The sequence below is a fragment of the Polyodon spathula genome, chromosome 26 (assembly GCF_017654505.1).
Source record: "Polyodon spathula isolate WHYD16114869_AA chromosome 26, ASM1765450v1, whole genome shotgun sequence".
Classification (NCBI taxonomy): domain Eukaryota; kingdom Metazoa; phylum Chordata; class Actinopteri; order Acipenseriformes; family Polyodontidae; genus Polyodon; species Polyodon spathula.
The window spans coordinates 14798216-14908875 of NC_054559.1; the positions used below are offsets into that span (position 1 = coordinate 14798216).

Here is a 110660-nt window from a genome sequence, read left to right on the forward strand (position 1 = left end):
TACCTGAATTTCTGAATTTTAAGAGAGCAAAATACATCTAAACGTTGTGTTAAATTGAATGATCTAGTTGCAGCTTCAGTGTTCTGTAAGCCATAGGTCTGAGTCAGTGCTGTAAGAACAGCTGCTTTCTTGTACAGTTTCTGATCAACCAAGAATAAATAGTGTGGGTTCGCCCCTTGTAAGGCAGTTTTGATTTCTGATGTGTCATTTGGATGACAGTATTTAGTGTATGATGATAATAACTACTGTCGTCTCTTATTTGCAGTTTAGGACTTTAGTAATATAGAACCCCTTTAATCCAAAGTTCTCAGAGTACAGGGTGAGTTAATCAGGTTCTGCTGAGAACCCCAAAACTCATTTCACTTGTGAGCGCTATTCACAGACAGAGGCTGGTCCATTAGCCTGCCCCCTCCACTACACCCTACATTATAAACAGCTGGCTGTACCAGAGAACTGAAGCAGTATGGTGGTACAATAGCGCCTTCGTTCTAATGTGGGAAAATGGGTTCAGCCCCTGATTGTTTTGTGAAATACTTGGTAGTGTCTTTATATTCTGTGTTGGGATCGAAGCTTTTCGCCTGGACAGTGTTAGTAGGTGGCTCATGTCAGGCATGGCAGGTGTTGTGTGTGTACATGTTATGGTAACACTATGTAATATACTTTTAGAAGGTTTGAACCGTGGTTTGCCGACCTGATGTGTATTTTTTTTGTAAAGATGCAGGGTCTGAAACATGATAATGAAAATATGAAACCAAAGGTTGCATAGGGTTCGTCACGTGTAAACGTTGGTGTTCAGTGTGCAGTGCAGTTTGATATATTGCTGTTATTAAATAATTACATAGTACTCGTGCAGGTGCATCAAATTTAATCTAATACACAGTAATTCAGTACTTGCTAAGCAGATGCATGGCTGTGCTAAAGTCTTGTTCCAGCTAAGTATAGGGAAATTGATGAAAGGAATGTTGCAATTCCCTAGGTGTTGCTGTTTTGCAGTCAATTTTGTATGCAAAATACAGGGAACATGAATATGAGCAGGACCTATGGTTCACTGGGAGCGTGCCTGTCATAGTGGGTGCTGCACAGAGCTGGCATTGTTCACTGTGGAATATTATCTTTATCAGCGGACCATAAGCATAACAGCCAGAGAAAGATGTGTTCGAGCAATAGGGGGAGCATACTGTATATCAAAAACATTTTGATAAATGATTGGCCAGTGCATACACAGTGCATAATTTTGCTAACATTTTGCATGACTTTTGGTAACAGTGACCTACATTTTCAAAGTACTGATGCTGTATTACAGGTCCAGTTTAGGTGAAATCTGTAGACATTTGCACAGTTTTTGTCTAGTACAGGTTTACTTCAGAGTTTATGATTAGCTTTGTATGGTTTAGCTTTGTATGGCCATTAGTAACATAATGTTTAATGATGCATGCATCCAGCAATGTGATAACACCCACTGTCGGTGTTTAATGCCGTCACAAGTTGTTTGCCTGCATATTTTAGTGTCATTAAACAGCACTGATGTTTCAGCTGCTGCTAGCCAGCATGACATGCTATTTATCATTTTTTGTCTTTTTTTTTTTTTTCTTAAAATGAAGATTGAATTGAGGTCTAGTTCGTTCCATCTCTTAGCAACCATAAATCGCCTCTAATTTAACTGTTGCGATTGCTTCAGAAATGTAGCAGTAAGTCACAGGCTGTGAAAGACCTGCTGTACAGTTCATTTGTGCTCTTCCCTTGTGAGACGGGGCTTCTTGAAATCAGTGCATCTTCCTTTTTTAATAAACCGATTGCTTGTTATGCGCATGGTTACAAGCTAGGGCTTGCATGTTGGGGAGTGTGAGTACTATTTTGCAATGTAAATATTTGAGATGTGCTTTTAAAGAGGGACACAGAAAAACAAACCTATTTCATACTCTGCCTGCACTTATTATTGCTCACTGAATAATTAGGCTGCAGGGCCACTTCAAGTATGCTGTTGCTTCCCATTGCTTCTCAGTGAAGTGCTGAAGAGAAACTGTAACACTGTTTACCTGTTGTCTTCAGGCTGGTTAGATTGGAAAGGATTGTTCTATTTATTTAATGGAGCCATCCCATCTTTGTGAATTAAGTGGTCAGGAAAGGTGATAAGCAGTGAGACTGGCTGGGCATGCAATCTCACTTTAATCCTTAGTCCAAGACTCCCATTGCACAGCAGTGAAGTCCATTCCTGGTCTTAGTTAATAACACCTGACCTGAATTTTGGAGACCGTTGACGTCTTACGCTCAGGTGTGACAGGTCAAACTTATTCTAAAGCCTGTGGTGGTTGAAATAGCTGTGCAATAGGAACCTTATTACCATCTCTAATACCTACCATTGAACAGCTGGTTTGCTCTGTCATAACATTCAGTGATTTTATTTATTCATTTTATTAATTTATTTCCTGCTCTCCCGTCTCTTCTAATCATTCATCAGAGTACACTGTTTTAGCTGAATTAAATCTGCTGAACACAAGAAGTTAATCGTTTCACATTGTCTTTCTCTCATTTTCTTTCTGTTTCAGCTGCCCCTATCTGCATCGAACAACAGGTGACACGGAACGAAAGTATCATTTGCGCTATTACAAGACTGGCACTTGTATCCACGAAACAGATGCCCGGGGGCACTGTGTAAAGAACGGGCTCCACTGTGCCTTTGCTCATGGCCCACATGATCTTAGACCTCCAGTATACGATATAAGGTATATGTATAGAGATAGAGAGATTTGCATTGCTTGATTCGTGGATATCAAAAATGTGGTTGCAGTTTACTGTAGCAATCTGTAAGATATTACAAGTGTTGCGGGGATAAAGTTCGCGTTTTAATGTAGTGCAGAGTAAGAAAAATAAAGGGGGGAGGGGGGTGGTTTGGTATATCTTTTGGCCAAGATGCAACATCTGGCGACTAGTTTAACTGTTCAAGATGAAGCAATTCTCCTTCCCATGCATTTCTCTGAATGCTTCCCCATGGGTTTCAATGAAGAAAGCCTATTTTGATATTCCAACTTGAGCAATTTGTTTTGTAGATAATAGGGGTGAGTCCGAATGTTGGAGTGTTCTCTTTAGTTTTCCAGGTTGTACAGCATGTTTTGAACAGTCTGTTCTCTCGGCTGCTGATGTTCCAGGTTTTCAAACCTGCTCTTGAATTCAGTTTTATTAATGGCGCTGCTGTCCTTATCTTTGCAGTGGCTTTAAAAAAGATACCAAATCCCCTTTAATAACTGTGTGCTGTTATTGAATGCTAACATACAATGCAAAAGACATCTGTGAACACGGTGGCTGAGAGTGGTGCTTTTTAAATGCCACTAAGTGCATGGCAGCAGCAGTCGAAAGAGGAAATGGTCAGTTCCCTGTCTCTCTCTCTCGTGTACAATTCTGAACTTTCTGCTACTGCACAGCCAGGGGGATTTCCAGGGCTGCAGCGCTAAAAACAATAAGCATCCTGTTGTCTTTAGTTCTGCCCGCTATGTGTGGTCTTGTCATGTAGGTGAAGTGCTTTTAAAAGTCTAGTTTTTGTTTGTTGTTTTCACATCACTAATAAGAGTTCTGGAGCGCACTGCACAGTAACACAAAAGGCCTCTGATCAGCACAGCAAGATACTGTGTCTGCCAGGATCTTACACCTATGTGGGAACTGGCAGTCCTAATGAACTGGACACAAAGCTTGATTTTATTGCCTTCTGCAGGGATATAGAATAAAAACCAAAAGCATGTCTAAATGCTGTATTTTGTGTTTTATGATAAAAAAAAAATGTAACGTTCTTGTTGTTGAACATCAGAATCTAGGGGTGTATACAGTAGAAGTGTTCCATATCCCGTTTCTGGATATACTTCGTGGTGTGCTGGTGCTTCATCATAGCGATGGTTCTAGTTGGGGGGGGGGGGGGGGGGGGGGGGGGGGGGGGGTATTTTGAATGTTTCTAAAATACTTTCAGTATTACTGTATCAATTACACATGCCCTAGAAAACACTTGTGAGTATTGGCAGTGGCTTTGGTGGTTTAGCAGGTTGGGGATGTTATTGCACAGCCACAGTATTTAGAGAAGTGGAGCACTTCCTGTAAGATGTGTGCGTGTGTATGCATGTGTGTGCGTGCGCTGGCCTTTTAAACAGTGCCCTGAAATGAATACAATGCTGTGTATAACCTGTGTACTCCGTTTTGAATAATGCAGAATGTTTACTTTTATATCATTAAGCATGCTTTCTATTTCGGTTAACATTTGAGACAGGAGGACTGCTATTCTGTTACTTTTGATCCCTTTTTTCCCCAGCGAGCCCTGCATCCCAATACCATAGTTTTCCTGCACAGAATTGCATTTTATATACAGTGTAGCAACTTATGGTTCTTAATCATGTGTGCATTTCCAGATTATATAAAAAAATACATATGATTTCCACATTACCATATAAACACCTGTCTATTGAAGTGTCCTTGTGCATCATAGCCATAACATCTGTACTGCTATGCACTGTCAAGATAGGCTGCTAGTTATATATTTTGCTGTCAAATAAAAAAATTGTGATGAAAAAAATCTGCAGCTTGATATAACACACTGTAGAACCAGATCTGCTGCTCTGGATGTGTAGAGGTTCTGTCTAGTGTTCTAGTTGCTTAGCAACACCTGTTCATTCTATGCATGAAGGCAATTTGAATTTGCCCACACACATTCATTTTGTTGTGTGCACAATGCTGTTAAAGTTATGGCTGTAAAGAGCTAAACATTTAAACAGTAAAAGCAAATAAAAAACCCTGAACGTCATAATATCTTAACGTTAACTTTAACCTAGAATTTTAATATCTTTTAGCTGAAAAACACATTTTACAAGGATTGAACACTATATGTGGAAATGTATTTAAAATTTGAAATAAACACAAAAATATAACATAACGGTAAGCGTTCTGGAGCATTTGTGCAAAAGGTTTAAAAGGTGCATCTCTTGGGCACGGCTGTTCCTGTTCTAACAGTGGCAGCTCTTGTTTAAATGATTTGCAGAGAGCTGCAGGCGCAGGAGGCTCTGCAGAACGGGCAGCTTGGAGCTGGGGAGGGGATTCCAGACCTGCAGCCGGGGGTGCTGGCCAGCCAAGCAATGATTGAGAAAACCCTCAGCGAGGACCCCAGGTGGCAGGGTAAGACAGCACAGCCCTCACCCTGCACCCATCACCCTGCCTCGTGGGATCAGCGTCCGAAATGAAAAAGACACTCAAATATCATAAGAAATGCTGTTATGCATGTCTTTGGGATTTTTATCAATTGGTAGTCTACTGTGTACAAGACAGCACTTACGGCAAAATAAGATGTACTGGATTGTTTTGAAATCTGCCATTCTGATTTCATTCAATAATAATAAGAAACAAAAATGTATTGGTACATTTCATAATGTTTTTTTTCTTTCTTGACACTGACCCCTACTGGAATTATACGTTACTGACATGCAGTTGTAATTAAAAATATATATATAATGAAGAACTAGGATGTTTTTTTTTTTCTTTTTTCACAACTTTGGGTAAAAATGTCTACGTTTTCATGCAGATACCAACTTTGTGTTGGCAAACTACAAGACGGAGCAATGCACGAAGCCCCCGCGCCTCTGTCGCCAGGGGTATGCCTGCCCACACTATCACAATAGCCGGGACAGGAGGAGAAATCCGAGAAAATTCAAATACAGGTATGAACAAATATTTTGACGTATGGGCATTTGTCGGGACAGGCTGTTCTGTTTCTTGTGATTGTAGGTCATTTTGTACTTCGTGTAGGACATGCATGTTAATAGCAGTCTTGTTTTTTGTACTTCTTTTTTAGATCGACGCCGTGTCCTAATGTAAAGCATGGGGATGAGTGGGGAGAGCCCTCCAAGTGCGACAGTGGAGATCAGTGTCAGTATTGCCACTCGCGCACCGAACAGCAGTTCCACCCCGAGGTAAGGACGTTGCTTCCACAACTTCAAACAAACGCCCAGTAGTAAGATAAGAGAAACGAAGCCAGCGTTTCCACAACTCGTCTTCCTCAGTGTCTTCGTTCCGTCAAGTTTTGGAACTGCTTAATGTTTTTGCTGTTGTTGTGTCTAGTTCGTTTCTTATGCAGATGATATGATTTCATCACATTTTTTAAAAGCATGTATTTATTTGTATTTAGATTTACAAGTCCACAAAATGCAATGACATGCGCCAAACAGGATATTGCCCACGTGGTCCCTTCTGTGCCTTTGCACATGTGGAAAGTAAGTCATTTTACCAAAAAGCTTATTGTGTGGTCTATTAGTAGATACTTAATGAAACCATAAAAAGCATAACAACCTTGATTTGAATGTCCATAAATGTAAAAGTTCTACCTAAATGCTTGTAGTTTTCAAACCATTTTGCAGCCTCGGACGAAGTGCTGAGTCTGTGTGCTTTTTTTTAGGAATCCCGTCCACGGAAGAGACCATGAGTTCGTTGCTCACTGTGATACATAGTGGATCCCAGCCCAAGACAGGCTCTCAGCACTATACAGACAGCACAGTTAACAACTGGGGGAGCAGTGCCGACTGTGTCAGCAGCACTACTAACAATGGACAAACCGGAAATGTATGTGCATCATCAGAAGCCTGCTTTATTTTCATTGTTTTCTTGTTTTAGTTAGATTTAAGGTTGGAGTTCATGTGACAGGGATAAAAATGACGAGGTTGCTATTTTTTAATAGCGACTTTAAAGAACTATCTTATTTTTAATTTATGTGACAGTTGCTTTGGAATTTTGTTTGTGTCAATTAATTGTACCTGTTTTTATAAATGTTCTGTCTTGTAAAGTTATTGATATAAAGACAGCGATGCCATTCAGTCTAACCCTATGATTTACGTTTGTAGCAGTATGCAGGTCATTAGGAGCTACAGTGCACCCCTAAACAGAATTTGGTAACTTGAGCATCTGTATATTATATAGAGAATGATGTTAACTATGTTTGTACGAACCATCAATAATAGTGGTTTATATAAAGTAAAGGGCAGTTAGCCACTAAAGAAATGAGTCGCCAATGATCTCCTTTTGTGTTGCACAGCAGTGGCAGCCACATTGCTGCTGTGCAGTGCAGCCATTCGTGGTACGATGCTACTTTTGACCCGCCTCTGTCTGACACACAGTACAGACTGGTTCATCCAGGTGTTTGTCACTTTTACAAGTCCACCATACAGGAGTTGAAATGTCTGTTCTGTACCTTGAGTTTCATGTGTGCAGCATTTAAACCGGGACTCAAGTGCCAAGTCATGTATACGCAGAAAAAAAAAAAAGGGTTTATGATGTCTGGTACACGTTGTAAAATATCTTTTAATAAAAAAAATACATTGTTAACCATAACATTTTACCCAACACCTGTATTGTGGGCATCATGTTCTGTGTAACAGTAAGATAAAGGGTAAGATCAAATAGCTCACAATAAGATAAAGGCTAGTGTTTTTATTTATTTATCGTTTCTGTCTCTTACAGCTGCACATAAATTAGTACTATGTGTGGTGTTTGTACTGATAAGGTGTACACAGGTTTATTTTTTTAATGTTAAGTTTTAAATACTCTTAACAATTGTCAGTTTTACTTTTGTGGCCATTTATCTTTTATTCTTCACCATCAGAGACCTTCAGCGTTTTGATTAGAGGTTAGATCAGACAACAGTTTAGCGCTCGTAGAGTCTGTGTGTGTGTATTATAATTTGTGTGTTATCTGACTCTACATGCTACAGTATACCTCTATGCATAATTATGTAATTCGTTTTTTAATCCTCCGTTTTCCTTTTTATTCACATACTTCTCGACACTATAGAAGTCATTTTCGAGAACAGCTTGCTCGCTGCTTTATTCTTCTTATTATTTAGATCTGAAGCCGTCTGTGTAATTGCTCAAGGCTCAGCCGAGCTGTGATGACAGCACAGAGCTTGCACTTGGTCTGGCCATTTCTGCTGTTCTGGCCCAGTTGATTGACACATTGAAACTTCCCTTCAATCTCCCATCATCTTTTTTTTTTTATATATTTTATGAAGCCACTTGCAAATCAACAGGGCTTGCACTTCCACTGATGGCTTTCCACTGCCAGGTGCTTTAGCGCAGCAAGCTCAGCGCTGCTGCAGCTCTGAAACTCTTTTAAGACGCTGCTCTGTGCTTCTCTCCTTCAGGTTTCATGCTCTAGTAGTCCGACTGTAACATCAAGCTCAGGAAGCAACAGTTCATTATCCCCTATTGGACCCGTCAGCAGGCCCAAATGCTTTACTAGTGGTAGCTTATGTTCAGAGTCCACCACGCCCAATGTCTCTTCTCCAACGTCTAGCTACCCAAAAGCACCTGGCTTTGAACGCGAGGATCAGGTATATAAAGATTCATTTCTCCTTTAACACTCCTGACTGGGGATTTGTTGGCGACTAGTGGCCAGTTTGAAATTAAGCTCAGAGACACAGGGACACTCACGCATGTTTACAGGAGTTTGTTCATTTTTTTTTAGTTGTATTGTTCTTATTATCAGTGAGATTCCGCCAAGGTTAGTGGCAGAAAGCTCCCGAAACCTACAGTACAAAGAAACGTCTTTGAAGGGGGGCAGCCGATTAATAACACCCCCTACCCCTACCTCCCGTTTTTCTACTGAAGGCCATATCGGTGTTGCTGAGGTCTCGACCTTTGTGCATGGTGAACGAGAGGCAGGGAACAATGCGATCTAGTATGCATCAGATGAATTGTGCATGGTTGTATTGACAGGGAAATAGATTTGTCAAATTGACGGGGGCTGCGGGATGTACTGTGTTTGTTTTCATTAAATATATTTAAATTGCACCCCCCCCTTTATTCCTCTTTTTTTTTAAAGTCTATACCATCATATGCTACACGTGTATTATAATATGCGTCAATTTTAACATAATGCCCCCCCCTTTTTTTTTATAGGCGAAGAGTCTGAAGAGTCATCCACTGGATGGTAATCCGAAAATAAATGACCAAGAAAAACAGGTGAGCTGTGGCCGGTCACTCATTCGTACGGGTAGCAGTGTTCTATAAAAGCACGAACACACAGCAGGATGTTCGTATACGCTCCATTATCCACACACCTGGTCAAGTGAATCGGGCAGAGTGGTTCTAATCTGTGCTGGTACTGTGACATGTCTTCACAGGGTGGAACACTTGTTAGCCAATGAGCTTCAACTTTATAATACTGTCTTCTGTGAGCTGAAGTTACTGTGACTTTCCACATGAGGGCAGTACTATAGTACAGCACTGGTTGTATAGAAACACCATTGTTCCTGCACCTGCGAGTTTTAGGCTGTTATAATAGAGAGCTCCTGTTTGTTTGCTGGGATTAAGACTCCCCTAAGCACTGTCCTCATGTACTGCATCTGTAACAAGCATTAGACAGGACTTGTCCAACTCACCAAATAAACCAGGTGCTTGGTGGTTCCTGTAGTCAATGTTTTCTTGTCTTGCTTTGTTTCCAGAACCTTATTAGTGTTTTTTCAGCGGCTAACCCCCTGGCTTCGAGTATCACTTCCAGTATTACTTCAAGCCTGGCCTCTAGTATTGGCTCTGATAGTTCCTCCCCCACAGCTTTGTCAACGATGAACGCCAAAGCTACTCCGTTCTACCCAGGTAGCAATACAGTTGAATCGGTAATCGGTAAGTTTACTTGATTTATTTTACAATAATAAACTAAAACGAACCCTGTAACGCTGAATGCTGTATTTGGGTTATCACACTGTAATTTAGCATTTTATTTATTAGATATGTTTTTACCAAATTTTTCCCCCAAAAATATTTTTCTGACATCTACAGCTAAAACTTTTGTAGTAAGAGACCAACTTACAGGTCACTTGTGTGTTACAGTAAAATAAATTTAGCTGGAAAGCAACGTTTGGCATTATGGAGTTAAAGTCCAGTTCACACGCATGTATACATTTTGAAAGATGTGTGCAGGTATGATAGTTTGAGGGTCCACAGATGTTGCAATCATATTTTCTCACCATTGCATAAGTGATTTCTGGATCGTGAGTGTGTGTATAATGAAAGTGTTACGCCTTTCGTTGGAACATTCTGGCATCTGGACAGGCTTCCACATCCATGTCCAGATTATTATACTTTCAATAACTTGTGCTACAAGGAATGTCTTGTGAAGAATGACGTGCGTATGGCTGGACAGACACACACCCTTCACAATATCTGTCTAGATGAGATATACAGCTGCAGATATTAAAGCAATCAAGCTTTGAAACTCTCAGAAGTGTCTTTGTGTTGCCAGTACCTGACTGAGTCAGTGGCACCAGACAGCTGTTGTCATGTGATGGGGCGTGTTGTGATTAGCTGGTGCATGGGGAGAGGGAGAGGGAGAGACTGACCAGGCTGCTGCACACAGTGAGTCAGCACTTGGAAGGCTGGATAGTTAAACACTTTAACCACTAAACCACACACTGCAGACCAGGTGAGGGCTTTTCATTGTGTTCGATGCTTCATTCCTGGGGTTTGTGTTTTAATAAAACTTTATAAAACTCTCCTTTTCCCTGAAAAAAAAAAGTTATTGTTTTTAAATAACTAAAAGTGATATCAATAAATAAGTTTACAGATTACCGAGGTTTCCTTTTGTATATAGTTCAATTATTATTATTTTTTAAAATTTGGTCATTTTAATTAAATTGCCTTTATTTAAATGTACTGGAAAGGTGTAAATGGGGAAAGTGTTTTAAGTACTGGTAATTTGGAGCTCTGTTTAAACATCCACCCTTTTTTGTTTAAGTATACAGTACAGTTAACTGGTAATAGTAAATCCCAGTTCAGTAGTGTGCAATAGTATTGAGTATGTATAGAATATGAACTAAAGCTTAATATAAAGCCTATCTTGTCTTATGCAAGTAGTTAGATATTTTGTGGTGGTTACCACTGTTTTGCAAGCGTTATGTTTTGGTTGTAGAAAAGAAAAATTATTCTGATTTAATAAAATAAGCAAACCAGACCCACAGGGCCTCCCCTAATCTCCCTGTTCTGACCGTCCTCTCGCTGGGTCTGAATTCCCGTCTGCTAGCTAACACGTGGATCCAGGAGCTGCAGTTACTATAGCGGTGCTCCCTGCCCTTTAGAATTGCCTTTCCGCTAGGAGCTGCTTTAGGGTTGCATGAGTCTAATAGGCGTGTGACCTAGCTAAGGTGGTCTTAAACATTTTAATAGTGAGCGCCAGTGTTTCTGCTGTCATCTGCAGCAGTCTCATAATTCTGCACTCTGAATGGCTAGTCAGTTAGACCGTCATTATTGTATGCCACCTTTTTAAATGAGTGCAGTTTGGGTTTTGTACTTTTTAAAATGGATTACTTGTGTCCTGATTTGACGTGTTTTTTTTTTTTTGTTTTTTTTTGTGTGTCACATATTAATGTCCAAGCGAGAACCTAAGACTGAGTGACATAAATGTAGCGTTTCTTGATAAAGAATTGGAAGAACAAGAAAACGGTGACCTAGGATTAAGAAGTAAGCAAACTTTTTATAGCAGGATGGTTATTTATAAGCGGAAAAGGTCATAACTGAGTGTAGATAACACTGTGTTCCCCTGAAGAGCGTGCCAAGTTAATTAAAGGCTTTCAGAGGTGCATGTTGTGTTTTGGTAGCAACAGCCAGGGAATACCCTACAGCGGTTCTTCCCAAACCTGCTCTTCGCGAACCCCTGTGTCTTTATTCCAACTGAGCTCTCAATTACTTAACTGAACCCTTAATTGAACTGATCATTTGCTTCATTTCACTTTTTTCAATTTTTTTCTCAGCTCCTACAAAGTGGCAGATCTCAAGTTATTTATAAAATGTTATAGTTAACTTGACATCTGCAACTTCAAGAGCTGAGAACAATTAGAAAGGTCAAATGATTAGTTCAATTGGAATGAAAATCAGAAGACCCTGGGGTCCTGAGGAGCGGGTTTGGGAAGCCCTGCCCTACCTCTTCTCGGAGCCCTGACCATTTGATTTGTATCCCCCGCCCCTTTCTGTCTGACAGACCAGAGGTTATTGGGAGGCTCCGCCCCAGTGAATATCCCCGGCTCTCTTGCTCGTTCCTGTTCTCTGCACTGCTCGTCCTCCCTCTCTGCCTCTCCGCTGAGCTCTCTGTCTCAGTCCCTCTCCCAGTCTCTGCTCTCCTCTGCAATGGCTCCCCACCAGCAGCAGCCCCAGCCAGCCAAGTCCGAGCTCGGGCTGCTGGGCCCATCAGCCGGCTCCTCTCAGAACTCCTTAGGTAAGAAGAAAAGGATTTCTGACCCGTGTCACAAACCTGGCTTTATAAACACAGCATTTAACAAAACATTCCTGAAAGCAAGCCCTAATGTGAATAGAGCCCTAATGTAGCAGGGATAAACATTAGATTCCTATTGCGTAGCTGTTTCAACCGTTCCAGTTTTTACTATTAGATTGATTAGCCACAGTGTGTATAGGTAACAAACTCAGGTCTTAGCAAAACTTGGAATGGGACAAACTGCTATGCAATGGGAGTCTGATTTCCATCCCTGTGTTGCATTTGCTTTTTTGGGGTTAATTCAGTTGATCCAAAGAACAATGCAGCTGTATATGAAATTTATGAGAGAGACTCCCAGACACTGTTGGAGATGTTTTTGTCTTTTTGTAACCTTCGTACCCTATTTTAACACAGAGAGTAAGTGTAGATCAGTGCAGTAGACCACACTTTTTGTTTTCCTGTCATTGTACCAACATGTGTTTCTCACACTATCATTTTTCAAATAACAATAATCTTGTTGAAGTTTTTAAGTGCTTTTAAAGGTATGTTTTATTTCAATACAATTGTGTCTTCTCCTCTCTCTCTCTCTCTCTGTCTGTCTGTCTGTCCCTCTCTCTCCTCTCTGTGTCTGTCTGTCTCTCTCTCTCTGTAGGTTTGAACGGTGGAACTGGTAGTATTTGGGATTTTGGCAGTGGAAGTTTCTCTCCCACTCCATCGCCTGCAGCTCCGGGCACCAGCACCGCTGATCTGGCAAGGTTGCAAAAGGAACTAGATGAGGCTAAAATGAAAATGAAGCAGTGGGAGGATTCATGGCAACAGGTTAAACAGGTTGGTCCTAAGTGGAAGCGTCTGACCACATTCGCTGGGGATGCATATCCCTGCAGGCACATATACAGATCACAATGTGTAACTGATACCCTTTGGTGCGGGGGACGTGCATGTCTCCTGAATATGTTGTCTGATTTCATTATCAGTAGCTATTGTAGAAATTGTCCTGGGGTGTGGGAGGCGGGATACCTTTAGAAAGTAACAAAGTCAAACACCAAGTGGCTGCTAGCTGAATATGGTGCCACATTCAACTTCAGAGGCTATAATTATTCTAGGGTTTCTGTTGTAGATTTCATCTTTGTTTTACTCTACACTGGTCCTTGTCATGCGTTTGCATGCTGTCTGTGTTACAGGCTTGCAACGCCTGGCAAACAGAAGCCCAGGAAGCAAAAGATCAAGCGAAATCCGCTGAAGCCGAGAGGCTGCTCGCCTTCCAAAAGAGGGATGATGCCAAGCGCAAGCTGAAAAAGCTTCAGGAGGACTTTGATGCAATGTGCAGGTCGCCCAGTATGCCTCTTCTACAGAGTTACGGAGACATCGACAAAATCCCTTTACCAAAGCTTCACTCAATCCAGCGCCAGCTGAGAGCAGACCTGGACTTGGTAGACGGGGTAAGGTTTCAAAAATCACTGTTCGTTTCCTGTCGAGCTGGTGGATGATTTCAGTTCCCTTAAGCAACTTGTTTGTTTGTTTGTTTGTTTGTTTATTTATTTATTTGACAGGGGCACCATACAATTTTCTAACATTTTGTGCCAGGTCAGAAGATTGCACCCAGATTTAGCTGTAAGCTCATTTTCATTGGCAGTCCCTGGACAAGCACAGAAAATAATACAAGTAAAGTAACAGTCACAGAAGGGAATATAATTGGGCATCAGATAATTGTATAAGAAGGAAAAATAAAATATGAGAGAGAGAGAGGCAGATGAAAAGACACAGCAGACATAAAAGCAAATTAAGGATTATAAACATTTAAAATAGGCAAGTAATAGAATAACACAGAAACATCCCAGAACAGCCCCATCCTTTCCCGATATTCTTATCCAATTGCTGCCGCTCACACCAGCAGGGAAGATGCGTCTGTATCAATCCTGAATCGAAGAAGGTGTCCGTCCTTAATTGGTCTCCATTTTACAAGAAGGCATATTACTTTTTTTTTTTATTGTTGTTGTTGTTGTTATTAGTATTATTTTTATTATTATTATTAGAAGTTAATGGTGTAATTATTATTTAGAAGTTGTTGTTATAAGAAGCTATACTATTTTTAGTGAATTATTAAAACAATAATACATTTGCAGTGTCTTTTTTTTTTTTTACCATCAGGTTTGTAATGGATTCTCAACTTTTTCTCATCACACAGGTGATATACCAGCTTCAGTCAAAGAAATGTGTAGCATGCCAAAAGCATGACCGCCATGTCGTTCTGCAGCCTTGCCAGCATTATGTACTCTGTGAGAACTGCGCACTTAGCAAAACAGAATGTCCTTTCTGTAACACAAAAATAATGAAGTGGTGAGATAGACACATTCAAGGTACTATTTCTGGATCCAGCCCTTTTAAAGAACTACTAATATATTATGCTAACAACAGTTTAAAATATAGCTTCTTTGTGTGTGTGTGTTTCAGTATTTCCTATAGTAATTCAGTTGATAGGTATATTAGACAGATTGTAATGGTGTTTGACTGGTACAGCTGTGGGAAGTTAATTCCCATATTAACATTTATATTTAAAAATTTTTTTTAAAAAGTAACTTTCGCTTTTTCTCGACAATCCAAGGCAACTGAACGCTGTTTCCCTGTGATTTTGCCTTCTCCCTTTATAACCCTGATTGAAAGGAGAGCTAGCCAAGGCATTCCTCGTATTGGCATTAGAACAGATCCCACTTCTATTATCTATAGAATATATATATTTTTTGACAGATTTTTATAGATAGGTTATAAAGTTGTTTTTGCTTCCTGTTACCTAATCACTTCCTGTTCCATAGGTCAGTGTCATGCCAATTATCGACTTAATCATAACATGTGACTTGCTGCATGTTAAGTGAGTGGTTTCCAGGAAGTAATCTCCAAGGCTGGTTTCAAAGACGTTTATTAGAACGAATTGGTGCTAATTAGGGCTTGTGAAACCAGCCGATTTTATTTGATAGGAAATTGATTTTCAAAGCCTTGATTTCGTCACTGTCGGTACCTGAATGTATCAGTCAAACACTCTTTTACTAGTTATGTGAAGAAGTTTAATTTCTTGTAAAAGCACTTTTGTAAACTTGGGGATTTGTTATAGATGATTTATAGAATTAGTTTTAAGCTGCTTTGTAGTATTTTTGTTTTAGTTTTTTTTTTTTTCTAAATATGCTACAATATGAAGCTTTGGTTGTGTACTGTGAAACTTGATAGAATATTTAATATTCAATTTCTTACTGGTAAATCATGGTATAGTTAAATATATTGTTAAAGATTTCATATTCTTAAAAAAAAAAAACCAAAAAAAAAAAAAAAAAAAAAACCCGTAGTACTTATGAAATATATAAATAGTATTGTTGAACTTGCTTAGGATTTTTACATTTTTTTAATTTAAACTTAAGTGCAAACTTAATGCTTCTAAGCATAAACCAGCAGTTGGAACGATATCATAAAGGCACATACGCTAACAATGCATTTAGGAAATCTATTGCCATTTTTAGTTCCTGTTTTTCTTTTATTGTTCGTTTTGTTGGTGGAATTTGTTTGATTCGTGCACCAAACCCGTGGTATTGCGTGGCTGTATTTTCTTTGCAGAGACTTTGTTTTGTAGAACTCCTAGCCTCTCGAAACTGTTAAGAGTGTATCCGATACATGGCCACTCAAACCAAGTGCCTGCCTTAAAAAAAAAAAAAAATAATAATAATAATTATATTCAGCTTCTGTAGGTAATGCAAGATTGCAGTTCAATTGCTACAGTTTTGAACAAAGAAAGACGTGATTAATAAATATAAAATTATAGATTGTTTTTTCTCTATTATAAGGGAAAGAAAAATTCTCATGATTTACTGAAAATCATGATTTTAACAAACGGCACAAAATCAGAATCAGGTTTGGTAATAAGACTCCCATTGCATAGCAGTTGCACGCCTGAGCTTGTTGCATCTACACTGTGGCTTGTAGGAAAACCTGGATTGGGTGATAGTGCTATGCAATAGGAGTCTTATTGCCGTCCCTGAAAGTGTTGGTCAAGTGATTGCTGATCTGATATCAAGCCTAGTATCCTGCTTCATTTCCAGTTGTCAGGCAGTGGTGCTTTTGTTTTGTTTTTTTGTTATTTTAGATGGATTCTTTTTTTTTTTTTTTTTTTTACATAGCTACGGTATGAATATCAATTCAAAAAGACGACCATCTTTACTTTATCTGGTTAGGAGTATGCAATTCAGGAAAAATGAAAAACTTTTACTGTATGTGTGAGAACTGGCTCTGTTTGCTAAACTTTTGATAAAAGTGATGGTTCTCGGACTGTCCGTACAAAAGAGATGGTGTTAATATGTAAACTGTATTGTCAAATAACACCGTGTAATGTGCTTAGGGTTAAACAAATTTAAATGACCTACTACTGTGTTCACAAGATGTGTTTGTGTTCATATTGTTCTATTGTGTCTAGCTGCAGTCCATTAACATTTACAGCAATGAGTATGGTTAGCAGAAAACATTTTGTGCTTAAGTTAAAGTTTACAATCAGTCTTGCTTAACGCTGTGCTCTGGAAAGGACTAAATTAACAAGCTGATTATTCTGTTTTCACTAGCCTCCTTCGAAGGGGTTTGTTCAGAAGTTAAAATATGTGTGTGTGTGTGTCTAATATATATATATATATATATATATATTATATATAATATATATATATATATTATTAATATATATATATATATTATAATATAGTATTATTTATTTTTTAAACCAAAGCAGTCAACTTTTGTTGCCCAATTTCTGTATTAATCAGAAAAGAATTCTATATAAATAAAAAGAATCGCTTACAGTAATTTCAGATGTTTTGTTTGGAATAAACAGGAAAGAACAATTTCTGCTGATTTGCTTTTGTTGCCAATATTAATGGACTCCATCTCATTTGTAGTTTTTACCAAAGACCTTTTCTGTTCTAGAATAACCTTTTGTTTTTAACATTCCGAGCAAGAAACAGCTAGAAATGAATTTTTGTGAAAATTGACCAAATGTAATATTGTGTTAAAATTAACTTGAGTATTTATAATAACAAAACATGCTTTTTTTCATTTAAAAATAAATACAAGATATGCTTAAAGGTATAAATGTTGAATGCAAGCGTTTCAACAGCTGTATTCAAGTTATAGTGAAGGATTGTTCAAGAAATTAATGACCGTTTGTATTCTTAAGTGGCCATAAGGATCAATGTTTTTTTTTTTTTTTTTTTTTTTTTTTTTTTAAAAGTACTTAAGTAAAGTAGTGCAGTTTTCTTTTCTTGTGTGCTAAACTGTCAGTTATTGTAACCCTTCTTATCTATTTTGCATATTAGTAGTTGTGCACAACTATTTGCTGTCAGGAGTACCTGTATTTGAACTGTCTTGAGTCTCCACTTGGCTTGCTTTAAAGCATGGCTTGTTAAACTGTTCACCTCCTTGAAATAAAACAATAAACTGGTGAAATATTGTAGTTGATTGGGCAGTAAAAAAATAAAAAAAACATACAAAAGTAAATAAATAAAGCACACCTCTGTAGTCTGTTTCATTGCCGAAGTATATCTTGTCCCTGCGCTTTGTAGCCACGTTACAGAAACGCAAAGAGATTAGAATTTTTAGATCGCTTCTAAGGTAGCACAGACACAAAAATAAGAACCCTCAAACCTACCATCTTTAATACACCAGCTGAGAATCACAGACCCCACTGTATGACTGTTAACTGTGATATCAGCACTTTCTCATATTGGCTGTAGATGTTTTAAAAGGGCCATTGTTCTCAACGCTGCAGCCAGTGTTCAAGTGAAGGTACATGATTGCAGTAGGTTTGCATGCACTGTGATTCGTTCACACAACACTCTAGAAGTTCTAGATCAGTGTGTCGCAGAGTTTGGAAATGATGATAGTCCATTCCCCAGTCCTGAAAGGATGCAACAAATCTGTTTTTAAGAGAAACCAAATGGAGACCAAAGAAATGCACCAGTCATGAAACATCAATGCAAGCAGCTTGTAACTTCAGTGGAAAAGTTCTAGAAGGTCTTAGGCTTGGTTAATCTCTTATATTGACTTGGGCTTTCATTTTGATGTACACGTCAAACAACTTGTGTAATTGGTTACTTTTATGTTTTATGCAATTCCTTGTTAAAAAACAAATGACTATATTTATGCATTGGATGGAATTGACCAAGAATTTTAAATAGAAATAAAATATGAAGTATTAAAGTAAAATAAAAACCATACATTTATTGAAACAGATTTTGTAAAACTTTTTGACGAATTGCTTTGGAAAAACATTTTTGTAGGTTTTGGGGGGGGGGGGCCCGAATTTTACATGGTACCATGTGTAACCACATGGGGTTATGCACCCCAAGCACGTGAGCACTCATTGAGAGACCGTTGCATTATTCAGATTGTAGAATTGGTTTGGTGAATGCAGTTTTTATGTTTTGCATAGTTCTCAGCCTGGGGACAAAACACACACAAGAAAAAAGATATATATGGAAAAAATGTCAATTTTTTTTTCTCAGGGTTTTACAGTATAAAATAAGCGTAGAAAAGAAAGGTGTTAAGTTCTTACAGACTTCAATCTGCATTTCATAGATTTATTTGCTTAGAGAATTTATAATAAATGTTAAAACATATTATTTACAATTTACAATTCACTATATTATGTTTATATATATATATATATAAAGATATATATATATACGATATATATATATGGGGAGATACATTATATATATTATATTAGATATATAATATATAATATATATATATATCGCGTTCTCTCTGATCCTATCTAGTATTTAAATATTCCTAGAAATATTACTATCAGTATATTAATTTTGTGTCTGTGTTGTATCAATAAGACCTTAATTGCATATTATGGGAATTGTCATGTGTTAATTTATGGAAGCCTTTATGTGGTGAAGATGAGATTGAACACCTGAATGGATTTGTTTCCCTTTAATGTAGAAGGTATTATTTATAATGCATAATCCTTTCTCTGCAGTGTATTGTTTAAAATTGTTAACACTTGTTACACTATAGCATTTATGCAATGGTTTACAGAATTAATGGAATTATTTTTATTGTCATTATGGGAATTAAAATCATTTATTGACCTTAAACTTGTGTTGCCTTTTTGTTTTGCTTAAGAGTTTACCAGTTTTCAGATGGCTCCTGAGGCTGTGATGTCAAAAGCATTCTGTAAATCTAGCTTACATTTAAATAGGTGGAAGTTAACTTCATATTCAAAATGCATAGGGCCGTATTCACAAAACTGATTTAAGAAATGTTGAAATTTTTTTTTTGTGTTTTATTTAATATTTTCTTAGGTTACATGGTTCTTTTGAAAACTGAGATTAAACCTATAACCTTCTCTCAAACAGCTGGGGAACTGCAAACTTCATTTAAGTAATCATACTGGGATAAAAAAAAAAAAAAAGTCCTTACGATAGTCCTTAATACAGTCTTCCAAGTTTATAGCAACCTCATAAAACAGCTCATAATAGTTTGTTTTCTGTTGAATATCCTTCAAATAAAACCTTAACATGTCCAAATATGTGATTCATGTTTAGGATGATATTGTTAACAGTTATATGTTAAAATACTCAAATCAGAAATTGATATTCAGAGCTTTTATTTGTTTTGTTTTGTGTCCTTTACATTTCAAAACATTGCATCATTCAGCATTGTGTGTGCATGAGTGTGTTTCCACTTTGGAAATGAGACTGGAACTCTGATTCATTGTTTGGAACACACTGTTTGAGGTGTGCAACTGCAGTGTAGTTAAAAGTCAAAGTTCTAATTGGCTGTGGCTGAGGACTGCTGCTCTGATTGGTTGGTGGTGATGCCAGTCTTCTCCAGTGTGTGTGTCTGTATTTAAGGCAGGGAACAGAGACATTTGATCCATTCAGTGTCCTTGGGCCAGGCTTTGTTGCTGGAAAGTGCCATGGACTCATAATTAGACACACCACAGCAGTCCAGAGCAGAGAGCAAATATGGAGTAAGTATTCTCAATCATTAATCTAATCTAAGTGAATCATTGTAACCATAACGTAGGAATATATTTCTATACATGTGCACGTAGTTCTGGGTTAGTTCACATGTACAAATATATATAGAGAAAAACACACACCCACATTATATATTTATATATATATATAAACAAACATATATCTCCTCAAGATACTATTTAGTTATGGTAAAGTTTGCAGGATCACATCAAAGTAAGTTTATTTTGTATTCTTTTTTGCCTGACCTTTATGATGCAGTATTAAAAATGCGTGTGAAAATGAGTGTGATTGCAGTGGTCTAGTATTCTGTTTCTTGTGCTGTGATACTAATAGCTGTTCCCTGTCTGAGGCATTGCACAGCACATTGCAACGCAGGCTCGGCACTTTTCCACATGGGGAATCTGCAATGCAAGCAGGCATTTTAAAATCTGACCTGTCTTTTCAACTGTTCAGGATCCTTAACCCAGATATAATGTCATCTTCGTACTTAAACTAGTATTGTTGTCACTGAGTATACAACATGCTGTCTTACATGGCGTACCTTCTTATTTAGTGTGGTGTGGGGTTGCTTTTTTTTTTTTTTTGAGGTGTAAAAAAATTATGTAATTAATAATAATAGTTGAGATGACAGCGGCTCTCTTATCCCCGATTCTCAGACTGCCAACAGCCCCCAGAACAATGTGGAATAATTGAGGTCCTAGCTTTTTATTTCTATGTTGGGTCAGTGGTCTGCAGAGTGGAAGAGCAGGGAACTCTCCGAACTCCTCTGCTATCCAGACAGCCCCTTGGTAAGCTGTGCTGCTGTGTGCAGAGCTCATTAAGCCTGTGGTGTTCAACCGCCTGTCTGGAATTTACAGTAGATTGCTGTACTGCATGCTCTGCCTTCGGAGGTGAAGGGGTGCATGTCGTTTTTAGGAGGTTTCTTGATTGGGAGAATCATATAAACAGTTACTCTTTGTAATTTGATTTATCGTCAGAATTCAATTATAAAAACTGCTCCCAGTTAATTTGGATAATATAGGTTTTAGTATATTTACAGCCATGGTGGCAATTGTATATTATCAACTTAGGGTAAGTAGATAATACAAATCCTCTTTGTTATGAATTAAGTTGTAACACCTGACTACTACCACAAAGGAAAGTGAACGATGACAGAGATGCCCTGGAGTGCTGGGCTGCTGTGTGTCTAGGCAGGGTTAGCAGCAAATGCAGATTCCCCAGTGTGGCAACGATATCCCTTAACAGCTGCTCTTTGTCGCCTCGTGACTTTCAGGGAGAAAAAAAAAAACACCTCACCTCATTTAGTTCTGTTAAAAATATCTACCGCCATCCTGAACTGCAGATGTTAGCCATGGAATTCTAGTTAACAAAAACTTGTGTGTGTGTTTTTTTTTGTTTGTTTTGTTTCTTCCAGACTTCAAGATGAACTCGCTGTGTGTTCTGTAATACACAGCCTGAAGGATCAGAGAAGCAGAGCTCTTGTGTTTTTGCACGACCACGTTTGCAGCAGGGATGGACCTGGCTGATGCATTGAGGATGGAGAGCCTGTATCCAGAACTTGTTTCCCTGACCGCTGAGCCGGAGTTCCTGGGATCGGGGGTGGCAGGGGCCGCGCCCCTCTCCCTGCTGTTTGTGCTGAAGGAGGAGGAGGAGGATGGGGGCTTCACACTGCCAGAGCACAGCCTGCTCCACTCCCACAATACCTGTAAGTCACATGAGATTCAGACGTGCTGGGGAGTCCTGGAGACAGGGAGACATTTACAGTAGCAGTAGTTGTGCCCACTGCGTGAATTTAAAATGCAAAATGGAAAAAAAAAAAAAAAAGTTCTTCCAAATGATTCTGATATTTCAATGATGTTTCCCCCCCTCCCCCCACTAAAACACTCGTAAATCCTGACAAAGCAGCAAAGCACGACATTAATTATTAATTTTTAATAATGATGTTGCACAAATAAAAGTATTATGATGAACAAATCCTGAGTACAGATTTTATACAGTGATGGTGATTATATTTTATTGCAGGTATATCTGAAATGGACTGGATGGGAGAAGACATGGACATTCACCTCCTGGACACCCTTGTAGAGGACTCACCAGTGATCTCTCCGGCTCTGTTGGGTGCGGTGGAGAGAACCTCGAAACTCCTCCCTGCTCCCCGCGGCCTCCTCGAAACAGAAGCCGAGCCGGCATGTCTGGGCTTGTCCTCGACGACAGATCAGGTGGCTCCCTACACCCCACCTCTATCCCCTCGTGTGCCCGCAGGAACAGCAGGCAGCACCCCTGTGACTAATTATCCCAATAACACTGCAGAACTAGCAGGCTGCCAACTGCCTGATACAGTGGAAATCAAGGAGATTCGGTGCAATTCTTTATTTCTAATTGACCATTTGCTGGTGCCTGTAAGAGACCAGGGCTCAGGTGTTCTTACATCAGAACCCATAACAGTTACCCCTGTTGGGGCAGAACCCTCCCCCAACTCCCCTAAGAGGAGGGGGAGCTTGCTGAGGCTTCAAAAGGTCGCCCGTTCCTCCGCCCCCTCTTCCCTGGGCAGAAAGTTTAAGAAGAAGGAACAGAATAAAAATGCAGCGACACGGTACAGGCAGAAGAAGAGAGCCGAGAGAGGCTTGATGGAAAGTGAGTGTTATGAGCTGCAGTGCAGGAATCGGGAGCTGACAGAGAGGGCGGAATCGATAGAAAGGGAGATCCAGTGTCTGAAAGAGTTGCTGGAGGAGATTAAGAAAAGGAGGACTAGCTGTGAGAGCGTGGGGGCACCTGCTCCTGCAAACCAGACTGGGCATCAGAAAGCACCTGCTTGAAGGGCTTTTTCTTGGGTAGAAAAAAACCCTAATCAGTGAAACTGTTACTGCATTCTGCTTTTTAATACTGCCTGAAATCCGTGACAGAACTTACAAAGGACTGTCTCTCGTCATGGCCAATAGTGTCATTGCCATCAGTTCGTTAAATTATTACTTTAATTGAAAATGACCGTGTAACTGTAGGCTGTACACAGTCCTATGATATTGCATGCTAACACAGGTTTTAAATGTGTATAATTAACAGACATGTTCCAAAATGTGATCTTCCATCTCTCCTGGTTTCTCTATAACAATGCAGAGCATGTGCAGCCAACAAGTTGAAAAGGTTTTGGTAAATAAAGGTATCCAATGCCTAACCAGCCTGTGCTTTACAGCAGGGGGGTGGGGGTATAATTGAGATGAAATATCTCTGGGAACTAAAAATATTTTTTCAATTTGTGTCATATGGTTCCAGTAGGTATACAAGCCCGGTTGTCGGTCTCTGTGTCAGCAGTTCCACTTTGGTTAGGTATGTGTACAGCAGGTTATGCACAGATCTAAAAATCTAGAATAATGTTTTGATGTTTAAAGAACGTAAGCACATCTGGGAGGAGGGTGGGCAATAAAAACCCTGAAACAAAATCTGTTATATAAATTGTTTTTTTTATTTTTGTTAATTTTATTTATTGGGCTATTGAACACAGCCTACACCTGACAACACAGCAAAGAAACTCACAGCGATCACTTTCTGTAATTTTATTTACCAGCACGATATTATTAAGCAGCAATTTCCCTACACAATTAACACACTGCTGTACAAAATTTACAAGATAAATCTTTCGTGATTTGGCAGAATCTGTAATATAAACCTCTTGAAAGTCTTCTTCACAGCACCTTGAGATGTCTTTCTTCAGAGAGGTGGCCCCTTAAGGCTTGTTAGGATAAATGGTAATTATAACCCAGTCACACACCCCTTCCCCACCCATAGTGACAGGCATAAGCATCACCCCACAGGACGAGTTTTTATGCTTTGGGAAACCCACTTAGGATCCAATGCCACCAAAAGAAATGCTATTTACAATTTTAAACAGAAGGGCAATACCCCCTCTGTGGGCCATCTTCGCTGTTGATGCTTTCTGTCGTCATGATGTGATTCTAGCCCATGATGTGGTCGCTGGCAGGCAGGGAAGCAAGGGTCTGCGAGAAGCCCAGGGTGCGATGGGTAAGGATTACAGTCTGGGATGCTGTCCTAGTGTTCAGTTTGGTCCTTTTGTGAGTTCAGTGCATCGCTGCGCAGTCCTGTGTCCCCCCTGAGATGCTCCTTCTCTTTCACAGTCAGCGCTGAAGGGGGGGCTGTGGTGGTCACTGCTGCCCGGCTGTTGTCTTGATTAATGCTTACTACACATGAAAAATAAACATTATATTTATTGTTTAAGTCGTCATGCATCTCAAAACACTTTTAAAACGAGAGAAATAGATTACTGATCCACTGGTTCTATTGGTGCCATTGGCACAAGACGTGTTCGTAACACACACAGTGATACACTGAATCAACACTGTATCCATCAATCCTATTTCAAGATGAAAAAACGTACCCAAGATGCCATGTTGAGACAACAGCGCTGTCAGTCTCCGGACCTCTTCAGACAGTTTCTGGTATTCCTGCAGGGAAAAGAATGATTAAAGAAACCACTGAAACGCTTGTGCCTCAGAGTTGTTTTAAACAGGTGGTGTAACCCGGCATCAGTATTTCCAGTGGAGTTTTCTTTTGGCAAACCATATGATATAGTGTGTGAGGTTAGGTGCTGTTTGTGTGCACGTGGCTATGCCAGTAAATGAAGCTCCAAAGAGCAGGAAGCAGGGACTTCCTTAGAGTGTAAGCAATCCAGCATGTTTCACTGGGCTCTGAACTTCATTGAAATGCTACTCAATCCTGTAAAGCTCTCTGCATGATCGAGCAGCATTTGCAACATGGTTTAATCCCATACCTCTTTGCAGCTTTCTAACGTATCAAACTCGGACTTTGCAGAGGATTTACTGTCCTCCTTTGTCTGCTTTTCCTTTGTGTCTCTTAAGTAGCCGGCTTCTTGGAAGATTTTTTTCAAAGTTTTGTTGTAGCCCTGGAAATGAAGACAACGACACATACAAAACTAAAATCTCACTTTTTCAGAAGCCATTAATGGCAGTGCAAGCTCATTATATTTAATAGGACCTGTTACGAATAGCAGGTATGCAGGAGTGCTGCACCCAGAAGGGCTGGGGCTGATAAACTGAACTGCTGCCAGGATGGTGTTGCTCAGGTTCGCATTGCCGTGCTCCTCCAGGTGCGCTGCTGCTGAACCCTGCCCTGTCTCACCTGCTCTGTGATGAGCTCATCATGGAGAGCCTGTTCAGCCTCATCCCATTCTCCCTGCAGAGTCTCTGTCAGCGTGGGATACACTGCAAGCAAACACACCGTCATACTAATCACTCAAAGAAAAAACAATGCTGCTTACATCCTTTTGAGCGTTTCCTGACATTTGCTAAACAAATGAGCAAGTTGCTGGCACAGTGCTAAATTAATACCATATGGTCCAGTTCATTCATTTAAAACAAACAAAAAAATCTAAAATCACTGACAAGTTGCAAGCCGTGCTGTTCCCTCTTACCCAGGAGAGAGTGCGGATGGCAGACCAGCGGGGTCTCAAACGTCACAGAGTACATGCAGGTGCTCGGCTCCGACACCTGGGCCAGCTTACTGGCACTGCCGCAGGACAGGAGGACCTGGAGATGAGACAAACACACAGCAATGAGGACCCGGAGATCCAGCTACCACTTCCACCCCTGGGAATCCCAGCAATCCAGGGACCCAGCTAGCACCTCCTCCCCTCTCCCAGCAATCCAGAGACCCAGTTAGCACCTCCTCCCCGCTCCCAGCAATCCAGGGACCCAGCTAGCACCTCCTCCCCTGTCCCAGCAATCCAGGAACCCAGATAGCACCTCCTCCCCTCTCCCAGCAATCCAGGGACCCAGCTAGCACTTCCTCCCCTGTCCCAGCAATCCAGGGACCCAGCTAGCACCTCCTCTCCTCTCCCAGCAATCCAGGGACCCAGCTAGCACCTCCTCCCCTGTCCCAGCAATCCAAGGACCCAGATAGCACCTCCTCCCCTCTCCCAGCAATCCAGGGACCCAGCTAGCACTTCCTCCTCTGTCTCAGCAATCCTGGGACCCAGCTAGCACCTCCTCCCCTCTCCCAGCAATCCAGGGACCCAGCTAGCACCTCCTCCCCTCTCCCAGCAATCCAGGGTCCCAGCTAGCACCCCCACCCCCTTCCTTGTACTGGCCATGTGGGTTCGAAGGATCGTATTGCTGGTTGACTTTGTTTTAAAGCCTGTGTTGGGGGCTCATTACCATTTAGATTTCAAGTAATAAAGCTGTACATTTCAGGTCCCACCTCCTGCACCAGTAGTTGCTGCGAAAAAAACGAAGGAAACATTTTCCTACCTTAGTTTGTCTGCTCTTGGTTCCACAGGAGTCTCCTCCTCTCATCCACATGGCCACAAAGGTGTTATTCACAATTTCCCACTCGTTCCAAATACTGTGGAGATAAAAACAGTCACAATACAATAGCATTATTTATCTGACATATTCCAAAACAGACACCAGGGTATTTATAATGACTGTACACTGCGTCTCAGCACCGACCCCTCACGTGCTGTATACGCCTTACCCGAGTATCCCGCTGTACGCATTCCACCTGAACGACTGCTCGTGCTGCGTGATGTTGTGGAAGGGGCAGAACTCGTACTTGTACCTGTCGCAACACACAAATAAACACGAAGCATGTTGTTTGCAGTAATCCAGGCTATAGCCGACTGGAACAGTCAACTGAGAATGTTTAATTGAAAGTTTTGTGTATTTTTTTTTAATATAGAAAGAGAGAAACGGGGAATAATGCCTCACCGATCTCATTTCAGGCACATTACAATGGTTTCAAACAACACACAACACAGCAAAACAACAAGCACTTCAGCCCTTCATCGGCAGTGATCCGAGGGGCTCCAACGGCTATTACTTGAATGTCAGTTTTTCCCTATCTGATAAGATATTACACGTGACCTTAGTGCAACACAGAGGAATAAAACAATATGTAGTGCTTTTAAACCAGCCAATAACAACTGAGCTGCAGGGGCTTTTCAACTGTTGATCGCAGTAGTTTCTGCAAAGAAATGTCGTTGCCTTGGCACTGGGTTCAAACTAGTGCCCCCAGTGCTGTGTGCTGTGTGTCTTTAATCGGGTCAAACTCTTACGTGGATTCTATGAAACTGAAACACTTCCCAGCCAGCCTGTTGAGGTGAGCAGGACCTGTGGGAAAAAGCAATCTGAAATCACTGCCTGCAAGGTTTCATGCACACTGAATTCCTTCATCAAACTTACTTGATTATAAATTCAAGGTTCTAACTGTTTTTGCATGAAGCAAACAAACATTAACACGTGGGATTTGCGCAGAACCAATTATCAGGTATTATTTCTGAAGGAAGAAGCCCTTTAAAAGGCGTGATACTCAAGGCTTTAAAAGCCTGGGAAAGTACTTTACAGTATGTTCCTCTAGTCCTATATCATACACAGCACTACACTGCTTTACAGTATGTTCCTCTAGTCCTATATCATACACAACACTACACTGCTTTACAGTATGTTCCTCTAGTCCTATATCACACACAGCACTACACTGCTTTACAGTATGTTCCTCTAGTCCTATATCATACACAGCACTACACTGCTTTACAGTATGTTCCTCTAGTCCTATATCATACACAGCACTACACTGCTTTACAGTATGTTCCTCTAGTCCTATATCACACACAGCACTACACTGCTTTACAGTATGTTCCTCTAGTCCTATATCACACACAGCACTACACTGCTTTACAGTATGTTCCTCCAGTCCTATATCATACACAGCACTACACTGCTTTACAGTATGTTCCTCCAGTCCTATATCATACACAACACTACACTGCTTTACAGTATGTTCCTCTAGTCCTATATCATACACAGCACTACACTGCTTTACAGTATGTTCCTCTAGTCCTATATCATACACAGCACTACACTGCTTTACAGTATGTTCCTCTAGTCCTATATCATACACAGCACTACACTGCTTTACAGTATGTTCCTCTAGTCCTATATCATACACAGCACTACACTGCTTTACAGTATGTTCCTCTAGTCCTATATCATACACAACACTACACTGCTTTACAGTATGTTCCTCTAGTCCTATATCACACACAGCACTACACTGCTTTACAGTATGTTCCTCTAGTCCTATATCATACACAGCACTACACTGCTTTACAGTATGTTCCTCTAGTCCTATATCACACACAACACTACACTGCTTTACAGTATGTTCCTCTAGTCCTATATCACACACAGCACTACACTGCTTTACAGTATGTTCCTCTAGTCCTATATCACACACAACACTACACTGCTTTACAGTATGTTCCTCCAGTCCTATATCATACACAGCACTACACTGCTTTACAGTATGTTCCTCTAGTCCTATATCACACACAACACTACACTGCTTTACAGTATGTTCCTCTAGTCCTATATCACACACAGCACTACACTGCTTTACAGTATGTTCCTCTAGTCCTATATCATACACAGCACTACACTGCTTTACAGTATGTTCCTCCAGTCCTATATCATACACAGCACTACACTGCTTTACAGTATGTTCCTCTAGTCCTATATCACACACAGCACTACACTGCTTTACAGTATGTTCCTCTAGTCCTATATCACACACAGCACTACACTGCTTTACAGTATGTTCCTCCAGTCCTATATCACACACAGCACTACACTGCTTTACAGTATGTTCCTCTAGTCCTATATCATACACAGCACTACACTGCTTTACAGTATGTTCCTCTAGTCCTATATCATACACAGCACTACACTGCTTTACAGTATGTTCCTCTAGTCCTATATCATACACAGCACTACACTGCTTTACAGTATGTTCCTCTAGTCCTATATCACACACAACACTACACTGCTTTACAGTATGTTCCTCTAGTCCTATATCATACACAGCACTACACTGCTTTACAGTATGTTCCTCTAGTCCTATATCATACACAGCACTACAATGTTTTTAGTTTTCAGTAGTACTGTACCTGATACAGGAGATGGTGTAACTGCAGGCTGCAGCCTGTTGGCCTGGGCTAACAGAGGGTTGTTTAACCTGAAAAGAATATTAATTATTACACTTTGCATTCTTAACTTTCCCTTTGCATATTCAAACATAAAATCAGCAACAAAATAAACTTACAAAAACCACACACACAATGCATATATTATAACACATTTACAGTATCATGGAGGGGAATAAACACAGTATAGGGCCATTCTATTTTGCACTGTAAAGACGGTAATACATTTGCCCAGGAAAATTATCTATCACTCTACGTCATGGAAAAAGGTCTATCATTCTACGTCATGGAAAAGGTCTATCATTCTACGTCATGGAAAAGGTCTATCATTCTACGTCATGGAACACAGAACACTGTTAATCGTTAGCTTTGTAGCGTTTCTTTAAAAACCGGAGCAGGCAACGGCAACTGCGATGCGACTCTATGGAAGTGAATATGCAAAGCAGTCTTTATACAAACAGTAACACGGCACACTCGCTCACCCAAACGTATTCGGTTCTTCAACAATCTTCATCTTTCCAGCCGAAGCTCCTGGCACTGCAACATAATGAATCATTGAATGATATTAACATTGACACTTGCATGCACAGTGGTGAATATTTATTTAAAATGCACTGGAAAATGTAATTAAAACATTTGCAACAATGCACTGCACTCATAACCTGGAGATAACAACCTTATAATGTATATGCATCAAACTCACTAACCGACCGAAGGACACTGCACATACCATAAGCATAGTCAAATAATACAGGTGATTAACTTACTCTGCAAACTAGCAATGAACAGCATACAACAGTACAACACACGTCTTTGCTTAATAAAAGCGCACATGTGTATAAATGGGTTATAAAACATGTTATTAAAAAGGTAAAATAAGCACACACAACAAATCAGCTGAAAAAAACACAGGAAGTGTTAGTACTGGAAACACATGACTTGGGTACGCAGGAAATAGACCAAGGGAAAAATAAATATTGTGTTTCACAGATATTAGTGTGACAGATACCAGACAGTTAAACGAACGGAATTCTTTTTTATAGATTAATATGTATATATTATACATCGCCTTTGTCAGAACTGGCAACGTCGTTACATTTCTCACGGGACTTTGTTAAAACAGTGTTTCTGGCGTGTTAATGCGAGAGGTTTAAGACGGTGCGGGCGGGAATGGTAAACGGACATTAAAACCTAAAAAATGGCTGCTCCTGTTCTGAAACGTGCATGATGAAATGTAAGTTGCAAAACAAAATGAAATCGCAGCCTGTTAGTTGCGAGTTACCCTTGTATACCTGTTTTTATACACCTGCTGAAAAACTAAAGCCATCCAAACAGGAGTCGCGACTCGGGTACTTGTGTAGCTGTGGGCGTAGTTGACTTTGTCAAACTAATTTAACCCGTCTTGGGTTATTTCAATCTGAACTGCGCTGTACTCATTGCTTGCGTGACTGCAGTGAATAGCACATCACCATAAATCCACATCACTCTTATTAGTAACTAGATTCGCATTGCGATTTAGTAACACATTTATCTATTCAGCCGTGTGTTAACACATTGCCAGAAGCGCATGCTTGGGTATCTTAGTACGGTTTTTACTAGCAGTAAGGCAACTGCTTAATACAACGCTGCCGGTAAGATGCACAAAACATTTAATAATATAACTACCCATTTCTCTCCTCTTAAATTTAAGGCCAGTAAAATATAAATCTGTGTTTTTCTTAAGCCCTGATGTTAAACTACTGGCATTAAGACACACTGGTGGATTCTCTAATGGTCTAGGCTCTGTGTTTTGTTTTTAGTTTATGACTGTAACTTGTCAAGCACATTTATAATTGGTTTGTTACACGCTTATGGTGTTAATGGTAATAAGAATTGGTTTGTTGTATTAACACTTGTTGCGCTCATGGGTGTTTTCCACTAGGAGTTGCTCATTCACGACACTGTGAAGGCTGCAGGTTTTGAAGAAACTGACACTGTAACGAGAAGCCGCTCAAAATGGGACGCAAGAAGCAGCAACAGCACAAGCCTGACCGCGCCGCAGTGAGCGGGAAAGACCGCCGGCACAGACTCAAAGAGAAATCACTGGAAACGTTCACCGAAGAAGTGCATGACGCCCTGCACGGTTGGTGCCAATTTTGGGTATTGGTTAAAATCATTAGACTTGATTCTGTTACATATACTCAGGGATGGAAATGAGACGCGTGTTGCATGGCAGTTAAACGCATTCCAGGTCTTATTACCAGCACAGGAGTGTCTTATTTCCATGCCTGTATACTGCTGGTTATCATTTGGAGTGTCGAACATTAGAGCTGCTATTTTTATTAATAACCACCAGAGGGCACTGCAGCCCATCCCTCGTTATTTATTATTTTTTTAAAAAGGGAAATATTTTACTCTCTACACTAGAAATAAGATATGCAATGGTCTTTTCGCTAACAAACAGCCTGCCTCAATATCATATCAATAACCACAAACAATCTGCTAATCGCTAGCCCCGCTTAGCAGAATAGTGCCGTTTCCGCAGTGCGCGGTCGCTGTCCAGTTTCTCAGCACCCTGCTTTGTTGTTCTTCTCAGCAAGTCTCCAGGGTGACGGAGCCGAGGAGGGGGGCGTGGCGCCGGTGAAGCTGCCCTGTGCCCTGGCCATGTGGGAGCTGGGGCACTGCGATCCCCGGAGGTGCACGGGGAGGAAGCTGGTGCGCAAGGGGCTGGTCCGCACCCTGAGACTCAGCCAGAGGTTTAACGGACTCATCCTCAGCCCTATGGGCACCAAATACGTGTCGCCTGCGGACAGGTGAGTGGCTCAGTCCCAAACTGCAGGCACGGGAGCCCCTTCACATGCCTGATTTAAAAGATTTGTGCACAGCAGTTTTATAATGCATACAAAATCTTTACCTTTGTGATCTATCCAGGACACTCTTGGAAACGAGATGTGTCACCTAAGTATCTTTTTATTTTATTTTTTAATAAAATTTTATTTTGTGAACAAATCCACTCCCATGTGCACCAGTGTTCCACCTATAGATTCTGGATGAATAAATGTGAACTATATTGGGTATGAGTACATGGTCTCACCCCTAATCATTGTATCTTAATTACACATCATGCACAGGGCCCACCAGGATCTTCGCCTGTTTCTGATACATAACCTATAGTGACTTATTGTATTGTCACACCCTCTATAAACAGAAACTACTCCAGCAATATTATTTCCGGTAAGGAGCCCCTCAAGCAGTCCGTCCAGTGTTTTATGGGGCGCCCCCCAGCGCGTCTTCCTTGATTCTCATTCATCTGAATTCCAGAGAGATCGTGGCCCAGAGTGGCGTGGCAGTGATCGACTGTTCCTGGGCCAAGCTGGATGAGACTCCATTCAGCAAGATGAGAGGAAGCAATCCCAGGCTGCTGCCTTACCTCGTGGCAGCCAACCCAGTGAACTACGGGCGCCCCTGCAAGCTGTCCTGCGTGGAGGCCTTCGCAGCCACCTTCTGTATTGTTGGTAAGTGGGAGCAAGCTGATCTGATCCTGCGACTCGTCATGCATTTCCACCAAACCAAACATTTGGTCAAAATGCAGGTTTTATTTGTTACCCATGGATGTCCTGGTGCTGCCTGAAATATGGTCTCACTTCAGGGATGGAAATAATATTTCCATTGCATTGCAGTTGGAGCCGGCCTGGTTTTACTAGGAGTTTAATAAGACACACCTGAGCTTGGTCCCTATACACTGTGGCCAAGCTTGTAGTAAAACATGGAATGGGTGAAACTGCAGTGCAGTGGGAGGCTTATTTCCATCAATGCCAATTCATGAAGAGTTATTAAAATGATTATTATAAAGACAGAGGACATAAAGCATGGCACTGATGAAAATGTTTCTACACTTCTGTTAATGAAAGCAACAGGGGTCTAAACAAGCTTCATGAATATCGAACTCTCCGATCCCCAACCTTAAATCTGTTCGTAGTTATAGTACTTGTATGAACTTGGTATGGACATCCCTTGGTGAAGTTCTGGGCTCTGACAAGCTGGGCTTGTATGAGCTTGTGGGCCTATGTCTTGTAGAACCATGCTACTGCCACCTGTAATATGTGGTTTTAAACCCTTCACGTATGCTGCTGACACATTCTGTTTTGAGTGCAGGGTTTCGTGACCTTGCAGTAATTGTTCTGCGGAAGTTTAAGTGGGGGAAAGTGTTCCTGGACCTTAATAAGAGCCTTCTGGAGCAGTATGCTGCCTGTCTCAACGAAGAGGAGCTGCTTAAAGTAGAGAAGGAGTTCCTGGCTGCCAAACCCGAGGAGGAAGAAATAGGTAAACCAAAAAAAAAAAAAAAAATACACCCTCTCTACATTCATCTGCTTTGGACAGCGTTTTAACAGTGTGATTACAGGGAGGGGGATAAGACTCCCATTGCATAGCAGTTTGATCCATTCCTGGTTTTGCTTTGAGTTGAACAAGACACACCTGAGCTTGTTACCTTTACACCAGGGCTAATCAAGCTTGTGGTAAAACCTGCTATGCAGTAGGGTTATTCCCATCCCTGTGATTCAGTGCTGTACTCGTTATGTAGGGGCCAGCATAAAAATACAGATGCGTGCACGTGAAACACGTCTATTATAGCTTGTGAGCCTTTTCCTGTTGGAGATAAAAACACACAGTAGCTAACATTGGATTGAATTGGGTACTGATGATTTATTACATAATTAAAAATCTAGTCTAAAGGTGATCATTTTGTTTTTGCTTTTGTTTAGACCCATTTGATGTGGACTCTGGGAGAGAATGTTCAAACTTGAATAGACCCCGCTGGCAAGTTTCAATTCATGAAATATCACTGTTGTAGCTTTAAACCGAGATAGAGTGTGACCTATTGTATTATATTGTATTGCTTAGGTCAGCACAGGAAGAGGAAGAGGAGGATGATTCTGAGGAAGAAGGGGAAAGCGATGATGATGATGATGATGAAGAGGAGAATGCTGGTGAGAATAAAGAGGAAGAGGAGACTGAGGAAGAGGAGGATAAGTCCTCGGTCGCTGCCAGCGCCTCAGTGATTTGGAAAGGAGCTAAGGAGAGGATAAGAAACTGAACCATGAAGCTGGAAGTGACTAGCGCTGGAGAGTGTGCTGTCCTGCAGCTGCAGCAATACAAGTGTATCTGCCAGCACTGATTACATAGAGATGTTTTTGTATGCAAAAGATTGCATTTGATAGAACCTTGGCTTCTAGGAGTGCTGTAAACAGTACCAACAAAAATATGCTGAAAAATTACTTATTTTCAGGAATTAGCTTTTTTTAAACTTCAATAAATATATTTATGAATCACAAATAGGTGTAGCGCTCAATGATCGGTGAGGTACGTAGTCAAAAGAAACTGATTCAGAAAGATAAGGGTTGACGGCACACTCTGACATAGTCCAGAAATAAATCTACAGTGTAAAATCCATAAGGTTTAGTCCTGTTTCGTGGCACAGATTTAACAGAGGACAAGAAAATTGCAGTTGAAACTAGAAATGTACAATAAAGTTTTTATTTCACAGCTGATTAAGAAAATGCCAGGGTGTGAGATTGCAGTGGTAGTTGTCATTGCGATGAGGGTAGGCTCTTGACACTATTAAACAGTTGGGTGACCAGACTCCTTCATTACTGTGCACAGTGAGAGAAGCATGACTCCAGCACAAGCAGTCTGTAACAGTGACATTAACCCTTTACTGCCCAGGGTATCTTTCCATACCTATTTGAATGCCTGTTTTCCCCCAAAGTCAAATATATTGGACTCTGGGCCGCAGAGAGTTAAACTAAAGGTAACTCTGCCATGGTCAGTCCAAGACTAAGGTACTCATTGCTTTGATGCAGTTTTTTTTTTTTTTTGCATGGTGAAAATTTTTTTAAAAGACATGCAAAAAATGTCTCTCATTTGCATAATCGGTCTGAGCTGTTCTAAGTTTTACTGTGAGCTTAGTCATTGCACCTAAGCCTAATTAATTCAACAGGCCTAATTGAGTTGTAAAAACTGGAACAACTATGTAATGGGAGTCTTGCTTCAATCCCTGAATGACTGCAGGATATTTTTATTGCAGGCCCTACATTCTTTGCACTAGTGCTAATGTAAAGTTATTAGCGAATCTGTAAACTCAAGATCACGTGTTGGGTATGGGGCAGTAGGGTGTGTGTTAAGGTGAACGATCGCATCTCCAGCACTAATCACCATCAGCTTAATAATTATACAAAACAACAACTCATAAAAGTCTTGGGCAGAGACAAACAACAATGGTATTTTAAACAAAACAACCCTGCAAAGTCAACAATTACAAATCCTGTCTTATCAAGACAAAATATCAAACATCAAATGTGCACAGCGCTTAGTACTACTGTATAAGACCACATTACAGAACGAAAATACAATTTCAAAGTTTCATTCTTGATATATAGTGGTAGGAGAAGATCAGAATGTTGTACCATAACAGACTGAGCAAAATGCCTGTGCACATCAAATAACAACTGAAGTGAATCCTCTTTAAGGTTATGGAATATGTATCTTTTAAAATATACTGTTATTTACACAGAACTGTGCCTTTCATGCACGTACATAGCACAGTTCCTCCCAGTTTCATACACGATTCAGAGTGCTGTTCCTATTTTTCTCTGTGGTGGTTCCTGATGATAATTCAGCTCTGTGTTTTGCAGATGAAAGTTGAGATGGGGTGCAGGGCAGACGTCCCTGATGAGAAACCAGGTAAACCTGGGAATGAGAGTCAATGCCTTGTGCTCTTCACTTTGCTTGTGTTACACATTAGCCAAGCTTCTGTGTGGCGTTAGTCTCCTTCCCCTATAGACTTCTCAATCTCTTTCAGCTTTTTCACAAACTCCTGGGCTTCCCTGTCTGAGGTCCTCGCTTCCAGCATCTTCAGAATGGGTTTCTCTGTGAGAGAAGGAACAAAGGAAACACAATGCTGTTAGCAGAACTCTGCAGGAATTCCAGCCTGGTTTCTTCATTCGATCCACTAACACACACACACACACACCTCTCTCCTCTAGATACCATTCTCATCACTGGACACGATGGTGAGAATGGACCCCTGTTCACAAAGCATTACCTCGGCAGTAGGTTTGTTGACAGGGCTCTACCCAGTCAAAACTATAGGGTCCAGTACTCTTACAGTATCACAAGAAGACCACTAACAGACTGTACTGCAAGGCACAGCAGAGGGAGATGCAATACCGCTGGGTTTGGGTCTCGCCAGGTGCAGAACGAAAGGCTGGATGTTCTTCACTCCCCCAGGCACGCTGGGTTTGTCCGGCCCACAGAAGTCGCTCAGCCGGCAGATGGCCTCCCCTGCAAAGTCGTTGGTGGAGAGCCAGTCGTAGTCCATCACAGTGAAGACGATGCAGGCAAACCTCTTCTTGTACTGCTCTGGAGTTACCTGGCTGTGGGAGAGGAAGCAGCAACAGGATTGCATTGGGAGCACAGAGGAAGCAGCAACAGGATTGCATAAGGGAGCACCTGTGTGCCTGCTGCTGTGTAACAAGCTGGACAGGCAGTCTGCACTTCTCTACCTTTCCCAAACGGAATGAGATACCTAATATCTTGACTGCATACAGGTAGTGCTGTCTAATGTATCAGATTACATGTGAACAGTAGCTGTTGCTTGGGCTAGGGCTTTCTTCAGACAGTAATATTAGACATGTTGGTAAAAGATCATATAATTGAAACTTAACAATGATCATTCTATAACCTATCAAAAATAACAGGACGCTCTTTCAAATTGATAAACGCTGGCCAGAGGTTATCCGTGGATCCCAGAGTGTTTACACACTGCTGCTCGACACATAGAACACAGCAGTTGCTGTCTTTACCGACCCAACAATGAAGCAAACACTTACAAGTGGAAAAGCTCATCGAAGACTGGGTGGAGGGTTTTGTTTTTCACTTGAGTTCGCTGACTCTTCGCCATGGGAAACCAGTGTTGAGGACACAGCTCGATGATAACGAAAGGGTCGCTTAAACCTAGGAGAGAGTCAACGGAGAGCATGGCTGTTAGTGTGGAGGACTGATTCAGGATGAGGATGAGCTGTGTGAAGTATGGGGAGGAGCCCCTGATTCAGGATGAGCTGTGTGAAGTATGGGGAGGAGCCCCTGATTCAGGATGAGCTGTGTGAAGTATGGGGAGGAGCCCCTGATTCAGGATGAGCTGTGTGAAGTATGGGGAGGAGGCCCCTGATTCAGGATGAGCTGTGTGAAGTATGGGGAGGAGCCCCTGATTCAGGATGAGCTGTGTGAAGTATGGGGAGGAGCCCCTGATTCAGGATGAGCTGTGTGAAGTATGGGGAGGAGCCCCTGATTCAGGATGAGCTGTGTGAAGTATGGGGAGGAGCCCCTGATTCAGGATGAGCTGTGTGAAGTATGGGGAGGAGCCCCTGATTCAGGATGAGCTGTGTGAAGTATGGGGAGGAGCTCCTGATTCAGGATGAGCTGTGTGAAGTATGGGGAGGAGCCCCTGATTCAGGATGAGCTGTGTGAAGTATGGGGAGGAGCCCCTGATTCAGGATGAGCTGTGTGAAGTATGGGGAGGAGCCCCTGATTCAGGATGAGCTGTGTGAAGTATGGGGAGGAGCCCCTGATTCAGGATGAGCTGTGTGAAGTATGGGGAGGAGCCCCTGATTCAGGATGAGCTGTGTGAAGTATGGGGAGGAGCTCCTGATTCAGGATGAGCTGTGTGAAGTATGGGGAGGAGCCCCTGATTCAGGATGAGCTGTGTGAAGTATGGGGAGGAGCTCCTGATTCAGGATGAGCTGTGTGAAGTATGGGGAGGAGACCCTGATTCAGGATGAGCTGTGTGAAGTATGGGGAGGACCTCCGTGGAGACCTACCGTTGGTGTCTAAAGCAATAAGATCTACTGCATGCTGGATTTCAACGTAGAGCTTCTGTTCCGAGGCTTCATAGTAACACTTAACGCTTATTCTTCCAAACTTAGTTTGTTTTAAATTTTTCTGGAAGGCAAGAGTACGAAAGATTATGTTTTATTTCTCTCAATGCTGGAATACAAGACAAACAGTTGCAGCAATGAGAAAAGGATGCATTTCAACGAAGGATGCATAAATGGCACCAGTCCCCATTAAATGTCAAATCTGAAGTGGCTGCACCAGTACCTGTTGCCCTATCTTCTCCAGATAATACTGTTCTATCAGCTCACTGGAGGAACACTTGTTTAGCCTCAGTTCTTCCTCTAGTGCCTGAAAAACACAACATTTAACAGAAAGAAAGTGAAAATAAAAATCATCCTAGTGTGTGATCGATCTATTGCATGCTAGGACACCTAGACCGAAAACTGCAAGTGTCGAGTCCGGGGAATAAAAAAAAACAAAAAAAAAACCCAGACCTTATAATCCTCGTTCCTCAGGTCCTCCACTGCAAGGCCGTCCCCTTCTGCATGGAAAAACTCAACCAGGGCCTGGAAACACAAGATTCAGCTGCTGTACCTCTGCATGGATTCAAAGTGTCTTCACAGAGGCACTGCCCAGTATACAGCACAGCTGGTTTAAATCAAATTCTTTGTATACAGAAGGCAATGCGAGCTAAAGACAGCATAAAAACGCAACTGCTGCAGTACAGATCACATCTGAATAGATTACGTTTATGACAGACACAATGGAGAGAGGTGACTTAGCAGTTCTAAGTTTTAATTTGTGTGGTTTTTTACAATAGTGATGAAAGTGTGACTGAACGTAGAACAGGAATCACAGGGGAACACTGCAGGTAAGATGTACTGTGCAGTAGTGGTGCTTGAGCATTGTGTTATCAGGACTGCCAAAACCGATCCTGTGCATTTGCATGCATTTGCACATTGTGTTTCTTTTCCTGCATTACAGACCTTTGCGCTGTAATAGAACCTTCCATAGAACTCGATAGACACGCCTCTGTTCTCAGCCACAGTTTCCAGGATGAGCTTCAGCAGCAGGGTCCACAGCCCCTGCAACACCCTGGAGGAAAAAATAGAGAAAATGTGACTTCACAGGTGCTGTTCCCCCATTTCAGTTATTAAAAATGCTACTGATATAAAATGACATGTTTACTTAAATTCCAGAGCTTTGCAATGCTATTCATAACCTCCTTCTGCTACAGGTACCAACAGGACCGTGTTTTTTTGGTGTCATGGAAACGGGGAGGAGGCGTGCCTCCCTAGCTTTGGGGGATGCAATCAAAGTGTACAGTCAACAGAGGATTTGTATGGACGGTGTTGATGATGACGTGGTCTATTGGCCAACGTGCCATTCTATTTTAGTGTCAAACTGAACATGTTTTCTGAAGAATGCTTCACAGTTCCCTTCTATTGCCCAGGCATACTGCCACTGTGAGGGTGTGTACCATATGAAACAAATAATAAACCGACACCTAACTACAATTCCAACTCTGTTCTTGTAAACTGCAGTTAGAATGAATTCCACAGTGCAGTCTCAGGAGTGCAGCCGGGCTGTTTCTCTCAATTAACAACACTATCCCACTTCTGTATGGGATGTAACACAGGAAAATACACACGCACCTGTCAAGGTTCTCTTTCACCAAGGACTCGCTCAGTATTACTAAGGTATCATCCAGGTACTTCATTAATGGAGACACAGCCTGCAAGCAAAAGACAGCCTGTTACCTATTTAACAGGACCCACCCCCTCCCAAAGCACCAATTCTCACTTGATTCATTTGTGCAATGCATTTTTCATTCACATATAGTTTGATCTCATTACATACAGAATACTATAAATCAGAATCTGTCTAAATTGTAAAGGCAAGAAAAATCACTTACATCATCGTTGTGTATGGAATCTGGCGAGAGGCTGATGTGCTGGATGTATTTCTTTAAATCGTAAACCATCTGCAAGCAACGTAAAACAAGAGAGCAGTCTGTCATTGTCACATCCCGCAGGTAGAAGAACCAACACAGATTAGCAACCCATTCCAGACACCCATCACACTCAGTAACACTAATCGCAGTGGCAAGCATGAGTACTGCATCAGGTACTCATGAGATTTAACATCAAACATGGGTGAGGACTAACAGCACCAGCAGCCAATTGCTTAGCACTGTGCTGGCATGCTTTCTGAAGTGGGTTTGGTTCCCCTTGACACTTGCTGATCGTGCCTGCAGTAGAGTCCTGTGTCGGAGAGGTCTGTGGTTACCTTGTCTGTCAGGCATGCTATCACGCGCTTCACCTCGCGCTGCAGCTCCAGGTCAACGTTGAGCAGCTGAGCGTTCAGGGCTTTCTGAATCTGCTCCTTCCCCTCCTGCCCGCAGGACTCCTGCATGGCAGCTTCCAGGGATTTCCAGTCCAAATCCTGGGGCAGATTCCTGAGGAACTTGCGCACATGCTCGATGTTGTTCAGAGCGATACAGAGCTGAGAGGAGCGGAGCGAGAGCAAGGAATGAGAACCGAGGGAACCGGGAAGGCGTGGCGAGAAGGGGAGATTCCCGTCAGATATGGTAAAAGATACACAAGACATTCGAAAAATCAGAGTTTATAATTCTAGTAGCTAAATCTAGTTTAACAAATGTTCAAACAGAATATGAAGATACTACCAAGAGCAGAAAACAAAGGGTTTTGTGCTAGGCACAGCGCTGTCGTTGTATTGCATTGCAGATGGATCCCTGCCTGGTCCATAGCTGAGTGAACATGACTGGCAGGTTACCTGGTTCGTTAGGTGTTTGTTCTCTAGACCATGCTGGCTTTTCTCAATTTTGCGTTTGATCAGTTCAGAATAACAAACCGCCGCGCTGCACACATCCTGCAATGGAGGGAGGGGAACAAAAGATGAACTTGGGATGTTTACAAGCATTCTCTTAGGCTGCATAAAAAATGGGGAATAAACTGAAATGAATCGTTGGATGCTGATGGAGCACTTTTACTCACATCTGTAAGTCGTGTTACAAAAATAAAGGCGCCTGCAGAGTCAGGCCAGGCTAGCTGCACCCAGAACTCCTTGACCTGACTGAAGCAGGTGGTCACGTCCACGGCAGAGCTACTGTGCTTCGACAGGGTGTCCACATGCTCCAGCTGATCCAAAACACACACAATGAAGAAGAAGGTGGTGAGAACACAACGTTATCCACTGTGGTTCACCCATTTTCTGGGCTCTCTCCAGACTCCATACCAGGGAAGCTGAAAGCTCTGCGGTTTCCAGGCGTGGGTGATGGGAGGAATCAGTGCTTTGAGCCTGATTAGATTAGGTCTGGGATACAGAGCCCCTTCTCTGCCTCCCTGGTCTGGAGCTCAGGGAGGCCCCCCAGTCTGGGTTGAAAGATCCCACCTACCTTGTCCACCTCCACCGCCTTCCTGATTCTGTCGCAAGACTTCTCGTGCACGATCTGCAGCCACTTGTGAATGGAGGTTTTGAACCACTCGTGGAACCCACACAGAGCCAGCGCTTTGGCGTCCCTGGATGATAAAACATGAATGAATCTACTACAGTTCTGGCAAGTTTACCTCATACGCTTCTGCTTGCTATTACAACTTTCCCTACAGCATCTAGGTTATGACCATCATCGTTATTATTATTTACATAAAAAGTTGCAATGTGTTTCTAGTCATATTTGTGCCACTCACTTTAGAGGTAGGAATTCTTGATACTGTTTCAAAGCTTTCAGAGTAATGTAGAGCTCAAACAAAGTCTCCCCCATACTCTGTGTCATCTTGGTTCCTTCCTGCTCCAGAGTTCCACAAACCCTCTCCATGGCAGCGCTGACATCATCAGCAGCCTGAAGCACAAACAGTGGGCAAGATCACTATAACCACACACACACACAGAGGCGGGGTTTCATTAACCTAGCATTAAAACCCACCTGCCTATAACATATCAGAAAATTACTATTTTAAAACCAGTTGCTCTATTACAATACTGCCACCAGGTGGCACTATATGCCAAGTAGCAATCCCTTAACACTCAATACAATGCAGCAGCACTTTAAAGAAGCACTGATTTTATCCACAGTATCCTTTCTCATCTAAATAATAATAATAATAATAATATAATAATAATAATAATAATAATAATAATAATAATAAACACTTAATTAAAAAGAAAGCCGCAGGGCAGGGATTAGGGTGTGTTGTAATGGGAACGGCTCTCCTTCGTTGCTCTTTGTCAAACTCTTACCAGTTTCTCCAGCTGTCGATAAGTGATACTGTAGTATTCTACCTTCACAGTGCTGCAAGGGGGAGATAAACACAGCCTATCAATACCCCCAACCCCCCCCACTGTGTGAGCCACAGTGAAGTGAGGTCAATCAAAGATAAGCAGGCACTAGCCCAGGATTCTTATCCCTGGGAGTCTATCTCTCTTAGATACAGATATTAAAGGATTAAGGAAAAATAGTTGTTTCACTTTACGCATACCACAACACTGTCTGTTTTTAAAGACAATTATTAATGAACCAAACACTAAGTATAACAGACGTTATCACAAGTACAGCAACACTTCTCTCATCTAATCCTCTATATCTCTGCTGTATTTATAGTCACTTTCTTCCTATTCACATTCTCTAAAAAGAAACGATAAAAAAAACAACAGGACACAGGGATGGAAATAAGACTCCCGTTGCATAGCAGTTTCACCCAACCCAGGTGTTAATGTAAGTGTGTATAGGTACCAAGCGGGGGTGAGTCTTATTAAATTATAGTAAAACCAGGAATGGATCAAACTGCTATGCAGTGGGAGTCGTATTGCCATCCCTGCATCAACACAATCCCACTTGGTCCATAAGCAAACTCTGCTGCAATATGAGCTTCTCTAGAGTACCTGATAAACAGCTTGTTGTACACATTTTGACTTCTATGTACATCCACATGGACGGCATCAACCACCTGCACCAGGATTCTCAACTGAGCTTCTAGAGTCTGCAAAACAAATGTCCATAGTTTTTTCCAGTAGTAAGGACCCTTAGAAAAGTTTGCATAGTAAAATGCATAGTAAATGTGTAATAAGGCACAGTGAAAGTATGGTAAAGCATAGGAAAGCATTATAAAGCACAGAGAGGTCTGGTAAAGCATAGGGAAGCATTGCAAAGCACAGAGAGGTCTGGTTAAGCATAGGGAAGTATTGTAAAGCACAGACAGGTGTAGTAAAGCATAGGGAAGCATTGTAAAGCACAGAGAGATCTAAAAGCATAGGGAAGCATTGTAAAGCACAGATAGGTCTGGTAAAGCACAGGGAAGCATTGTAAAGCACAGAGATCTGGTAAAGCATAGGGAAGCATTGTAAAGCACAGAGAGGTCTGGTAAAGCATAGGGAAGCATTGTACAGCACAGAGATCTGGTAAAGCATAGGGAAGCATTGTAAAGCACAGAGAGGTCTGGTAAAGCATAGGGAAGCATTGTACAGCACAGAGAACTTGAACTTTAAAAAAGTAAAGTGCATGGAAACGACATTTAAACAAGGAGTCTTACACAGTCTTCCGGTTTGAAACTGGAAACTGTTGCTTCGTACCATTCCAGCGTGCTCCTCTGCAACACACACAAACAAGAAATGTTTAGCTGTAACCAAGTCATTTCATGCTAGATTAACACCATTAAAAAAAAAAAAGTATTCTTTGCACTCATCGTTAACAGTGATTGAAGTATCTCTTCATACAGGAGCTGAACTCCTCTCTCACTGGTCTGATGATGGCTGAGCAGAACACTGTACCTTCACCACAGCGGTGATCTCCACCTGAAGCTTATTATGGAACGGGCACACCCTCTTGAAAGCCTGCATACTGTGAATCTGGCCAAGACATCTGCAAGACAACAAGTGCAATCTCAGTTTAGCAAACACTAACCTCAGTTAATCTGTGCCCGAGTTCTTACCCTCATTTTATGCCCTTCCTGAAGCCCCGGGTAAAATGGCACATATATTGAATAAATAACCATTTATTATTGTTTCAGAGGCAACCGAATTAGATGTGTCATTTTCATCAAATCAGAATTCTAAGATCGAGCTATAAGAGAAACGAGTAGACCAACGTTTCTGCTCGTGGCTTCTTCAGGAAGAAAGCACAATCTGAAACTACATGGCTTGGATTTCTTAGATCTACCATGTGACACAGGCACAGGTTTACCTCAGGAAGAAGTCGAAGCGTGTGATGGCGCTGGTGCTGGTGACAGGGAACACCTCTCTCATCCTCATCAGCAGCGCCAGGCAGTACTCTGTGAAGACGCTGAAGCTCTCCGCCAAACTCTGCTCCTGAAGAATACACAACAACAGGAGATTAGAAGCACAAAGCAAACGTACCAAAACAAAACTCGCTCAAGACGTTTCAATTACAGGCCTGGAAGGAGGATGTTTATGACTTGTTTCAGAATTGCTATTGGTGTTTTTTCCATTACGAGTAAATTCAAATTGCTCACCAGCTCTCTGTGGAGCACTGCAGGGTCCCACTCGTCTTCAATGGACCGCAGCAGCTCCAGCAGAAAACTATAGTCCATGCTCTGAACCTGGTGATGCTTACTGTAGGACTGCCACCGGCTGCAGGAGAAGAGCAGACAACACGGCAGGTCTTACTAGGGGAAACACGCTCACCACTGGGAGCTCAGAACAGCTCACTCCGCAACAAGAGCGAAGAGGACTTGTTACCATCACACAAGGAAATCGTCTGCCCCGGACTTACATGATGGCCTGCTGTAGAGGGGACAGGTCGGTCTGTATTGCATGGTGGGACAGCACGGTCCAGGCTGGCTTGCTGAGGTCTCCGCTCCAGTTGTAGGGCTCTGTCTATATGAGGAAGAAGAAGAAACATCGCTATCGACGTAGACGCAGCAAACCAAGAGAAACAACCATTGTCCCTACATGCTTACCCCAACCTGCGCATGCTCATATTCCAGGATCTGGCGCAGGAGCATCTCATGAACGATCATGTATGAATCCTTCTTGCTTAGAAAAGTGTCCCTCTGCAGAAACACAGCATGCTTTTCAACTCTATTGTATAATATGGAGTATATTTGCAGCAATTGCAAAGGGAGCGCAAAAATAATCAATAGACAACGTATCTTTTGACTAATGAAGCGTTGCCACAGCACAGCCCTGTCATGTTCTCAGCCTGTGTTCCTACCTGGGTTGTGATCAGTTTGAGGAGGAGACGGCACTCTCCTTGCACACTGGACGTGCTGGATCGAGGCTCCAGTTTAAACCATCTATCCATCCCGGCCACAGGAATCTCCTACAGTGCAGGTGTGAGGTTACCATTTAAAAAAAAAAAGCTAAAAAAAAACTAACGATCAGAAAAGTCTGCAGAGTGGTTTTGACCAAGTGATAAAGTTATAATGCAATGCAAGTGTATTTTTATAACGCCCTTCACACCCAGAGCACTGTACAACATTAAAAACAAAACTAGGAGAGCTCAGATGCACAATACACTTCAGATACAACCAGTTATATAAAAGCACATTTTCAATTTAGACTTAAAAAGACAAGAGATGTTGAGACAGCCCAGGTTATTCTATAAAGAAAGATTTGTACTCTAAATACCTCCAAAACCTGAAATACATACTTATTTAATTTAACAGGGTATACTACTATATATTGATCAAAACAATTGATAGATCTATAACTTTAATGAAGAATAAACATTTGTAAGGAGAGAAACTGAACTGAGACAAGAAAGCAACAGTCGACTTTAACACTGAACAGTCCCGTGCTCTCATACCGCACGTACGTAAGACACTTACGTGAATGGAGATATTCAGACAGCCCAGGAAATCGTCCACGTTCTCCTCCACTGCAGCACCCGCTGTCCCGTTGGCTCTCACTGACTTGGCGATCTGTTTGAAATACCTGCAGGAGACCACTTATACACGGAGCGCTCCAGCAAGGTAAAAACATTGCTGCTCGTCTCTCCGCCCCCTGCCTGTCCTTACTAAGGAAACCATGCACTGTAATTACTCCCAATGGATATTCCTTGAAAATGATATGTTTGTTACATTGATCGACGTCAGACTAATGGCAGAAACATTGTGTCGTGATGGGGTTGACAGTAAATTTGACCATCAATGAACTGCCTACAATGTATGACTTTTCCAACACTGCAAGGCCCCCATGCTTTCCCATAGTCTCCCATTGTTTTTCTCCCCCACACATGGCGGTTCTCTACCTGACGTTTCTTTGCTTTTACCTGCCCATGCCTTTGAAGCCGCTGATTTCATTGAGCTTCTTGCAGGCCTCGGACACAGAAACGTCATCATCGTGATCCCTGGAAAACACAAGAGCTACATGTGGACTCTTTGGATGGGATATGTTTGGCTCTAATGCACCACAAACTATGCTGTTCTATAACAGAAATCAAACTCAAGGAGTAGGATTGTGCCAAACCAGTTCATAATTCCTCCCACTCCTCCTTTGGCTAATATCTAAAGGACAGTACCTTCATTTGCAGTCACATTGCCTGATTAAAACATTTTATAGGGTATAGATTGCTGGTATCTCACCATATGTCCAAGTGGAGCTGATCACTGCACACGTCATCTATTTCGCTGCAAAACAGGAGCACATATTGTACATTAGTGAATAACACAGACATGGAGAAGCACAATGTGAGGGGTACACTCTGTTGGGATTTGCTTGTAGTCCCCCACACTGGTGGGACTAAGTGCTCTATAATGTCCATGTTAACAGTTGAAATTTAAACACACTGTCTTCAGATTCAGATCAGGAATACATAATACACCAGAGCCAGTGCTCTCCGAAAGGACTTACAAGACAAAGTGCTCGTTCCACACTGGGTTCAGGGTCTCTGGCTTCACCTCTGTGACCTGGATGTATCTGGCAGGCAGGACTTCCCGGACGCTGGATCTCTTCTCAAACTTCTCCTTTTTCTTCCGGAAGTTGAATTTCCTCTCCTTCTTCTCCTCCGTTTCTTTGGGGCTTTGTCCCAAAAGAATCCCCAGCATGCAGTATGGATCGCTGTACCCTGCCATGCAATGGAAGAGCAGGGTAAAGCGAACGAAACACAGTGGAAAATAAATATAGATGTGCGTCTAAAAAAAGCGTGAAGTAAATGAAACTGAATGTAATGTAAATGAAATGAGTCGCTAAGCAATGAACCCCACTGTATTACTTCTGTATGCATGACTCATTTCTTTAAAGGTCTCCATTGTCACGCTTGCACTCAGTCCTGTGAGCGGCAGCAGGCATGTATTCATGATCCAATAGAAGACAGCAGCTCAACCAACAGAACAATATGCTAATCTACCAGCACCTGCAGTCCAATAGGAATATCAAACACTGCATCTCTATCAGAGAAGCTTTCCATGCATGATGAGCAGTGAGCTTATAAAAACACTCACTTTCTCAATGTACCTCTGCAGTCAGTAGATTTATTGCAATGAAAGGTGTGATGGAAAAGACAAAATACTTTGCAACACGCAATGTTCTTATACTTAAACATGCACAATTCTTTCAAATATTCTTAACAAATAATAAAAAAAAAAAATACAGTAGCTACTTTAAAGGCCTTACCATTGGAGTCTTTAGCCAGGAGATTTTTCCCTTCCATGACAGAGACTTTTAAAGCATAACTCGGGCGCTGAGGGAAACACAATGGGGCAGTTAGAATCACAACATGAGAAAGCAGATTTACATCAAGCAAGTCAACTTCCAAACAGTCTCTACAGGCAATGGCTAGTCCATCTTTTAACAAACCAATGGAGTCACAATGGTATGAACCAACACACTCCAGCAACACGTTACCACATCATGTCAGTACCACTGTGTAATATTTGTCCCAGATCCATTGTGCTTGTGGATCCATTGCTGGCAATGCAGTGGGCTTCATTATGGTTCTGCTGAGGTTCTTGCATTGTATCTCTTGAATAGCACAGAAACAGGAGTATAAACTTCACACAAAGGCTCAATCAGATGAGAAGTTGCAGTGTGATGCTGCAAAGTAATTATACTCTGCAGTACTGGGAGAATAGGTGCAATGAGAAAAAAAAATCTAGAAGTTTTGAAGTGGGGTGCATATTACTGCAACCTTGGGCACAGACACAGAAATTGCTTTTAATTCTAGGGTTTCAAGAATGTGCTTTGAAGTAAATTTGATCACTCAGCCAGCTGCAGAAACGTACAGTGGAAGCAGAGGCTCTTTAAATCTCTAGCAACAGACATGGCTGCACAAAGGGGTGAGATGCAATGTGCTACAGTCCGCTTAGCTGCTTCAGACAATTAGTGTGTGTGTGTGTGTGTGTCAGGGGCAACAGATATATAAAGAGATATAAAGAAACTTTTTAAAAGAGGCTCTTTTTATTTTTTTTATTTTTAACTATATTTGATCTTTAAACGTAAAATGTCACAGGGCTCCATTTTAATAATTGAAATGGCAGCTATATTAAAACCACTGCGGTTTCTATTGGAACCAGACGAGTTTTCCAAAGTGATAAACTTAATACCATAAATAACAAAGGGGAATTCTTGCCCTCTCCCTCCCGCCCTCCCACCACTCTTGTCAACCTTGATCACAATGACAGAGGTTACCTTTGCTTCCTTGACTCTCTGTAGAATGACGTCATGTTCATCTGGTCCTACTTTGAACACCTAGGGACACAGAATGAACAGTTCAGTGAGTTGAACCCTTTAACGTACAAGGGACATACGTGTCCCACAAATACAAATGCATTTTTATTGTAATGAGGTGCATGAAACGGAGTTTAAAATTTCACAGGGTTTAAAATCTGGTCATCCGAATTGTCAGTTCCCTCCTCGTGATACTTGAGTCACCCTCAAATGTATTTTAAGAAGAAACCTTCTGAATAACTGCTCAGTACCTTGTGTAACTGAAGGGGTTAAGAGATTTTGGAATTACACAACACACATTCTTATGGCAGTTGTTTGGTTCTAGTTTTGTATAATAATGAACAGGTGTTTTCGATCCAGCCCACTGTCTCTCCCTTCACTCTGGCAATGACCCTGTAAGGCAGCAACGAGCGAGTCCTGCAGCAGAGAGCAGAGAGCAAAGCCACGCCTGTGCTCACCTCCTGCAGGTATCTGAAGAGCTCTCCCTCACTGGTGACATACTCCCCTGAGGCCACACCGACCCGGTTCACCGTGGTGTACAGAGCCTCTTCATACAGTAGGTCCAGCTGCAGAGAAAAGCAGCACTTTCACACTGGATACATGTGTCAAAACTGCACTCCGATGATTAAACAGCGGCATATCTAAATACCCTGCTGGTTTGGTCATTAAAATACACAATTTTATAATCGGTGCCCTCCCTGTATGTCTGCCTGTAACAAAATGCAAGAAAGGGTATAATCATTTGAATGATTTATTAATCTCAATAGACCCCACACAGGCTGATCAGTGGGACTGAGATTGCTGAGGACTGATCAGAGGGACTGCTCTGTATGCAGGTTATCTAACCAGTAATAAGCCAGTAGCCTCCCACTCTCATCAGTTTCTCAAATTGGGATAAAGATAACACACAGCTACAGTATCTGCTCACAAAACACCCCTGAACACCCATTCACTGTAATCACTGCTGCAATTAACTAGGACCAAGAGAACAACTCTAATTGCTTGATTTACTCTTGAATTAGTTGAACACAACACAACAGTGGAATCAGGATCATTAGATAATTGCACGTGGGCTGATAGTGCTGCGATTATTAAACAGGCTGGCTCATTATCCTCCCCGTGCTCCATTCTGTCCGGGGCGGCTGTGCCCGTCCTGCTCACCTCTCTCCTTGTTAAGCCGGGTCGATCTGCAGCTCGGCTCTGTCCAGGGGCCTCTGGGAGAGGTGGAGCCCTGCACTCCATGGAGCTCTGTATCCAGGAAGGGAATGACATTTGTGTTAGAAATGTATCACTTTGCATTACACTGGGTGCACGTGCAAGATATCATGGGCACCGTTTTAAATATTGGTAATCTCTATATTTCTTTCAAGGGTGAAATGTCTTTTAAAGTAAAGAGGAACGAATTCAGAACATTTTGATTACAGATAGTCAACAGGGCGTGGTCGCCCAGTTTAACAGAAAACATCCTCAATCACACCTCCAGACACAGAACGCACAGCATCGTAATAAAGAACACAAGTATACCTCCCCTCTAAGATTCAGTCACGGACTTGGGATCATCTCTGACCAGACGAGACAGCTGCCTCTAAGGGGCTTAATTTGATATTTCAAACTTCCTCCCACAGCACCTGGAGTCTCTGAGCTCACCTGGGACCTGACCTTTTCCAGTAACACACAGTCTAACATATCAGTAAAAGAGGATGCCAGCAGCAGTCAATCCCAGTTAACAGCCTCCTGTAAACCAGCCACAGCTTGGAAGTTTCACCTCCGAAACTGGTGGTCATAGTGTTCTGGTTATGAGAATCTTGCAATTCATTTTTGTTTGTAACTGAATACTGTTCAGTGGAATTGTAAATAAATGCAAAAGTAAATAAGCAAAATGAAAATATGCCTATAAATATTAAATCCAGTCTTTTTTTTAAATCTATTAAAACACAAGGATTGGAGCCTTCATAAAATATCACAACAATGTAGTGGATTTAAAAGTAGCCCTTTGATTTGATATAAGTGACAGCAAACATCTTCTACAAGGGCACCGATCCAAACGAGATTCTCTGCAGAACGAGTTGGGAACACAAACGGCTGTCACTCACATACCTCGCTGTGGGCAGAGCGCTGCAAGTTTTCTTGTTTCCGAAGGATGCTTTTCATCCGTTCAAAAAACTCACCGTTCCCTCTGTCACCCCTGGAAAAGAGAAGGGTTATAGCTTGTTATATTTAGAAATACAAAAAGAAACTTCAACGAGAAACCTTTTTGAATGCTGAAATAGCCTCTTCCATTATGTGTGTTTGAAGAACACCCTCCTGCACTGTAATGAATGCTAAAAACTGTGGAACACATTTCTAAAATGCAATCAAAAGCTTCCTAAAAATTTAACATTTTCTTGGTTTCCAGAGTCTTGCTGCAACGCAGGGGCCAAATAAGTTTAGGATAATACAAGTAAAATAAAGTTCTACAGTCTCCCTTAATAGTAGTTTTGTGATTTGGTCTTTTGGAGTTTAAATAAGCAGTAAGTATCTTTATCATGCTTTTATCAGTGTGCTAGGTCTGTTCTGGTTACTTCACCTCTCCTGCTTGTGTGTCTGGTCTCAGCTTATTCTGACAAAGAGCCGTTAATAGCGTTCATTAATAAATGCCGCTAGGTTTCCGGCTTAAAAATACTGTGTATTGACTTTCGATTAGGTTGGACGTGATTGTTCTGCATACACGGTTTTGTGTGGGTTACAGTTACAATTTATCGGGAAACTAATTCAGGGCGGTATGTCTTCCCTTGGGTGACCAAGGACACATTCGTTAAAATAGTTTTAAAACTTTATTTTATATATTTTTTTTTTACCACTATTACTGTTTTTCACATTAAACTAACAAAAAACAACAAGCTTGGATTACTGCACAGCCACTGCACCTTCCCTTTGCAATTCATGGGACCATGCTGCACCTTCACCTTTTATGGCTGTATTTGTAGTGGATCATACTGTTTGTTTCTATCTGATCTGCTCTTAAAGTTCAGGGGTCTACCATAGGACAATGCCAGCTATGCACGTCCACTTTGAAATATCCCGTCTTCTACTTGTTGAAAATGCTCTTGTGCCTGTGACTAGGAAAGTGGTGACCGTCTAACACAGGGGTGTCCAGTCACGGTCCTGGAGGGCCATTCCGCTCCAGGTTTAGCAGGTGCAATTATATCATGAACTACTTCAGGGTCTGGATGGAGGGTTAATTGGTTCAAGTGAACAATGAGCTTGATACTTCTGCTCTGCATATTCATGATGGAATTCATTTCTGAATGTGGGCGAGTGAGTAGGTGAGTGGCTGCGGTTTTACACACACACTCGCACACGCACACACACATTACTGTGCTGCAATACTGCAGTACAAAACACTGACCTCTTCGTTACCCATAACACCGACTTCCTCTTTCATACAGGCTGGCAATAAACACTGCTCCACAGGAGCCCGAGTAAAATGATTAGTGGTTTTTTTTTTTTTTTTGTGGTTAATTTGAATCAGCAGCTGCTGTGGTCCTATTGTTTTGAAATGTTGCGTTTGTAATTATTCGATCAGATGCCTTCGAAGCAATCGCCTTCATTTACAAATCCCGAGGCCTACCCATCCGGAGCGCCAAGGTTTCCTTGTTTACACAGATTTCACACAACAAATCTATTACACGTTGCTAAGAGACGGCCAGCCTCCCACACATTTTAGCTTACACAGGTTTTAAAAGGGAAGACCTCACGACTAAAACTATCGTCCCTGATGTTTTCAAATGCATTTTTTCTTAATCTTCAACTTCAGCAGCTGTTCCCCTCATCAAACATTTCAAAATCGATATATCTTTTTTTTTATATAGAGTAGATAGCCCCCTTCTCTATATGGGACTATACAGCTGCACCACCAAGAATTTTAGGACTGAGACAGAATTTTAAAAAGCCATAATAGCAGCACAGCATTTCATGTCAGATTTCGAAATGCCACAGTTTTTAATTGTAGGCCAGTTTTTCGTTTAGTATACAGAGAACTACAAAAGTGGCGGTATGTAATTCAATAGGTTAACTGAACATTATTCAGTTTCACTCGACTTTATGAAGCAAAATGAGTTAATTCTACTTAATGTTTGACCAGAGCTGTGCATGCTTTTTGTTTCTTTCTGTTCTCTACACGTGTCTCTACTTGGCCTTGAGCTTGCATTAGGAATCCTTGGTGCTCTACAATCTAAAATAGTGGAGAAAAACAACAGAACCACCCAAGACTGTTACAAAACAGGATGAAAAGGGAACACGCCCACTGCGTTTGAATCCATTCAACCCTTAGGCTTTTTTAAATTAACAAATTTATTCTGTTCTACAGTACATTGGTAGTGGATTGAAGTGGATGAGCTCTATTGATTCAACTGAATCCAAGGTCAAGCTTGTTTAAATGGCTCCTGTACTATTTAGAGGGGGTGGGGACTTGTTTATAATGCACTGGTCTCAAACCATTTTCAACGGATATTTTCCATGGCTGAGAAACATACGTGACCCTTCAGCTCCAGTGGAGTTTATTATAGCTTATTTACCTTCCATCCGCCCTGACGATTACAATCCTATCTACAGATTTAATCAATACCGCATTGGCTTATGACATGTACTGACTGCAGTTAATATAAACAGGTTAAAAAAAAAAAAAACACTCCAGAGGGGAATAATAAAAAAATTTTACAAAAGCGCCAGACGCTGGTACGACACGGGTCTGCATTCTGTAATAAATGAGCTTGAAGAGGACCAGTCCCATTCCAATCAGAACAGCATAACCAGACCCAATTGGAAATGGAAACAGTAAACCTGCCTTCGTTGAATCTCTCTGATGGATTAAATATGCTGTTTATTAATTAGAGGGTTTGGAGTTTCAGATCTGCTCCACCCTCCCAACACAGTAAGTGCTCTTAAAACGCTAACGAATACAGATATGCGTTATTTTTAATGACAGTACTCTTATTTATGGTGTCACTTCTATGCAGTGGAGGACCTTTCCATTTCAACCGCTGTTTTTTTTTTAAGCAGAATAATTCCACTGTAATGAAGAACGATTAGATTTATTCTTACCAAAAAAAATACAAAAATAAATACAGACATAGTTACACTTCTAGACAACACTGGCATAATAACAAATGTTTTAGAATGTACCCTCTTTGATAGAAGCAGCTACTCAACAGATACATAGCGAATTACATAAGTGATTGAAGACGAAAGAAGAGAATAATAACCCTGCAGTTCTAAATAGATGTGAACCACTGAAGAGTAAGGTTAAAATCTGCTCAACTACAACCCCTCAGATCTTAAAGTATTTCTAATCTAGAGTGAATATCTTGCTCTGCAGTATAATACAGGTCTTACACAGGCTATTACACGTCTATCATGAAGTTACAGCATGGGGTTGAGGAAATCATAGTGACCTCTTATTCTAAATGGACTACAGCGCTTCATTAAGCGAACCCCTGTCCAGGGCTAACTCTGGATGTTACTGTCTGCTAAAAAGCCTGCAAAACATGCATTGCGGCCAGCCAGTACAGTGTGTAACAGTCATGTCATTTGAATAGGGGATTTGAATAGCAACACTTAGGAGTTATTGTTCAAGAACAGAGATGACATGCAAATCAAAATTTCACGAGTCCACAACTCTTCTCAACTGCAACCCACAAATTCCTGAAAATATAGCAGGTGGGGGAAATGCGATATCCACGTGAGCACATTTTTTGGAAAAAGCACAGATTATACAGGGGAATACGATACCACGAGACCAGTTTATCCTAGCACTGGAGTGTTTGAAGTCACGTCAAATCTCGACAGTTACTGTCTTTAGGTCCACCTACCCTAATCATTAGAAGTAGACATCTCTCCAGCTAGTGTCTTTACAATATTAAACTTTCTAGACTGGTGACAGACTCTGGCCTTTAATCCAATACTGCATTCATTACCTGCTTTCTCATGAGCTTTAATTGGCTAAAATGACCCTCCTCCCCCTCTCTCATACTACAATTATGAATAAGCCTCTCAAACGAAAAACAATACACTTTAACTCCTTCATTTGGAATACTCAGATCCCTAATAAAACAGGCAATTAAAAGAGTTTAGTAGGAGTGCATCACAGTCCCTTCCTGTGGGTGCGTGTGCAGTAGCAAGGTTCTGTTCAGTCCACAGAAAAGTGGTTCTGAAAGGATTTTAAGAACTGTATCCGTACTTCACACGTGAAATTATAATTAGCGATAATAAAGAAAAGGGATGGTTTGAGCGACATTCAAATATTTTGATAACTGATCATTTTGCAGACATTTTTCATTTTAGGTAAGATTTTATTTTATTTTATTTTTGGATGTTGTTGTACTTTGGTTAAAAAGCAGATTTGAAACACCCAGAATGACACACTGCAGTGGGGAAAAAAATACTTCTTTTAAAAAAAAAAAAAAAGTGCATGGAAAAAGATGAGACACCAGCCATCAGTCAGCCTGCAAAACACAAGTGAATAATATCATCAGCGGCCTAAAGACAGTCGCCTCTGTGTTATTCATATTCAGACATGGTGTTAAATCCCCAGATACCTTTTTAATACTAATCACACAATTAAAATCCAAGTTAAAAAAACAAACACATTCAATATGTTTGCACCAAACAAAGCAGCACTGAATCAATTTATATCCTACTTTGCTTTTCTTTTTTAAATGTATGAAATCCTGGAGCCAAAGCCTTAGCTTTGCATCTCCCAGAGACCTTATGAAAGAAGCACAGCTAATTAAGATCACAGTTTCCAGCTACTAATAGCAACATGTTTTAACTGGGCTTTGGGAGATGAAAGGTGATGTTATGCAAAGAGGAGCACGCTTAATGCAAGGGAAAGAATATCCTTTATCTGGTAAGGAATAAACCATCTTTTAGGAGTCCCTGCTCTGTTTCCTTGAGCTTTAATAGCGGGCAGATGCTGAACAGGGGACAAGCAACACCAGCAGGATTATATAAGTAACTGCTTTTTAATTGATTATTCCACGTGTACAATATAATCACAACAAAGTGTGCTGCCAACTGAACAGTGTTCCAGCGCCGACATGGGCTTCTCTGCTGTGTGTCCAGACTTTTCTGAGAAAGGACTGGTTGCAAATTGCATTTAGAAGATCTTAGGCACCAGTTCACCTGTCTCAGAGAAATATTGCAGCCGTTTACTAGAAAAAGCCAAGAGCAGCTCTCTACCTTCCACTGCAAACCTCCGCTGCAGCGTCGCACAGCTGCTTTAGAACTGTCCTGAACTAGCATGTTATCTTTTTAATGATTTTTCAGTACAGCTGTTCTGTAAGACAAGCTAAAACACAACTGGGTTTTGATACAAATGTAATAAAATGCCTATCATTGTTTTTTCCTTTGTTTTATTGGATAACATTCCTAATAAAATGATCTAACGTCTAGTTTACTGTTTCGGTCCTTTAAAACGTCACTGGACAGAGGTCTCAGTATGACTTTCCTTGCAGTAAATAAATACTTTTTCAGAAGCAATCTACTGTTTGCCAAGCCTCCTAATAGCAGAGTGTTGGTTTTTTAGTACAATGACTACATTTCAAACCAACACAGAGTTGTTTGTTCTGATAACACTAAGGGGTTTTCTTCATGCCTTGCCAAACAGGAGTTGTTTAAACAGAAAAATGAGAAATGTCACCTCTGCAGACTCAATCACATTGGCATCTCTTAATTGCTCTTGCAGACAAAAGGACACAGAAAAGTAAATGGTAGTCTATTCACAGACTTCTCTGCATTATAACAAGCCAGACAATGCCTATGATACAGCATTCCTGTTGCATTACAGATAGGAAGCTCTTGTATAGATTTCATTTACACCATATAAAAAGTCAAACAAAATGCTTATAGGATATCTTTTACCTCAAGGCTTTTTACTTTAAGAACTAAATGTGATAACTGAAATTATTTAAAAAGCACATGTATCAAAGGACACTATTATAGTGAGAAGCCTCAGTTTTTTTTTTCCTTTTAAAACACAAGTAAAGTAAAACAACAGCAGCACCTTAATAAAAAACTAAAACCAAAAGCTGGTTTACTAAGTGTTACATTACTGGAGGAGCAGCTCAATAAGCTGGGCACTCACCCATCAGCGATGGCGAGGTCTCCAGTGCTATTCCTGGTCTCTCTGCTTGAGGGTGTCTGTGCTTTCCCGAGGAGGGACTGTTGGCTCTGTACTTGCTTCAGCACACTGCTCTTTATATCCAGCAGTGTTGACATGGTGATTTGCTACCTGAAGAGGAAGGAGGAGGAGGAAGGTGACACAGTGTGACTGGCACACAGACAGTGGGGTTTCACTTTGGAAGCTCCACACAGATTTCTGACTCAAGCAACAGGTGCAGTTAGAGAGAGCTCCCCAGCAAACAGCATCTCCTATTAATACTAGGAGCGAAAGATACAAAAACGACAGGGGGGGGGGAGAGAGAGAGAGAGAGAGAGAGAGAGAGAGAGAGAGAGAGAGAGAGAGAGTTCCGTCTTTAAAGAATGCACTGGGTGAAACTCCCCTTTTTTATTTCAGTTAGAACATTAATTTAAATATGTACAAAAGCAACCCAGCAACCTGGTAACAGGAACGCTGGCCCTGTAACGGTCTGCCCTTCTCCAGGCCACCCCCCCATATGCAAAAGCTTGCAGCAATTGGAATGACAATTCAGCCCTTCAGTAAATCCATCTAGAATTCTCCACACAATTGTTTCAATAATAGCAATAATAATTCAATATTCCAAAGTGTACTTAAATATCCCTCAGAGGGGTATTCTGACAAAATGGCTCTCTCAAAGTGGGAAACAGCTTTTAATTAGACAGTCATTTATTTTTCTTGCACAACTGAATACAATCATCCAACTCATTGCTTCTTTAAGCTTAATTTTTAAAGCTTTGAATAAAATGGATAATGTGTTTCACAAGGACGTGATTACATTAAACGATAGCAGATTCCATAAAGATGTCTAAACGTCAGGGTTCCAGCAATGGAAAGCCCCAGAATTGGCTGCTGCCGTGGAAGTTTCACTGTTTGTAATTTTTCTTCTCTAGTTTCTGATTTTCTGGGTGGTACAAGTTCAAAACATTTTGTACAAGCATTTCAAAGCATGCATGCAGCACTTGAAAAGCTGACGGATCAGATTCTCTAAACTTAACTTTGATTAAGTTCCGAGAACTTGCAGCAAAAGGAAAAATAATTGGATCGAGATTCTCTGTAATAAAAAATATGAAATTGCATGGCTTTCAATTTGCATAAACTGTATTCAGTATTATCAAGGCCAGAGATAAATAAAAAAAAAGAAAAAAAGATATCAGAAAGCTTGTTGAAACACTTTACAGTATTATAATTACAACGTTAACCACGTCTTCTCTGCCGCGGTCCGATTTATTATCAGAATAGATCTGTCACTATGGCTACAAGTCAATCCAAGGAAACAAGACTTTACAAGGTCAGGTAAGAGAATATTTATTTGCTCTAATCAACTAAACCAACCAACTATATCCTCAGCTCCAGATTAGCCACTTACTATTAAAATGAATAACACAATAAAAAAAAAAAAAAAGTTTTATTAAAATATACCCAGTAATATGAGCTAAACAATCAGAAGTGCTTGCCTTGTCTATCTTGTCCTTGTGTAAATTGCCTGTCTCTTTGTGTGACTTTGGAATGCAAACGGCACCTCTAGACCTGCATTCTGTACTAATCAGTAAAAGCGGCGAGACTAGGGTCATTGTCTAGAGAAGCAGCAGCACTACACAGAACTTTAAAAAAGATGTTTGAGGTGGTGTTCACTCTTCAGAAAATGGACACACGCAGACTTCTGTGAAAAACAGTACTAACTTTTGTTCGTGCACACCAGCAGCTGCATAACAGAACATTATGTACCTTGTGTTCTAGAACAGAGCAAGGATACAAATAAACACCAAAAACAGTCAGTTAGAGCTGATTTGAAGCTTGGTTTTGCGTTTTACAAATATGAGAAGCCAGCAGGTCCCCCATGAGAGAACGAGACAAGTCACTGCTTCCCAAAGGGGAGGCACTGCAGGCATACAGTCAGTGCAGGCATACAGTCAGGTTAACTTTATGACTGAATGAAAACCACTTTCCCTCATTTCTGCTGTGAAACTCACATAACCACAGAGTCAGGATCTGCTTTGCTAGTCTCTTCCAATACAGCAGACACTGGTCTCCTGAAGGTCATTTTAACCCCAAGCGATGGATTCTATGGAGATCCCCTCTTAGGAGGATACCTCTGGGGTTCTTGGCTGCCACCACTGCCGGGAAGAGTTATAAATCCAATAACTATAATAAAATGACTACTGGATTTGTGCATCTAGCAGCTTCACTCCACTCACAGGTACATCAGAGCAGGACGAAGTGACTCCATTGCAACTTCTACAAATACAAAGAAATAAATAACCCCACCCCTTACATTTTAATGCTGTTTGCAATCGTTCCTTGTTCTGCTGAGCTAATGTAGAGCTAGAGATAGTAATATAGTCTAATCATTCCTCTCTATTGCTGCCGTCTTGCTTCCCACACTTGAAAAATCATGTGCTATTGTGACCTTTCAACTCTGTTGCTTCACAGTAAAGTAGGAAGCAACTCATATCACCAAAAATAAATTATATATATTTTTAAAATCAAATAACAGTAAATCAAACTGTCTACTTTCCGCTGCCTTATTGAGTGGTAAGCTACGTTGTCTGCTTATACCAACTCTTTACATTCTCCATCATCCTGTTACTTTTGGGTTTTTTAAACCCAGTCCCGGTACTGTAATCTGGGTCAGAAATGCACCTGCACATTTTAAAACCCAGCAGATCCAGAACTGACGAAACAGAGAACACATTTCCACTTCCAAGGAACAGTGTACTAATGCACCAAAAAAATAACCTGATTAGCATTTAAATAACAGCCTTACATTCACATGAACTTTTAATGAACGCAGTAAGAGACCTCTTTAAAAACACTACAAATTAACATGTCACAGCGACTGCCAATTCACTGAACACAGAAAGACAAAAATTGTAGGCTTGACAATGTGCAACGCATAGAACACATCTATCAGATGCTAATAAAATTGTGCAGGATTGTTATTAGCAGACAGACATTAACCAGCAACAACAGATCTATGGATGAAAAGATAGGATTTACGCAAGATAAAAAGTGCCCTCAAAAGAGAAGAAACCCGAATTAATGGCTGTTATTAAAATGTTAGTAAAAGCATACTTCTATTTGATGAGCTTGTGATTGGGATTTTACAAACCAGAGTTAGTAACTGTGCACAATCCTGCCCTATCTGGCTATATATTTATAACTCAATAACCATCAATTTGACACATTTGTCATCTTTCTGCCTTTAAATTTCTGCAGCAGATGCTGTGAAAGCTGTCAAACAAATACCTGTTGATCTCTTCAGTCTTTACAGTTTATATGAGAGAGAGAGAGAGTTCTGTGCAGCTACACTTTTTATTGCATTTTTAAATGAAACACTAAAATGTTTTCTTGTATATACCGTTTACAGTGCATCAGGGTGTGTCGCTGTGATCAGGGTCAGTCAACATTACCTTGCATTACCTGGGAGGGTGAATTTACAATTAGGAGTTATGAACAGATATCTCTTTTAAGGTCTCACTGTTCGCTCCCTGCCATGCAGAATGCACACAGACAAAAGAAATCAGACGTGTTTCTCGAATACAAACCAATGAGCCCGCTCCAGACTGGTTTTTCTTCTTTAATGCTTGCCAGTTGCATGGTCCTGCCCATCATGAATGCATGACTTGATAAGAAGAACTAATATTTATTATTATACAATGTGGTGTTTGTGTTCCATTGTAAACAACCTAGACCAGTACGTGATGCTAGTTAGTCATTCTCAACGTTTCCTAATGGAAATGTTTGTGAAAGAACTTCCATATTCTACAGAAAGAGCTTCTTCTTATTCCACAATATTCTGGCATTCTTGGTTTTATATGACAGTGCTACCCGACCTATGAAACTATTGTAATTGCATTTCCACACAGTACAATTTTGATTCTTGCAAGACTTCTGATTTGATTCTAATCTGGGCACTGCCAGGGGACAGTCTTATTACTGAACAGCAGTAGCAATCATAGAAGAAGTGGAAAAATGCATCGAAAGAAAACAGAAACCCTTAGTGTGAAATCCTCAGGTGCAGCATGCTAAGGAGTTTGCCAATCACAGACATACACTACCCATTGCACAGTTCAACACTAAGGCATAGTCTAATGTGAAGCCACTAGTGCATGTTAAGATGAGTGTGCATGGTTATTGTGCAGCTTACTGGGTCCTTCAGCACACTACTAAGTAAGAATGCAGATTTTGCACAAGAGCTTGGGTTGTAGCTTTGCTGCCCTGAGCTGGAGAGACAGATCACCTGATAGCATTGCGACTTCAATTCCGCACGAGCCTCGACCTTTACTTCAGGAGCACATTCGGTCAGATCAACCCCTACACATCAATACTAAAAACCGCTCTTCCCACAAAAGAGCCACCCCACCAAATAAATGAGCATTATGTTTTATGAACACTTGCCCCTTATGGAGCACCAGAGTGGCCTCGCTCAGAAGGAGAGCAATTAAAAAAAACAAGACTACTCCGTCACAGCGCTGCTACAGGTGCAGGCGGATTTATTGTGAAAAACACTTCATATCAACCCCCCCCCCCCCACGCTTCTCTGAGGAAGTTGAAAATGTTAGGTGAAAGAGGGTTCTGTACACATCAGATCTCAATGCAATATTGAACTAACTTGTGCACCCAAGTCAACATCATATGAGCACATAAAGCTATGCAAAGACCAAAAAAATAAATAAATGCAACAGTACAATAATCAGACGGATATTATTACAATGCATTTCTTTAATAAATTGCTGCCCGGACTCCTGGGTTATTTACGTATAGTTCAGAAACTAAACAATATTCTGTGGAGTGTGCACTAATTCAGGGATTTGCTTTCTATTGACAATAATATAAAGTCTTTAATATTCATTTCAACGAACACTAGATCCTCCTACAGTAAGAGCAACCCTGTTCTCCCTTTTCTAAAGGGCAGATGGATTAGTATAATATGGTTTTAGCTACATCAAAATTAAATTAGAGACATTATCCCCGTTCTTCTTTTTTTTAACAGAGGTAGCCTGGAGCTCTGTCGATCAGCGTATATAAAGAGTGTTTAACGTTCTGGACCAGTTGACAAGAGTCTGTCTAACACTTATCAGTCATCCCCATGGTGTGTTCTAAACACAGGGGCTGAGTTTAACTGCTGTTCAGTCACATGACCACCATCCCCTTTACACAGGGGCTGAATGAGCAGCTGTCCTGGTCTGTGGTGAATCTATCCATCATTTTTGGTCTACTTGAGCTGGAATGGCCCAGTCTAAGCCAACTACATTGCTAAAAAGGATTAATACTGCAACATACATGGCCTATGTTTTTTATTATTAGCTTCTCTGATAATATTTTTCTGCTCCCAAGCAATATTAAAGGATGTTGTTTTTAAAAAATAATCTTCCAGTAACACATCCACTCCCAGTGGGAATACCACCTCCCATGATTAATATCTGCACGCGTTTATTACATTCCACTTAAGTGGGTATTACCATATAATATTGAGAGGCATGGTTTGCCCCAGTCGCCCAGGTAACCATGGCAACACTACAGTAAATCTCACCAGCAGAAGCATACTGTTGCACCTTATACACAGCGGTTTGGCGATTCACACAGTGTTCATATCACAGACAGATAATGTGAACTGCCTCAATATTAAACACGACGAAGGCTGTGTTTGTACATGACTTTTCCTGACTTTTCCAATTCAACCCCTAATTCCTATTCTCCAACATGATAGGCAGTGCAATTATATAAATTATGGAAACAGGCGAAGGAGTACTAAAAAGTTATTGCAAAGTGCCTTGCAGTTCTGTAATTAAGACACACATACACACACAAAAAAAAAACGAAGTCAAAAGGTAATACAATAACTCCCAAGCTGCAAGCTGACAGGCGGAGGTAGATAATTGTATTGCGAGGTTCTCGATCACCAGCCAGATACTGCTTTGCCTACATTGATAACACAGATGGCACTGGAAGAAACAGTGTGGATGTGGGTTTATTACTGCACTGAAAATGCGCTCCGTTAATCAAGGTCTTTGCTTCTGTTGGTATTCCTACGGCTTTGGCGAGTGTCACAAGGCTTTGATGAACAGTCTTGACAGTATTTTCCATATTAAAACCAAAAGGTCCTTTCTGTTGCGCATCTGTTTTGTGACAGTAAGCCAGCCAGAAATGGTTTCAAGTGTGTAGATGCTGGCGGCACAGCTAGTGAAGCGTTGGGATTACTGTCTATCAATACAAATTCCCGTGTCATTTTAATTTGTGGATTTATTTGGCTTATCTGTGTCACTGTATTTTGTGACACAGATAGGTTCCGTGTTTCCAAAGGGAAAGTCATTAAAAGTGGGTCCTTTCTACACCGCCCTTCACCTGTGTTGTTTTAAATTTTAGCTAAACACAGTTTCTGAAAATAACTCCAATCTGAATACACTGGGCGTCAACACAGTTGTGTGTAGACGACTAGAGAACGGTACTAGTTTTGCAATAACAAAGCAAAAACCAACCTCATTTAAAAGTCGTGGAAACGTGTCCCAAGACTATGGTGCAAGCCATTTCATTATCCAAGTTCAACAACCCAAGATTCACGTCACGTATTATAAACACCCTGCTCTATACAGATGCATCAACTTACAACAGTTTTCAAGAGCCATCAAGCAATTACCTACAAAACAGTAACAATTTGAAATTCGTGTTATGTAAAAACAATACACATTTCTAAAACGCATGACTTAATACAATGCAATCACTAAAGAATCCACTGATTTTACACAAAGCACATAAAACTGGTGCATTCAACAGCCGGCAATGCAAAGATCTATTCACAGCTATTTCATTAATTTTCTATATACCCCTGTCACACTGTCATTACCACGCGTCAAAATTATGTTTAGGCAAGTGCATTAGTATTGCAATCAACAGTTTATTAAAACGTTTGAGACAAACAAAAAAAGGAGGTTTTAGCAAGATGTTAACTTAAAAAAAAAACTTCTTGTAACCACACAAGCAACTTGTACAGCAATTAAATACAACGCAAGCCCCACCTGTTAGGCGTATACTTCAGTTATTTCTCATACACCTTCCAAAAATCTTGAGCAAAAAAGATGCGGCGCTGAATGACGTCCTAATGTCTTCTTGTACTTGTTGCCAAAGTGATGCGAGTAGCCTTTCTGGAACATTCGAGACAACGCGAAAGTGTTTTATTTTCTGATTCACGATTTTTCTTTTTTTTTTCACGTGTTTTTTTTTTCTCGGCACGATCCTTATACGGTCACAGGAAGTTGTGGGAGTATCTTTTCCCGAAGCTGCGTCGCCGGAGGAGAGAAAGACTCCTCGACTTACCTGAAGCATCAATGCTTTTGTACTTTTTAGCACAGAGAGAAACAGGCAGAGGAACAAACCTTAGAACAAATGTTTACTGATGCACGTGTACTTACTTATTAAACAATGAGTTATTTTAAAAAACAAACAAACAAAAAAACAGTACAGTAAAACTATTTAATTTGACATTGCAGTAATATATACATATAAAGTGTATGGTCATATGGTCATTTTAAAACAGTCTGTGTCAACTCTAGGGAGTTCAGGAAGTTGCTTTGCAAAACCTTAAATCTTAAAATATCAAGTAGGTTTGTTTGTTATGTCATGCATTCGGACCCCGCAGGAGCAAGTGCAGCCAAACTCTGCACGGCCTCCTCTTTCATCCAGGGGAAGGGCGAGGGCTCTGTGTAGATCCAAAATTTTGACCCCCGGGGTACTTTATTTAGTAACCCCATTGCTGGATCACTACAGTAGCCATGTATCTCAAATGAAATAAACCCACAAAACCAACAAAAAAAAAAAAAAAAAAAAAAAAACAAAAAAAATAATAATAATAATAATAATAATAATAATAATAATAATGTTTGAAAAAAGGTTAAGGGGTCCGAGCGCACTGTGCGACAATGTTTATTTCTTCTTGTTCTTTTTAATCTGAAAAGTTTTGAAAACACAAAAAAAGCTGCTTTAGAATCTGAATTAAGCACAGGTTTATAGTCTCGTTCCCCTGATTAGCTTGCGCAGCGTATGAACTGTGTTTTGCGGGCTACCTGTAATTATGTTCAGTGCAATCGCTCGCTCTCATGCGCACAGACAAACAGATGAAACAGCATTGCTAATTCTCCACCATTTGGTGCTATAAATACACGAGACACATTAATTACAAGGCTGTCAAGAGGAAATGGTTCTTCTGCTCTCAGTCATTATTCTGTAGCGCATATTTAAATAAAAAGAGCCAGATGACATTTTAGCAAAAGTAGGTGCAGTAATGCACTTTGGAAATGGGCAGCACTTTCCAGACAACAGCTTGTGAAATGCAGAGTTATATTACAAGTACTATTATCAGCTAAAGGCGCTTTGTATCGTCTAAGTGGCCTCTTTATTACGAACATTGCTAAATTACTGGAAAGGTTTTAGAGGGTTGATGCAAAAAAAGATGTTCATACTCTATTTGTTCTTTGTGATTTTTAATATGAAATAATTTGGCTGGTGCAAAGTTATGTTGCATCTTGCATTAAGTGGAAATATTTGGTTGCTATTGCATGTAGTTGACACTGTTTGTATAAAGTCCACCTCTTTGGAAATGAAATCTGATTGCAGTGGAAGCCAAGCTCTGGTTTGGTTCACAAGTGGGATTGAGTGTTGTTTGCAATCTACTGCACCTTTATTTGTATGCATGTAAAACTCTGAAAAATGATAATGGCTCAGCACTGAGAGAAAGGCTTGCATTTAAATACGAAGTCCTTGACCAAAGCTTTGCACTTTTTTTGAATTCTAAATCTGAAGTGCTTTGGTAGAACTCATTTCGGTTTTGTTGACAAAAAAGAAAATTGAATAAGGTCTTGCATTTAAAATATTGACATTCAATGTCAAGATACCTGACAAAGATTAAGTCCAGCCTGGCACAGGTTCAAACACTCAAGGGGCCTATATTCAAACTCTGTGCTCAAATCAAAGTGAAAGTTTTGGTAAATAAAAGTCTGAAATACATCACCCCTCCTGTTCTCTAAAGGGGCAGCTGCAATTGTCATCCATAAAGAAGAATAACTAAGCAAGTTGTAGGGTAAAAAAAATAATCTCCACAGTAAAATGCTTGACCCCACAGTAAATTCGGTGTACCCCTGCAGAAATAATTTAAAAAAAGATGTTTGTATAATTATTAATAATTGTAAATGTTGCTATAACAGGTTATAGTACCTTATTTATAAAGTTGATGCAATCCATTATCTGAAAAGCATAGAGTATCTGTAAGAGTGTATGTGTGTGTGGGGGGGGGGGGGGGGGGGGGGTCCTAACAACACCACTGGATCCACTGATATGACTTTCTCACTGAGACATGCGGAAATCACCTGCCAGGCTCCTAACAGTGTCTCTCGCATCAGCCTCTGGAAGTGAAATCAATAATCCCCAGGGCTTAATCACTCAGTTTATTTCACTTCCAGCCATGCTCTCTTGGCAGGCTTCCCTCGCCATTGCTCCTGGATTTCCTTCTGTTTTATTTCTTCTATTTTAATTTCAATGCTCACAGACAGAAAAACAGGAGAGCTTTAAAAACAGGAGCCCAAGCACTGTTCAAACAGTTGGCAGCTGTTCCCCTGGGCTCTGACACGACTGGGTAGCAAATCCAATTAATTAACAGGAAACTCCAGAACGTCGTGTAGCGCCAGAGAACTCTGTTCACAGACAGCAAGATACGTCTTGGCATTTAGATTGTGATTAAAACAACTGTCCTGTTATGTTGTCTTTGTTCTCTTAAAAACTGCTAATGTAATTGCTTACTCTTAGGGATTGATACAGGAAAGTTGTCTCAAACTAGGAACCAGGTTTCAAGCCACTGTTCTTGAAAAAGTGGCTTTGTGTTCACTTAGCCTTATTGTATAAGAGAAAACAGCTTACGCAGTTCGATTCTGGATGTTCAAACTTATAATGAGAGACACTCTACACACAATGTAAATAATTATTATAAATCGTCAACAAATAAGATGTATAATAATTGTGACGAATCCATAACAGTGATTGGTTGACATCTCAGACATGATTGATAAAGTTAAAAAGAACTGAAATGTTCTAAAAAATAAGAAAAGGGCTCTGTCTGGAGACGTTTACAGTGGCTTGCGAAAGTATTGACCCCCCTTGGAATTTTTCCTACTTTGTTGCCTTACAACCTGGAATTAAAATAGATTTTTATTTGGATTTCATGTAATGGACATACACAAAATAGTCCAAATTGGTGAAGTGAAATGAAAAAAATAACTTGTTTAAAAAAATTCTAAAAAATAAATAACGGAAAAGTGGTACGTGCATATGTATTCACCCCCTTTGCTATTAAGCCTCTAAATAAGATCTGGTGCAACCAATTACCTTCAGAAGTCACATAATTAGTTAAATAAAGTCCACCTGTGTTCAATCTAAGTGTCACATGATCTGTCACATGATCTCAGTATATATACACCTGTTCTGAAAGGCCCCAGAGTCTGCAACACCACTAAGCAAGGGGCACCACCAAGCAAGCGGCACCATGAAGACCAAGGAGCTCTCCAAACAGGTCAGGGACAAAGTTGTGGAGAAGTACAGATCATGGTTGGGTTATAAAAAAATATCCAATACTTTGAACATCCCACGGAGCACCATTAAAGCCATTATTAAAAAATGGAAAGAATATGGCACCACAACAAACCTGGCAAGAGAGGGCCGCCCACCAAAACTCACGGACCAAGCAAGGAGGGCATTAATCAGAGAGGCAACAAAGAGACCAAAGATAACCCTGAAGAAGCTGCGAAGCTCCACAGCGGAGATTGGAGTATCTGTCCATAGGACCACTTTAAGCCGTACACTCCACAGAGCTGGGCTTTAAGGAAGAGTGGCCAGAAAAAAGCCATTGCTTAAAGAAAAAAATAAGCAAACACATTTGGTGTTCGCCAAAAGGCAATTGGGAGACTCCCCAAACATATGGAAGAAGGTACTCTGGTCAGATGAGACTAAAATTGAGCTTTTTGGCCATCAAGGAAAACGTTATGTCTGGCGCAAACCCAACACCTCTCATCACCCCGAGAACACCATCCGAAGCATGGTGGTGGCAGCATCATGCTGTGGGGATGTTTTTCATCGGCAGGGACTGGGAAACTGGTCAGAATTGAATGAATGATGGATGGCGCTGAATACAGGGAAATTCTTGAGGGAAATCTGTTTCAGTCTTCCAGAAATTTGTGACTGGGACAGAGGTTCACCTTCCAGCAGGACAGTGACCCTAAGAATACTGCTAAAGCAACACTCGAGTGGTTTAAGGGGAAACATTTAAATGTCTTGGAATGGCCTAGTCAAAGCCCAGACCTCAATCCAATTGCGAATCTGTGGTATGACTTAAAGATTGCTGTACACCAGCGGAACCCATCCAACTTGAAGGAGCTGGAGCAGTTTTGCCCTGAAGAATGGGCAAAAATCCCAGTGGCTAGATGTGCCAAGCTTATAGATACATACCCCAAGAGACTTGCAGCTGTAATTGCTGAAAAAGGTGGCTCTACAAAGTAGAGACTTTGGGGGGGTGAATACACGCTCAAGTTTTCTGTTTTTTTGTCTTATTTCTTGTTTGTTTCACAATAAAAAATATTTTGCCTCTTCAAAGTGGTAGACATGTTGTGTAAATCAAATGATACAAACCCCCAAAAAATCCATTTTAATTCCAGCTTGTAAGGCAACAAAATAGGAACAATGCCAAGGGGGGTCAATACTTTCTCAAGCCACTGTAAGCAACCTGCCATAGACAAAATAAAATGTTGGCTCACAAGTAATAGGCTGTGTTTCTCAGAGCAGTACACAACTGAGCTGTACATTTCAAGGTCTTCAGTGACTGAGAGCGGACATCGATGGATTGCCCAGGGCTCTGCCCTGCATTGGAGGGGTTCAGCAGAGTCCATCCACCATGGAGACGAGACTCCCTGGGTCCTGTAAATATATTGAAAAATCAAAGCGCTCCTCCTGTTGGTAAGATTGTCACAGCTCTGTACTCTCATCCTGCCTGTCCTGACAGCTCACTTCTTTACCATTTCAACAAAGCTGGCCTTGGAGTTTGAAGTGTCCGACAGTCATTAGGGTTTAGCATAATGAGGAAAACGGACCACAGCTGGTGCAATTATTGTGCAGTAAATATATTTTGGTTACATAGTGTATCTTGTAATCTACAGTTCTGGCACCAAAACAAGGTTGAAAACTGCTGCTTAATATCTTGAATGTACTGACTTTTTCTTTTAGTTTACATGTTCACAATGCATCAATACCAAACTGCTGTTTCAACACCGTAGGCTTTGGATTGGTGGAGATCATTAAATGCAAGCCTGATTGCAGATACTGATTGGCGATAATGATTTGGAGATGATGGTGCAGGTGAATCAGATTCCGAATATATTGCTGAATCATCGGGGTAAACTCTGGCTGTGGCACTTGATACGTGAGTCTGGAATGAGCACGTTGCAGGGGTGGCACACATTTACTTTGTCTCCTCCCTTGGGAACCGGCCTAACAAATAAACTTCCCATATTTTTCCTTCAGGATTTAATACTTTAGTGGGGATGTGACTTTATTAGCTAAAATGAAGGGAGTTTGTCTGAGGCACATCTGCTTAAAGGTGGAAACAGTTAAGGCTGTATATCTATATATCTATCTATCTATAAATTAATATAAGTTACTTCTAGAAACATAATAGCATTCTCACAAGTCTATAAAACTGTTGGAAATCTTCACAAGAGGGCAAAGACAGTTTTTCCTGCAGCAATACTATACAGTGAGTTCACTTCCTGTGTTACACATAATAGGCCCCCATCTGAGCCTTACACTGGCTTTCTATGGTGTCCCCGGGGTCAGGTAGGACCCTAATTCCTCCAACACAGCCAGAAAATTGAAACAAAAGATTGACAACAAAACACTAAGGGACTTGAGACAATGTTGCCAAGCAAATGAGAATGAATAGGTTTTTAAAGCTTTATTAGCATTACTGCTCCTTTAATTCTACCAGTCTTCCTAACAGAGTCTAATGGCCAATTACTGCAACAGGTGAAATGGGTTATGACAAACTCCAGGCTCAATTATACAGCGTTACACTGAGACCCTAGGGAACAGGCTTGGTGTTCCTTAATGAGGAGCTTTTGTCACACTTCATTGTGAGCTGCTGTGCTGGAAAACCACAGAAGTTCCTCTGTTCCTCAGGAGTGATGTTTTCATTTTCTGTCAGTATCCCTGTCATCTTTTTGAAATTAGACCTTTTTAATTGTTTTCAGCTCTTAAACAATTGCAGAGTTTAAGTTACTTATAAAATGTTATAGCGAACTTGAACTCTGCAACTGTTTAAGACAGAAGTCACCTGACTTACTCAAGTGCATCATGCTGTAGCAGGGCACAAGCCCTGCTGCTGTAAATAGTTTGTGTGAGAATGTAAGATTGGCAGGGATTGGGTTAAATCTGTCACTGCCAGCAATCACAGGTGTGGCTATTGGTGCTAACTGGGGAGTGGCCACATGCATAAAATGAGCCAGAAATGCTTTGTTTGTTGGAGTTTTATTTTTGTTTTGTTAAATAAAGGTGCGTGTGCGCGTTTAAACTGCAGCTTTCTGTCTCTGGGTCTCTCACGGTAACAGCCGTGATGCTGCTCCATCACGTATGTACATTTCACTTGGCATGAAAATAGGTTTGTTAATTTCATATCCATTTTCGAATAGCAATATGATCCCCATAAGAGGGATTAAACTGCTTAATTGCATAAAAAGTCCTCTTCTTCTGATGCTACTGCCAATGTTTCTACTAATATTTACCAGCAGTACGCATTTTGTTATTACATAACATTTACATATTAGTCCAATAGCAATATCTGTGCATTTACACGTGGTACTGAGTAATTAATCCCACTTAAAATGAAGTGTTACAGCTAAACTGCCTGTCAACAGTCATCGTAAATTCTTTTTAAGATAGAATATCCACTCCTCGACCATCCACAATCTAATTACCAGAATGAGACCTTGGTTTAATATTTTTGACGTTCATTTGTTTGTAGACGTGTAACATGTAATATAGTGGACAGTAAGAGGAGTAAAATTATTTTACAGTGCGTGTTTGAATCAGCAATGAGGGGATGCACTTGTTTAGTGTGCAGTTCAAGTTCATCTCATTAGATGTTCAAAAACAGTATTAAACCTGTCATTGTACTGGGTGTCAAACTGACACTAACACATTAACCTGTCAATTAATAAACCCCCAATAGGATAATTGGATGATTGATTGATTGATTAGGTGTGGTTAATTGGAGCAAGCAGACGGAGGCAGGTTTGTTTTTCAAACGAAGCCAGCAGTGGAATTACGTGCTGCCCTGAAGTTTTTTGTCCTGTACTGTAAGTGCTTGAAAGAGATTAATAGGTTTTAAACCAAACTTTCACATGTCAAGGTGTCAAAGCCTTCTCAGTATACATATTTATAGTACCTAGACACAGCATGGACCTGGCAGCTTCAATTACTGTCCAGAATGTCAGGAACTCCAAAAAGGTTTTGAATTTTTTATAAAGTGTGACTTTATAAAAGTCCAAGTACCAGCACTGACTAATAACATAATTAATTAAAAATGGATAAATAAAAGGTTCTCAGTATTCAGAGCAAATAATAATAAATATACTTCATTGGTTAAACTCTTGAGTGTCTTGTTATTATATAATTGGGATACAGTGCTGTGCAAATTATTTTAAACAGATCATGCTACAATAAACAGCAATATAACAATGTGTTATGCAACTCGACATCTCATTACTGTTTTTTTTCTTTCTTTCAGTCCTACAGAAGTTGTTAATCAGGTTTAACTCCTTCACTGCTGAGACCGTTTGCACAGCCAGTACTGCAGAAACAACATTTTTGATATCAATGGGCCTACATAATTTCAGCTAACCTATACCTCAATATTAAGATTTTTTTGAAGGACCCAATCACTCATTATGCCACTGAAGTCGTTAATGTCTGTTTCAATGAAAACTGTTCTATTGCTATTATTTGTTTATTTAGCAGATGGCTTTATCCAAGGTGACTTACAGAGACTAGGGTGTGTGACATTCGCATCAGCTGCAGAGTCACTTACAACAATGTCTCAGCTGAAGGGCGGAGCATAAGGAGGTTAAGTGACTTGCTCAAGGTCACACAGTGAGTGAGCTGGGATTTGAACCCGGGACCTCCTGGTTACAAGCCCCATTCTTTAAGCACTGGACCACACAGCCTCCAAGCGCATAGTGTAATCAAAAATGACATTTCCTAAACTATTCACCCATGATCAAAATGAACAAACATTATCCCATGAAGCAGTTTTTACTGTGCTGTGGAGTTGTATTCAGCGTCATAATCAGCGCTGACATTCTACCGAAGTCATACTTAGGTTTCAAGCTATAGCTGGCAGTATTTATATGACTGCTTGGTATTTACTATTCAACCTTCAAATCTATGTTACACAGCAAACCAGAGAAAATTAAGGAGTCTTTTGTACTTCACTAGTATTTTTACATGAGCATTAGCATTGATGATGCAAAAAAAAAAAAAAAAACAGACACGACCTCACTGTCCTCATAGCTAGTTACGGCCATGGTTGTATTTGCTGTAGTGTTAATGTGCAAGCTTTATACAATTGTATTTAATCAATTAAACAAACCCAAATCTCTCCCTAATCACAAGCCTCCCATGACACTGGACTTTTTTTTGCCACGTTTGCCGTTGCTTGTTGAAAAACAGGATATAAAAACTGTAAGCTTCCAAAAGTGTGTAAAACTACCAACAAAATCTGCATAGTAAAGCACGCTGATTAGCATTCTGCGCTAATTGTGATTAACCCTGCTGCTTTGAACAGCCAATCGCTGCATGTAAGGGGTTACAATCATCTTCTTGTGGAGAGCCGTGTTGATTAGCGGTAATCTGAAATTTATAACCAGAGGAAAATGCAGCCATTATTTACTTAAACTGAATACAAATGAGATTTTAAGCAATATAGACTGGACTCCAACTGCTGCTTTTATGTTTGTGCCCACAATGGGTTAAATATCACAGGAAATTGTATTTACTGAAATTCAGGTTTCAAGTCAGTGTAACTCTTCCTACGTTTTAACAATTCAACATGATTAAGCAGAATTGCTGTGGTCCAGTTATTTCCTTTTATTTTTTGCTAATAAAAGATAACCATTGTGGCTAATTGCTTTTATTAATGGAAAAGAAAATGTCAGGTTGATCTCTTTATCCTTTTCCAGTTGCTAAGCTAAATAATTAGCCTGTGCATCATTCAGAGGCCATTAGTGCGATTCTATACTCCGTAAGAAACAGAATGAAGGAATGTGGGGTTCGAGGGTATTCTTTTTTGAAATATGTGTTATATTTTCCTTTTGACGATGGCACTGAATGCAAGAAAGCTTTTAAACACGCAAGCTCTCATGAAAACAAGTTATGGCCAATATGCATACAATGGCTTTATGTGTTTGTTAAAGAACAGGAAATATGTACTAAATGCAAATTCCTTAGATACTCATTTCTTTGCAGATCATCGCTAGTGTAATGAGTCTTAGCAGTGACGCCAGAGAACATTGGTTAGCACTTTAACAGGAAATTAAAAAAAACAAACATTGAAAGACAAAATGATGCCTTAAAGCAGTTACTTATGCCCACATATAGCAGACTCATCCCTGACAAATGTACGTAGACAATATTAGCAAACACTGTTATCATGTCAAATAATATCATAAAAAAAGAATATGTTGGTCCACTGGATAAATATTACAGCATGGTGCTTAAGATCTCTCTACTGTGTCCAACCCTAAAAAGCCTGATATTATTCAGAGCTCACTATATGATGTCCAGTCAATACTAATCTCACAAAGATGTTTATTTTAGCTAAGACAATAACTCGATAGCAACATACTGAAGCCTACCTTGAAATAACGGGTCCCACCTACTTACCTGCCTTCTTAAAAGTCCTGCAACGAATTTGGAAATTCAGAAAGTGGTGAATAATGAATACTTGGGATGGAATAAAAGGGGGCTACAACTTTGCTGCATTCCACAATTCCATTCATGTTAAAAATAAATCCTGACATTGTGTTGATATTGTTGCAAGTAGTAATATATCAAGGTGATCTGGTTACACCAGCATGGTAGTTTTAATTCATGAAACACCAATAAACCAAGTTATTAAATGTGTTGACAAGTTGACTGCAATAAAATTGTAATGATGCGTCTCTAGCGGAAACCATCACATCATGACATGAGATCATTAGGGGGACTCTTTGTAGTGCCAATTATATTAATTAGAGATGCATTGTTAACTACTTAATGGAACTTCATGGCAAGTTTAGACAGCGGTCAGCAATATTCTGCACAGCAGGCAACACCAACTAGCGGTTCTGTTAGCAGTAGCGCTGAAAATAACTCGGATCCCCAAGAGGGCTCACACGTGCAATGTAGTTCAAGCCTTTTCAGCTTGACATGGAGTTTGTTTTAAACTTGTTAGATTGTTTCCACTATCCATGATGCCTACAAATGACATTGAACATTTGTTTTATTCATTTGCATATGCAGGGGTATGTAAATGGCAAAAGGTACTGCAAGTCTCATTCATATATATATATATATATATATTATATATATATATATATATATATATATATATATATATATATATATATGGATGAATTTATTTTTCTTAACTAATACCCACACTAGCTAAATCAAGCATGATCATCAAGGGCCGGAAATGTGGTTGTGAGCGAAATGAATAGCAAGCATGCCCTTTCAAATAGTACATTAATTATTTTGCATGGGTAAGGCAGAAATGTGTGTTTTTTTCCCTTAATCAAACACACTCTATTTAACAAGCTCATTAGTAATCACGGATGGATTCTTAGATGGCCCTGATTAAATAGCTTCCCTTACCTTCAACTAAAATATACAGGTTTTTAATTATTCATTTCCAGCTGAACAAACACAACACATAAACCTGTTCCAAACCTAATGTGGTTGTGGGTGAGTATTTCTATTCTTGCATGTAGGTAAACAATTACTGAAAACAGAAGGAATTCATTCATAGGGGAAAATAAAAGGGCAGGAAAGAGACACCAAGCAGAACCAGCAGTATGTGCATTTAGAAGCTGTATGCAGTTACATTTATATATATCCTTCTAAAAGAAGCAGACAGAAACTGGTAACTGAGAGCAATGGAACACATCTTTTTTTCCTGACCTGTTTTTTTTTTTTTTTTTAAATCACTGCCACATACTTAGTGATCAAAGTGGTGGTATTGAATTAAGAAATGTAATTTAATTAAATATTAAGAAAGCACGATTACCAGTTGACAGTCAATAGGAGGTGGGGTCTACAAGCTCAGTTCCTCAGACCGAGATCTCAAACTAATTCAACACAAGCAGCTTAATATAGTATATTTAAAAACATGTCAAAATGTCCCAAAAGGTTTTTATTTTTTAAAAGCTAGGTTTACTTTTAAATTAAGAGACTATATGGAATGTTCTGTAGTTGCTCAGGAATGAATAAACCAGTGCTGCTTAAACACCAAGACCTTAAAATGACAGTAGCTCTCATCACCTGTTCCACTGAGTGAGTGTTAATCGGGCCTGGATGGAAAAAAAAAAAACAAAAAAAACCCACTCCAACAGGTGCAGAACATCGTGATTGCACTCAGACCAGCTAACCCGTTTACAAGCACAGAAGAGCTGCACTCAATTCTTAAAGAATAACCTGGGTAGTTTGTCCTGAAGCACCTGGCCTGAGACAGTACATCACCCTTAAAAGACATTACCAAGAGGTAGCTACAAGGGTGGAGAAGGGGGAGGCAGATGGATGAGAAGTAACCCAAACACAGTCCATTTACGTTTCTCTGGCCGGAAACAGGAGGACACAATGGCATGTATGGGGCAGTTTCAAGCTTCATCAGTGGCAGAATAAGACCATTGGTAAAACAAGCATCTATGCAAGTTAAAACAGGGATTTAAAAAAGTAATAATTATAAAAAAAACCTATTGCAACAGGCCATATTTGGAAACAAATTAGCAAGAAATAGATGCAGTTTAGAGGGGTTTTCTTGCTAATTGTATACAGATTATAGCTGGAAAATATATTTTCCTTTGTGCCAGAATACTGTCAGGCCCTATATATCTACAAGCCTGCAGACAGTCCTGTTTTATGGTCTATACATGCTGGAGTAGCGCTCAGATCAACTAGGTAACAGAGCTTAGTACTTTACGGTCTCTCACGATGCATGCGACTTCCATTAAACCCCTCAAAACAACAATCTACATTCAGGAGAGCGGGGCTCTTACTTTGATCAATGAAAACACTATGGGATTGAATTATTCTGCCAAAAAAAAAAAAAAATTAACATACTGTAAAACTTCAATACTTTAAATAACACCAGAGGATGAGCTTTAGCTGCTAATAAGTGACAGTGATGAAATCGACTCAGGATTAATAAATCACAATAGAAAACGTAATTTAAGGCAGGCCTACATGTAATGCACATTTGTTTAATGCAGTTATCACATTAAGTTTTGATAATTTTAAGAGTGCTGAAAGTAGCCAAGATACAATCCTCTTGGTGTATTTTCAGATTTTGTTGTATTAATGTACAAGTTTGAGATTAAACATTTTTGATAATGATACTTATTGCTTTTATTATTTTTTAAACATTTTAGAAAGTTTGTAATTATTGTGCTATAAGCATAGCCCGTGTTCTGATCTCTATAGGGCTATCTTAGTGGATTTAACTGTTAACAATGGTGGATCTAATTCTGTTTTTAAATAAGCATGCAGAAGTACAAACTTGTATTTGCCAATGTTTTGCATACCGTACCCTTGTTAACCAGCACATATAAAAAGACTAATACTTTTGCTTTATACTTGAGGGTGTACAGTACAATGTAATTTTTTTGTTAAACAAAACTGTTACTTCCCACTTAAACGTTCCAGCAACCTTAACAAAGTTGGTGGAATGTTTAAATGGAGTTACAATGTTGCTACAAGGTTGCGTGTTAGCAGCTTCTCAATGAAGCATGTGAAGCTAGTGATCTAATATAAATCGCCGGTCTCCAATAAATGCTAGGTTTGCTGGCAAATATTGTAAATAAACACCAGAGGCACTACGCAAAACAAGAGGTTGTCACTGTACCCCCTTAACCTCAAATCTGGAACGAATGTCACCACTTAAATTATAGCTTAGCACAGGACTTCAGAACAGCAGAGACTAATATGTAAAAGAAGGAGAAAAAGTAGGGTCAGCATGGAGACCATTCCAATTGTACTCAAGTATTCTCAAAATAATTAACAAGAACATCAGCTTTGTATAAACTGTTTATTTACTCTAAACACTTACATGGACAAAACACCATATAAAACACAAAGAATCTGATGCAGGAATAAGCCAATGTCTGCCTTTGAATCACTGTGGCCATTGTGCAGCGCAACAAATGTTCTAGTACTCACGTTTTTTTTTTTTGTCAAGGCAGTAAAATGCTCTATATTACAACATGCTGAATACAAGGCTGCATTGGAATGTAATCTATAGACTAGTGTATTTCATAGAAAGTATAAAAGTTAATTTTACAGCAGTTGAAATAGTGACATTAAAAAGCAAGTTTTTCATAATTAAAACCCATGAAACAATGATACAAAGACTGAAGGAAGAGAGTGCGAAATTTTTTTTATTATATATAAATGATATATATATAATATAATATATATATATATATAATATATTTTATATATAGCGCCAAATTATTCGCGGTTTAATCGTTTTAAGCAAGACCTTGAATCTCACCGTTTGTATTAACGCACACAGTGTAGTTTAGATTCACCAGTTCTTTAGCAAGTCTGCCAAACCACAAGCGGGTACGTTTTTGGAAAGGGGGGGGGGGGGGGGGGGGGGGGAGTAATAATAATCTTGCCAAACCAATCCCTTCCATTGTTGGTGAACTTGATGCTTATGGTGGGGAGAACTTTTTGGCTTGTGCTCGAACCCTCTTTTCATATTCTACTCTGTTTTGGCTGAAAGGGAAACAAACACTTGTTAAGAAAAACATTCAAGAATGGATTGAGACTGGCAGTGCAGATCTATGGTCGGCCTCCTCAGCGTGTATGAAATCAGTCTCGTGCATCACTGTGGCCTTATACTGCCATCTACTTAGCAAATACATTGGATAGATTTCTTACAACACATTCATTTAATCAAGCGCAGAGACCAACTAGTCAGTTCCAGCCGGGCGATAAGGAGAGAGAAGACACGAGACGGCAAAGGTCACAGGACTGAATCTTACCAGTAAATTGTATACGCCTCTGCTTGAGCAGGATCCTGGATATTTGGCTCATTAAGAAGTTCTTGAATTCCTAACAAGATCTGAAAAGTTTAAAAAAAAGTTTACCCTAATTCAGGATATGCAAATATTTAATTTCAAAACATACACGTTATCTTTATCCATCTACAATTACAATCAATTTATATTTATGTTATACAGCGCCTTTCGTAACGGACCACCACCACTTTACAAGATAGTAGCGAGGAACAATGCATAATACATTAAATACACTGAAATACAGGGCACAGTAAAAACAATGCAGATACATTAAATACAGGCATAATACATTAAATACAAAGCTAGGATAGGAATTCTAAACATTGTGGATGTGTGTGTCAAGCAGAATCATATGAATAAGATGGAGTGAAAAACCTGAAAAAGCAATTTAGACAACAGCTAATAACAGATATCAGGCTTAAAGAGCATTGAAAGCAAAAGAGAACAAGTGGGTCTTGATTTGAAGCAAGCAACTATGGGTGCTGCACGCACTAAAGCTGGGACAGAGTCCCAGAGAGTCAGGGCTGTGAAGATAAAAGAGCGCTCTCCGAGTGTGGTGCACTTTTGCTTGGGTATAACAAGCAAGCCAGAGTCAGAGGACCTCAGCTTGCGTGCAGAGGGTCAGCAGGGTGGAGAGATACTCTGGACCTGTGTGATGAAGGGCCTTGTAGGCAAGCAGGAGAATTTTGAAAGTAATCCTGAACTTTACAGGTAGCCAGTGCAGCTGGGCAAGACAGGGGGTAATGTGATCATGTTTTGTTTTTTTATTTTCATATATTATATATAACTTAAAACTATTGTGTTCACCTGTTTAATAGTAATTGCTGGCCTCCAGTCTTTGTCTTCTTCTAGAATCGATAGACACACTGTGCCAGAGGGATATACGTTAGGATGGAATAGAGGAGGCTCGAATTTACCTGAAAAAATAGTTGTACATTATATAAAGTCACCATTATATGCAAGTATTCCAATAATTCAACACTCAAGTTGTGAGATTAACAGCATACATTTAAAACACTGTGCTGGTTAAATGCCCCTTTAATAGGGGCAAGCAGCTTCAAAGTATAATTTGGTTTCCTAAATAATCTGACGTAGCTACTAATACAAATGAACCTCAGGCGATAATGTTAAATCCTAGACCAGTAGTTCTTGCAAGAGAGGGGCAGCAGGATGATTTCAAAGCGCAGCAGAACTTACACTTTGGAGGGGATGAAGGGTAATCATCCTTGAAGAGCATGCGCAGTTTAAACAAGCCTCCTTCCCATGGAGTCTGTCAGAGAGGAGCGAGAGAGAAAATGTCATTATTTCAAATGGCTGGTGACAGTAAACATTGGGATTTATTTAGATCATAGGCATGCAATCCAAATGTCACAAATCTTAAAGGCTTTGACAGCAATTTGTGCAAATTGCCATGTTTGAATATATCAAATAAAAAAAAATGAGAATGCTAGATTTGATCGTTTTGCTCCATTATCTATGTGAGAACCATTTGCTGGACAATGAAATTGAATCCAAGACATTGCAGCAAGTTACTTAAAGTGCAAATGCTCCCATAGGACCTGTCTTCATGCAATCTGGAAACCTACCCCTTTCTTCCCTGGAATGGCACACTCCCAGTTCATGAGATTCATCGTTCCATCTGGGTTTTTTGTTGGCACTGCCACAAACCCCTGAAAGAAATAAGGAGATAAGAATGTGTGCGTCTGCCCCCTGTCAAAAACCTTGACCTGTACAAACTGTGTTTTGCCCTTTCAGGTGGAATATGTACTTAAACATAAGGAGACCAAGCTTATTATAACCCCCCCACCCCCACCCCCATATGATAATCCTCAGGTCATTTGCTCCTGCATTGTTAATGACCAACCAGGTTGGTTTCTTATTTGACCAGAGTTAAAAACATTCAGTGTAAGGATTTACAAGCCCAGTGCAGCCATCTCCCAGTCATGCTACACTATCTATTGAATGTAGTAATCAAGCCCTCCCAAACAAAACTACAAATGGGAACAATTCTTGGTACTTACAAAGGGATGATCTTTTCGCCAGGCTTTTCTTTCCTGAGCAAGTCGACTTAAGGCGATACCAGACATAACTTACTTCCCTGAAAACAAAGATGCACATATTTAAGAAGGTCTGATCAAAAGGAGGTACCACATAACGTAAACACCTATTCAAGACAAATGCACACGATCAAGATGCAGAACCTTACATTTGTAAATATTTATTACAAGGTTACATTTCTGTATTACAAATAAATAAATACAAATTAATTGTTTAACAGTGCCACCTACCGCTTGATAAATGCTTGTACGAATCATTACTTAAGAGGAATAACTGCTGAAATTAAATGAGCAACACAGCTTTGTACCTACAAAGACTGCATTTCAGTAAACTAAGACATAGCAAGCCTGCCAATTGACCGAAGAGAATTCGAGTGCATGCAGCGGTCCAAGTACATCCACATCTCAAACAGGCAGACACCAAGGTTTGATTCACAGGCCTTTATTATAAACATTTGAAGGCCACTTAGCTGTGCCTCACAACACACTACAGAATGCGTGCCTTCGTGTGTTAATGCCTAGCCTACCTTATATATCTATTACTAGGCTGAAGTTCAAGTTGACTTTTTTTTTTTGGGGGGGGGGGGGGGGGGGCAGGGGTAGAATATTAAAACACACATGCTTGTTCTCCCAGGAACAATTCAGCTTAGTATCTACCCTGAAGTCATGCAATCAGTAGCTTGCTAGTTTGAATACAGGTTGTGCAGAGTTGCCAAAAGATCAGTCTAAAAAACACCTATATCCTGGAGTGGTTGTCAGGTCATTATAACACTTCAACACCGAGTCAGGCAAAAAAGAAACCAGTCATTTAGTGGCAGTGAATAGCATTTCTGATTGACCCTGACGTTTATCCTAACTGTACTCAGTCCTGGTAATCCAACAAAAACGTATTACGATTACCACATACTGAAAACCTGCTTCCCAATCACGTTGTTCATTGTGTATCACTTAGGAAGTGTACATTAGATATTAGTCCTCTTTCAAGGTTAAGACAGATCCCCACAGATTTTTAGTAGCCTCTTCCTACAATTTTAAAATGTGTATTTTGAATGCGTGATGGTCAGTCTTCATCCAAGATTTTAGATTGAATTATATAACACACTGAACCATAAGAAGTTATTTGACGGCTGACAAGTTCCTAGATGCGGTTGTGTAGTGTTCATATAGTCTGGACTGTATAAAGTGTAATAAATACCAGAGAGAACAATACACTGCAGACTCTAGAAAACCACACAAAAGCAAGCTTCTTCAAAGTGCAGTCCTCCACTGCTACAGCAATCTCTGCAATAAAGGACGCCAAGTTTACCTTTTTTAAAAAAAATGCAAATACAGGCACATTTTGGAGCGGCAACTTCAATGTTTGTCATTTAACAGAAGTGGGGTGCTGTTAAAATGAGCATTTGTTTTCTTATGCAAAACCATTCAAAAGTACTTGTAAAATTAAAACACAAAAGCGACGCCTTTGTGGCACATACCGGTACACCACAAAGAAATCGTTTAAAAAACAAAAACAAAACAGTTATAGCACTTTGAACAGGCCAAGGAAATATATACCAACACGATAGATTCCAAAAAAACGATGTTTACCGTCCATTACTGTAAACGAAAGCGCACGACCCGTGACAGGAAATTAATCAAATAAAAACCGAGCAATTATACTTGAACGGCCTGTGTCAACAGACACTTGCTGCACCCAAATTAAACATTGTATTCGCTGCGTTTACGTCTACATCCGTGCATGTGGAAACACACTCAGTCATGGAGTTACTACCTCTCGGTGTAGAAAATAATCCGGAGACAAAGACCCTTTCCTTTCTGTCTGTCACAGCGGCACTAGCCTCCACGCTAACGTCCATGCCGAGTTTGAGCTGTATCCTTACACCCGTCTCCTTGGTAATCCAACAATTATTATTGTTATTGTTTATTATTATTATTATTATTATTATTATTATACGGAGTAAAAGTTCTCAAATGAAACACTCCAGTGAATAAGCCAGTACCTTAACCTATACCTACTCTCTTTCTCCGTCACTTCCAGAAGACATTTACTTTTCAATTTTAACCCTACGCAAGATTAGAAGCGGGCATCAACAAAAGGGAAAAGGATACATACCCGGATTATTGTTCTCATTAAATCTCGGCACCTATTTTAATAGCTCTTTATTTGTCCCCCGTAGATAACTTGCACGGCACGCCGTTTCAAAAAACCTCCCAATTTTAACCCGCGCAAGACAATGAAGCCGCAGATCCACTTACATCACCGCGTTTTAACTGAGCGGTTAATTCCCTACTCCAAAACGACTTCAGGGTGTAAAACCTTAAAGTATCCGACAAGCGCTTACCTTATTTGTATGAAATATGTATATGGTTTCGCTTAAAGACTTATATTTCAATGGGGTTTTACAACAAAATTAAAAAAAAAAAAAAAAAAAAAAAAAAAAAAATTTTATTTTTTTTTTTTTTTCATAGAGCCCTAATTATTTTTTTCGGGACTTCAAAGTTTCCCTCGTGCAAAATGACCTGAAATTCACCCAGGCTAAATAGGACCTCGGGTACACCCGCGGCCCGCCCGAAATATATTAAACATCTTTCAGGACCGTCTGATTCGGAACTGGACTCGTTCGGTCGATTTTTAATTGGGTGTCATCAAAAAAATGTCTTTCTAAACTCTAATCTTCAACCTTTTTCTTTAACTGATCAGATAAACTATTTTTTTTTTAAACGACAAATGTCACACTGTTACATTTCAACAAAACCAGAAGAGTCAGAAAAAAAAAAATTGATTTCATCGCCCTTGTGTTTTTTTTTTTTTTTTTTTTAATTAATTAAATTTTAATCTTTTTATTATGTTTATTTAAACATGTACTGTCTTTAAATATCTATTCAGGCACCTGTTTAGGCGACTATATATTTAAAGGAGCCGCGTTCCCTTTCAAAGGGAGTGTCCAAAAAGCTTGTTCAATATTCAAATCCGAAAAAAACTGAAGTAGCTTTAACAATACAACTTGACAAGTAACGCTATTTTCAGTAGGGTTTCAGCCGAGCTGTATCTAATCATCCAGCAGTATTTTCCACTAGAATTTCTGCAGGTGTTTATGCTTCCATTACTTGATCTACACCTTTCATTCAGACCTATCCTACCCAGGATTACTACCATAAATACATGGTTGTTAATATTTGGTGGGGGCAGAGGGGGGCGGGGTCCCCGGTGCTGGGAAATGCTGTGCTGTGACTAGGGTTTCCACCCTAGTTAAGAGTTTGAACTTTCTTTAGAAATTCTATATTCATCCAATAGGAAAAATTGATGATATTACTACTATAGCATTGACTACCAATCAATATCGTGTGTCTGTTGCAGTAATATTGTATCCTGATTGATCTAACTTGTGCTCAATGTATGGTTTTTGCATTTAGTGTCCCGGGAAGGCATATTGAATGCCCAGGACACCTTCCTCAACACCAGGACGATCCAGGGAAAACAAGGCAGGTGGCAGCCTTAGCTGTGCCTTATCTATCCACAGTGTACAGGCTGATCACATGTTGCTTTCAGAGCATTATGCTAGAAAGTGCATATAAATGAATCCTCTGTCTATAAGCATGAGATTGTGGTTGAGTCAGATCTCTGCTATGCAGCACTGCAGTGGGTCTTTGTCTGTTTCCTTGCTGGCACTATTGTGACACAGAGGGCACTGTTTTCATAGTGTTTCTGGATTAGTTTCATGTCCATTTGATTTGCCTGCCGGCTTTCCATAAATCTTCCTCAGGCAGCTTGCGAGGAGAAAATCGAGGTTAAAACCTCCAACTGGTGGAGCAGGGTTTGTCTGTTCTTGTTGTTTGTTTCTCCTGTGTTGGTTTAAGGATTGAGGAGGAGTGTCTGTTGCTATTTAAAAATGGAATAAAAAAACAGGTTATCATTCCATTGTGGGGTTTGGCGAAATCGTTGCTCTTGTGGTTTATGTTTTCTACCAGAACCCCTTGATGGAATGAAAGCTTTAGAATTAACTGTGTCCTTTTATTATTGCCCTGTTTTTATAACATACATCTTCAACAATGCAAGTATGATCTTCCTAATAGCTGGGGTTCAATTTACTTCAACTAGAGCAGATAAAGGCACCGGGCACATCACTCTAATTGCTGCTTTAATTCCATTCACATTTAGCCACCTGTTATATTTAGATAGTTTATATTTAAACCCCATCCTGACCAATGTCTGTGTGTCACCAGAGGGGCTCTTAACAGATCTACTAACAATCACAGCAGGTATAATAGCAGCTACCAGTACAGCTTGATAGAAATTACCTACCTGTTACCAATTTAAAAAAAAAAAACATATCCGGAAACCTATCACTACAAATTACGTAAAGTGTGTTATATTTACAATGTTAGAGTTTTTTTATGCCACTTATTTTTAGCTAGCTGGTGTCTTTAGTGATGATCCCTGGAGCCACTGGCCTTCCTGGTATTTCCTCTTTAGTCTTTGCTAAGTTTAGAATTGAGGTGCCTCTTACTATTTTGATGCTTGTATAGCATTTCTACAGTGATTCCCTCTTAATATTTTAAACCCTTGTGTTATATGTTAAAATTACTTAATTGGACCAATTAAGTGCTTATTAGGAGCTTACCTGGTCCAGTTAATTAATTTAGGGTACAGTTGGAACAAAAACCAGGAGGGACACCGACCCTCCAGGGCCAGGATTGCCCATCCCTGATCTCTCTCTCTCTCTCTCTCTCTCTCTCTCTCTCTCTCTCTCTCTCTCTATATATTATATATATATATATATATATGACCCGAATATATATATATTATATATATATATATATATATATGCACATGTGTGGCAGTGTGGAAGCCCTGTCACTATAATGTGTGTGTGTGTGTGTGTGTGTGGAGAATAAATAACCGCCTTCCACGCACCGTCCTTCCATCAAATTAAAGGAGGGACGGTCTGGGGAATACATGTGAAAATGCAACTGAAGCCTTAATGGAATAATTGCTGGTTAATTAGGCTCCAGCCACATGCCAATCCTTTGTCTGGGAGAGGTAGTTAGGAGAAGAGTGAGGAGTAACAGGCTGTAGCCTTGGCTAGCACACCGCGATAGCACTGCTAGGGTGTGAGTTTGTTTTGTTTATCGATCGATTGATTTGGTTAAACATTTTGCTTTGTTTATTAAACATGCTCAACAGCGCTTAAACTACAGCTTTCTGTGTCTGAGTCTGGGGCGTGACAATACCCTGTTACAACATATACATACATACATTATATAATATCTATATACATACATATATACACACACACACACACAAAGATCACACTGTTTTGGGATTGTACTGTATTGCAGGATTTTCAGGTGCATTTCATTTCCAGTGGGACCAGTCTTTCATACACTACAGCAATACTTGTAGTGAAATTGGCTACTACATTATAACAATGTCTGAATTTCAGTATTGAATATATTGCCCTCCTATTTAAAGTATATTGATCCCCATGTTAACCTCTTAAATAATTACCCAAGTACATGCCAGTCTGTAAAAATGCAGAGCCTGATAGGAAAGACACATCCTCTCGGCAGGCCTTTTTAATTACAGTAGCGCAGACAAAGGTTAAAGCTCAAATTGAGAGCCCTACAGTTTATATAATAAGATTATAAAAGATTGTTTTTTTTTTTTTATTTTTTTTTTATTTTTTACTTGACAAGTTTGCTTTGCTAACACTAGAGGGCGCAGTAACACAAGGGTTATACAGTAATGATACTGTCCATTGCAATGACTTGTGCTGTGTGCTGCAATAGAGAAACTATGGATAGAATCAATGATCTCAGCGCTTTATTCTTTTAAAACAGCATCTATTGTAAAATGCTATTATGCCAGAAATATTTTTTTAAAAAAAAGCTTTGAAAACAAATGTTTTCTATATGAAAATGTCACGGTTACCTGGTTGGTAAAGCTCCTTTCTGGGAATATAAACAAACTGGCCCGCCAACATGCTTTCTGACAAAAGTGTTACACACCAGGAAAAAAACACCACAATGGGATTCCAGCTTTAATGTAAAACCGAACCTGTTCTTCAGCTTCTAAACTGCTAATCGTGTTCCTTAAGGTAATTTGTATTTCTGTGTTTTGAAGTTCGAAAGTTTAAAATGAGGGTGGAAAATGACAGTTGAGTGAGTCATTGAAAGTTTCTGCAGTCAAACAGTGCATAGCTTTATGCACACAGCCAGCGCTGCAGCTGCCAGTTCAATCTCAGCACACAGCTGTGTGAACAGAGCAGGAGACCCGTGTAGCCTCCTCTCGTTTGTAAACTTTCTTTTGTTCTTATGTTCTTAAGATCGAATTTGTTAGCAGAGCGCTCAGATGATGCTTGATTTTTATTTTTATTTTGATGCTTTAAGTTTGCAAAAGCATAATAAAATGTCTTTAACAACACACCGCAGTCAGCGTAGGTGAAGAGGCTGACAGGAAAAAAATATCTGTGGTGATGTTCCACATGAGCCTCGAATTATGCCCATATCAAAACAAAGAGTTCCTCTCACTTGGTACTGTTGGACTACACTTGTGCCTGACCATTGGTAATAAATAAATAAAAAACAAAAAGGTAGAAATAAATATAACACATGATTTAGTTCCACTTAGATGACCAATTCAATTCTTCGATCAATCTTGCTAATTTTAAAAGACTAAAAATACTTTCAGGTCACAATAATAGGAAGCTTAAAAGGGTAACTGAAACCTCAGCTCCACCCCCACCCACTTCAATTACAGTTCACCGAATCAATTACAGTGTGTCTTTAGATCTACCACTTAGATAAGTTAAAAAAAAAAAAAAAAAAAAAAAAAAAAAAAACCCTAAGTGCTATTGACTGCTGATCAATACTTAGAAAGAAAGAAGACAAAGCAATGTGAATAAATGTAATATGCACCTTTGTTACCAACTCTTCCCCCGCAAAACCCACATTCATTTCTATCAGCAGCAGATCGAGATCAGATCAGTTTCAACTGAGATTCCCTCGGCCCCAGCCAGTGTAGTATTGCGGGCTGGAGGAACGCAATCTGTCCAGCTGTCACTGCTGGTGGAGGTACCCCAGTGAGCCTTTCCTTGTGATCTTTGACCTTTGCGACTGCAGATTGGCATGCCACTCAACCAATGGCTGGTATTCAAACGAGACGAGATGGAATGACTGGTTAAATGGTGTGAATGGGGGGGGGGGGACCCACCCCCCCCCCCTCCGATTACAATACGCATTGAATAACTTGATTAATCGCAAGTACACGGTTTTGTACCACTTTTTTGTAAAAACAACATTTAATAAAAAAAAAAAAAAAAAAAAAAAAAACATTTCCGCAATGTGCACGAGGGAAAAAAAAAAAAAAAAAAAAAAAAAAAAGACTTGAGAACAGAGTAGTTTCACAGCCCATGTTTATTTCGCTCAAAAGTATTTTGCTCAGCCAAACCGAAGATATTCTCAAAACTCCCCTCGAAACTTTTAATATATAAATACAAGATCAGAAACCAAACACAGTAGTCACATCAACAAACTGGTGCAAAAGTTGTTTAATGTTCTAAAAAAGAAAGTTAAAAGCATCAGAACACACAAGAAATGCTACCATGTAGTTTGTAATAAAAGAAACCCCCCCAAAACACACACTAGTTACTTTGACTACTGCCTTGCAAAAATATCTTAAAAAAAAAAAGTGTATATATCATGTTTGTCCATCAGTGTAAAACAGTTGAACTGCTTTTTAAATTATTTTTTTGCTACATTGAAGGCCATATAAAAACTACAAAAAAAGGACATCATGTTTTTGTAAAAAAAAAAAAAATGCATTGCAAAAAAAAGCCCATTGCCATTTACAGATTATAAATAAAGGCCTAAACCTCATTTTGCAAGTCATACTGAAAGCAGCGTGGGACACTTCAAAACGTGGAGCTGATTTTAGAAGCACTTTTTACTGTGTTCAGTTGCATAGAGCACACTTCACCTAAACCCGTCGAACAGGTAAAAGCTGCAGCAGTTAGAAGATGCAATGTTAAAGATCACAGAAAATGCTCACGCTTCTGTTAATATGATCGATCCAAACGTCAATCCTCTCCTCATCAGCATGTACTACTGGGACACTATTTCTGTGGTCACCTGAATATTTTACCCTATGATGATTTTATGTTTGTTAGTTTAAAAAGAAACGTTTCCTTACGATAAACTAAAATTAAAGTGGATTACACAGCCACTTTATTTCATCTAAAAACCAGGCCAAAAAAAAAAAAAAAAAAAAAAAAAAAAAAAAGTTTGTTATTATTCAAATATATTGGCTTGGTACTTAAACTTGCATTTGTACAAACTGGTTTTCAGCCAAACGTAAAATGTTACAATATACAACATTTATTAAATATACAGCAATTCCTAAAAAGCTTTAAATTGGTTTGGTATTTTACACTCAAAAAATGTGAGTTCACAAGAATGTGCACACACACACACACACACAAAATCAAATACTATGAGTCAGTGCGGACAGGCACACACACTGTGTATACACACACACACACACACACACACGAGCATGCCTTAACTGAAGGGTTTTGACAAATTAAGTAAGTTTCGTGAAACTATAAAAAGCCTTAAGAAACCGGTTTTCTTTTTATATACACCATCTGCATTAAGTTAATTTTACCCCCCAATAACCTAGGCCTGCCAGTCTGCATTTTATATATATATATATATATATATTATATATATATATATATATATATATATATACACACACACATGCTCTGCGAAAAAGTCCCAATTCTCAATTTTTCACCCGTAGAGGATCATCACTGGTCACGACACCTATGTGTCGAAGGTTAAAGTCCTGTGGATGCTTCCATTTTCAGCTATCAAGATTAAACACTAGAAAACAAAATCTCTTATTTGGGCTAGGAATCTGTTCTTTCTAGGCTTGTTTGAAAACTTTAAAATATCTTAAACAAAATAAAACACTGCAAACAATTACCCCCAGCCCCCCCCCAACAAAACATGCTTACTGTGCAGTAAATATGACATGCCTCTGAAAACAGTGCAATGTGTTTAAATTACCACTTACATTCTGGAGGAAGCATTTAAAAAAGATACACCATTCTGCTTTTCAGTAAACTCATTTTATTTTTATTATTTTATTATTATTTTTTTAATTTTATTTATTTATTTTAAACGGACCATTTGCGACTTAATCCTTAACAGAAATATAAAAATCATCTCTTCAAATCTACTCCCTTTTTGATAAATGAAGAAAAATTCCGTGGACCCTATACTCCTGTATGATTAGCTGTCAGCACTTCAAATAAAAGATATAGCAGACAGCACACAATAAAGAGGACCACCTTTGTTTTTTTCCCCATACCTGGTTCTCAATCCCAAATGCGGGCTCTAGCTTTGTTTTCACCAATCACACTCTGGGAACAGAGCGAAGGAAGCATGGTGTGATCTACCCCTCACAGCCCTATTGTACAGTATAGGGTCAACAAACTTGACACATTTCAAAAACAGTGGAATACCTTCACTACTGGCCAGCTTAGCTTGCATAATCAAGTCTGCTCAGCCCGCTGCATTGCACTTTGTGCAGACGATCAGAAGTGCAAGCCTTTAGGTCATTAATCTCTCATCAATATTTACCGTATGTTTGAAACTCCTGTACACACTACAGCAGAAAAAAAAGTTTAAAATCAAACTTGTTTGTGAGATAGTGTATATGTAATGTATATTACCATCTATATATATAATATATATAATATAATAGATATATATATATATATCTATTATATATCATTATATATATATATATCTATATATATATATATATATATAATATATATATATATATAAGAATATATATATATATATTATATATAAACACATTTAGTCTTTTAAACCTTTTTGTCTGTAGAGTATATATACAAAACTTAAATTAAATAAATGTTCAGCCAAATAGTTTTCATCTGTGCCAAAGGCTCTTCAGCGTGGTGATGTGTTGGCTTTCTTTCTATGCTTGGGAATCGAAGGAAAGTCTTCAATACTGCGGCTTCACATTCTTGATCCCCTTTCTTGCAGTATCTGAAAGAAAACAAAAGCATGCGTTAACTGAGCAATCTGTAAAGGGTTCGTTTTCACTTGGCGTGCTTTCCTTAAAAGCCCAGCGGTGATCTGCAGTACAGGTTAATGGGTAACCACAACTTAAAAAAAAAAAAAAAAAAAACACACACAACTTCAGTACAGTAAACTTAAAAGGTTGCCATCTTTACTGTGAGTGGATAAATCCCAGTATATCAAATCAAACAGGAGGCCACTTTACTAGCCCTGATGCACAAATATGGTGCTCCAGACCCTCCCGATGCATTGGGGTGGAATTTATAAAACCCATTACCTTATCAGAGAACAAATGAACGCATAACAACTGGACCGTTATCACTTGGCCAGAATGCAAAAACAATATTAAAAAAGGGAGCTCCGAATGACAGAGCATCTTGGTGGTCTTAAATAACACGACTAGACAATGCGTCTTTCTTTACATTGGGACTCTGGGTACCATACACACTTTCAAATTTGATCAGATTTGGCAAATACAGGGAACCCAAGCAAGCACATCTCAGTGAAATGAAATCTGAAATCACGTTCAGTGTTGCAAGGGATTTCACGTTTCTGAAACTTTGCAATGTTTAAGAGTTTTCCCCTGGAAAGAATAGTGTATGTATATGTATATATATATTTTAAAGAATTATTCAGGCATTCAAAAACACATTCATAAAAAAAATCTTGCATAAACTGACCTTGTGCAATAATTTCAGAAAACTAAAACACATATGCAGCATTACACAGTACAAAAGGCAAACATGTCACAGGGGTCACAAATGGAGTTTAGAAAAAGGGGCATTCAGAACAGAAAATAGGAGGCACTTTTTTACACAGAGAATTGTGAGGGTCTGGAATCAACTCCCCAGTAATGTTGTTGAAGCTGACACCCTGGGATCCTTCAAGAAGCTGCTTGATGAGATTTTGGGATCAATAAGCTACTAACAACCAAACGAGCAAGATGGGCCGAATGGCCTCCTCTCGTTTGTAAACTTTCTTATGTTCTTATGTATTGCTTTAGAGAATGGAAATGCTTCCCACGGACACATTAAGCATTTACACTAACACTGCATGAACAGCTTCCATGAAACCTAGCCTTTGGCAAAATGTGTGGCGGGTGTGTCTGAAGAGATTGTTACAACAGACAGTCCTATAGGATGCAGCTGAACCAGGGCGATTAAATATTTAACAAGAAACTCGGTCCATCATCGCTGGGCATTTCACCAAACCAGAGAATGCGTTAACTAGGGAAATAGTTTCCGATCAATACAGGACAGTAAGCTTTTTAGCTATCTTTTACTACTTGGTTTGAATTTTCCCTGCCAGTAGCAAATCAGCAGGCAACTACTTGCAGGCTTGTACACAGCTAGGGCTCTGTAGAGAGAGCCAGCAACACAGACAAGGGTAGGTCTGTGTCAAGATAAGCACTTGAGAGGACTGTGTAGAGTTCATCCACGAACACTGCCAGGCTATTTAAAAAGGCAGATTGTACTTGCGCTGCAGTTTATAGTTCATTACCAGAATATGTATTAACCCTGCTATTGAGCAGCAGCTAGGTAGATACCAACAGCAACTCTCCTGAAAGGGCAACAGAATCATGCCTCACCCCACCTCCCATGCACATAAAACAAACCACAGCGTTCCAACTTCCTTTCCCCGCAGCAGCTGCAAGGTCAAGGGCTTCCCCTAACAGTGCACAGATAAATACAGAGCAGCACCTGAAAAAAACACACACACACGCACGACTGGGCGAACTGAGAGGTCATGCTTCTACACAGAGCACACACCTGAAATAAACACCTGGATTTTATACAGGGCACCTTTCTAATAAATAGAAGTTATTAGAGCACCAAATAAAACGAGGTATAATGCTTCCTGAAGACATGGTTTAGTTTCTACAGAGTTCACAGTTCATATAGTTAAGATCGTTTTGGTTGCGTGACAAAGGAAGGGAAGGGAAAAAGCATGGAATCAGAAAAAGTGAAAATCCAGTAAATATTTATCTTCCAGACATGCTTCCCTCTTACTGTAGGGAAGAACTTCTGTTTTCAATCTCCGTAAGAGTCACGTGTGATCTTAGATAGATAGTTAGGACACCATCAACAGCGTGCACAAAGAGTCATGCCGATTTAAAAATGAGAAACGCAGCTATACATCTACACAAACTGAATTCATCTGCAAACTGGTTACAAAAAAAAACCTGGAGGAGGAGTCTTTTTAGACATCTAGCTCTACATCAAAAACAGGATGCTCTAAATGAGGGAGCTTTACAACAAGCAGCCAGCTGGCTTGGTACTGTACATGTGCAGACTCTGGGATAGATAGAGATATAGAGGGTCTAAATTGCTTCTAGGGGCAGCTGTTGTGCTCACCATGACATTACAGTTCAAATTTAATCAGAGTCATTCATATCGTAATCCGTCTCTTCATCCTCAGTCTAAGTCAGCATGCAACAGGAAAGGAAAGAAACAAGGAAAGAAAGAAAAAACGTACATAAACGCAAGATTAAAAGTGCAGTACTGAACCCTTTTCTTGGAGATCTATTGCACATTGAAAACCAGACGCCTATGGTGTGACAAGTTTCCTGAGTGTACGGAGGACTGGTGTAATGTTGCATCACTTATGATTTTGGCCTACATTCAGCCAACACATTTTAGATGATCTTTCAGGAACTGTAAATCAATACAACAAATCATATTTAAAACAGGACAGACCAACTGAACACAAAAATATCTACCAACAGTACACTTGTGGACTAACTTACTGAAATTGATCTAAAACAGGCAACATATCCTAAAGCATGAAGACTAGTTAAGAAAGCCAGTCTCCAGCAGTGAAGGGGAGTCTCGCGCTGACAGCATATATGGAGTTCAGGGAGGGTACCACTTCAATCATTAAAACAGTGTGGGTATGTAGATTAAGAATCATTTCAGTGCTACAAAGCCTCCCGCTCATACTGTGCTCTTTACTTGTCCTTACCTTGGCTTTCTCACTGGGCTCGCTGTTTGTGCCATAGGCGGTGTTGTGCAACTCCTTGGACACCACACACAAGAACTCTGCCTGGTCTTCATTTCCATAGGTATAGGAAGAACCAATACTGACCAGCTAGGAAGAAAAACAATGCACACATTAGCAGCATAACACACACACGTCAATGTCGTTCCCATTTGAAAACATTTCCGCTGTCCGTGAACGGCTTTAAAATCTCTCTCCTAGCATTGTGTTCATGTCATTCATAAAAATAAAAATGTGTATTCTACAATAGCCAGCAGTCTTTCAGCAAACTTCAACAATAACAATTTACCATGGTTATAAAATAGACAAATAAAACCATAGCAGGTTTTAAATAAAACCTGAAACTATATACTGTGGGGGGAGAAAAAAAATAAAATTACAACACACACACCACACAATTTGCACAATAGATTTCCATTACAGTTCTGCTTCCTGTATTTCCTACTGAGAGAATAAAATGACATGGATTATTTACTAGCGTTACCACAATGGAAACTGATGAACGATTGGGGTTTTAAAAAAAACATATATCTCCATGCATTTTGGATAACCCAAGAAGCTTTCATGTACACAGGTTCATGTTAGTAATGTTGGGCTGACTGCATTAAAAAAAAAAAAACGCAGCCTCTGACACGTGTATCCAAGCTGTAAACAGAATGGAATGCTGCTTCTCTTTTTCAATCGCTCTCACCCTTGGGGATTCCAATAGTTTTTCGGTTGCTTAGGAAACGGGTCTCAGATCTCTGAGCTGCAATTAAATTGCTGCCCCCTGCTTGAGCACATTAGGCACAATGGTATATTTAAAATTTAGAATGGAAAAATTAAAACACAATAGGAAAAAGTACAGGTATCTTGCCATAATGCAAACTCTGTTTTAGACACAAGCCCTAGGGCACTAATGGACACAGCAAGGTCTGAAAACTTAAAGCCTGGCAGTAAGTTTTGAACTCCATTATTCACCCATTTCAATTAAACAATGTCTCTTTAAAATTGCCACTTTATTTTTATATAAAAGAACACACAGGGGAAAGATCAACATTACTTTTTACAGTCACTATATTACTTGCTAATATTCCTCCCCACCTCAAACCAATTTCCCAGCATAAAAAGGAGCTGGTCTATGCATGCACCAGATGGTTTTGTAAGCAACTGCGCCCAACAGCCACCTGGTTCGCTTGTTCAAGTCCTCTTGTGCCGTTGGCTCGCCAACTGAAAATATCTTGTAGTACTTTGCTCCACATGTCCTGGCATGCCCGGCTACTGTTATGAATATAATCAGCTGCTAGATCCCCCTGCAAACAGATCTTCTGCAGGGCTCTGAGGTGACAGCACCATGCCAACCTGAAATCTGGCATGAGTACAAGTTACACAGCATCTGATTAACGTTTTCTTAGTAAGCCCACGGATAGCAAGAAACAAAACAGAGATGTAAAAACACCTCAGGGGTATTAACCTAAGACTATAAAAACAAAAGTAAATCAATACAAAACAAATAGTCTCATAATACAAGATGGGAATAAAAATAAAAGAAACCAAAAGGAAAAAAAAGACAGAGTTAACCCAATAGCGGAATAGTCTTGCATTAGCAAAGACGTCTCGATATTGGTCGATTAGACAGGCTAGAATATAACTCTGGGGTGGGGCTGGACCCACTGTAGTGCAGATCCATTACACTGATTGTTAAAATAGAACAAAAAACTAAACTGAGTCCATGGCTAGCAAGAAAAGTCTTATACAACAGGGGGGGGGAACAAAACTATTCCTTACTACAGAAAACAAACATTCTCTACAACAGCGTTTTAAAACCATTACAGCAAATCAGCTTGCCTACACCACACAGACTGCAACCACGATAAAGCCGGTAACGTGCATTTCAATGTTTAGTTAATATAATTTGTATACATGAAAAGAAACAATCTGTGCACCCCCAATAACGTATTAGAAAAAGAAACCCCCACAGCAATTAAAACTTACTGGTTGTGCGTATTGTTACAAAAAACAGGCACACCCATGAAATCCCCATGTGCTGCACTACCTAGATGCTGCTGACTAAGGGCTATGCATCTCAGGGAACGGAATTTACACCACAGAACTACCATGCAATGCTAGACAGAACCCCCACTACCAAAGACAAACCACCCACCTTGCATTACACAGTACTAGAAGATCGTCTCTGCATTCAATTCTATTCAAGTTTCTTTTTTTTTAATTTTTTACAAACAAAATCATGAAAGGGGGGGTGGATGAACTGCGCATCACAAATTCTCACTATTACAGAGGCGGGCATTTAGGGACACCCATTGTGATATTAGCATGGAGGGAATCAGCAGGGTATTTTCAAGGAAGGAGGGCAGGCGACAGAGGGATGTGCAGACAGGTTATGTAATCCATGCAGGTCCACCCAATGTTTTGTCTCTTGGTTTTATTAGAAAAAGAAGAAGAACTGAGCCAAACATCCCAACACTGATAGCATAGTCATGGACTTGGATTACTGCAAATGTGAGGACTCCAAATTAGAATTTTTATACTCTGGAGGGGGGGTGTCAGATCAGACATATATTTGGTTAGTGCATCCATCAGTGTTGACTTAATATCACAGTAAACAGACTTCCCTCTTAAAACACCTTTCAATTGAAAAACAGATAAAATGCATAACAATAATCTACACACATGAAAAGGCAGTGGAGCTCAACAGCCGACAGAACACTGATTGAATGCAGAGAGGGAGGCAGGTAAGCCAGTAAACCATGCAAGGCAAACCCGAGAGGAGACTCGGGAGGGAATTGAGAGACACACCTCGCCGCTGCTGTTCTGGACACTGGGCTCCTCTCCCTTCACTTCCCTCGACACAATCAGCAGAAACTCTGACTGGTGGTCCCGCCCAAAGCCAATCGGGGAACCTACACTGACAAGCTGCAACGACCAATCAGAGCACAGGGTGTGGTCATTCTGCATCGAATTAACAGGCTTCAGATAACATAATAAGGTTTCTGTATTTAAAAAAAATTAAATGCCTGTAAATTGTATAGTTGCTTAAGATTTTTTTTTTTGTACACATTCTTAAGAAAATACAGTATATATAAACAAAGTGCTAATGCCAAATAGAGTAGATTTACGATGGCCACATTGTAGGGCTGCATTGTGCAAGGGATGGTGTGGTCTAGAACACAGCAGTGACAAAGGGGGGGGGTCTGATTTTTAGGGAAGGGTAAGGTCAGCTTCCAACATATAATCTATATCAAATATCAAAAGACTTGGCTACAGAGGAACCCCATCACCCAAACTAATAAAACATTACTTGCCAAATAAATGCTTTTTAAATTCCTAAAAGCTCAACGCTCCAGATTTCCATTCCAATAGAGATAGAAATCACAGACCAGCCCTGCCCTAATATAGCAACAGGGTAAATTAACATCCAGTCGGATTCAGCATCGATGCAGAACAAAGAGCCCCCTACCGCCTCAGAAAACAAAAAACGTGGCAAACTACTTTTATACAAGGCTCAAATTTACCAACACACGTTGAAACAAGACAGGTGTATTTTCTCAGGTGCTTGTCTGCAGAAACAGACACTGGACACACACACACTACTATTGGCATCAGCATACTTCCAATAACTTCTTTTAAGCGGCTTGAACATCATACAAAGGACACAGATCATTTCTGGTCTTACACTGCAGGTAAATTTCCCATGGTACACATGTGCAGATTTAAGAGAGATTTGTCAAAAGAAATAAAACAAAAAAAAACCCAACATTTTTGTGCCTGAAAGAGATAGCAATAGATGTCCCAACCAAGTGCCTTTCGTCAATTCCTGAACTGACAGATCAAGAGAGAAAACTCCAGGGCGCAAGGAGCGTACAAGGAGACAACAACATTCCAGTGTATGCAGGTCTGTATAATACATGGTCAGTGAGGCAGGACTCCTGTTCCCAAGTACTCAAAATGCATACTATAATCATACCTTTTTTTGTTCGTTTTGGTCTTCCCTTTAAAAGGTCTTTGATTTTAAGCCAAATCAGCCATTTGGGTTTAGAATACGAATGAAAGTAAATGATAGAGACTCAACTTCTCACTCAATACCAAAATACTATAATCACAAAATCAAAAGTTTAAAACATATCTTAGATTTATAGGTATATTTTGCCAACAAAGGAGCCTGGTAGAGGTTTCAAAGCTTTGCATTTGAAGACTTTACACACAGGTGGAGCGGTGTACTCTCTCATTAAAAACACGACCAAGTTGTCTAAATATCCCGCAAATAAAGAAACACGGGAAAAGTGTAATTTGAAAAAACAGGCTTTGCTAGTGACATCAGGCAGCACTGCCAAAAAGCATGCGATTGCAATATACTAATCATGAGAGTCTCAACCTCCAACTGTCTAATCTCCACTAGTTTCCAGCAGAAGTAGCAGTAGTCACACAGTAAATGTGAAACTCGCTTGCAGATGAAGTTATACACTAGTGTAGGGGTTAGTGCAGAACCTCTCTCTCTTCTAATTTTAAAGTTACTTCAAGAAGCAAACTGTATACATCTGCAGGACTTCTGTAGCGGAGACATCAGCCTTGCAGCACTGAGACTGCCAATGAAGACTCTGCTGCCAGCATCGCTGTACCTGCTCAAACTTCCAGCCGTCAGACATGGTGGAGACCATCTGCGTTAGTTCTTCTTCCTGGCACTGCAGAACTCTGTAAACATGCTTCACGGGCACCTAAAAAAGAAAAACAGAAATCGTTCAGCCTATTCCAGTGGTGCATGCATCCTACAACAGATTCAGAACCATCTCCTGTGCAGGGCTACATTCGGAAGGTCTAAAACCGAAGAGGTCCACTGTATACGGACAAGAGCTGCACAAAACCATTATTCAGATAGGCTCTCCACAGACGAGGTTGAGTGGTGTGGATTCACCATTCCAAGTGAAGAAAAAGCTGCATGGACTTGAGGTTTGCTGCTTTTCTTAGTCTCTGCGGAGAACAGCGATCCACATAAACCCAAGCAGCCGTTTCTTCACTTGGAATGACAAATTAGCTGATGTCAACACCAATGACCCTGGTCTTATATAATATTATATATATATGAGTCTACAACAATACCTGCAAAACTTTTTTTTTCCCATCCTGTGAAATCAAAGCTCTTTTAAATGGTTTGTCCCATCGTCACATTAATTTCCTGCGATTCTTTGTGTAAAACAGATCTGTACCTCATCTGTTAAAAGTATAGACTCAATGTATTTAAATATCAAAAGGGAGATTTAGTGTTAAGACAGGAGCAGAGGGTAATGGACTGAGCTATTTAAAGCACAAGCTCTTTTCTGTTTAATATAGAACACTCACGAATAGAAGCTGTGACAGCATTTCAGAATTACCTCTACTCTGTTAAACTCCAGTCCTACAGCTTCCAATTATAAAACACGATAGTTGTCAATCATTTACATCTACTTAAAGCAATAAGCAACATACAGCAATTTTTATTACAGAGGAGAGAAAATAAAAAAAAAAAGTTACCAAAATAGAAATATATAAACCAAGGCTTTTCACAGTCTCGCCCACTGAGTCTTTTTATACAAAACTTCCTTGAGGTTCCACTGTTTTTTGCAATCAGTGCGGGACGATAGTAGAGTTACCATCCTATCGTAACAGAAAGTGATCCTGCTAAAGCCTGTTCCTGGCAGCTCAAGCACAGGTGTGTGACAATGTGGGATACAGTAGGAGCTGCATACAGATCCTCATTCCAACCTACCTGTGAAGGTTTGCAGTCTCTTTCTCTGATCTTGTCTTTGATTAGTTTTATTAGTGACGTGATATTGTAGAATTCTGCCTCCTCCAACATTCCTGGGAACAAAAAACAACCTGATATAAATAATAGATACGTCATGGAGAGAAACTGCATAAAATAAATCAGAATTTGTTCTGTTTTAATCTATGATGCTTTGTTAAAAAAAAAAAACGTATTACTGTCTGATGAAAACGTATTGCGCTAGATTGTAGTAATGGTCATCCCAATGCTTTTTACAGATTTGGAAAAAGATTTACATAGCGGTATACAGCGATACAGGATTATAAAACGCTAGTTTACATAAAATCGGCACATTTGCATGCCGTGCGCTTGGATATAAAACACACACCTTCTTCAGCCAAGTCCTTGTTGAAGACCAGCTTCCCATGTCTCAAGTAATTTAGCACTGGACCAAAATACGTGGGGTCTCTGTCTATAAGATAGGCACCTGTTTCATCCTGGAGAACAGAAAAAAGAAAGGCAATTAAAAGCTGTGTCTATGCAGGTTTACAGGCAACGCTTAAGATTAAGAAATCAAAGCATCTATAGTAGTTATAAACTAGATATTTAATAAGCCAGGCTACAGCAGGGTTAAGAACATGCAACTATAAGAAACTGTGTACAGAAATTATGAAAAGGATACTGTACGTGTGTAAGGCACTGCATAATTAATATATAGTAAAACGTTCATAGGTTTTAAAAATGGATCCTTAAACTATTTATTTGGTGGAACAGTGAAAAGGGGGCTGGAATCACATGAAAAACCTGCTGTGGGTCAGGACTGCTACAGACTGAAAGCATGGAAACTACAGCAGTGCGTTAACCCGTACAATGCAGCACAGTGCAGAGGGAAACATTACTGTTCATCCCATTTTCTTAACAGAATGATTGCATCTTCTTGTAGCCATGGAGTCAAAACATAGCCACAACAGCAAAAAAAACAAGGCTTGGATTTAAAAAGAACCATCTCATAGTCAACATGTAGGCACATGTGCAAACAGGTCTCGTCACCAACTGACCTTGTTCAACATCCCACTTAAAGAAGTGCATTACCAGGGTAATCAGAGCTGTCCTGCTCCATGCAGTGTAACAAAGAGTTCAACTCGATTCACGATCACAATTCAGGGCGAGACAAAGGCAATACAGATTTCTGCTTTCCGCCACTTCTTGCTATTCAGTACTCTCAAACTAAACCAGCTCCTGTTAATGGAAGATTCATAAAACAGGACTAGAATCTTAAATGAAAGCTACCTGGCAAGTTTAGAGTTAAAGGATGAAAGGCAAAGAGGGGCTTTATGGGAAAGCCATGTTGGCATCTCAGTACGTTTGTTATTTGAATATATTTCCATATTCAAAATGCTTAAAATATTTCCACTTTTTCTTTTTTTAATACTTAATATAAAAGCAATGCATTGCTTTAAAAGGAATATATGGAGTGACTTCACACAGTTATTTTTATTCAAATATTGTAACTTTTGTCCCATCAGAAATGCAGGACTGGGAAGGCACATCGCATGGTGGTTATAGTGAAGTAATCCTGAACTGGGCAGGAGAATGTCAGCGTGACACTGACTTTGCATCCCAGTGCAGTGAAACGAGTTGTGCAGTACAATGGATAACTTATTTCAAACTCACTTCCATTACTGGCAAAGACTTGGTTCACCATGCAAGTATAAAAATGTCTGGAAAAGTTTAGCTGTTCACAAAAATCTTTTTGGAGATAGCCTCTGGGTGAAAAAAAAAAAAAAAAAAAAAAAAAAAACCCTCTTGGGAACCATATCTTAAGTCTACCTTGGGTAGTCCCAAGATTAGTGCTCATCTGGTTTTTGAAACCAGCCTTTTAAATCACAGACCACTATAGGACATTCCACTTTCTGCAACTGGGATTACTGAACAGTCTTTTAAAGCTTTAGCACAGATTAGGACTTCTGTTAAAATCTGCTATATAAGCGCTTCAGATGTACTACATATCCACATACTCCAGGAAAGACGAAATCATTCGGGGGGGGGGGGGGGGGGGGGGGGGGTCACTGGCATAACAGCTAAACAAGAGCAGGAAATTGCAAAGCCACCCTGATCTTTAAAACACCAGGGGTGCAGACTGGAAAAGGTGACGGAATGCTGCATATGCAGGTTTATCAGCATATATCCCCAGATCAAGCATAAGCTTCTTTTCCACTGCCGTGAAGATGCGAGTTCATGACACAGAGTTTACTGAACCCTAGCCTGCAGACCACTTCGTGGACTGCACAATATGGGCAGTGATCTTTCATTTCAGCTGGTTTCATATATAAATTCTCTCCTTTATATACAGGACAGAAAAAAAAAAAAAAAAAAAAAAAAAAAAAAAAACCTAACCCACATATGCTTCTATTTTACATGAACGCTAAACTGCCCGAGTGACAGTCATAACCAGTTCTTGCAGTCACTAAATTGAGCAAGCCTTCCATTTAGCAAGCAAGGACCTGGTTGTAACAGAGTAACACAAGCACCACTGTTCTGGACCAGGCATTGGCACTGGGACTGCCAGGCACACTGGAAGTAGTTAACAGCTTCAGGACCTGGATGCAGGTTTAATTGCTTCAATTCAACTATTAGCATGGTTAGAACAAAAAGCATTGCAACCACTTCGATACAACTGACCGAAAGCAGCAACGTCACTGCAGGGGATCAGAATGTAATTCGAGTCTCAGGGTCTGTGCATCTTATAAAGATATAACAGTGCCATACATAATGTAGTCCTCTAAAAGCTTTAAAAAAAAAAAAAAAAACAATCATTGACTGAAGAGAAAAGGAATGGTGTGGAATTTAAAACCTCTATTCAGTCAGAAATCACTATCCTTCGAGGATAACCCCAAATCGTTTTTTTTTAAAAATGTCTTTATATAGATTGAGTGGCCTATTGGATTTCTACCACGAAGCCAAAATTCTTAAAGAAATTCCAGATGGAGCGAGTGATGCAACATTAATACTTCATGATCAGTGCTCTTACTTGATTTGATAATGCCCTTTACATGTAGGAGTAAGTCTTCAGTACCCATCAAAAAAACTAAAAATAATAAAAACACACACACACACTATACTCTGCCCTTCCATTTGTTGATGCATATTACAAATATTTGAATTAAAGGGATCCTACAAATCATAAACGAATAGCTTTCCTATTACAGTAGGCGATACTGTAGTCTTTGTTGCAGCATTGCAAAGGTGGGGTTGGGGGAGGGTAGACAGTTACCCCTGAAGTAATGCAATAAGAGGCAGCGCATGTCAAGAGTTGAAGAGGACAGTAAACAGTAGGGTGGACTGTGTGAAAATTCAGTACTGTGCTTGTGGCGTCTCTCCGAGCCCCAGTGAAAGCAGCGATCACACACACGCTGCAGGCTACCGTCTGAGAGCAGAACGGAGCCAATGTGATGAATGCAGAGCAGTGCAAGCAGGATCTGTGGCTGAAGAGAGGCTATTGATTCCCTGTGCTGGGAAATACAATCTGGCCTTTATAAGTGGGAGGCAAGACACACTGGGGGCATGGTTAATGCACACTACAGACAGCAGTCTTCAGGCCCCTGAATTGGATATTACCCACATGATACACCCCACCCCCACTGACAAACTTATCACTAACTACTGTATAGGGCTGCAAACTGATTAAGGCCACTTTTATCCTTCTGTATCCATTCACCTTCAAGGCCTTGCAGTCTAAAAAGGAGGGAAAAAAGCATGAGAAGAACAGGGACAAAGTTTAGCAGTTTTTGGAAGGGATTCAAAAGGGGGGAAGGGGGGGCAGGATGAGGTATGTCTAATCCATGGGGCTGCAAGCTTTGAAAGTTAAAAGCTACGAAGTTGGGAACAAAGGAGGGAACTGGAAAACACATGCGATTCCCAGCAGCTGAAATATCAAGCTACAGAAATATAGATTTAATTAAAGTGGTGCAAATAGATTCTATAATAGGTTGCACTGGGATTTTATTCCCTTATGCGAAAGGACAGCACACCAAGTAACGACTGGGGAATAAATGTATTATTCAGTTGCAAACCTTTAGGACTGCACCTTTTTGCTCTCATGCAGGTTCTATTGTGCACGATGACATTTTGATTATTTGCAAGCGATTAAACGAAGACAGGCAATGGAACCAGCATGTTAACGCTCCTTTTACAGTCACTGCGTTTATCCTTAATAAATCAGGTGCATGTCACAGATTTTTAGGAACGCAGTTCAGAATTAGGAACCACACTGAGAAAGCATCTGTCCTGTACTAGCGTCTACACACCCTGTAGATTAGCTGAAAGCAATCTACAACCAGGACTGCCGTAGAAATGACAGAACAACGAAGTGCAGGTAGGAAGAGGACTTTAAACCTCAGGATTGCACAATCTGTCTTTAAAAAGGCAAAAATATGTTACTTCCGTTTACAGCATTTCTACTTTTGAAAAAGCAGACCCCCTCCCACGTTGAAGGACACATCTGCTGTTAAACGTTCGCTAGAAATCGCCATTTGTGTGTGTCGAAAATACGAAGAAACTTAACATGAAGCAGGATGCAGCCAAGGTAAAGGGTTATTTTACAATGTGTTTATAATGGAAGCACTGTTGCTACTTCCAGAATAGACTATTTCTACTGAAGAAGCAGCTGCAGTAACATGGTTTACTTGCTTCAGTGCCAGAGGTAGGACAGCCTGCAGATCAAACTAGAACACCATGTAAGCACTGTGCTACAGACCAGCTCAAGTTCTGGAAGGTATAAGTTGCTAGAAAGGGTTACAAATGCAGTCCAAAGCTCCAAAGGCATTCTACTTGGCCTAATTAATCCCAACAGCTAAATATATAAAATTATCACGATCAATGTGTACAGTGCGCTGCATAAGGGCAAGCTTTGCTTAGTTTTCTCTTCGTCAACAGATTTGAGTTTTTAAAGCAGGCTTTTGTAACTGCTGTGACCTCACAATCATCGAACAGATGTGGTGCTGGAATTTTCTCTTATCAATGGCAGGAAACCCAAAACAAACTGGCAGCCCAAGAACAATGGCGGATGATGCTGGACTTTAAACATAAGCCAGCATAAATATGCTCCTACATGCATGAACTTGGAGAACAAAGCATGAGGTTTACAGGGGGGAGGTTCAGTTACTGGGACTGTGCTTCTAAAAAAAATAAATAAATAAAATAAAATCTATTTATATGAAGCCAAAACAGCCATTGCAATGCAGTCAGCATTTATTCTGATGTACCCCAAAAAATGCATAATGCTGTAAATTAGGTCTTTATCAGAAGGGGGGGGGGGGGGGGGGGGGGGGGGGCAAAAATAAACATAAAACGAAAGGGAAGGGAAACCAAACCTGTGGCTGCCTTAACTTACCATCTAACTAAAAAAAACCTTGAGGATTGAATCGCAACTGGAAGCTTGTCTAAAGGTTTAACTTACTATGCCCACCCATTTGCGTTCTGTTATGAAAACTGTAACAGTCAAAAAAACAAACTGTTTAAAGTCAGAGTTGAAGTATACAGTAACACTCACTACCAGTGGCTTCTTGTTAAAGATGAACACATCCATCGCCAACAATTGAACATAGAACCTCTGCTACAGTATAAAAGCAAACAAGTAAACAGGCTATGATGTGAAGAAACCAAGCCAAACTTCAAAACAAACTTTTAAAAGAATGAGCCGTTCATGTAAGTTTAAAATAAATAAATACTGGCTAATGAAATGAAATGTGTTTGCACTCAAACACCCTTTACTAAACACAGATTACATCCCATTTCCATCCAAGCTTTTTGCATTGCCAACAATAGATCTGCACAGCTCACAGTACTAGTCTACAGCATATAGTACTTATAGCTGTTTGCAAATTCTATTATATTTTGGCTTTTAGTTTTTCTTTAAGATTTTTAATTGAAGTAATGTCATGCATGAGTCGTCACAGAAAAATCTCCATTACATTGCAGGAAACACACAGCGAGAATGCAAAATCGCCATTATTGTACATGCAGAGTTCAGTCAGAGCTTTTGAAAAGAAGCCTTGTGGTGGCCACTTTGCCAGTGTTCTGTGCCGACTCATTCCTGCTCCCGGAGTTCACAGCCTGTCCTGCACTTCCCATTCCCATTACCAACAAACGAGACGATGGGGAGAGAGAGCAGGAATCGGATGAATCAATTTAACAAGGGAAACAAAACTAAAGTAGCAGTCACGGCTCAGCTTGACCGAACACTACCATAATCTCTGTATAGAGACTGATTGATTTATTTTTGTGATGTTTGCAACTGCTGAACTTGTTAGATTAAACAGCGAAGATTAATTTATTTATTTTTAAATCGGGTAGATATCTTGATAGCGGTCGTCAGAATGGAAGGATATATAATTTCACGGAACAGACAGGCAGCGTATCTGCCCAGTAGCCTGGTGCATGGAAACAGCCAGTCAAGTGTATTGGATTCAAATTACCTCTGCAATTACAACACGCACTATAGCAAGCTCAGCCCCAACCACACCCCAAGGCTAAATCAGGCTGAGGAAGAACATGAGCTGGCTTGTAACTACCTCCTATGTTCAAAACACAGATGCAAACCGCATTGCAAGTGCCTTCACTATACAATACACTTACAATGAAATAATGCAATATTAACCTCTGAATCATTTAGCGTTACAAGCTCACACCTTAAACCAGTGTGTTCTGAAACAAACAAAACCACATGCAGTCATTCTGTACAGAAGTGACATCAGTTCCTTTTCTATTGGGATGGGTAAAGAACTAGGCCTTTTAAAAATGCTGTATAATGTGGCAATTGTGTCTACTGCATTGTAAAGTGGCTGCAAACGACTTAAAGATGTGAAATGAAAAAAATCAAAAGTCTGGTGTATTTCTCATGGCAATGTTATTGGGTACAACGCATGGCAAACAAGTTTATAAAACGAAACACTTATAAATAAATACACTGTGAGCGTGACGCTTTAATCCTGTGTGCCGTGGCTTGTTGAGAGAAGGTGGTGCTCATTAATAATTTCTCTGGTGCGTTGAAGCTTTGCAGACAGTACAGGTTTTTATGACACCCGACCGCAATAGTGCATGTGACATTATAATGCGTCTTTGTCTGTCAAAAGACACAGAAGGAGAAGATTCCTTAAGTAACTGCCAAGCACGGCTTTCTTGCTAAGCTTTCCCCCCACTCAATACAGTACTACTATCTCCTAAGCCAGTATTGCTAAAGCACACAGATGAACGAGCACGTATGCAATACGAATATCCACTATGCACGTTTAAATCAGTAACAGTCACATATACTGGGATGTTGAAACCACGGATTCATTACATGTGCTCTTATTAATATGCATCAGTTTACTCTTTAAAAACGTATATGTGTGTTGCCTTTTATTGCAGTGTATCGCTTACAGCACGCATCCACACGGGCTTTGAGTTTGCGTTTTTTGTTGTAGAGTGTAGAAATGTACAAGCAACACAAGCGGTCTTTCGTCATACCTCACTAACAAACTGTGGACCAACAACTTGGTTTAATTGCTACGCGCAAGAAATAATATATTATTAAGTTCAAAACAAGCTCTTTGTAGTTGCTATAGCAGCAGAACAAGGTAAATTACGTATTTTATTCCATTCCAAAGGCAGTTCTATGCTCACGTGTTCCGTTCCAGTCATTTCCAATTATTTTAGATACAGGATACTAAATCACACAACATAAAGCAACATGCTCTCAACACAACTTAAGTGACGATGCACAATCCAAAACCAAGCCCATACCGTACCCATCGCTTGGCTGAATAATATTTCATAATTTCTAAACAAACAGAGCAGGGTAGTAATTAACACGAGAGTAATCCTCGACTCGGACAGCTGCGCTTGTGTAATTATGAGACATTGTATTTGTATAGGAATTAAAATTACAGACGCACGCCAGTCGCCATTGCATTTGTCACGAACGTGGTAAGTTACACAAGTTGCTCTTTTGTTTTACTGAATTACTTGTTAGTATACATTTTCTTCTGGCGTTAAATAATGTTCTGACTTCGCCAATTGTGGTTACAAGATTAAATAAAACGCCTATGCTACACATACTACAGTTATTATTGTGCCCCACTATGAACCAACCCATAGCACGATGCAATAAACAGCGTATGAAGTGCCCAGCGAAACCGGACCACAGTCCCGTACTAGCCCACAGTACCTTATCGGAGTCGAGGTCGGGGTCGGCCTGACATAGTCGATAGAGGAATGACTTCGGGTCTCGGCACAGTGTCTGCCGGGTCGTCAAGAAATACGTGCCCCCCACGTTTAACCGGACCCACTTGGAGGCTCCGGCGCCGGGGGTCTGTGCCAGTTCTCCGGGAGAGAGCACGGCACACCTCCGGCAGCCGGAGCTGCTAGAGTCATAGCTATTTTCTGCCATCCCTCTTTCTTTCCACTCTCAGCTACAGGAACTCTTGTGAGCTAGCAGGCAGGAAGTCCCGTCTTTAATACACAGCTCCCTCCTACAAGCGAAAGCCTCGACGCCACTCCTCCTCTCCCAGCTGCAGCGGCAGTGTGCGAGCACCGTCTGTCTTCTGAGGGGAAATGAATCGGCTCGTACTGGTGTTTACGGGATTGCTATCGACCTCAGTGAGGTGGCATTACGCTGACTGCTTTTTTTTTGTTCTAAAACTGCAAGCAGTACACATTAATTGCATTGGTGTAACGTAATAGTTGTGCGAATGCATGCAGGCCTTACCCGAAGGCGCACACACACACAACAATACTGCCTTTATTAAACGGCCTTTCTGTGCCAGGGTAACCGTAAGTACAGTTGAGAAAGCAGGCCGCACATTAACGAGGTTGATCGTTGTACTCGTAACATTTTGCCATTTCCAACCAGAAATCTTCAAATGGCTACAAATGCACAGCTGAAGGAGATATCAGTAATTTTAACAATAGCTAGGTTAATAGGGGTTTTTTTTTTTTTTTTTTTTTTAATTAGTTTTCGGTAACATATTTAGCAAACTTTGCCCAAGAGTAAACATATTGGGTCAGACTTCTGAAGCATTTTGCACCCACGTTTTATTTAATTAAAATATAAATAATATTAATTTAAGGGTACAGAAGTTTGCCAACATTGTGTGTAACAATATATAAATAAACTTAACATGTATATTAACATCTTTAAATACTAGTATGCTTGTTTATATTGACATACACACACAAACCTTTGCCTGTGACAAAGATGCAGTTAAGCCACAGGTATGCACCTTCATTTATCAAATAAACGCTTAGCAAGCTCATTGCACAAAACCTGCATTTTAAACCAGGTGCAAATATGCAAAGTCATCTTAGCAAACCATCTCAATAGAGGTCACAAATCAACAGCGTGCAAAATCATCCTTTTTTCTTTAAAGCGTTGTGCTTGTTATACTTTATTTCTGCTGATTTCTATATACAGTAAATATAATCTTCCGCTCGTCTCAGTTTAGAACACCTGCATCCATTTTGTGATGTATTAAAAGCAAAAATCATTCTACGGCAGTATGCAAGAAAAAAAAAAAAAAAAAAAAAACCACCACACACTATTCTGTTGTGAATAAACTTCTCCCTTCTCCCTTAAATTTAATGAGCATCTGGTGCGACCTACTGGCCAAAAACAGTACTGTAACTGCAATCAAGATGGATATTTGATTCTTGAGTGCAAGACAGCGTTGTGGGGTGCAGAAACAGGTAACCGAACATCTCAATTAGGATGGTATTTGATAATAACCTCTTCAAAAACCAGTCTGCATTTAACATCAATAAAATTAACTGGTTAAGACAAATGCCTGCTGAATGGGCAGTGTAGCACAACAATGGGATTGTACTGGTTCTGCTGACAGCTTGATTCAGTAATTAGATCATAATAACAAATCTATCGCATTGTTTTTATACTTGAAACAGTGGACAATACACCCAATGAAAATTTGAATTTAACTCTTAAAGCCATTTATGTATACAATTGTTAAATCAGTAACATTATTGGTACACTTGATCCCTTATGAATATACATCGAAAGCTTTTTTTTTTTTTTTTCCTTTTTACTTTAAAACATTGTCTTCTGTTAAATTTTCTGTGATTCAAAATATCTTCTAATATGATTCAGTGTACTGTCCAATATAAACCACCAGAGGTCAGGATGTGGTTGCTTGTTAAAAAGTGCATCTGAAATTCTTCAGTCATTATCCAAGAAAACAAAATTCTGTTTAAAAATACCTAGAATGCATGCTTGAACCTTGAAGCTTGATCGTATTAACACGTACAGAATGACAGTTTATTTATTTATAACAATGTTGTTTGGACTAGTAGTTCTTAAATAACAAGCATCATAATGATTAATCTCCAATGTTCATTTTGGATGACTGGATTCAGGCAACTCCCATTAAAAATAAATAAAAGCAAGCAGATGCATTGCCTTTTGAGTGCAAGAATTTTAGTAATTTACATTCCCTTAGTTTAGCTCTAACCCATCTTCGTGTGGTAAAAATAAGCGCTACAGATAAAACCTTAACTTACCACTCTGACCATCAATGCTCGGCCGGTTCCCAGAAGCCAACTTACCCAAGAACCTTAGCTAGTTGTATCTTAAAAGATCACAAATATTCACTGTGGCTTGGTAACCCACTCTATGCACTTCTCTTAGAGGGGGGGGGGGGGGATTGTGAGGGTTAGGGCCCAACACCGCTTTTATCACTGCATTTAAACCACTAGAGATGGCAATTAAATCTCAGGTATAAACCATGGCTACAGAAAAGGGCACAAGGCGGGTATCCCAGGAAAACGGGTATAAAAGTAATAAAATCAATATAAAATCACAGAGCCATTGTTATTGTATGCCTAGACCCCTACATGCTTTTATTACAGGACTATTAAGCATTACGTGGAAAAATCATCATTCAATAACTACATCTAACCACAAATATGGGAAAGCGAATGAACAGATTCATTAAATTATGAGAAATAAGATTAAATCACTGACCAAATAGAAAATTTATATAACGCAAGAGGATGAAAAAAGTAAAATATCATAGTTTACAATAATTATTCACATTCAAAGGCTTTACATCAATACATACACAACATGGCCCCTGAACATGACTTCAATCCAAATATAATAATTCATATATTAGAACTTAAATAACACAGAATGAACTAGAGGCTAAAAATAGCCAGCAAATAACCTTATACAAGAAAAAAAATACAAAGTGTGTATCCTAATATCATTGCATTACTTGCTTCAGATTTGAATTATACGTTGTCTGTACATCACAGTTCTAGTTGACTAAGAAACCAGGTAGAGTATTAAAACACATTGTAACCAACTTGCCAAAAAACAAAAAACAAAGGAAAAACAAACTGAACTAGAGCAAAAGAAAATGAAATTTCCTGTACTTGCTAATCTTAAAAGA

The 110660-nt window shown here is 40.0% G+C and overlaps 7 protein-coding genes across 11 annotated transcripts in view; 3 read left to right on the forward strand and 4 right to left on the reverse strand.

The window, feature by feature from the left end:
- The window catches only part of LOC121300745 (putative E3 ubiquitin-protein ligase UNKL), a 17964-nt gene extending 2416 nt beyond the window's left edge, over positions 1-15548 (forward strand). The window contains exons 3-17 of the mRNA XM_041229520.1: positions 2547-2723; positions 5015-5148; positions 5552-5687; positions 5822-5939; positions 6155-6239; positions 6422-6585; positions 8159-8347; positions 8916-8978; positions 9461-9642; positions 9828-9834; positions 11390-11471; positions 11989-12222; positions 12872-13047; positions 13401-13658; positions 14405-15548. Coding sequence (XP_041085454.1) covers positions 2547-2723; positions 5015-5148; positions 5552-5687; positions 5822-5939; positions 6155-6239; positions 6422-6585; positions 8159-8347; positions 8916-8978; positions 9461-9642; positions 9828-9834; positions 11390-11471; positions 11989-12222; positions 12872-13047; positions 13401-13658; positions 14405-14560 — 2161 coding nt within the window. The 3' untranslated portion in view covers positions 14561-15548. The remainder of the gene's footprint in view (positions 1-2546; positions 2724-5014; positions 5149-5551; positions 5688-5821; positions 5940-6154; positions 6240-6421; positions 6586-8158; positions 8348-8915; positions 8979-9460; positions 9643-9827; positions 9835-11389; positions 11472-11988; positions 12223-12871; positions 13048-13400; positions 13659-14404) is intronic.
- A 4431-nt stretch (positions 15549-19979) lies between these two features.
- On the forward strand, positions 19980-23648 carry LOC121300744 (cyclic AMP-dependent transcription factor ATF-5-like). The gene is made up of 3 exons (XM_041229519.1): positions 19980-20227; positions 21652-21942; positions 22260-23648. The coding sequence occupies exons 2-3, from the start codon at positions 21750-21752 to the stop codon at positions 23051-23053; spliced, it is 987 nt and encodes a 328-aa protein (XP_041085453.1). The 5' UTR covers positions 19980-20227; positions 21652-21749; the 3' UTR covers positions 23054-23648.
- Positions 23649-23732: 84 nt separating this feature from the next.
- On the reverse strand, positions 23733-30168 carry gnptg (N-acetylglucosamine-1-phosphate transferase subunit gamma). 2 transcript variants are annotated; one of them, XM_041229517.1, is made up of 11 exons: positions 30015-30168; positions 29730-29784; positions 29212-29279; positions 27322-27376; positions 26742-26825; positions 26516-26609; positions 25681-25795; positions 25389-25471; positions 25021-25152; positions 24628-24694; positions 23736-24430 (listed from the first exon to the last, which is right to left on the reverse strand). In XM_041229517.1, the coding sequence occupies exons 1-11, from the start codon at positions 30103-30105 to the stop codon at positions 24282-24284; spliced, it is 993 nt and encodes a 330-aa protein (XP_041085451.1). In that variant the 5' UTR covers positions 30106-30168; the 3' UTR covers positions 23736-24281. The 2 variants fall into 2 exon arrangements, with proteins under 2 accessions (XP_041085452.1, XP_041085451.1); XM_041229518.1 differs by lacking the exon at positions 25021-25152 and having other exon boundaries at positions 23733-24430.
- A 213-nt stretch (positions 30169-30381) lies between these two features.
- Positions 30382-34707, forward strand: tsr3 (TSR3 ribosome maturation factor). Of its 2 annotated transcripts, none has more exons than XM_041229851.1 (7): positions 30382-30481; positions 31169-31369; positions 31823-32039; positions 32548-32741; positions 33382-33549; positions 33990-34044; positions 34129-34707. In XM_041229851.1, the coding sequence occupies exons 2-7, from the start codon at positions 31243-31245 to the stop codon at positions 34319-34321; spliced, it is 954 nt and encodes a 317-aa protein (XP_041085785.1). In that variant the 5' UTR covers positions 30382-30481; positions 31169-31242; the 3' UTR covers positions 34322-34707. The 2 variants fall into 2 exon arrangements, with proteins under 2 accessions (XP_041085785.1, XP_041085786.1); XM_041229852.1 differs by having other exon boundaries at positions 34139-34707.
- A 38-nt stretch (positions 34708-34745) lies between these two features.
- Positions 34746-64083, reverse strand: LOC121300886 (BAI1-associated protein 3-like). Its single transcript, XM_041229850.1, has 34 exons — positions 63958-64083; positions 56885-57031; positions 50860-50947; positions 49924-50010; positions 49221-49328; positions 48724-48783; positions 47710-47776; positions 46948-47161; positions 46680-46724; positions 46367-46444; positions 45924-46029; positions 45308-45415; positions 45054-45146; positions 44867-44970; positions 44607-44724; positions 44318-44442; positions 43906-43996; positions 43668-43724; positions 43021-43118; positions 42379-42430; positions 41829-41980; positions 41537-41660; positions 41136-41279; positions 40915-41010; positions 40408-40623; positions 40034-40102; positions 39774-39853; positions 39105-39213; positions 38613-38684; positions 38383-38466; positions 38103-38223; positions 37116-37239; positions 36454-36659; positions 34746-36153 (listed from the first exon to the last, which is right to left on the reverse strand). Exons 2-34 carry the CDS (start codon positions 57016-57018, stop codon positions 36047-36049), a joined length of 3537 nt encoding a protein of 1178 aa, XP_041085784.1. The 5' UTR covers positions 57019-57031; positions 63958-64083; the 3' UTR covers positions 34746-36046.
- A 13780-nt stretch (positions 64084-77863) lies between these two features.
- Positions 77864-82743, reverse strand: LOC121300605 (SUMO-conjugating enzyme UBC9-B). 2 transcript variants are annotated; one of them, XM_041229215.1, is made up of 7 exons: positions 82706-82743; positions 80328-80404; positions 79893-79976; positions 79504-79576; positions 79114-79223; positions 78271-78350; positions 77864-78001 (listed from the first exon to the last, which is right to left on the reverse strand). In XM_041229215.1, exons 2-7 carry the CDS (start codon positions 80391-80393, stop codon positions 77938-77940), a joined length of 477 nt encoding a protein of 158 aa, XP_041085149.1. In that variant the 5' UTR covers positions 80394-80404; positions 82706-82743; the 3' UTR covers positions 77864-77937. The 2 variants fall into 2 exon arrangements, with proteins under 2 accessions (XP_041085149.1, XP_041085148.1); XM_041229214.1 differs by lacking the exon at positions 82706-82743 and adding an exon at positions 82477-82665.
- Positions 82744-90252: 7509 nt separating this feature from the next.
- Positions 90253-107777, reverse strand: LOC121300946 (BTB/POZ domain-containing protein KCTD5-like). Of its 2 annotated transcripts, XM_041229963.1 has the most exons (7): positions 107426-107777; positions 99605-99713; positions 99220-99311; positions 98096-98191; positions 96276-96392; positions 93444-93569; positions 90253-90449 (listed from the first exon to the last, which is right to left on the reverse strand). In XM_041229963.1, the coding sequence occupies exons 1-7, from the start codon at positions 107645-107647 to the stop codon at positions 90420-90422; spliced, it is 792 nt and encodes a 263-aa protein (XP_041085897.1). In that variant the 5' UTR covers positions 107648-107777; the 3' UTR covers positions 90253-90419. The 2 variants fall into 2 exon arrangements, with proteins under 2 accessions (XP_041085897.1, XP_041085898.1); XM_041229964.1 differs by lacking the exon at positions 96276-96392 and having other exon boundaries at positions 107426-107772.
- Positions 107778-110660: the final 2883 nt, after the last annotated feature.

Excerpts from the sequence above, each read along its gene's own strand:
- LOC121300946 (XM_041229963.1), bottom strand. The coding sequence starts at position 107,647 with ATGGCAGAAAATAGCTATGACTCTAGCAGCTCCGGCTGCCGGAGGTGT. Across the intron at positions 99,714-107,425 it reads CCGACCTCGACTCCGATAAG|GATGAAACAGGTGCCTATCT; the intron begins GTACTGTGGGCT and ends TCTGTTCTCCAG. Across the intron at positions 90,450-93,443 it reads AGCCCAGTGAGAAAGCCAAG|ATACTGCAAGAAAGGGGATC; the intron begins GTAAGGACAAGT and ends GTTTTCTTTCAG.
- LOC121300886 (XM_041229850.1), bottom strand. The coding sequence starts at position 57,018 with ATGTCAACACTGCTGGATATAAAGAGCAGTGTGCTGAAGCAAGTACAG. Across the intron at positions 47,777-48,723 it reads AGAGAGTCAAGGAAGCAAAG|CGCCCGAGTTATGCTTTAAA; the intron begins GTAACCTCTGTC and ends TGTTTCCCTCAG. Across the intron at positions 46,445-46,679 it reads CAGCTCCACTTGGACATATG|GGATCACGATGATGACGTTT; the intron begins GTGAGATACCAG and ends TGTGTTTTCCAG.
- gnptg (XM_041229517.1), bottom strand. The coding sequence starts at position 30,105 with ATGTTTTATAACCCATTTATACACATGTGCGCTTTTATTAAGCAAAGA. Across the intron at positions 29,280-29,729 it reads GAAGAACCGAATACGTTTGG|GTTAAACAACCCTCTGTTAG; the intron begins GTGAGCGAGTGT and ends TATTCTTTTCAG. Across the intron at positions 26,826-27,321 it reads TTCAGTTTCATAGAATCCAC|GTACAAGTACGAGTTCTGCC; the intron begins GTAAGAGTTTGA and ends GTGTTGCGACAG.
- tsr3 (XM_041229851.1), top strand. The coding sequence starts at position 31,243 with ATGGGACGCAAGAAGCAGCAACAGCACAAGCCTGACCGCGCCGCAGTG. Across the intron at positions 32,742-33,381 it reads AGCCACCTTCTGTATTGTTG|GGTTTCGTGACCTTGCAGTA; the intron begins GTAAGTGGGAGC and ends TTTTGAGTGCAG. Across the intron at positions 34,045-34,128 it reads AACTTGAATAGACCCCGCTG|GTCAGCACAGGAAGAGGAAG; the intron begins GCAAGTTTCAAT and ends TGTATTGCTTAG.
- LOC121300605 (XM_041229215.1), bottom strand. The coding sequence starts at position 80,393 with ATGTCTGGTATCGCCTTAAGTCGACTTGCTCAGGAAAGAAAAGCCTGG. Across the intron at positions 79,224-79,503 it reads CCCTTCATCCCCTCCAAAGT|GTAAATTCGAGCCTCCTCTA; the intron begins GTAAGTTCTGCT and ends CTATTTTTTCAG. Across the intron at positions 78,002-78,270 it reads GAGGCGTATACAATTTACTG|CCAAAACAGAGTAGAATATG; the intron begins GTAAGATTCAGT and ends TTTCCCTTTCAG.
- LOC121300744 (XM_041229519.1), top strand. The coding sequence starts at position 21,750 with ATGGACCTGGCTGATGCATTGAGGATGGAGAGCCTGTATCCAGAACTT. Across the intron at positions 21,943-22,259 it reads GCTCCACTCCCACAATACCT|GTATATCTGAAATGGACTGG; the intron begins GTAAGTCACATG and ends ATTTTATTGCAG.